Genomic DNA, 142467 nt, shown 5'->3' with positions numbered 1-142467 from the left:
CCAGGTAACACCATCCCTAATGTGAAACATGGTGGTGGCAGCATCATGCTATGGGGATGCTTTTCATCGGCAGGGACTGGGAAGCTTGTCAGGGTAGAGGGCAAAATGGATGGAGCTAAATACAGTCAAATCCTTGAGGAAAACCTGCTTCAGTCTGCAAAACACCTAAGACTGGGATGGAGATTCACCTTTCAGCAGGACAATGACCCCAAGCACACAGCCAAAGCGACACTGGAGTGAATTAAAAACAAGAAAGTGAATGTCCTAGAGTGGCCCTGTCAAAGCCTGGACGTGAATCTGACTGAGAATATGTGGCAAGACTTGAAGGTTTCTGTCCACCAACAATCCCCATCAAACTAGACAGAGCTTGAACAATTTTGCCAAGAAGAATGGGTGAATATTGCACAATCGAGATGTGCAAACCTGGTAGACTCACAGCTGTAATTGCTGCCAAAGGTGGTTCTACCAAGTATTGACTAAGGGGAGGTGAATACTTACCTAACCAAGACATTTCAGGTTTTTTTTTTTTTTCATTAACTGTTGTTTCACAATAAAAATGATCTTGCCTCTTCAAAAAAATCGCATTTAAATGCACCAAGATTTCAGGTTGTAACACAACAAACTATGAATACTTACTATAGGCACTGTATCTATATACACACTGACAGTCCACTTTATTTGGACCTGTGCCTTGTCAGGTTGGGTTCACCATTTCCTTTCATCAGATGATCAATTGGATTGAGATGCAAGGATTGAGGTGGCCACGGAAGATGCTAGAAGTCTCGGCCACGCTCTCAAACCATTTGCGAACAGTTCCTGTACAGTGGATGAGTACATTATTGTCTTGAAAGCAGCCATCGGCATTAGAGTACAAGTACAGTACTGTTGGGTTGACCCGGGCTAACCCAACTCCTTTGGGTTAGCATTGAACCCAGCCTTTCGCAAGGATTGCAGTACTGTCGCTACTTTACACAGATGACTAGCCCAATTCTCACTGTTGATAACCACGTCAACAATGTAAGTAGTGGCATATTGTTGATGGGGCCACAAAACGCGATCCATCATCCGCTGGAAAGTGGCTGGCGCTCCATGCAACCCAAAGGGCATGGTATTAAACTGGTATAGCCTGAAAGGAATCAAAAGCGCAGTTCTCTCTTTAGATTCTGGGGTTAGAGGTATCTGCCAGTAGCACTTTGTTAAATCCAGTGTCGTCATAAAATGAGCTGTGTCTAGACACTCCAGCAGCTCATCTACCCGGGGCATGGGATAAGCATCAAACTTAGATTTTTCATTTACTCACCTGAAGTCAATGCAAAACCGAGTCGATCCGTCTGGCTTATCCACCAAAACAATTGGACTATTCCAGTTACTTTGGGACTCCTCTATTTTACCCCCAGCCTGAGCATTTAGCAACATATGTAGTACTGTACATTGTTAATAGTGACTTGAGCCTTATGCAAAAAGTAATACAATAGAGGCGAGTAACTACTGTCCAGAACAGAGCCAAAAAACAGAAATGAACTTTTCAAAAAATCTTACTGTAGCTGCCTATAAAAGCAAGTTTATTGTTCATGTGCCAGTACTGAATAACTTAATTAATTACGATTTTTAAAGTATGCTTTGATCTAGGTTATTAAGTGGCATTGACTGAAGCAATTATTCTTTCACTCTGCGCGAATGTGAATTTTATCAAACAACGCTGAAATGACAAAAAGTGTTTTTCTATTGATTTATCATTATTAGATTTTTTTTTTTTTTTTTTAATTCAGTGGGGAAAAAAAAAGTTACTGAAATATGTAACTATGCGTCTTTCAGGGACCCACTGTTAGTTGTTGAAAATCCAGCTTCAGATCTGTGTGCCTCAGTCAGCAACATCAAGTACAATTAGATTTCAACACAAATAAGATCTTGCTTTTGTGTAATGCTGTAAGAAATGGTTTAAAATGTAAAAGCACAGTACTGATTACAGTAATACCAGATCCAAGTATGTTTGTTCAACAGGCTGACTCAGAATGAGATTAAGTAAAATGATTACAAATAAATAAATCATCTCTGTTCACAATATTATAATACATAAATCTCCCCAGATGCTACCATTTGTGATATCCTGTTTTTTGGGGGGTTTACTGAAGATAAGCCACGAGAGAAATGTGGATTCAGTATATTCATTAGAATGTACTTCGACCACATGTAGCCACAGCTGTGGTTGTGTGGTTAGTGATTTTTTGGGGGAGAATGGAAGTCAAAATAACAGCGTCACATACAACAGATATCACATCAACCAGATATTTTGAAAGACATTGCACTGATGGCACTGGAGTTGTAGGTTTACACTGCCTAACCAACCTCAACCCTACTCGCCATGGTTTCCAAAAGACAGGTTGCAAAGTTACCCTCTAATCTTAGTTTTACATGTTGCTTTTTCTCTATAAAAAAATGAACTGGTCTGATAAGACACTTATTGGAGAGGGTTGGGCAGATGAAATGACTTTGTCAACAGTCATCATGGAGATAGTAGGTTTAAGCTAGCCTTCTAAGAGCATAAAATTAGTTTCTTACAAAGCTGCCTGGCCATCAGATGTGCTTTAGCAGCTAGGTGAGGAATCCATCTCTCTCAGTGCAGACCTGGATTTCTTCCAGGTTTTTATCCCATTTGACTGCTGAAAACAAAACTTCTGTTCAAAATCCTAGGAAGTAAGATTATTTAGACTGAAAAGAAGATCTGAAAGGTTTCTGTTTTATTGTGGTTTTCCTTATTCCAAGGAATTACATATATGAAAAGAATGTTTCCAAATCCTTTTCCTCAGTTCTCAGGAAATACCTGCCTTGGGAGGGTTTCTTGGCTAAAGTTGTCCACTTACTATACATAGCTACCTACTAACCCAGTTCAAAGAAAGTTTTATTAAGTTCTCCAGCTCATTAACTGAAATAATTGAAAAGAAAATAAGACAATCAGATCAAATATATCAGTCAGATATATTGTAGCGGGCATGGCCGAACTGACTCGCCATTGACGGATTGAGTGCCGTGCTCTCCTGGAAAGAGGCTGGCATACAAATGAGGAACAGAGGACACTGGGATTGGGAACTGTTTTTGGGAAAATGTTTGTTGCTGTTGTTATTTTATTGTTTTGATTATCGTTCATAATTGCAGAGTTGTCTCTGCTGAGGCAAAGAGATAGACCTGGGCTTCCCCGAAGCGATTCCAAATGCACTGCACCACCTGAGGGTGGAGTCTGTGCCCAGATCAGCAGCCAAAATGCTATGCGATGTAACCCCGGGGACCGAAGCCCACTCTGGTGGTTAATGTATGCCATGAATACATGTCTCTTCTGGAGCACAGGAAGGAAATGCTGGAGAGCAAGGAGCACTTCTCGGCGCTCCAGTATATTTCTGTGCAGGGATGTCCAGCAGCCTGTCCAGGACCCGCTGACTCCTCAGCCTGCCCAGACCGCACCCCAACCCAGGTTGGATGCGTCTGTCGTCACCACTTGATGGCTGTGTATCACTCCCATCATTACACCTTCACACAGGTGGGAGATTTGTCTCCACCAACATAGGGCTTCCCAACATGAGGAAGACACCATCAGCCAATGGTGACTGTCTCGCTTGGGGTGTAGCTGAAAGGCATTGAGCCACACTTGAATGGGGCACATATGCAGTAACCCCATTTGGATAGCTGATAAGGCTGCAGCCATCAGACCCAATAATTTTTAGCGCAACAGCAGTTACACTGTGGATCTCTGTTGAAACAAGGCCAGACAGTTTTGAATAGCCTCTACTCTGTCATCCGACAGATAGGCTCGCATGGTGAGGCAATCCAACTGGATACCCAAGACCCATACTCTGCACCGGTATTAATTGACTCTTGGCCTCGTTGAGAGTGAGAACCAGTCTCGCTAGATGGTTTGTCACTGTCGCCATGTGGGCCACTGCTCCTTCCTGTGACTGGGAACAGATCAACCAGTCATCCAGGTAGTTCAGCAGCCTGATCCCTTGCAGACGCAAGGGAGCTAGGATTGCATCCACACACTTCAAAAAGGTGCGGGGGGCTAAGGAGAGGCCGAATGGAAGCATGGAAAACTCAAATATGCTCCTTTGAAAGGTGAAGCGGAGATATTTTATGTGCTCAGGAAGTCCACTGTTATAAACCAATTGCCCGGCCAGACATATTGGAGGATGTGGCGGTGTGTGATCATCTGGAACCTCCTCTCCCTCAAGAACCCATTCAGGTGTCTCAGGTCTAGGATGGGGTGAAGGCCGCCATCCTTTTTTGGCACCAGAAAGTATCTCGAGTAGAATCCCTCTTCTTGAGCAGTGCGTTCTACGAGACGGGTGGCTTGTTTGAAAAGTAGTTTCTCTACTTCTTGCCTGAGGGCCAGAACCTGGAGAGGGTTGTTACAGATGAACTGTGATCCCTCAAAAAGGAGGAGGTCCTGCGTGGAACTGCAGTGAGTAACCAGTGTGTACAGTGGCGAGAAGCCAAAAGTCTGAGGTACAATTGCACCAGTATTGCAGCTGATGTTGTGTGAATGTGTAGGCCTGAGACAGCAAGCCTTCAGGGCCCCTGCTGGGGCTGCTGAGGTTGGGACAGAACACTCTGAGGCGGCTGCCTAGGGCGATGGCCCTGGAACTGCCTTCTGGAGCGCTGTTGTGTGGGTGTACCAAGCCCTGTGTTCCCTCTTCCTGGCAGAAAGGTCCAGTTGACTGCTGCCATGGTGGCCTGCAGACGGTGACTCAGGTCACCCAGGGGAGCTGTGGGAAACGGGATTGTCCATGTTATCATGCATGCCTGTGGAGACAGCAACTCAACCTTAGTTTAGAAGCAGATTGAAAGCAGGTTGACGGCTGCAGAAGAAGCTAAACTTTAAAAAAAAAAACTCAACATGGTCTTCAAGCCAGTAATCTGTGACACCTGCTTGATGTGGGAAATCCGAGAAAACCCAACGGAGCTAAACCAAGTGTGCGTAAAGTGCCGCGCAATCCAGGATTTGCATAAACTAGTAAGTATGCTAGAAATGGAGCTGGAAGAAGTGAGACAGCAACAGGATCTTGAGGAACTGGCACACCCACAATTCATGGAAGACTGCATCACCCCTAACAGACTGAAAGCCACCAGGGAGATAGAAGGTCCGAACAGCTGGGTTCAGGTTGGCAGAAGCAGGGAAAAAAAGAAACTTCGTCAAACACAACCACCAGAAATCAAAACAACCAACAGATTTGAGTCACTTCAGAATTTTGATGAGCAGAACCAACAACAAGAGAATGAAAGGAACAACATCCAAGACCCTATTGACGGTGGTGACCAGACAGCAAAAAGAAGGGAGGTCATGATTGTTGGGGACTCCATATTGAGAAACACAGCAAGTTCAAGTCACAGTTTGGACCCCTTTACTACAACAGTGTGCTGCCTTCCGGGAGCCTCGGTCAAGCACATCACTGAGAACGTGGACAGGCTCCTAGAACGAACAGGAGACGACCCGGTAGTAGTCGTCCACATCGGTATAAACAACCTTGGAAGAGACAGACCAAAATCCCTGCAAAACAAATTCAGAGAGCTAGGAAGGAAATTAAAAGAGAAAACCAAAGCTGTGGTATTTTCTGGTATACTACCGGCACCTTGCAAAGAACCATATGGACAGCTGGAAATAATTAATCAAAACGCATGGCTGAAGACGTGGTGCACGCGGGAAGGCTTCACCTATTTTGATCATTGGACCACATTCTACAACGAGGACTATCTGTATAGACGGGATGGACTGCATTTAAATAACAAGGGAACCAGTCTACTCAGAGAAAAGATCCTCAACAACTCACGTAAGACAACCATTAAATGTATTTATCTAAATGCTAGAAATATCAGAAACAAAATTCTAGAACTTGAAGCTACTGCACTAACAGGTAACTATGATGTGATAGGTGTTACATTAACTTGGTTGTCTGAGAGTGATGGGGACGAATATAATATTTGTGGGTATACACTGTATAGGAAAGACAGGCAGGACAGAAGAGGAGGAGGGGTAGCGCTATACATAAGAAACAGTCTTGAAGCCCAGGTGTTAAACCTGGACAAAGAAAATAAAACCGAATCAATAGGGGTCAGAATAACGGACAAAAATTCAAAGGGCATAATAATAGGAGCATGCTATAGACCGCCAGATTCAGACGGTGAGCAAAATAATCTGTTATACAATGACATTAGAAATGCATGTAGCAAAGGAGAAACCATACTAATGGGGGATTTCAACTTTCCCCATATAAAATGGGAAAACGCGGTGGGTAGCATGAAGGATGAAATTGAAATGGTGGAAATGACAAATGACCACTTCCTAACACAATTTGTTAAGGCACCGACTAGAGGGGAGGCGTGCCTTGATTTAGTCTTTTCAAATAACGAAGACAGAATAACTAAATCAGAGGTCAGAGAACCACTGGCAAACTCAGAACACAACATGGTCTCATTTGAAGTGTTTTTTAAAACCCCAAAAGTAATGACTAAAGCTAAGGTTTACAATTTTAGAAAAGCAAACTATGAAGGTATGAAACAGAAACTAACAGAAGTAGATTGGAGTAAAATAGAGAAAACACCCACAGAAGAAGGATGGTTATTCTTCAAAAATGTAGTACTAAGGCGCAAAACAATTACATTCCTAAAGTAGACCAATCTAAATGTAAAACTAAATTGCCAAAATGGTTTAATAGATCAATTAAAAAAAATATTCAGCGAAAAAAGGCACTTTACAGAGCATTAAAAAAGGACCAAAAAGAAAGTACGCAGAAAGAGTACATGGAACTGCAAACGCAAGTCAAAAAGGAATTTAGAAAGGCCAAGAGAGAAATAGAAATGAGCATTGCTAAGGGAGCTAAAACCAATTCCAAAATGTTTTTCCAATATTACAACAGCAAGAGAACATTCAAAGAGGAGGTTAAATGTCTAAGAGATACAAATGGCAAAATCGTAGATGAAGAAAAAAAAAATAGCAAATATATTAAATGATTACTTTTCACAAGTTTTTACAAAGGAAGATACTGACAACATGCCCCACATGTCATCCAGTTCCTATCCAGTTTTAAATAACTTTAGCATAACAAATCCCCTGGGTCGGATGAGATCCTCCCAGTAGTACTCAAAGAAATGAAAGAAGTAATTTACAAACCGCTAACCAAGATCATGCAGCAGTCTCTTGACACAGGGGTGGTACCGACAGACTGGAAAATTGCAAACGTAATACCGATCCACAAAAAGGGAAACAAAACTGAACCAGGTAACTACAGACCAGTAAGCCTGACTTCTATTATATGCAAACTTATGGAAACTATAATAAGATCCAAAATGGAAAATTACCTATATGGTAACAGGGTCCTGGGAGACAGTCAACATGGTTTTAGAAAAGGGAGATCGTGTCTAACTAACTTGCTTGATTTTTTTGAGGATGCAACATCGATAATGGATAATTGCAAAGCATATGACATGGTTTATTTAGATTTCCAGAAAGCTTTTGACAAAGTCCCGCACAAAAGATTAATTCTCAAACTGAACGCAGTTGGGATTCAAGGAAACGCATGTACATGGATTAGGGAGTGGTTAACATGTAGAAAACAGAAAGTACTGATTAGAGGAAAAACCTCAGAATGGAGTGTGGTAACCAGCGGTGTACCACAGGGATTAGTATTAGGTCCTCTGCTATTCCTAATCTACATTAATGATTTAGATTCTGGTATAGTAAGCAAACTTGTTAAATTTGCAGACGACACAAAAGTAGGAGGAGTGGCAAACACTGTTGCAGCAGCAAGGTCATTCAAAATGATCTAGACAAGATTCAGAACTGGGCAGACACATGGCAAATGACATTTAATAGAGAAAAGTGTAAGGTACTGCACGCAGGAAATAAAAATGTACATTATAAATATCATATGGGAGATACTGAAATTGGAGAAGGAATCTATGAAAAAGACCTAGGAGTTTTTGTTGACTCAGAAATGTCTTCATCTAGACAATGTGGGGAAGCTATAAAAAAGGCTAACAAGATGCTCGGATACATTGTGAAAAGTGTTGAATTTAAATCAAGGGAAGTAATGTTAAAACTGTACAATGCACTAGTAAGACCTCATCTTGAATATTGTGTGCAGTTCTGGTCACCTCGCTATAAAAAAGATATTGCTGCTCTAGAAAGAGTGCAAAGAAGAGCGACCAGAATTATTCCGGGCTTAAAAGGCATGTCATATGCAGACAGGCTAAAAGAATTGAATCTGTTCAGTCTTGAACAAAGACGACTACGTGGCGACCTAATTCAAGCATTCAAAATTCTAAAAGGTATTGACAGTGTCGACCCAAGGGACTTTTTCAGTCTGAAAAAACAAACAAGGACCAGGGGTCACAAATGGAGTTTAGAAAAAGGGGCATTCAGAACAGAAAATAGGAGACACTTTTTTACACAGAGAATTGTGAGGGTCTGGAATCAACTCCCCAGTAATGTTGTTGAAGCTGACACCCTGGGATCCTTCAAGAAGTTGCTTGATGAGATTTTGGGATCAATAAGCTACTAACAACCAAATGAGCAAGATGGGCCGAATGGCCTCCTCTCGTTTGTAAACTTTCTTAACCTGCCCACTTGCTTCAGCACACTGGGCGCTGAGGCCAGACGATCCCAGGAGGAGCGTACCTCCTTCATGAAATCCAGGAACACTGGGAAGGGCTGAGGGCAGGGTTGAGGGCAGCTCAGCTGCTGTCGCCCAAGGGACCTGCAAAAAGTCTGTCAGTCAGTACCCACAGGAGACTGAGGGAAGCCTGGTTGTTAATAAACTAACAGCACTTGTAATGGTGATGCAAAAGCTGTCACCACAATGACATCAGGATGCTGTGGGAGGGATTCTGTGCAGCGCTGTTATAGCCCATCAGCTTCTCTCACCACACATGTGCAGCAGCACGTAATGCAGATAAGCCTTCACGTAGTCTTTGTGAAAACAGAAAAATTGAAAAAAAAAAAATTCTCGCATGCAATAATACAGCAATATAATTACTTAAATTATACCAACCGTGTCGTAATGTTGGCAGGCGCTTTGATGAAACGACTGTGTTCTTCAAGAAAGGCACAAGTTCATTGCTGTCTGGCATTATGAAGTATTCTTTACTCTGTCTGACCTTGCGAAAGTATTTTGTATAAATACATTCATGTACTAGTTTTCAGAGAAAATAACCTTCCAGGTTCTAAATATAAACTTCATATTTCCCCATGATTTTTTACCAGGGACGGCACGGTGTGCTGCCACCCTCTCCAAGTCTGCTCTGCTTAAGTCCACTGTCTGGCTTGGACAGCCATTTTGGGAGAGGTAAAACTGCATGTGTTTAAAATACTGTGGCGGCGGCGTGTTGCGGATTCCAGTGGGAAGAAATGAAACACTTCTAAAGATTCTCTTGGTGCTGGAAAGGCTGTTTATTTTGGAATGAAATGGCGCTTATAAGTGCCTTTGTTTCAGAGAAATGGATTGGCGCTTATGAGTGCCATTGCATTAGCTCGAAAAATGGTCTTTAGCTCTTGCTGCAGTCCTCTCTCTACACCCTCCCCTGTCAGCGCACAGGTTGTGGCTTTATATAGGGTCCGCAGTTCGGCAAAGAGCGGACCTGATTGGAACCAGGCTGCAACAACAACAAGTTCTCTTCAGCGGGTCATTGAGACCCGACGCTACAATACCAAGCTGATGAATCATTGTCTTATTAGCTGCATCTGTTCCCTAAGGTGAATGTGTGATTGAGGTGTTGATCGTGCTGAGGTTAGGATAGAGAAGAGGAGCGTGGAGCCTGTACAAATTGTATTATATATTGTGAAACACTAACCTGTTTGATTGAATGACAGTGCCTGACTGATAATGGTGGAAACGGGAGCTATTTCTGGACTGTTCCGGAACCTGCCAGGTGAACTCGGGGAAATTGCGGATACGAGGTTACCTGCACCTGGTTTCCTTCGCAAGTACAGGATGGCTCACAATGATAATAGGACATTGAAAGAGGCGGTATAGAAGGTAAAGAAACAAGTGAACTTTTTGTTGTTTATATTTTTGATAGGCCCTTCCCTGTAAAGACCTCTTGCTTAAACTGTCACAGACAGAGAATAAAGAAAATCTGCTTAAAACCACTTCTTTTTGTTTGGACTTCCAGTTTATGTACGTTGTCTCCATCATCCACAGACGCTAACTCCCACAAATGTATCACCACATTTTTCAATGTGTGTTTTGATCTTATCTTATAATCCTGTTTATAATGGGTAGTATACAACTTATCTTATTGGTTTAGCTTCATAATTGTTGTTTGTTGTTGTGTTTTTTGTTTTTTGTTTTTTTAAATAGGCATGGTAGATGAAAAAAAGCACAGTTGATAAATAAAAATTGAATAAACAAAGTAATTATATTCTAAAGCAAAAGCATGCCTATTTGAGTGAGGGATAAGCTGAGCAGTGATGCATGATGTTTTTTTCAGAGTCCTTAAACCTGCCTGTGACTCCCACTGGCAGTTTCCTGTTAAGCGAATCCTACAGCTACTAGAGGCCCTGATGAGATAAACATTTGCCTCTGACACAAGTACTCTAGCACCGAAGCTTTTCAGACCAGAACATCCCCTTTTGCTGCTAATGTTGCCTCACATCTGTTCCATGTAGCAGAAAGCAGAAATCACCACTGGTACACATCACTATGTGAAACATACAGTAGCATGATTTAATATTATTTAAAGTGGTGGTTGCTATGAAAACTGTTACCTTTCTTCTTAAGTTAAGCACACAACAATTCATTGGTAAATCAGTGGCTGATACTTGTTGTATTGTTTTTGGTATAATTACATGGCCCCTTAGCTTTTTGTCCTGTTTATAATTTACTAAGTTTTATATTGTGCCTTAGATACAGAATAAATTAAAGTGGAGTTGAAAGATGGTATACCCTCACCTTCCTATTCAGAAAGTAAGGATTTAAATGTGCAAGTAAAGGAACAGGATCATTCCATGCCAAGTGGGGAAAAATCAAGAGAAAAAAATGTGGGAAACTGCAACAGTATTTTGGAGATGATGGACAAGCCTGATAATTTCAACAGATGCTAATTTGTCATTAAATGAGAAAAATATGGAAAATGCATGTTAGATAAACTGGACAAAAACCCACCAGAACAAATGTGAAAAGTTGTGGTGTGTGTCCACTCCCCATAGTTTCATCAAATGTTCCCCTGCGGTTTTTAAGAATATGATGTCATGGTATAACTGAATTTGTTATGGAATGTCTTTCAACATCCTAACATCATAAAACAGGATCAGTTGAAATGTACGGAGCATTAGGGGGGCTTAGAAAAAGGAAACATTGAATAGTTTACCACTGGGGCAGGTGTTTAAAAGGGCCATTCACTTTCACCAAGTCTATTCTATGCTGACAAGTATCGTTCCAATGGATCTGACTGTTCACTGTTGAAGTCAGAGCAACTTTATGATTAATGCCCATTAAAGATGATAAGGTGACTATTTTTATTTACAACTCTATGGCTCTGCAGTAACTAAAACAAAGATTGGAAAATGTACAAGAAGAGTCTAATTGATAACTTATTGTCATTAACAAGTGTTACTCTAAAAGTCTGAAACCACACTACCTAAGCAACTGGTCTAAGTCTCTATACTTGGAAGCCCTGTACTGTAAGTTTCCCCTCTGGGCCAATGCTACAGTAAACCAATACCCCTTTTTCCTGTTCTTCAGATAAGCTGTTAAATCTAGTTGCTGTTTGTGTACATGCTGTATATGATTTGGCACTATTTTAAAGAAGAGTTAGATGTCAATCATGATGTCCTAGCCAAATCATTGGCCCCACATTTTGCTGTTTATTTAAATTGTATCTTTATAGTCTAATAATATATTAGAATTATGGATTGTGTGCAATGCAAAAACCTAATCCAAAATGAAACACAAAAAAAAAAAAACCTCTGATAATACTTTCCTTAATCAAAGAGAGGATTTCAACAAGTCTGAGGTTTAACGTTTTTGTATTTATTACCTCATTGGCTCTAGCTGACACAAAACAAGCATGCATTTTTCCTTACGACCAGTCAAAACAGCTTTTATTTTGGAAGGTATAAGTCTATAAACATTCATTTAAAAAGTCTGTCATATCCGGCACAGCAATTTGTCTTTGTAACTGAAGGCTTAAGAAAGGCTTTCTTTAAACCACATCCCATTTTCTGTAAATGAGTCAGTATCAGCTCTAATGGTTTGGCATGAAATCACTTGGTACAAAATGCTTTTAGTGAGCTTGCAGATGATGCCGGTCTGGGTGTGTCTTGAACGGGGTTTTTTTTGTTGTTGTTATCCAGATGGAAAACTAAATCTAAATCTACTGCCTGATCTGGCTTGTTTATATGGTATTACATTAGGTTTAATTTTGCAATATTTTTTTTTAGTATAGTGAGCCTCATAGGAATCGTGAGTCACTATCAGCCCAGACTGGCTTGTAGCCTTGTTCGCAAACAAATCATTTGGTGAAAAATATTTATCTTTAAAAATATTGACAAACAGGAAAACCACAGGTAACATTTCTAGCCTACCCTCCCATCATTTGTTGATCTTTTTCAGACGGATGAACATCACACTGATCTTGCGTATGGAGAAAACTGTGACTAGGCACCGGATGTTATTCTTTAACTCACTGCCTACAGATTGTTAAAATAACCTATTTGAATTGTAGGTCTGAAAGACGTTGTCTGATATCCCACAGGAAAAATGCACAAATAATAAAAAAATATAACATTTTTTTAAAAAATTAAAAATTATTTAAATGTATCTTTTTTGTTAGATAATTATATTTGCATGCCTTTTTCAATTTGTCTGTCGCTATCTTATTTTCTTTTTGAATTGGAATTGGAATACTGTTTGAATGTACCTGAAGTTTATAGATAAGCTTCAAGTTCAAGTTTGTGGACGTTGTTTTTTTCACTTTCCTAGAAACTGTGATCTGGACTATAGAGCCGGTGCAGTGTTAGAAAGTGGTACATCATCAGAATGTGGTATGCATACCAAAACTTGACCTGTGTAATGTCAAAAGGTGGTATGCTGTCAGATTTTCGTACAGATGTAATTAATTGTGATCTGATGGGTGTTTTCCTATTGTCAAAAAGAGGTACATTTACCATTAATTAAACATTATTTTTTTGCAAACTTAAACTGGAAAAAGAAAAAAACAATTCAGTCCACCGCAAAGTTGCGCAGTAAAAAGGACAAGACCCAATGTATTGTATATGACAAATATTTGCATACTATTTTCATAATCAGTGAAAAACATGATAAATTGCATTAAAACAATGTAAAAGACTGGAAAATATGATAAATTAAATTTTAAAAGATGTAAAACACAAAAACAGCATAATATATTTGAGTGGGAGCTTCCGTGCTTTCTTAGTTGAAGTTGTTTAGGCATGTGTGTGCAAACACAATCCGCTGAATACCACTTCTTAATGAGTATCTGAAAATAACACTACACCGGGAAGAAATTAAAGACTTTCACTTCTGATTATAGTATTTACTTTGACTTCAATTCGGGTAAAATCTGGCAATCTAATTTAAACATTACCGGAACTGTGTGTGTGTGTCATATATATATATATATATATATATATATATATATATATATATATATATATATATATATATATATATATATATAATTTTCCAAAGGATAAGCATCTGTGCACTCCAGTGTTTAACCGGTGTGATGTGCCGACCATAAGGCTATATATATATATATATAGTGCTGTGAAAGTATTTGGCCCTTTTCTGAAAATCTGTCTGATTTTCTGCATTTTTGCTGCCACTGTACCCTACTGGGTTCTGTCTGTTTCATGGGAATAAAAACCAATACAAGTTGTAGACTTTTGCAATGTGCTAGCAAGGCAGATTGATAAAACAACTATCCATCAAAAGCACTGACAAATACTGCATCAATGGTAGAAACCACAGTGCCCTCGTCATGACCCTGCTGATTCTTGAGATCTGAGCCTTTAGCTCATCAAGTATGTTGGCAGCTGTGTTTTTCCAAAGCAGAAAATACATCATATAGAGTTTCCCTGTGCACTTGCAGCTTTCAAATACCAGAGGTGGTAGTGGTGGATGGATCACATGACAATAATCCATGTTATTACGGCGATATACAGTATATGATTTTTTCAAATGTTGATGACGTAGACGACACCCATCCGGTAGGCTAAAAAAAAATTATTTTTTTAATATGATATATATATATATATATATATATATGATAGAGAGATCAAGGAGAGAGAGAGAGAGAGAGAGAGAGAGAGAGAGAGAGAGTTTGGTTCCAAACTGTGATAAATGGCAATTCCCGTTGTTAGGTAGCTAATTAACATAATCAGTTCAGCTTTGCTGCAAAACGCAACATTCACTATTCTTGTGGAAGGGATAAAACATGCTTATTTCCAAAACTCGACATGCACCATTCACACTTTTTATCAGACCACGATATATCTGCTTAGCCAATTACAATCACAAACAAGTCCAATATGACATGAGTTTCACAGCGAGTAAAATGGAAGATGTTTACGGTTTATAGGAGCCAGTTCTTGTATCTCCTATGGGAAAGAAATGGAAGGCATCCAAAGACAATCATGAATGCAAAAAGATGAAAAAATGCTATTCTGGGAATGGAAAGGTGCCGCTAATAGGGTGTAATCAGACCGCCCACAGCTCTGTCAGGCGAATAAATTTACGGCGAACTGGTCTTGAACCATGAAAAATTCTATGAGAAACCTGAAAAATGTTACACATGCCCACATGTTGCTTCAACTGTTTAAATAACATAACTATTTTTTTATTATTTTCATTGTTAGTATCCTGACAAATTTTTAGACTTAGAACTTTAAAGTCTGTTTCAAAGTTATTTTCAAAATGTCCTCTCTAGTACACTTAAAGTGTAAGATTACTGTCCACATTGTCAAAAAGGTAACACAGCAATAACAGTAACGCAACAATAATGATCAATGATGTGGTACGGAACAGAAAATAATTAACAGCGCCACGGAAGGATGCTGTGGATGAACTTGCTGCTGAAGCTGAACAGCGAGGATGGAGAGTCCGGGTTTAACCAGTGGAGATGGGTTGTCGAGGATTTGTAGCACACTCTACAACCCGGTTTCTCGGAGATGTCGGATTCAGTTAGGAAAGACAGGGAACTCCAGGTTTGTGTTTGCGCCTGGAGCAAGGCGACAATTGTAAGGGGTTTAAAGATTCATCAAGGGAGAATGAAATGCTTGAGCAAGAAGAGATAAGGGCCTTGCACTGATCAGTACTTCTTACGAAGTTAGTCAAGTCAGTCGAATGAAATCCAGAGACAGGAAGCAAACCACGGTTCGCAGGATATCAGTACCCCTGTCATAGATGTGAGGAGGACTTACATGGATACAAATAGTCATGAACCTAATGATCCTTGCGAACCCGGTCAGACGAACCAGCGTAAGAGAGAAAAGAACCTCAACGGGCACAAGCCTGGAGTTAAATGGCCAAGAGCTTGTGAGAAAACTACATGAGACACAGTAAACACTGATCTCTGTTTTGTGTTGGAAAGGTTAAGTAGAACAGTTGAAAAGAAGCATGAGATTTGGAGTTGAAAAAAAGAAGGAAAAAGTACAAACTATTCCTGAAAAGTCTAGGGGGCAGCAGGAGATTGAATGCTTAGTCAGAGAAAGGAGTCAGCTGAGGAAGCAATGGAGAAGAGCAGAACAAAGGCAGAAGGAGAGACTCAAACTGTTACAAAGGGTCATAAAAGATAAGCTTGCAACATTTTGCAGAGCTGGGCATCCACGGAAATGTCATAAAAAGGAACATGCGAGAACTAACTTTTATAGAGACCCATTCAAATTTGTAAATAAGTTATTCCCCAGTGTGAAAAATGGCACACTAAAAGCATCTAAGTTTGAGCTGGAGAGATATTTGTACTTTACACAGGAATTAATTGGTTTTTGGCATTCTTGAGGGTGAGACCCAGCCTCGACAGATGCTCTGCCATGATTGGTGTGTGGGCCACTGTTCCTTCCCGCGACTGGGAACAGATCAACCAATCGTCCAGGTAGTTCAGCACTCTGATTCCCTTGCAGCCACAAGAGGGCCAAGATGGCATCCATGCAGTTTGAGAACGGCCTCTGGCGACAGCTACGGAAGTGTTTAGCCATCTACTAAATAACAATCAACAGTTAGCGACAAGACAAAATAAACAAAACACTCAGGTAAGACAAAATTCAGGTCCTTTCGGTTATTTCCTTAACCATTAATGAAGGAACCGATTACATCGCTTCATCCCCTTCTTGTGCCGGCACACATGACCCCTTGGTAAATGATTGCAGTCGCTCCTCCAATCCACGGCTGCCACATCATTTCCCTTCCAGGTCGATGAGTTACTGCACTGAAGCTCCATCCCCCTTCAAGATGACTGACTTCCTTTTAACCCTGGGAATGAATTGTCAGGCCAAACAGTCCAGCGTACTCTGTTCCTGTTACTTAGTGCCCTCACAAGTCGGGAGGGAGATATACCACTAATGTATACAATCAATTTAGGCTTCAATGGTAAAAAGAGACTGGAGGCTTAACACCAGACCAGCAAACACTCAGAACCTTAGACCTCTCATGTTACAATTTTTTAATGCAGGTTTATGTGGGCAACTGGTAGGCACTGAGATCCTCTATTTTTAGTACCTCTTTTTAGTATGGAGAATGATCTGTTACAATTTTACACACTGGTACTTTAAAACCACTGAACTAATGCATAACAGTCCTAGGGTTTCGTTTGATTGATACACAAGTATTTATTATTTTTTGTTCTGGGCAGACAAATACAGTCGCAGACAAAATTATTGGCATCCTACACTTAATATAAGGTCATTCAAGAAAACATGTTAAATACAAGCATTTAGTGAACATTAGCCACTAATTAACATGACAATTAATATGACAAACCATCTTTACATAAAATTTTAAAAAAGCATTTAAACAATTTCAAATATTTGTTCATGACAATGTATTGGCATTCTAAGTCTGTAAAAATGTAATAGAACCACTAATTAAAGTGTAAGTAGCAGGGTTCAGAAAAATATAGCGTTACACATCCCCATGTGTGGCTACAACTGTTTATATAATGTATACTTTAATGTCTGTTTCAAAGCACTTTTCAAAATGGCCACTCTAGTGCACTGATAGTGTAAGGATTATTGCCCACATTGTCAAACAGGTAACACAGAAATAACGATCCATGATGTGGTGCAGAACAGAAAAGCATTTTTTTTTTCTTTTTTTAATCGCTCTTCCTGCAGTGATTTAGAGGACAGATCTCAGTATGTTTTGAGGGAAAAAAAGGGAACGCCTTCAATGAAGAAATCTTGTACCTAGTTAAACATGGAGGTGGTTTGATCATGATATGGGGTTTTATTAGCAGTTAAAGGACTGGAGACATTAATGTGACTGAAGACTGAATGAATTTAGCCATGTATCAAAACATTCTACAAAGTACAATGATCCCATCTGCTTGTAGGCTAATTGGCAGACAGTTTATCACAACAAAGACCCAAAGCATGCAGCTAAGTCAACTCTGGACAGAAGTTCTGGAATGAACATTATAAAAGCAAAAGTAAGACTGTGACGCTTGAATGATGTTTGGTGTTAGATCTCCCTCCAGACCTGTGAGGGCACTAGGTAAAGGGAACACAGTACCCTGAACAAAAAGGCATGACACTTTATTTACGTGGGTAGGTGGAAGTCGAACGGCTAGAAAAGGGACGGAGCTAAGGTACCCAAATGGGAAACGGTGTAGCATCCACGGATTGAAGAAGTGGATACGCTCGTTAACCAAGGGGTCATGGGGGAGGGTATAAAATAGGGGCGTAGCAAAGTAATCTGTTCCTTTGTGAATGGTTAGATTTTACCTTGAAGGAGTAAAATGTATTGTACTGTTGTTTGTCTCAATATACTACCAGTAACACGATCCGTAGCTGTAGCGCAAGCCAGCATCAACCCGGACATCACTTTCACCCCTGCATTTCATGGAGAACTGTAATTACACCAATAGCACCTAATTTCACTCAATGTCTTGTGTTTGTGTTTTCTGTTTAGTGTGGGTGTGTAAAACTTGGACTTTTGGTTGTGGGTCAAACCCGGGGATTACAATTACAAGTGATCCACGCAGCTGTATAACTCCAGCATTTATTATTTACAGGTGTTTGCATTAAGGCTCTGGACATTGTAATTATTTCAATAAATTCCCTTGCACCTGAAAGTAATTGTTTCTGTAATTTATTTCTGCTCTGCACTGCACTCACTTGTACCCACTCATCACTTTGCCACAAGGACACATGAAATACTAAAGCAGGGGTGCCAATACTTTTGTCATGAACGAATACTTAAAATTAAACCAGTTCATTTTTTTTTTTTTTTGCAAGATTAGTTGTTAAATCACTAGAAATTAATTGTTTTGCTTTTTGTTTTATTAAAAAGTGGTTCATGTTTACTTCATGCTATTCCTTAACCCATTACGTTGAATTATGGTATAAGAAGCCCAGGGTGCCAACACTTTTGTCTGTGACTATGTAATAACTGGTGGAGGCTAAGGTGTTAACAATAAAGTTTAATATTTTGGCCCAGTTTTGTTTAACTTTATATGTGATTATTTGTTGCATATCCTGAGAACAGTAATTGTTTATGCCTTTGTTATTTTGATTTGCATACAAACGGATAGATTAATAATTTATTTATTTTTTTGTCACTGGTTAAATACATTTGTGACTCACTGTTGTTTTTAGCTTCCACTGTAGCGAAAGCTCTTTGTTTGCACATTTAAAAAAAGCAAACATGTTTTGAACTAAAATGAGCATGATGAATAAGTGATTTATTTTTGCTGTTGAGGCACCATGTCAGATGTTTTGATTTGACCGCATTGGATCCTTTGTGGTTTAGCAGTTTTGTTCAGTTCAAACAATAACATCTGAAACGACAATCTGGTCTGTGTTTGTTTTTGTAAATAAATAGCCATGAATCCATTTTCACAGTTTAATGACAATGAGTGTGATTTGAAAAGGCAACATAGTGTAAGAATCTTAAAAGAGTACTTTATGGCACTCAGCAATGAATACACATGTAATTACAGAGTAAACCTAACACAGCAAACTAGTGATTACAAAGTGATTCGAATACATCTATTGTTTATGAATAAGTGTAAACTGAAATCATCCAGAAGCATGCTCAGAGCAAGCAATTCAGGGTTTTCATGTGACATCACCACAGCCCTGCGAGGCCATAGTGGTGGACTAAACAACCATGTATTTTTATAACAAACTATTCAAAATGTATATTTTACTAATTGGTAACATGTAAGTATGTTTTCTTAACAGGAAACAAGAAACTAGAATGGTGTTTACACAGCAAATCACATCAAAGTGTGCTCACTCATTGGGAGTGCACAGTAGAGGTCACAAATTCCAAGTATCTGGCATTGTGTCTTGTGACTGGAGGTAAGAAGTGTGCTCTGTGATTGCAAATACATTTTGGTGTGGAAGATACCTTTTTTTGCATTTGCCGCCATGGTTGTTTTGTTCGCCAGTATGGTGGCATAGCCTGCTGGGGACATGTGACTGCAAACCCTCAACTGGAATCTATGGAGCCTAGTCACAAAGCTGTGGGTACTAAATCCTTTTGGTCTGCTTTAGATGGTCTAGAAATGTATTCTAACTTTTCAAAGCACCGTTTAGCCTAATGTTTACAAACACTCAAAAAACAGTGCGTAAAGTTTTATGAATAGGGTCCTATATGAGATATTTTAGATGAAACATTAATACTGTAGAAATGATTAGCTGTACATGTCTGAAGCTGAAGGTAATGTGCACCGCATGATTAATTGCATCTGAGAAAGACAACCTCTGAATGTATCTATTTTCATATACGTTAGAAAAATATATCATATTATTTCAATATGTTTTATATACACAGAATTTCCAAAATGCCTGGTAGTTGGGTGTTGCATAATCATTAAAGCAGTTTAGTCTTCTTTCTCAGTTTTTTCCATCATAAACCTGTGAAAGGAGTCTTTTAAAATAGTTTACACAGAAAACAGCGAAGACATTTTAATTAACATGTCACTCCAAATAAACAAAATCAGAAAAAGAAAACATAAGGAAATGATAAAGAGTGCAAAAGAGCTCATCATCTATCTATCAAGTGCTCTCAGGAATACATATTCATGAATGCAGAACATAGCTAGTTTTTGTCTGTATTGTAATTTATCCTGTATAGAAACATCTGTGCATTCCACAGAAACTTGGATGTGTTATAAAAAAAAAAAATTAAAAGTAGTCAATTGACCTTTTTCTTATCTGACAGTCAAATAAATGCTTAATTGTTAAGAAGTAATGGGCAAGGAATGGCATTTGGTATTTTGAATGAATATCAGCTCAATTGGAAATGTTGTACTGCAGGATACAATCTCAAAGTGTGGAATCAGCATTCCACTAATCCAAGATACAATATACAAAAACTTACATTGTACAAAATAACTTATGTTTAATATTGTCTGCAGGTATTCCTTTACGATGTAATGAAAATAGATACCTACATTTATAAGTTGTTCTACATTAATATGCTATAATTTGTGTGACACCCTTCAATCTGGCTTTGCACAGTTTGGGAGTAACTTTCTTTAAAAAATATATATAATGAGATCATGGGGAAATAAAAAAATTAAAACAATGAAAAAAAAAACAGTGAATTATTTTTATATAAGTAAATTACTGCGATGGACTGGCGTCCCATCCAGGGTGTAGTCCTGCCTTGCGCCTTGTGTCTGCTGGGTTAGGCTCCGGCTCACAGCGACCCTCTATAGGATTAAGCGGTTACAGATAATGGATGGATGGATAAGTAAATTAAAGCGAAGTGATATACACCCAAACTATAATAGAGGGAATATTCTGTTATTACAGGAAACAGAAAAGCAATTGGATGTAAATTTTCACTTTGAATGAACCACCAGCTTATTATATTAAGAAAAGCCAAAAAATTATTTGAAACCAACTGTAAATGTGATGTGTGACTTAAACTGTGGCATATCACACTAATATATTGTGATTCATACAATGGTTAAATCCTGAATCGCACACTTCAATTACCAATTTAATGAAATTCATTTATATATATATATATATATATATATATATATATATATATATACACACACACATATATATATATATATTATTATATTATATATACACACAACATACAATACATATATATATATATATATATATATATATATATATATATATATATATATATACACACAACATTGTAATTCTATACACATGATATTGTAGGAAACATTGTAACATTGTCTGTACTTTTGACTTTGAGTATAACATTGTACTTTGTGTTTTCTGATTCCATTTCTTTGTAATAAAAGATATGTTGAGAAATGAGTTTTAATTATCTGGATGTTCGAGTATATGATTATATACTGACAATAAAATTAGCCTGACAGCAATTACATGAAATAACAATGTAATGTGTACATTTATGATATACTCTTATTGAAACATTTCCTTATCAATTTCGGTAAGTGATCAGGCCACATGATTATCTAATTGGCCGATTGTTTTATCTGTATAAATTCCTTGTGTAAAATCAATGAGACCTGACAAAGACATGTTGTCGAAACGCGTTGTTTCCTGCTGCATTTTAGTTTTTAATTAAATAAACTTAAGAATCTTTTTTAAATATAAAATCACAGTGGTCTTGTCCGAATTTTTGAGAGTGTGACCTGTCTTGGTGGAAGCAGCAATTGTGAGTTCACATAGGCTTTTTTCTTTTCTATATACCATAGCCTTATGGTCGGCACATCTCACCGGTTAAACACTGGAGTGCACAGATGCTTATCCTTTGGAAAATTATATATTAATTATATATATATATATATATATATATATATATATATATATATATATATATATATATATATATATATATATATATATACAGTACCAGTCAAAAGTCAAACCAGATTTTTCATGATTATCTATGCTTTTAACTGTATAAAATTGTCTATAAACACTTAAGATTTCATTATATGATACGTGTACTTATATAAGCTGATAATCATAAGTGAATTGCATTCAAAAATTTTATTGTTAAATGAAAATGTAAATCTTGTTAATTTCAATGAAATGGTCACCCAAAGCAAGGGGATTTCAGTCTGAAACCCAAGTCAGTTAAAAGTCTGAAATGTGTATAACACAGTGTTAGAACACTGGCCTAAGTATAAAAGTGTCTTTGTTAGATGTTCTCTGAGTTAACTAGCATGTTACCTAATCAACCTTTTGTCACCAATTATTGTTAACAGGTGAGGGTCCATGACTACTATAAATATAGGTAGCACAGGCACAAGTTTGTCATTCCTGAATGTAAGGGAGCAGAAAATGGCAAAATGCACTCAGTTAAGCAAAGAAAAGCCTGTCTGTAATTACTTTAAGAAATGAAGGTCAATCTTTAGACAAATTGCAAGAACTTTGCAAGTGTCTGTAACTGCTGTGGCCAAGACCATCAAATGATTTGAAGAAATTGGCACTCATGAGGACCGAACAAGGTCAGGCAGGCCAAGGGTGACCCCAGATTCAGAGAACAAGTTCTTTTAAGTCACAAGTCTTCGAAACTGGTGGTTAACTGCCCCTGAAATACAAGCTCAGCTAAATGCTACTAGAAGTACAAATGTTTCAACATCAACTGTTCAGAGGAGATTGCGTGAAGCTGGCCTAACAAGAAGAATTTCTGCAAAGAAATCATTATTAAGAGCGCAGAATAAGAGGAATAGACTTGCCTGGGCCAAAAACACAGAAACTGGACACTTGAGGAGTGGAAGTTGGTCTTATGGACCGATGAGTCAAAATTTGAAATATTTGAGTCCAACCGCTGAGTATTTGTAAGACGCAGAGAGGGAGAGCGCATGAGTTCTGCATGTGTGGTTCCCACTGTCAAGCATGGAGGAGGCAGCGTCATGGTCTGGGGTTGCATTGCTGGTGACAGAGTTGGTAATCTTTACCATTTCCATGGCAAGCTCAATCAGCATGGCTATCATAACATACTTCAGAGGTATGCCATTCCATCAGGATTACGGCTAGTTGGGCAGTCCTTCATTCTTCAGCAAGACAATGACCCGAAACGCACCTCAAAGTTGTGAAAGAACTATCTGGCAAAGAAGGAAAGTGAAGGACAACTCAATCTAATGACCTGGCTCAGTCTCCAGACCTCAACCCTATAGAACTTGTATGGGACGAACTGGACAGAATAGTCAAAGCAAAGCTACCCTACATCTCTGGGAATTGCTACAGAAGAGCTGGGAAGACATGCCGGGTGATTTCCTGCATGCCTTGTGTTTGTGAGGCTGTTATTAAGGCAAAGGGTGGCTATTTTGAGGAATCCATGATTTAGAGACAATTTTCAATTTTCTTGAACCTTATGTTTTGTTTTGTATATTGTAACTCAAACTTTTGACTGGTACTGTAAATATGTGTATGTGTGCATCTAAAATATATTTCAATATATACAATGATATATTTTTACCATGTATTTCAATATATTTTTGCGGCCATTTTTTATATTTCAATATATGTTTTAGAATATACTTATTGTATGTTTTTTTTTTTTTTTTTTTGTATAGGCACATATTAGCTATTAGTGATCTTGATGCAATGGATATTCACCTGAAAACATAGATCTTTTATTGGCATCCCACACTCCACTTTGGCTACCTGTGAGAAAAAACAAAACATTGTTTTTCTTTAGTCAAGAAAACAGGAAAAAATGCTTAGCAAATGTGCATACAATTATGATTACTCAATATGCTATTTTATAAAAAAGGTATTAGGCACAATTCTCAAACGAAGCAGCTGTTTATAAAGCTAAATGTGAAACCTGACAGGTAGCTTTTGTATAAGAGCCAAAACAAACTTGAACTGAAGTTTTTAAAAAAACAAACAAACAAAAAACAGAAACCGGTTTCCCTGCAACATGAGACTTCAGCCTTCGAATGCTCCAAAAACAGAACCACTTCACACAATCTATTATCGTTTTGATATAATTACCTGGCGAGTCCCTTGATTGTATTGATTGAATGTCCTTTTTATATGGAGGAATAGTTTTAAATAACCTTACATACTGTAGCTAAGGCACTTAGTGGACTTTAAACAGTGTAACCATAAGCACAACTAGGTATATTGACAATTATTCATTTAACTATAACTATTCTTTATTCCCTCCCTTTAGTCCATCTTAACATTGAGGGGTTGACCTTAACACAAAGTTACATTTTTGTGGGGAAAACTAATAACACAATCTCTTTTTGATTTTTACAAAACTTCAACTGTAATCTCAAAAGTAATAAATCAACAGTATTTGTAGTTTCTGCTAAAATTAACTGATATTTCAATTCAGTTTAAACAGCATGTATTTCAGTATCATATATAATAACTATATAATAGGGATACTTGGTTTGGTTACAACAAGGAAAAATCATAAATAAAAATACAGCCTCACAACACACTTTGTACACTTTACATTGAAGTATGTTGCCTTACTTTTCTTTATTTATAAAATGTTATTTCTATTTAAATTTCTTTCTTCCATTTTCTTCAGTTGGAATAACGTACCAGTTTGTTAAAAAAAAAATAAAAATGTGGTGTATCTTTTTTTTTTTTTTTAACCAGAATTCCTATCACAGCATGCAAACAACTGGCTTCTGACTTGTTTTAACTCAATTTTTTTGTTTTGTTTAGTTTTTTGCAGCATAGAATTATTTATCAAAATGTCTTGCAATAACTTTGATAGAACCAAGGTTCTGCAAGATATTTTAATCACTTCCTAGAAAAATGCAATATATTAGCATACATTGGGTATGTTTACAAAACACAAAGGACCATATTCATAGAGTGTGTCAATTTTAGCTGTGCTTAAAAATTGGTTATTTTTATTTCCTTATTCATAAAGCATGTTTATCTCTACACATACTTAAGTCTGTTCCAAATCTTATAGGCAGCTAAATAAAATACAACAGCACTTGTTAAACAAGGGTATAGGGCTTGTATGTCTTGTTTCAAGTTCTTTCAGTCAAATATTTGGTCATTCTTTTTTTTTTTTTTTACTTTCCTTTATTACTGATTTAAATAATCACTTCAAATGTACTTACTGTTATAAAAAAAAAAAAAAAAAAATATATATTTTTTTTTTTTATAGGGGGGGGGGGGGGGGGGGGCATTTAACAATATGAACACTTCATCAGCGTCGCAATGAAGTGCCAAACACACCCATCTCAAAAACCTTTAAAGACCATGGGAATCACGCACTGTATTTGATAAATACGTTCTTTACAGTATCCTGCTTATTACCTGCTACAATACAGTATTCAAAAATATGATTTTATTATATTTATCTGTCTTTCATGAGTTGATTTGCAGAACCGACAGCTGTGAGGGAATTTGGAGTAAATGTGCCCCCATCTACCAGACTTTGATAATGCTAGCTGCATTACGGCACTCTTTTTTTTGTTTGTTATGTATGCTTTATTGAGTATGTTATTTATCAGCTTTTGTAAAAGTTGAGTTTCCATAGTACAATATTAAGCCCAGTTGCTTAATCACAGCAGGACAATGAATTAGAATAAATAGCATTCATGGCGTTGTAACTTATTAATCAAGTTCCCACCTCTACTTGAGAGACCAATCTTCTCTATACCATAGAATTTCAAGGAAGATGCCGTGCCATGATTGGCTGTAATATAATGTCAGGCTATAGTATAATCCATATTTCTATTACGTAGAGCTGCTTTATGCTCGGCTATTCATACTTTAAGGGATCTTTTCATTTGGCCTATATATACAAGACCACACAGGCATTTAAGCATACAAACAATATATGTCGTATTGCAGTTGATAAAACCTCTTATTTTATATTTAGTACCCGTGTGGGGATGGTAAAAGGCTTTTGTATCCATCCATTGTATTGGCGCAATGTGTACGACCTTCTGGTTTACAGGAAAGAGGTTCTCGTGTACCAACAGCATAAGCACCATGCGTATAAACACATGTCTCCCTTTAACCTTGTGTAAAAAAAATCTGCAAGGCCAGGTAAGCTGCCTGAAACATCTAAAACATTGTTGTGGAGACCCTTCCATGGGGGTTTCCACACACCTTGCACAACCCGGCGATTCCACACAGCGCCCCAGCCCAGGTTGGATGCGTCCGTGGTGACAACATCGCTTCTAGTGACGCTGCCCAGTTCTACGCCTAGGCATAGATGGGCCAGCTGTTTCCACCAAGAGAGGCTCAGCACGGGCTGGAAGACCCTGAGGTTGAACCAGGCCTACAGAGGGTGCATGTGCAGGAGACCCAATGGAAGGGTTTGGGAAGCTAGTGCCTTCAGACCCAAAAGTTTCTGGAATGTTACTACTGTGAGCGCTTTTGAGTTGAAAGGGCTCTAAACATGTGGCTATTCTCTACACTGCCATCCGACAGAGTGGCCAGCATGCACCTGGAGTCCAAGCACACTCCAAGATAAGCTGTCTGAGAAGGTGTGAGTTGACTCTTCACTTGATTCACTGCAAGGCCCAACCATTGAAGGTGGTCAGTGACAAGTTCCGTATGGGCATTTGCTAGTGCTGGAGACTCATAGTCATCATCTTGAACTGCCTTCATGTCAGGTACAGGTTGACCTGTCTGTGGTGAAGTATTGGTCTGAGGCCACCGTTCCGCTTTGGCACTAGGAAGTACCTGGAGTAGAACCCTTCCTCCATCTTGAGGAGGTCTATCATGCTACTTGCCCGTTTTTGCAGCAGAGATGCCACCTTCTGAGACACCATAGCGGTGTGACTACAACCGAAAGGGAGGGGGACTATGCTTGAATTGTGGTGAATAGCCAGTCTGAACCCAGATGGGAAAAGGGGCCCTGGGCCAGTGGCAGCAATCTCCTTGGGCTGCTGTTTTGCCTGTGCCTTGTGTCTTTGTGCAGAGCGGCAGAATCTATTATGGCCTCTGGGGCAAGCAGCCATAGGCTGGTCCCGAAAGGAAGCAGGTAAACCAGCTCCTTAGTGCAGTGGTTCCCAACCAATGGTGTGCTGTGAGAACTGTCCAAGTGTGTCGTGAAATTTTGAGCAAAGGTAATAAAAATCAATGTAAAACAAACATATTGTTTCATCTTAAACAATATTCAATCCAACCAAAATTACAACTCATAAAACTCGTGAAAATGAATCATCAAATATTTTAAAAGCGAGGTATCGGTCTTTCAATTCTAAAACGTGAACATTCTAAATGCAGGTGGCCAAAGGGTGAAATTGAGATGATGTGATAGTTTTTACTAGTCACCATAGAAACCAAGCAACGGCGTATGCATGCTTTTTTTGTTTACAGTAAAACAAGACAAAACAAGCTAGCAGACGCAGCGAAATTGATCGGCTCCACATTTGTTTGCCAGATCTATTTTATATCCCCTGATCTAAGAAGAAATGGATAAGTTTGTTGTCAAAAGAGGTGATTCCTCCGCTTATTCAATTGTTGATGAAACATCTGAACCCCCCCCCCCAAAAAAAACAAACAAGAACTGTTCAGAGACAGTATAAAGAGAGCTATCTGGCCTTTGGATTTTCATGGACAGGAGATGCCGCTAGCCCCTTACCTCAATGTCTCATCTGCAGAGAGAAGTTGGCAAATGCTGCGATGGTACCAAGTAAGTTAAAACACCATTTGCAGACAAAAGATCAATCTCTTGTGAACAAAGATATTCAGTACTTCAAGAGCTGTAAAGAACAAAACATGAAGCAGACCCAACGTCTGATTGAGTGTGTGCGGGTATCGGATAACGCTCAAGAGGCTAGTTACCTGGTGGCTGAGCTTGTAGCAAAATCAAAGAAGCCCCACACCATTGCTAAAACCTTAATCATATAAAAAAAAAATCATAGGAATGATGTTAGGAGCTGATGCTGTAAAAGATAATACAGTTCAACGACGAATTGACGACATGTCAGCTGATATTGAGGAAGTGCTGCAAGAGAAGTTAGCGACTAGAGGGAAGTTTGCAGATTGAGTCAACCGTATAAGCAGACACTGCCAGTTGCTGGCCAACGTTCGGTATGTTGATGGGGACTCCATTCAGGAGAATTTTTTATTTTGTAAGGAGCTACCGAGTCATGCGACTGGTGAGGAAATATTTCGGGTAACAGACACTTACTTTAAGGAAAACAAACTTACCTGGGCCATGTGTTGTAGCATTTGCACTGATGGAGCAGCTGCCACCAGAGTTTGCTGCAGTATTAGAGCAAACCGTGAAAATCGTGAATGACATAAAATCATGGCCATTGAAATAATGTTTGTTCACTATTTGTGTGCAGAGATGGGGACCGAGCATTAAAGTTACACACCGAGGTGCGATGGTTATCGAGGGGGAAGGTTCTCTCTCGTGTTCATGAGCTCCAGAGAGAACTGACAGAGTTTTCAACAATGCATTAACTGCGTTATAAAGAGTTACTATCTGATAATTACTGGTGAGCTAAGCGTGCATTTCTCGCAGACATTCTCAGCCATCTGAATGAGCTGAATACTAAAATGCAGGGGAAGAACGAGACAATCCTGACCATCACAGATAAACTTCAAGGTTTCAGGTCAAAGAGTTACTATCTGATAATTACTGGTAAGCTAAGCTTGCATATATTGCAGACATTTTTAGCCATCTGAATGAGCTGAATACTAAAATGCAGGGGAAGAATGAGACGATCCTGACCATCACAGATAAACTTCAAGGTTTGGCAAGAGACAGTGGCAGGGGGTTCACTTGAGATGCTTCCACTAGCATTGTCAGCTGCAGACGCAGCTGTCAAGGTGCACAGCCTCATATTCAAACGTCTCAAAACTCTGCAAGAGAAGTTTGAATGTTACTTCCCCTCCGCACATGTGGAAGACTATGACTGGATACGTGATCCATTTAGTTCACTTTCTTCCGATTCATCACAAAAGCTGACGTTAAAAGAAAACGAGGAACAGGCAGAGCTACGGATGGATCGCACAATGAAGCTGAAGTTTGGAGAGGTGTTTTTGGATGTGTTTTGGCTGACTGTGGTACATGAACATCCGACGATCTCTGACCATGCTATTGTTGTAGTCTTGCCGTTTCTGACAACATACCTCTGCTAGCTAGCATTTTCAACACTGGCATACGTAACAAACACCAGGAGGGAGCGCTTGTCAGTGGAGCAAGATTTGCGGGTGGCCCTCTCATCAATTCCTACCCAGATCAAAAGGCTCTGCGCACACCGGCAGGCCCAGGTTTCACTCTAACCCGGTAAGTTGCTATTTACTCTACTTTACTTTTTGCTCTGATCCATTAAATTTCAATTATTTATCCGGTTCAATTATTTCATACAAATTATACTTTTATAAATACGTTACAATGGATTTGAAACATTAATGCATTTGATCCTTGATAAGCTTGTTGTATGCACTATGTTGCAAACCTCTCTAGTAAGACCGTAACCATAGTAAATGTGATGTTTATGAGCTGAAAAAAGTCGGTGTGCCGTGGAATTGTTTGTCTCATTGAAGTGTGCCATGTTACTGAAAAGGTTGGGAACCACTGCCTTAGTGGATTCTTGCATACGGTGAGCACACTGCAGCATCTCATCTGCTGTGGTACCAAACAAATGCCATGAAGTGACCGGGACATCCAACATTGGTGCTTTATCCATGTCCATGAATCATGGGAAAAGTCCAAACTGCCTGCGGGCCGCTACCAGAGCAGCCAGGTTTCTGCCTACAGCCTGCCTGAGTTTGGACACACAGAGCAGGTTTTTGTTCACCAGGCACAGCACATCCAGTTATTGTGGCAAGGGCCTGTGGTTCGTAGAGAGGGACCGAAGCAAATGCGACTGCGACTACCAGGATGCTGTTATAATCCATGCAATGAAAATGAAAAACTCAAAACTGGATAGGACATAAGACAACTTTATTGCAAACATCTGGATTTTCTTGGCACTTATTATCAATACTCAAATATTAAATGCTGACGTTTTCAATTTTTTATGCTTTTATTGTCTTGTTAAACTCGAAGCTTTACCAGCAAATTTAAGAAGATAACTTTTTTTTTTTTTTTTTTAAGGAGAGTTTAATAACAATGGGGGAGTGCTACCTTCTATTAAACCGTTGACTGTGTTGAGGTGTCAAGAAGGTAGTGAGTCCTACCCATATCCAAATACGATTAAATACAAACTGAGAATGCATTAATTCTCCAGTTCTTAAATGGAAACAGCAAGGGGTAATTTTTGCCTGTGATAGGGTTAGCGGTTACCCCACTGTGGAAGAACGAGGAATAACAGGAAATGACTGCGGATCCTTTACTCTTACAGAGCAGTTGGCTGCTGATCAGATGTAAACACTGGCACGCAACAATGTAGAGAAAGGCAGTACCAACATCAGCTTTTCACCTTCCAGAAGGAGTCACTGTGGAGTTATGAACAAAAGATTCATTTTTTCTACTCATTATTCAGGTACTGTACCATTTCAGTGTTCAGGTTTGGGTCTCATAAAGGCTGATACAGACCTGATCCAGCTGCATTTGGGTTCAATCTTTGGTTTAAAACGGAAAACATTCAATCCAAAAATACCCCTGAACAAGAAAGGGTCCAGTGTTATTTTAATTGTATTTTGTTTGAATGAAAACTTGCATCTAACTACTATTGAATCACAAGTCCAAGAATATATTCTCTGTAGGTATCTATACTTACAAGTTCATCTGTACTTTATTTTATTTTTAAAAAGGCTTTGTCCTTGTTGATGTTACTGTAGTAAAACAGGATTTAAAAATTTAAAAAAAAAAAACTGTTGCCAGCATAGCGGTGCCAGAAATTCCTTTTCTACAGTTTTATGCCAAGATGTAGACCAGGCATTCTCTACTCAAGACTTTAACACCAGAACCACTGTGGCAGTCATTTTGAAGTTTGAGGTTTTCAAAATTTAAGTAGATATGCAAGAGAAAACATATGTTGTTTAATTGCTCATTTAAATATGGCATTTCGGCTGTGCTGATCTTTCATATGATGTGCTTGAATACAACTTGTGAGTTCCTCTTGAATTTTAATATTGATGTTGTTTAAAATATAACTGTCATAATGACGCCGGCAGTGGTTTTAGGGACGAGTGTAACCGTGGCAGTTCTACTGTTAAAGGGAGTGCTGAAGGGAGATGATGGATCTAGTGAAGATCGGACAGACTTACTGGCAGTAAACAAAAGTGATTATAAGACAACCTTTAAACAGCCCACAATGTTTTAGAGTAGTCCTGAAAAAATCTTGAAAATACAGCCTTTGTTATTATTATTTGTTTTAATTATTATTGTAACCGGACCTTTTCTAGTACTGCTCCAAAGTAGAAAACAGATTTAATACTGACACTTTTAACCACTGTGCTAAACATAACACATAGTGCTCCATGAGAACATTTTAAAAGTTGGGAACTACTGTTGTAATGTATCAAGTATTTATTTACTGTGTTTATTTTCCATTTGTTTACAGACCAATAATGTCACCGTGAAGGCAAAATGAAACTGAGGAAAAGGAATCGAAGGTTGATATTTTGCTTAAAGGCAAAATAAAGATAATACCACTGTTATTAGTGTTTTTATTGTTTCTTTTTTTTTTTAGTTTAGCATTAATACCAGAACACTGTGACTACTGGAGCAGACATCTTGCAATGCATTCTTTATTTGAATTAATATGATTAAACTGTCTCGATCTTTCAGATTTACTACATCTAGCTAACAGGCTTTTAATTACTTTTAGAAATACCTGCTGAAGTTTAATTGCTCTCCCTTTTATTTATATTTGCACTTGCATAACTCTAAGACTAAAGTTAACATCAGATAACTAAAGTTCTTTCTTTACCAACCAGTTATCTTAAATGAAAATCATCTATCTTAAACTGTGTATGATTGATTTGACACCAGTCTAAAATGTCTAAATTACATCATACATTTACATTTGCCAAGGAGTCTGAAATTTCAGATTTTCGAGGTGACAGCAGAATAATAAAATGCAAAGATGTTTGGCCAATATCTTGCCTCTGGGGTCTCTGATAAAACAAACGTTTCCCAAGGCATTAATTATCAAAATATGTTGAACATCACTTTGAAACATTAACAAAAATGTCATGTTCGTGTAGACCAGCAGACACAGTGTAAATCATTCAGTCGATAATTGCAACAGTGCACTGAAATGTAATTAAAACAACACATTTAAAACATTTCTAATTTCCTGGGACTAATCTGGAATGTAATTTTGCTGGAGGAAATTGTCAGTATGTTTACAAACACAAAATATTGTATGAGTATTGCAAATTGGTATTCTGAATAATAATTTAATATTCTGACTTTTATTCCATGTTTACATGCATACATACATATCCAGAATACTACACACTTTGGGCATGTGTTACAGTGCCTTGCAAAAGTATTCAGACCCCTGACCAATTCTCTCATATTACCGAATTACAAATGGTACATTGAAATTTCGTTCTGTTTGATATTTTATTTTTAAACACTAAAACTCAGAATCAATTATGGTAAGGTGACATTGGTTTTATGTTGGGAAATATTTTTAAGAAGAGTACAGTGCTGCAGATCGGAGCCTCTCACGGCACCACTTCTAAAATACCTTAAATCACGTAATAAAATACTGCAGCAATTGTAAATCATAGTGTTATTAATCAAGGCCGCCCTCGTATAATCACAGCCCTCGTTTAAGGGCTGCAGTCAGTAAGGGCTGCAGTCATATCTATATATATATATATATATATATATATATATAATACAACACACACACACACACACACACACACACACACACACACACACACACACACACACACACACAGTCAGACAAGTAGTATTGTGTTTCAAAAAACAGTCAAAAAGAAAGTGATTTCTATGATTTCTATAATTTATAATTGTTCTATTGAAAATATAAATTAAAAATAGATTCAGTTTTATAATAAAACAACAAATTATTACATAACATGCATGCAACGAAAAATAACATGCACAAACTAATATCATACTTTGACAAAAGTATTTGGGCAATCAACATATTTCATATGAAACCCATTCATTGCTAATTATTGACAATTATCATGATTGAAAACCAACACCTGATGATAATTATAGAATAAATAAATACATACTCATCAAGTGCTGAAAAATACATTGCAAATTTGTGATTCAAAAAAGCAACAAAAATTGTTAAAACAAAAGAGTGCAGCAACGATAATACATGAGTGGGTATCTGTGCCAGGGTAATTGAGATTCAGCCCATTTTAATTAGATATGCTGGACACTGGGTGTGAACAAAGACAAAAGTATTTTGCAAGGCAGCTATAGTCAAAATGCCTATGTCCTACACTGCAGTTGTTGTCACTATAATTACAGGTTTCATATTCAGAAGAAAACTGCAAGGTGATGAACTGCCAAAATAAGTCACAATTCCTCAATGATAATCACGGAATGGCCTGCCACCTGAATGCCAACTATCAGCCTTCTATCAGATCTGCTGTTGTGACTGAAACTAACAACAGGGAGAGAAAGGTACTGTATTTACAACCTGGCTGGGTATGACATCACTTTAAAGTGTGCAATTATGTAAGATTACCACTCCCTTACTAGACCACCAGGATAGTCTTATCAGGCTTTAAAAACACAACAAAATATCAAGCTAAATTTATAAGGGGCCATTTACCTTGAAAAAACATTACAACCTATAAATTGAAATGTGCACTATGTATACATTTTATGTGAATGATGTATAGCCTGTTGCATCATTGCCCATTGCAGCTGATTTATGGCAGACACCTTCACAGATAAGCTTTTAATAGATTCCCTTTAAACTCTCTACCCCAACCACTTTTGTAGTCTAAACTCACATTTGTCTTGATCAGCCTGATCCACACAATCACTGTTTGTGTCACTGGGGATTAGCCACGGCTGACGGGCAACCTGCAACTGCTGATAAGACTCATCCTACCAACAGAGAAAAGAAGAGAAAAGTGCCGACAAGTTACAGGTAAGATCAGTTGAGATACATTTTAAAAAGAAACAAGTGAAAATGACTTCATTTGATAAGAAAAAAATAAATAAATAAGCTTGTACTTAAAGTCAGCACCTGATAAAGATTCACTGAACAAGGTAGTTTCAAACATTTACCTCTACCAGTAATTTTATCTTTTACAAGCCTTCAGCAATTACACATTATGATTTATCAGTGGAAGCTTGTTATCGCTACCTGTACACACACCAATTATAGTTTATTACTGTAAATTCTTGAAATAACGGTGATATGAGATTTCAAATTAAGAAAAAAAAAAAAGAATCCTGCAGGGCTCATCATGCTTTCATTTTATATCAGAAGCGTACAGGGAGGGCCAGTGTAGTCCAGATATTTGTTCCAACCACACCATAAATTACTTATTTGACAATGAAACCTCTGTCCAGCCTAAAGTGGTTAATTATTTAATGATGATTAAAAAAAAAAAAAAAAAAACTGGAGTGGAATGGCCCTCAAGGCTGGGAGTTGTGCCCTCTGATCTATAGTGTATGATACACTTTATTTCATTTTCTTTTCTCGCTGATATTTGTGAACTTTCATAAATTAGTGGCTGCACCAATGCGTAGTATTTACTACCATTTGCTACAGTATGTCTATTCAAAATGTCTTAAGGTTTGCTGACCAGTGTTAAAAGTTATCTTAAAAGATAGGTGTTACTGCACCATTTATAAATGGAACATAGAAAATAATGAGGATATGTCAGTAGCTAGAGTTTGGGATCCTGTGGCAGATCTTGTGTTAAATTTAAACACATGACAAAGCAACTTTATAGTCATACTCAAAGAATGTTTTCATTAAAAAAAACACATAGCCAAAAACCACATAGTACTTTAATAAAAATCACTCTATGATATACAGTAAGCCTGTCAGAGCATGAACTGTATAACAGTAACAAACCACAGTAAGCTTTTGAGACTTACAGGTCCATAACATTTGCAAAGATGCACTGTAGTCACATTACTTCTACAGCTGTTTTTATTTTCCCTTAAATTAACTACACCTTGGTGTATAAAGCTCTGAGCCAAGCTATAATAAATAAATTACCCCCACGTTGCGTGCTAAGGACTTTTATGTGCTCTTATTTTACAGAAATGAAAGGTGATGGAAGACTTTTTGACATCCCGGGTGAAGGAAGTTGCTACGCTTCCTGTAAAAGTTTCCATGAACATGTTGACCAAATAAGATGATTGATCGACTCATCTTAAATCTCCATTAGAAAAAAAAAAAACAGATCTAAAAAATATTTCCTTCATTTCCACATGCCTTTTTTGGATTACTGATTCTGTTGAATATATTAATACAATAGTCAACGCAGGTGGCTTTAATAAAATGTGATTTGCGGGGTACACGTTTTTCATAAACTCTGATGTAGGCAGCCAAACTGACAAAAAATACTGAAATTCCTGTAAGAAATTAAGAGAGTTCACAAAGAACGGATTTCAGAGTAACAGTGCTTCTCAGCAGTGGGCTGTGAACAGGAGTTAAGAAAATAACACCTTATGTACATTTAACGATGTTTTCTACCAGATCAACCCTTGTTTTTTAAAGCACACAAATGAATGTTCCAATAGCTGTGACTATACAAAGAGCACAATGTATAGCATTTGTACGTATAGATATGTTAGGAGATCACATGGAAAGGGCTGCTTGTGCTAATACAAGGTAAGGAAATACATTTTAGAAACTGTTGTTAATAGTTGTAAAGGATGTTTGCAGCACAAATGGCCACATACTATAACACATGAGTATGAATACCTTCTCTTTGATCCAGTGTTTTAGCTTGATGTGTCAATATAATCTTGACACTATACATTAAATAATACAGTGTCTCATTAGGATTTACAAAAACATTTAAAATCAACTCCCTGCTCAGCCTCAGCATAAATATCTCTTACCTCTGACAGATTGTTTCTTTGAGTAGCAGCATGTCCCACACTTTCTCCAGCTATTTGCCCAATAGTCAGTCCTGTTGGTGAAAGCAGAGGCCCAACCTGACTTGTAGGTGTTACTGGCCTGTTCCTTTGGCTTCCAATGTTTCCCTCCTTGTTACCTTGTTTGCTAGGAGTGAGGGGTCGTGACAGTAAACTGTTAGGGGTCATGGGTCTACTACCTTGAGCAGAAGGTGTCCTGGGCCTGTTGGCAAGTGTGTTCGGAGTTTGGGGCCTACTGTTTTGGTTGCTTGGTGTCTGTGATCTACAGTTTGCTAAGGAGACTGGTTTGTTTCCTTGGAGTTGTAGCTGGCTGCTTTTACCAGCAAGGCTTCCTGGTGTTGGAGGACTGGAATTCTGACCAGGCAACGCCTGCTGGTTGCCTTGACGAGTTGATGTCAGAAGTAGACTGTTATGTGGACTGTTTGGGCTCCGAAGTAGAGTGGCTTCAGCAATCTTGGCCAGGTCTTTTTCAACTTCTGCAACAAGAAAATACTTATAATTGTAGATAAGAGATGATGAAAAAACTTAGAATCTAAAATCTAAAAATATTCAGATTCGGGCTGCAAACTTTTAAACTGTCTGTATGTGCTCTTATGTTTACATATGCTTATTCAATTTTAATGAAACATGGCCAGTCTTTAGCTATTTATCGTATCACAATATATGGAGGATATATGGAGGATATATGGGTATATGGAGGAATCTGTCCACCTGTACGTATGTCATTCCTGCACAGGGAAAGTAGGTCAATGTCAACTACTTTTTCATGTTATCAATAACATACATTTTGTATTTACATTAATTGGAAATATATGGTGAATACTAAGACAAGCCAAAGAAGACTCCATTGGAATAAACTATATAAATTAAACTATATAAGAGGTTTACATTAAAAAAAACAAAAAATAAAAAGATAAACATTACAGTAGCATATTTATTAATATCACTCATAGTTAAATTAACTTGAATACACTACCAATAATGTGTTTAGAGGTGATTCTCAGGTATCTGCTACATCAAATCATGATCTGTATTTTAAATGTACTTTTTGTAATTTTTTTTTTTTTTTTTTTGTTTGTTTGTTATCACCTGAGGAAGCACAGAGGGGAGAAAACAGATAATTGATTAATTGAGATTTCAGTGCTAATTGAGATTTCAGCTTCTCTGGTTGTAGAGATTTTTGAAGAATTCTTCAAAGATTAGAATCCCTTTACCCATTCTGGATTACTATGAACTAGACAAGTAAGTAAATACTTCTCTGACATAATCTGATTACCAGGGAACCTTCAGTGACTAGGAACATATTACCATGTGAGGTGAAACAGACTAGTGGAAAATTGATAAGCAGCACTTCTCTGCCTCTAAATACCAAGTTAATATTACTCAAATTACTGTAGGTCTGGATTAGAAATCAAACAGGAACTACGCTAGACCAGGATTGAAGACAGGGTTTTTTTTTTTATTATTATTTGTTATGGATTGTCTTTTTAAATGAGAGACAGTGATGTATGTGTCTCCAATATAACTTTAAACAGACTTACCAATCTCTAATTAAAAATCTTGACTCAAAACATTATTTCATACAAAAACAAAAGGAGGAAATATAAAACAACCAGCATAGTAAGACTGTAGTTATCAGAGTACTACATGTACGACAACTGTTGTCATTACACATCAGCAGCCCACAGTGACTTCTACAGAAAGCAACACCAAACAGCTGGTATTTTTGCTGGGGTGACACATATTGTTACATCAGCTTTTAAGATGGAAAAGGGTACAGACAAAAAGGATAAAAATGCAATTGAGTTGCACATGAACCTGATGGCATTGTGCCTAATAGAAGGTATTAAGTGAAGACTGCCCGGTAACGTCTTAAATTGGCAAGTCTAACCCCTTTCTGTTTTTACAGCTATTTAACCCCTGCAAATGAAAGCTTGTGTGAATAATTTCATTAAACTAGTCAAGCGATGAAGCTAACCACCAAATCAAAATAATCACCAGATACAACGTCTAAGACCTTACTTTCTGAATGGAAAACATCAGCAACTTACCAAAGTTCCAAATGGGGGAAATTAGGTTGCTCGATGGATTAGTTCACAGCCTTCTGGGAAACTACTTTTGATTCTAGCTTGGTACAAAGTTACCCAAAATCAATACCATCTGATGTCTTTAAACAGTCATGGACTCCCGTTGAAGTGAGTTTAGATGCAGTATGCCAGCCTACTATTACAAAAGACACAATATCTTCATTATTGTAGGCTAGTTTGTGATATGCTTAGCTTTTCCAGTTTGTAATCAATAGTAAACCAGCATCTTCATTGTACCGTACTATGGAGACATCTAAGAAACCTACGGCTTAACACTAGATTTACAACTAAGAATGATGAGTCATAATACATTTTAACAGTGGGAAACAATATGCTTTGCATGGCTGGGTATTTTTAAAATGTGTGGTTTGCAACAGTGATCCAGAATAAAAGGCAAGACATTGGTAAACAAAGAACTGCCAGGCACATGTCTTAAATTGTCTGCCTTATGGTACTGTTGCCTTTGGTCTAACAAGCTGCTTTCATGTTGCTAATAAATTATTTTTGAATGCTGCATATACGTGCTGCTCATTAGAACTATGTTTGCTGAATTGCCTGAACTCTGTATCCTTAAAAGGAAATACATAAAATAATGAAACAAAGAGCATACCATATTTATTTGTTTTTTATTGCTATTTAATAAGAATCTGAACGCTCCCGCAGTGCTAGTCACAAGTTTTGGCAACTCTGTTATTCTTACTTTCATAATACATTAATAAAAATGTACTGGATGATTGCTTTCCTAAACACTTTAATTGGTAGATCGGCCTTTAGTTACTCAATCATGCTTTTGGTTCCAATATATTTTTGGAATTGAAATGGGTATTATAAACCCTCTTCTGATGTGTCAGTATTGATAAAATAACAAATGGATAAAAAAAAGGCTCAACTATTTATCACTTAGTAAGAATATTTGTCACTGCATACCAGTGAGATGCTTCTCCATACAGTGCAGTTCCTTTGTGGAGAAGGACTCCTTCAATTGTTTCTGCCTTAGGGAGCTCCCGCTTCTGGCATACATGGCATCTGAGTCCCAGACTGGTTGACGCTATTTGAGATTAAAAAAAAAAAAAAAAAAAAAAGTCATTTTAGAAAGATACTTTAAAATCACTTTTATATGCACAGCCATAATGCTTTCAAATAATGTCCTTTGCAACAATTACAGTTGTAATTATTATTTACATGAGAATGCATAAACAGTTTCAAACAATTTAGAAAGTTATAACGTAACCCTTGTCAGTATGGGTAACAGAAACAGCGTTTTGGAAAACTGCCCTATTCAAACAAAGCTTTGACTGTATGATGAATTTAAAAAAAAAGATATGAAACTTGGCTTCTTTAACAACATTTTTACACATGTACAAATGCATATTTAATTAATCAAAATGTTTTAAATAAATAAATACCACATTAAAATGTCATAAAATTCCATAAAATAACAATTATCGTGATGACTTTCTATACCGGCTATTTAAATAATTAGCACAAAAAGTGTGAAAAAAAGAACTGCTTCATTTACCAGATTTAACCTTAAAAGGGACATATTATACAATAAGAATTAGTCAATAAAGCCAGTTAAAGAGAGACATCTTTGAAAAATGTACAAACTGCATTTTTTTAGCAAGAATGTAGTTAAAGGTGAAAGAATACAAAATAAGCCTCACACTAAAAAAAATACTGCTAATTTATTAAGCGTGAAAGAAAACCTTAAAACAACAGCAACAATAAAAACACACCACTTTTTAAATTAATACCCAATATGAACTGAAGATTCTTTTGAAAAATTTAAGAAAAAAACAACACATTTCATGATCTTCCTGTTTAGCATAATAACTTAAAAAAAGGAATGACTTCTGTGACTGTGTGTGTGTGTGTGTATCTAAATCTATATCTATATCTATATCTATATCTATATCTATATATATATATATACACACACACATACAGTGGCTTGCAAAGGTATTCAGACCCCTGACCAATTCTCTCATATTACAGAATTACAATGTTGGGAAATATTTTTAAGAAAAATAAAAAACTGAAATATCTGCTTGCATAAGTATTCAACCCCTGTGCTGTGGAAGCTCCTAGTTTGCACCGATGAAAGAAATTGCCCTAACGAGGACACAATTACTTTACCATTGGCCTCCACCTGTGAACCATTAACGTTGCTGTCACATTTTCTGGATAAAAACCCCACTGTTGAAGGATCATTGGTAAAGCTGTGAATCTGAAGAAAAATGAAGACCAAAGAGCATTCTACAAAAGTCACAGATAAAGTAATACAAATGCATAGATTAGGGAAAGGGTACAAAATAATATCCAAGTGTTTGGCTATCCCAGTGAGCACAGTTGGATCAATAATCAGGAAGTGGAAGCTGCATCACACCACCCAGGCACTGCCAAGAAAAGGCAGTTCCTCAAAACTCAGCGCTCAGACAAGAAGGAGACTTGTGAGAGAAGCCACAGAGAGGCCAACAATCACTTTGAAGGAGCTACAGAGTTCAGTGGCTGGGAGTGGAGTAATGGTGCACCAGTCAACCATATCAAGAGCTCTGCATAACACTGGCCTGTATGGGAGGGTGGCAAGAAAGAAGCCGTTACTCAAAAAGTACCATCTGAAAGCATGTCTGGAGTTTGCCAGAAAGCATGAGAGTGACCCAGCTGCGATGTGGGAAAAAGTTTTGTGGTCAGATGAGACCAAGATAGAGCTTTTTGGCCAAAACTCAAAGAGCTATGTGTGGTACAAACCTAACACTGCCCATGCCTCAAGACACACCATCCCTACAGTGAAGTATGGTGGTGGCAGCATCATGCTGTGGGGATGCTTCTCATCAGCAGGGATTGGGCATCTTGTTACAATTGAAGGAAGAATGGATGGAGCAAAATACAGGAAAATACTGCAAGAGAATCTGCTTCAGTCCGCTAAAAAACTGAAGCTTGGGAGGAAATTCACTTTGCAGCAGGACAATGAGACCAAGCACAAGACAAAAGCAACATTGGAGTTGCTCAAGAACAAAAAAGTGAATGTCCTACAGTGGCCCAGTCAAAGTCCTGATCTCAATCCCATTGAGAATCTGTGGACTATTTGAAAATTGCGGTCCACAAGCGTCGTCCAACCAACCTGAACAACCTGGAGCAAATCTGCCAAGAAGAATGGGCCACAATCACTCCGACACTGTGTGCAAAGCTGGTACATACTTACCCCAAAAGACTTAAAGCTGTTATTGCAGCGAAAGATGGCTCTACCAAATATTAATGTGTGGGGGTTAAATACTTATGCAAGCAAGATATTTCAGTTTTTTATTTTTCTTAAAAATATTTCCCAATATAAAACCAATGCCACCTTACAATAATTGATTTTGAGTTGAAGTGTTTTAAAATAAAATATCAAACAGAATGAAATTTCAATGTACCATTTGTAATTCAGTAATATGAGAGAATTGGTCAGGGGACTGAAAAAGGCACTATCCTAAAGGCCCTGAATAAGATATATAAGGAGGCTGTGTGATCTGTTGGTTAAAGAAAAGGACTTGTAACCAGGAGGTCCCCGGTTCAAATCCCAGCTCACTCATTGTGTGACCCTGAGCAAGTCACTTAACCTCCTTGTGCTCCATCTTTTGGGTGAGACATTGTTGTAAGTGGCTCTGCAGTGGATGCATAATTCACACCCCCTAGTCTCTGTAAGTTGCCTTGGATAAAGGCTTGTGCTAAATAAACAAATAACAATGTAACAAAACTGCTCAGCCAAGCCTGTGACTCAGTGAACTGCAGGTACTTCCTGTGTGCTGGGGATGTGGGAATAAGTGTTTTTCAGGTCCTCTGTAGCCTGGCTATGAGTGTTCAACATCTTGTAGAAAACAAAAAGATGATTTATTACAGTTTCGTGTTAAAGGCTGACAAGTGCACATCTGTTAATTTTTTAATAAATTATTTCCATTACATGAGAGTAGATGTTAAAACTTCATGCTAATTTGAACTCGGCTCTCGCCAAGATAAGCACCAACTAAGATGTAGCTTTACAGTAAACTAATGTGATCCTATCTGCATCTCCATCCATTTGCATTTCTTTCCATCTGATGATGTAGATATCCTTCTGCCTGGTGTTCATGGCTGAAATGTAATACTGCCTCCAGGGATCAGCTTATTTTGTCTCCCCAGTGAATCAGCACACAAGCCTGAATGGATACTAGCTATCCCAAAGTGTTGAAAGACTTACTTACTGTCTGAGAAAACAGTTTGATTTGCTCTTCCATTCATTCATCAACCTATTTAAAAAGTATTTAACATCATAATTTTTAAAGATTTCAACAATTCCTATACATCAGTTAATGTGCATCGTGAAACTCAGTCTTTCTGTCTAAAGGCTGCTAACACCAGGCGCAATGTGACAAGTGAAACTGTAATTGACCAATCAGAGAACAGCTTCAATGCACGTGGTCCAGCAGGGTGAAGCAGTATCCAAAATGACAAAGGAAAAAATAATACTTGCCGTGGAAAAATACATAGAGCTTTGTGACAAAGATCATCGCAATTATAAAGATACAAATTTTAAAGGTAATATAAGGGAGCATTTCAAAGGCACTGGATACACCTGGTGTGAATTATTGTCATATATGTTGAAATACCATTAGAGAAGGCACTCATAATTACTACATCATGTTGACGAATACATACCAGTCTTGATCACAGTTTTGTCAATAGCAATTTTTTATAGTTTTATTGATCTGGCAGTTTTCCAATCTGTCTCATTGCCTCTGTGTCGCTTCTGTTGTGTATAGTCATGTCGCTGCGAAAGAATCTTGTTATCCATTGCAAAATCGTGTCTGTTCTGGTGTGTAGTGGCCTTAAGTTTCCAGTACACATTATGCTTAAACATTAGGTAGCACTAATTACTTGAAGGAAGTGTAACCCATTTCTAACTTTGTCAAATTATTACTAGCATCTAATTGTACATAGTATATATAATTTTTTGTATTAATTTGTGGAAAAGTTAACTGACATTTCCAACAAATTAAGTTAGTCTGATTACTATTATTATAGTCCACAGCTTTCTACTCATAGTTACAGCAATTAAAACACAAAACTGAGAGTAGTGCTGCAGGAAATAAAACCACAATAAAGCCAACCACAAATAGTTTTATAATGCAAAATTATATATTTTGTGTCTGTTAGTAGATATTAAAAGCATAAACATTTTAGGAAAATAATTTCCTTCCAAGTTTAAAAACAAAAATTAAAAATCACTTTTTGATCAGTTTTAGACAACATAAAGTATCTGCATGTGTTCAAGTAGACCACAAGTGATGTGAAGAATGTGAGGTGCTGTTTCAAATGGTTATTTCACAATTTAGTTTTTATTTAAGCAGTAACTTAAGGACTGGTTATGTGTACAAGGAAATACACTGACTCTTGAGTGGATAAATGGTCCCGTCCTTATTGAAGCTGGTTAAACAAGCTAGGGCAGCTGCTTTGCCTTTGGCTTGTCCTTCGGCTTCTGTCTGTGCAGGGTGGCAAAACCTATTAAAGCCTCCTCGGCGAGCAGCCGGGGCCAGTTCTGAGCATCAGCTCTGGCAGCGGGCACAACCGGCTGTACTGCTGGTATCCATAATGGAGGTGGTCGTTTGGGAAGCAGACGAACCAGCTCCTCAGTGGATTCCCAACCACAGTGAGAGCGCTGCATCATCTAGTCCACCGTGGGACCAAACGTATGCCCTGGAGTGATCAGGGCGCCCAACAGCGGTGCTTTGTCCCTGTCATGCACGCAAGTCTGGGAAAGCCCAAGCTGCCTACGCGCAGCTACCAGTGCAGCCAGGTTTCTACCTATAGCCCGTCCGTTAAGCTTGGACACACGGAGCAGTCAACCAGGCACAGCTCATCCAACTGTTGTGGTGATGGCCTGTGGTTTTCAAAAAGAAGATCCGGGTGAACTGGTGGGGATATGGGAGAGGCAGTAGGCTCGTCGTCGAAAATTGACTAAATTGCTTACCCTGCTGTAGGCCAGGGCACTTGCAAGATTGCAGTGGCCCTCTTGATTAGCGGTATAAGCTCTGCCGACAGGGAGAGCTTAACCGCAGGGGACATGCTGTCGGACTCCACATTCTCATTTGGGAACGTTCCTGAAGTAATTCAGTGAGAACAGTTCCTTGGTGGGAAACAGCTGCCCAAAGCTTTTCCATATGCTCCGAGTCTGCTGATCGACCTGGAACGGCGACTCTTCTTCCTCTTCCTTGGGGGAGGGGAAGGAAAGGCAGAGCTTGAGGAGGACGAGGAAGACCGTGAGGATGGTTTCCTGCCTAGGCTACTTTCCCGGGTGTGTCGACCACTCTCCCAGCCGTGGAGTGAGGACACAACCACCTCTATAAGAGTAGTTGATTGAGAAGAGTGGAGCAGGAGTAAAGGACGCAGAACATTTCTTAGAACTGCAGGATAGGGGGCTCCAGAATGGCGCATCCAGTAAAGGAGCTCCACGTGGATGTGCCCTATAGCCTGGAGGTCACAAGTTTAAATCCAGGTTATGTCTCTGCCGACCGTGACCAGGAGTTCCTAGGGGGTGGCGCATAATCCGAGCGCCGCGCAGGAGAAGGGAGGGCTAGGTTAAATAATTGTACACGACTAAATTGGGGAGAAAATAATAAAAATAATAATAATTGGCGACAACTAAAAAAAACAAAAGAACTGCAGGATAGCCGTTTCTCAAGCATGCACTTGGAAAAAGGGGCACAAAACTCACAGAAGCTGAGATTAGCCAGTGCCTCCTTGGCATGCCCTGGCCCCAGGCAGTAAGAGCACCTGCTGTGCTTGTCCTTAATAGGCAGACTGCCCTGGCATGTCTCACAGGGATAGAATTCGGGTATGATGAAAGGAGCAAGCAATGCAGTGTACAGATACAGTTGTACAGGTGCTGCCTCAATCTGCTTATAGATATGGACCAGGCGGGTCAAGACCTGAGTGGAACTGGTTTGGTACCGGACCATTGACTTGAGCACCGGTTGGTAGCAGGCTGGAACTGGGTCCATTAGGTACCGGTTTGAGGTATTTAACACTGGGTCGATATAGGTACGCAACTGGGTTGGTCAGTTCAGTGACTTTAGCACCGGGTCAATACGGGTATGGTCTGGGATGGCGCCGGAACTGATGCAGTGACCTCAGTACCGGATCGGTACGGGTCGGCCATTTCGCAGTCACCATGGTTGGCAACGTACAGGGATGCCCACCTGTAAAAGCCACTGGCAAAACTTGAAAGGGGACAAAACTACTAAAGCACAGCTGAAACTATGTCACCCCGAAATTACTATTTTGTGTTTACTGATTGCCATTACATTTTGAGACGGTGAGCATGGAGTTATCTGCTGATTTGGATAGGAATTACCCTCAGTGTTTGCCACCCATGTGATATAAGTTACAGAAACATACCAAAAGAAAACAAAAAAATACTTCGAAAACAGTGTAGGAGGTTAGTTATTGTCATGTGTTATAGTCTACATGTGTACTTTTCACTGGAATACATCCGCCCCACCACCAAGAATGTGAGATTTTGGGACCAGATTTGTTATTAAGATTACCTCATCATTCGTGAATAGCCTATGGTTTTTAAACCAGAATTATACTACACCCACCTCTCCTTAACCCCCCCATGAAGACAGTGACTAAGAGTAGAATTACTGCCATGCTCCAGCTTAGCTAATAAAATAAAATAATAAAATATACATTACAAAAATAGGAAAATGATTGAGCCACTTAATGTGTTGCCTTTGGACTCAAGGCATTCACAGAGTTTCAATACAAATCCTTAAATTACTTGTTACACTAATTACTCATTAGCAGGTGTAATTATAATGAGTTATTAAACAGAAAGCCACAATATTAAGCTATGTGTGCTGAAGAATCTGGAAAGGTACAGTGCTCTGACAGGCTCATACTTGTAGTCTTGTGTGGAAAATATTAGAACCTAGTCTTAACTTGTCTGGCAATGGATATCTGAAGACAAAATACACTTAACTAAAAACGAAAAAAAAAATATCTGTGTATATATGCATATATACACAGTTGGACACAAATGCAGAGATGAACATACTACAAGAAAATGTGTCTTGATTCAAAGTAAGGCCTGTGAATATTTAATATGCATTGAGGTTGTGCTTCACTGTAGAGGATCTGACATTTTGGTGTAGCCAATAAACAATTTCAGTGCAGATGAAGGGGGGAAGTGGATACACTCCCATTACCATCTGTATCACATGTGTGCTTTTGATTGCGCATTACCATTTCTGTAAAAAGGTCAAAAACAGTTTTATTTGTATCACCCTAGGCTAGTGTCATTCAAAATCCATTGAGGGTATACAGTAGGGCTCGGTGACTTTGAACCTTTCAATAAATTGACTGGGAAAGTGGGTACAAACACTTTTCTTCATGTAGAGAATACTGTTTTTTGATGTTTTAATCAAGTCTACGTGGGATATCAAAACCTGTTTTAATGTAGAAAACGTACATGTTTTTAGTGGTAGATGGTGTTTTAAGTAAAATTAAAAGATGCAATGCTTGTTTTTTGCGACAGTCAGTGTTTTCTTCCAAAGTAGCAGATGGGTTCTTGCATTTTAGATCATTGAGCATTTAACTCGTTTTTCTTTTTTTTTTTTTTTACAAGACAAAAAACTTGTGCTGCAGACATACATTGGTCTCATTTAACATTTTTCAAAATACTGTAATTCCACATGTTTATTTGTTTTTTTTTAAGGTACCATTTTCATTGCTCATGTACTCCCTTAGCCAACAGAAGAGATAAGTAATGAAGGACGCCCGCCTCCCTGTCAGTTATCAGTGAGGTGACAATTCTAGTGGCTGATCACTTTTGACTTCCTCTTCTCAAAAATACTGTGGCAAGTTTGCACATTTTTCCATTTGTTTAGAAATGAACGAGTATTGGAAACTTGATAAAAATGTTCGAGTAGTAATTTTATTTAGAATACTCGATTACTGAAATATACTGCCTTCACCCCTATGATACAGTACTTTCAAGAGACACACCACATAACAAAAACAAACCCTGCACAGTTAAAAAAAAAAAGAAAAAAAAGAAAGAAAAAATCTTCTAAAAATTCTTCAGATATAAGTAATCTAATAATACATGTTTGATTTTTTTATTGTCAAAATGGGGTATGCAGCTTTCAATATTTAACCTTGATTAACTCAGCCAAGCAAGTGTCGGCTCCATGAAAACGTATGTCACACCATTTGGAACTATAAGAGTACACATTTCCATCAAAGACAAATCTATTAGTTAATTTGTAAGGAAAATAAGTCAATAAGACAAAACATTTAGGCTATGACTATATATACAGCCTTGATCATAACAAGGAACTAGCCGAAAGATTTGCCTATTTAACTTAGTTTCTTATGAGTATGATGAAGTGTTTTTGAAGTTATGAATAATTACGGTGGTTTGGATTAAAGAGTAAATAGAAGGTTTCTGAAAAATACAGCGTTACACGTCCACACGTGTTGCTACAACTGTAACGTAACAGTAATGTTTCTTTTCATTGTTAACAACCTGAAAACTTTTTTACACTTAAAACTTTAAAGACTGTTCAAAGCTCTTTTCAAAATGGCCGCTCTAGTGCAATGGTAGTGTAAGGATTATTGGCCACATTGTCAAACAGGTAACACAGCAATAACGATCCATGATGTGGTGCGGAACAGAAAAGCCAGAGCACTTGTTATGTTTTTATTTTTTTTATTTTTATTTTTATTTGTTTTGTGCAGTGATTTAAAGGACAGATCTAAAAACCCAGTGCACTAGAGTGGTAATTTTGAGAGAGCTTTGAAACAGACTTTAAAGTTGTAAGGGTAAAACGTTGTCAGGGTGTTAACAATGAATAGAAAAATTACAGATATGTTATTTAAACAGTTGTAGCAACACAAGGGGATGTGCAATGCTATATTTTTCTTAACCTTGCTATTTGCTCTTTAAGCAATCTTTTCTGCCAGCTGTTTCAGTAATGCTAATGTAAGTGGCATTTAATATATTTCCTTGTTTGCAAAGTTCAAGCAACAAAATCAAAACAGTCTTTACTTAAGTAACCTGGGAAACACTATTTATAAATGTCACCTACTGCTGATGCTTAAAGAAATGCCAGAAAATGTTGCCTGAAAGTATTCTCGTGTTACATCGCCTTCCAAGCTATAAAAAATGGATAATGAGAGTTGCATGTCTTCAGAGTTAAACAAAACTGGCAGATCTGAAAGAGACAAACCGAAAGGTTTGTCTATTTTATTTAGAGGTTGATCTGATTATCACTCACTGGATTAAGCCAATGATGGATTTTATTGGTGCATTTTACAGCACAGGGGATTCCCCCTGGATTGCACCAACTACACATTTTTAGATCTGATCCCCCAATTACCATGGATTGGTGGTTGATTCAGACCAGTGGGACTAAACTTCTCAAATAAAAACTAGCTGTACTTTATCAACCCCTTACTAGTTTAGTAATTCAGTGAATATATGAGACAGACACTGTCAATTCAGGATTTTACTAAGAGACATTTTTTAGTCTGTTTTACTTGCACAAACATATTAATGAGTTCAGACATTGGCCAGCAAGGTTCTTTTGTCCACCTGATCTCATGATCTATTCTAAACTTACAGGGCAAGTCCTCCAAGATGTAGACACAGCTCAAAGCCATGTACCTATTGAAACTGGCATATACACTATAAGGTTGAGGTACCAAATTATGGGCAAAAGATTATAGAATGACCACCACGCTCCATAAAAAGGTCATCAATCTGTAATAGGGAGTGGTTCTATTGTTGAGGTTATACTAAAAACATGGAGTTTGCTGAATTTCTACAGGAACACAAAATACCTTTTGACAGAATTGTTTTATGTTTGTTGGGCCTGTTCTAATACTTGACTATACAGTATCCCTAGTACAGAAGAATAGATGAATGGGATAATTATAGCTCATATTAAACTGTATGTCAAATTTATGTCATTAAATTACATTTCATTTTTGTTTATTTCTAGTTTTGTATCTGCAGTGTTTTGTGTTCTTTGTGGATAAATAAGAGGACAGTCTAATAAATCCAATTTATCACCTTTTATTTCTGCATGTAATACCATGAGAATGTCTATTTAAAACCAGTTTACCAAGTACAAGTCTGCCATTGGTTAAAAACAGTAAAACATATATGCAATTTTCATTTTCATTTCATACTACTGCACTCACTCAGTAGATATTATAGAACAAACAGCATATTTAATTAATCATGCAATATGATAAGATGTTTGTTAGTAATTTAAACCTACTTACAGGCCCAGTCACTTGAGAAGCACTCTCAAATTCTTCCTCATTCTCTAACAGAGGTTCAACCCCAGGTAACGAACCTGCTCCAAAACAAAAGAGAAACATTGACATCATCCTTCAGGAATAAAATGTCTTAAACTTAACAATTAAATGTCGGTTCACACACAGATAAGAAAGTGAGAAACAGTTTTCAGTTACCCATACAGCTGTATGCAAAAGTTTGGGCACCCTTGGAAAAAATTTATGTTACAATGAATCTTTCAGTGAACAGAAGTTGACCTGACCTCTACATGGTACAAAGTTAAACATGACACCTTTCTGCAAAATGTAATACAGGATTACTATTTATTTGCATTTATTACAGATTCAAAATAATAAACAAATGTGAACATGGTACGTGCAAAAGTTTGGGCACCCTTTTAGACCATTCTTAATTACTTCTTAAAAAGATGACTACTAAGGCCCAGAAAGGTTGGTTCACTCATTAGGGCTTCAATTAGTCAGATGAAGTCAATTCCAGTGTTGAACTATTACTCTGCAGTAACTTCATACCTTCTAATTTGTCAGACTGTGATGGTTGTTCTGCCTGTTTTCAACAACCATGGGCTCCTCTAAGCAGATGTCTGAGGACTTGGAAATTAAGATAATTAACTTTGACAAAACAGGAGAAGGCTATAAAAAAACTCTCTCTCAACACTTCCAGCTAGCAATTTCAAGTGTCAGCAACATTGTCAAGAAATGGAAGTTAAATGGAACAGTTAAAGTCAAGGCAAGATCTGGAAGACCAAGAAAAATATCACATAGACTTGCCCGAAAACTAGTCAGATCTGCACAACAGAAACCACAGGTCACTGCAAAGGACCTTCAGAACAGTTTAGCTGACACTGGAGTAGTTGTTCACAGGTCCACAGTACAGCGTACCTTACACAACAAGGATCTGCATGGGAGTGTTGTCAGAAGGGAACCTTTTCTATGACCTCATCACAAACGTCAGCGTCTAAAGTATGCAAAAGAAAACCTTGACAAGCCTGAAGCTTTTTGGAACAATGTGCTTTGGACTGATGAAATGAAAATTGAACTGTTTGGCCACAACCAAAGAAGGTACATTTGGAGAAAAAAGGGTGAAGCATTTCAAGAAAAGAACATCTTGCCAACTGTTAAGCACAGGGGTGCCTTGGGGTTGTGTGGCAGCCAGTGGAACTGGAAATATTATGCGGGTGGAAGGAAGAATGGATTCAACTAAATATCAACAAATCCTAAAAGCTAATGCCCTAAAGTCAGTGAGGACACTGAAGCTGAAAAGAGGTTGGATATTTCAGCAAGACAATGGTCCAAAACATACCTCAAAATCAACCATGAAATATTTACAAGAAAGAAGGAGAAAGGTTTTTGAATGGCCGTCACAGTCCCCAGACTTGAATATTATTGAAAATCTGTGGGGAGATCTCAAACATGCAGTGCATGCAAGGAGACCTAAGAATCCTTCTGAGCTGGAAGAGTTCTGCAAGGAAGAGTGGGAAAAAATTCCAAAGGCAAGAACAGAAAGACTCTTAGTTGCCTACAGGAAACTTTTGGAAGCAAGTACTAAGTGACTTTTGCCACCCGCCATGTTCACTTTTGTTTATTATTTTGAATCTGTAATAAATGCAAATAAATAGTACTCCTGTATTAAAATTTGCAGAAAGGTGTCATGTTTAACTTTGTACCAAAGGTCAACAACTGTATATATATATATTTTCCAGCCAGCCTTGTATTGCAGGGGCCTTGATGATCCTAGAGTACATTTTTCATCTTGTTGATCTTGCTGTGAGCAGTGCTGAAATAAAGCCTTCGTTTCCCTAATGAAGTATTTTGTTAGACACTACAATCAGACCACTACTAGTCTTGCACATGCTTAAATCATGCAAAAAAGTGCCAGAATGCACCATTTTTTATCACTTTTTTTCAAAATTCAAAGGTTGATTGGTCAGACCATGAAATGTTTTGCTGACCCCTGTGACAAAAGACCATGTCCCACACTCTTCCCCCCTCACCGCAATGCTTCTCTATGACATTGGTGTCCCCTACTACCTTGTAAGTTCCACATACTTCAAAACTAATTGAAAACCCTGTAATCAAGTGACCCAACTAGCTTCCCACTTTATGCCTATCGACAGGGCTTTATTTATTAATAACATAATATCTGCCTATACTGTGATCACGCTCTTGAGAGTGGAGCACAAATTGCATCTCTTTTAATCTTTATTTGATTGGTTCCTTTCCAATTGGTTTTAACTCAACTAAAAGGGACAGGAAGCCTGTGCTTCTTGCTCATTGAATAGGTTCCATGTTGCAGGTCATTAGTAACAGTACTACTTACATGCTATCTCTGGTACAGCTTGTTCTCTGGAGTACAATGGCTCATCATCTCTTGCTTCTACCAGACTATCACCTTGAAGCCTTAATGTACCAGGAAAAAAAAACAGACGTGTTAAAAAACAAAAACAAAACAAACATGAACTTTTAATGTACCCATTCGTGAACAGTTGTGATTTGTATTACCATGAATTACTACTGTACTAGTAAGAGTGTGGGGGGGGGGGGGGGGGGGGGGGCTTGTTTTGTCAAAGCATGTCAGCAGAAACCTAGTTCATATTAACAAACACAACAAACTTCTTTTGAGATTTCAAATGTATATCTTCATCCAGACTTCATTCAGTCTTCAAACACTAATCCAAGCTAAAACTACTGTAATTTAATGACCATAACACATTTCAAATTATAACAGATACCGATTTACTAATGTTGGGGACATTCCTGCAAGTGTTATATGTGTGCAGGGTACTCAGCATTTCATATAGTATACAATGTGGGAGGAGTTGACGGGGTAATATTCTGTACACAAAGTTCACATTATACAAGTAATGTAACCCAAGGCTTCTCAGTCATGCACATTATATTCTTAAATTGTGCCTAAATAGCTGAGTAATTCATTAGCGCATTGACATTATTCTTTTCTACCATGATCATTGGAAATTGTGAACTTTTCATGGACACTGACAATACTGCTGCTACTAAAATATCACTTTTTTGTTTAGTTAAGAAGATAACAGTCGCATTATTCCCTTTCTAATGGGAGTTCCAGAATATCCTCTTAAATATGTACAATTCAAACCTAAACATGTTGTCCTAATCTACATTAGAACATAAGAAATTTTACTAATGAGAGCACGTCATTCAGGCCATCAGTTTCCCGAACATCGTCTAGTCAGTCTTAAAGAATCCTAATGACAATATCCTGAGCTCTGTGTGTATTTCACATTATTGTTTTCTATGAGGCCCTAGTGCAGATGAGAAGACTTTGGATGGTAGAGCTATCACTTCCATGCAAAATAAAAACCCACTGCATAAATGACACTTTTTTCTTGGATATTTTTGTGTGGGATCATATCTGGGATATGTTTAATAATGGATGTCGTGGTTGGCAGAATATCCCTTGTAAAATTATCAGCATCAGTCCATATTCACTGAACATAGGGAACATGCAAACCACAGAAAAACTTGCTACAGCTGAAGAGCAGCTCTGAGTTCAACACTTTCAGAAAATGAATTGCTTCCTACTTGTACCGGGGGCTGAGAATACCGCACAAGGAGTTACAAATTAGTATCCACTTAACCACTTCAGGATATTTCATACACAAGCACTACCATTCTTCCAAGCTCACCCATACTCAGTCAGGTCAAACATTGAGTTCTTATCTATAACACCTGTTTTTTTTATGTTGTCAATACTTGTTAATACTGCTGTAATCCATATTGAATGTTATTTAAGAAAGCTTCCACGTGCCTTTTATATTATGTTATCTCCCAAAAATTAAACCATTATACAAGTAAAATTAGGAAGTGTTCTCTTCCATCATATTATTCAAGATAAAAGAACATTTGGTTTTTCAGAAATACTCTGCATGAGCCAATATTGTTTTCAGTAACAGAAAGGGACACACTGAAGTTAAAATGAGTGTGGATTGTTTTATATTCTGTATCTGGGTTTTGCTTAAACCCACAAGGAATTTAACACAAACCACTTTAGTACTTGTGTGGCAAAGTTTTAGTGCTTTGGTCTGATTTCAATATGGTACCAACTCATGGCCAACACAGATATATGAAGAGAAACAACACAAAGCTCAATAAGCCCTCTCTGATAAAAGACTTACACTGAACCACAAATATCACCTTCAGACTTTGTCTAGAGTAATGCCTTGTTTCCAACTGCCACTGGCAAATAAATTTGAAATCGATCTTGTTCGGTTCCATCAGCAGCAGAGAAATATCAATACGATATGAACTTAGACTTTGACAGCATGAGTATTATCTGATGTGAAGAATGCTTTTAGGAAAATATTGGATTTATAAATGCGAGTTATATAAAACATGATCCACAGAGGTAATATCTGATCTAAACTTTAAACTAAAATGGGTGTTGTTTTACTGATTTACAGCTAATTGCATCTAGTAGTAAATGCACAAAGAAAACAAAAAAAAAAACATAATTACTTTCTCAGCCTAAATTACCAAGCTCTGACAACTGTATTGCAATTAAAGTCTTTGTTTTGTTGTAGAAGCCACTGAGTTAGAATCTCTGAAAACACTAAAACTTTGACCACCTTCCCAGTTAACAGAAACAGCAAAGAACTGCTTTTATAGAACGGCTACTGAAAATGAACTTCCTGATGAAATAAAACACATTCCCTGTCATATCATTTGAAAAACATCATGCTTGTAAGTATTACAGAAAAAGAACCAACACAAGTAGAGATCGGGATTATCAGGTTATGGCATCAGGATCAGTAGTGCATGAGCTTTAGAACAGAGAATATTGCCCCTGCAGGGTTAAACAGGAAATATTTGGGAAAAAAGCAAGTGAAAATCCTAAAAATAATCAGTGTTTGTGTGGGTGTCGAAAGGAAACTATGGGCAATAATGGAATGCTTTTCAGCACCTAGACGCTATACAGAGATAAGACAATAACTTGATTAGAAAAAGGAAAATAAACTTCTGCTTAGTGTATCGTATGCAATAGTGCTTTTATGGTGTAACAATATATATGCTGTTGTCACCTCTGTAAACTTACTAGTAGATTGACAACACTTGGTGCTTATTAAAATTGAATTTAATTAAAACCAAAAAATTCCACATATGATCTGTAAAAGGGAAAACCTATAATGTGTTGTTCTTTCCAGCTAAAATGTTAGTTGAATGGGGCATTTCTTTTATTTATAACCATAATAGTAATAACCACTTTCCATCAGCAAGTAAATCTTAAAATTGTAAGTTAAGCGGTCATTTTTTCAAAATAAATATGTTGTGGATCAGAAGCTAAACTTGATCATACACTATTTTTTTCTAACCATTAGGCACTGCTATACTATTAGGACTATTTAGGTATTTTCTTTATTCGGGGAAGTGATGGTTAAAGTAGATTTTACCTGGCACACCTTGAGCAGATGTTGAGTGTGACTTTGGCTTGGGGTTCAGGACAGTAAGAACTGCGACCCTGGCTAAACTTGTTACCAGGTGATGCCAAGCTGGTTACTCCCTCCATTCGTAAATCATCAAGGTCCTCTGTAAGCCAAGCCAATGGAAAAAAATATCACATACATGCAAAGATATATATATGTGTGTGTGTGTGTGTGTGTGTGTGTGTGTGTTATAATTTCTTCCATGCTGCAATACAGATATAAAATCATAATCTAAAGCACAAATAAATACAATATGGTGCTGCAGCTAAACACTTATACCTGTTGGATACCTGAAACCGCTGGGAATTAAATATTAACATATGTAGGCTAATATGTGATTACAGTAAATCTATAGGATCTAAGACACACACATATAAACTAAGACTAAGCATGAATTCATGGTCAAGGCAGGGTGCAATTGAAACACTGTGACCACAGAGGCAGAACATTGCACAGCAAATAGAGCTGCAACTCCTGGATGACTGCACACCAAGATCCTGAAGGCGATTTTTTTTCCTCCTGAGACGATAACTGGACTGCAGTGGGGATGACTGGGAAAGAACAATGAGACCCCATCTATTCAGTGACAGTTGCAGGGAAGAAACCTCTGACATACAGCTTTGAAGCAAGACGGATAAGGAACCACCAGGGGTGTCAAACAAGGTTTTTAATAAATTTATTTGCCAAGAGGGGTTCATCAGATGTGTCCTTAACTTAAAGGTAGAAACCTGTAAGGAAGTCTGGAGCTGAGTTAAATGATGAGGCACATTTATAGTCCCAGCTTTTAAATATTTAAATTGACTGACAAACACTCACATCCATTAAAATGACAACATAATGAGCACTATTCATTTTAAAACACATGCCCCAAGCCAATATTATCAGCCCAGTTCCTTCCTGGGAAGAGTCTGATCTGATTATGAGGTAATGTTTATATTGGCTCTGACTCTTTCCTAAGTAAATACCAAATTAAAAAACAGACAATCCTGGTCCCAGATGATCCTACATCAGCAAGTAACTAACTTTGTTACCTTATGCAAGTCAGTTGACCACCATGGGCCTCAGCCCCACCCCGCTGTCATCTCACTGAAGCAGCAGAAACCCTAATTGAAATAAGATGTTACATCCCGCTATCCGTTTGGCCAAACATTAAATACTGCGCTTATGTTTTAGTAAAGTGAAAAAAAAAAACACGGTTTGTAACAAATGTTCATGTAAAGTTTGCTCAAGCTTGGGAAACAAGTTCTGAAGAGAAATCTTCTTTAAATTGATCAGAGACAGAACTCATGCAAAAGTAGTGGGACCTAGATATGTTACCCTCAAGAACTTAACCCAAGGAATGTCTATATCAAGTTTTAAGCTAACTGGATAGTAGATCCTCAAATAAAGGTACAATAGAAATGTAAATGTACTATATGTATGTGAAGATTTTGATTGAAGATTTGTTGACTCAGAAATGTCTTCATCTAGACAATGTGGGGAAGCTATAAAAAAGGCTAACAAGATGCTCGGATACATTGTGAAAAGTGTTGAATTTAAATCAAGGGAAGTAATGTTAAAACTGTACAATGCACTAGTAAGACCTCATCTTGAATATTGTGTTCAGTTCTGGTCACCTTGCTATAAAAAAGATATTGCTGCTCTAGAAAGAGTGCAAAGAAGAGCGACCAGAATTATTCCAGGCTTAAAAGGCATGTCATATGCAGACAGGCTAAAAGAATTGAATCTGTTCAGTCTTGAACAAAGAAGACTACGTGGCGACCTAATTCAAGCATTCAAAATTCTAAAAGGTATTGACAGTGTCGACCCAAGGGACTTTTTCAGCCTGAAAAAAGAAACAAGGACCAGGGGTCACAAATGGAGTTTAGAAAAAGGGGCATTCAGAACAGAAAATAGGAGACACTTTTTTACACAGAGAATTGTGAGGGTCTGGAATCAACTCCCCAGTAATGTTGTTGAAGCTGACACCCTGGGATCCTTCAAGAAGCTGCTTGATGAGATTTTGGGATCAATAAGCTACTAACAACCAAACGAGCAAGATGGGTCGAATGGCCTCCTCTCGTTTGTAAACTTTCTTATGTTCTTATGTTCTTAAGATTTTAAGAAATAAAGGGAAAGGTATTGCTTCCTGAGTCATAAGGCATTGCTGAGGGTAGCCAGAGCAAGCGACACATTCATGTACGTCAGACACAGATACATACCTAATTAGAATTAAACTATTAGGAACGCCTAGAGCTAAACATTGATTATGTAGTAGTCTTAAACCAAGGCAATGTTTTGGGACAGGACATGTATTTTGCATGTTAGTTCGTTTTTTTTTTATTTATCCTTTAAACATGCTTAATTAATCTTAGAATTTAGTAAGAAACTGGTGCTGAAACTCACTTTTGCTTTTGGTAGCCATGGACCATCAGCAAGACTGGTCTTTAAATGGCCCGTGGCCTACATTTTGCTCTTTAATACAGCTGTACCTTCTTTCCCAGATTTCCCACACGCGATTATTTGCTTGATTGGTTTTGGGCTGTCATCCAGGTTTAAAAGGGATTATAGTTATTAGGTGTCCTCAAATAAAATGTTCACTTTGCTTGTAAAGGGCACATACTTCACAGAAACAAAACTTTACGTCGCCTCAATGAAATCATAATGCTTTTTACCAGCTTGCCTTGTCCCATACCCTACTGTAATGTGTAGTTTTGTTAAGGGAAAAAGGTGAAATATTGATGTTATTATAGAATCATTAACATACCACGTTTGAACTTTTTAAGACATTTTCCTATTTTTTATAACCATGTTAAAACATGAACCAACAAAGCAACAGAAATTTTAAAAAAAGAAATAATTCAGCTTCACAGTTCACTGAATATTTTAAACAAACAGAATATCTCAAGGGAATTCTATGAACATCTTGTCACCTCATGTGAAGCCTGAAAGCTTACAGTATGTTCCACTTATAAAAGTTGATTCTTATTTTGAAAGTAACTGAAGAAAATTGAAGAAATGTGCATTTAAAGCAAACTTTCACTGTTAACTGGAAAGACAACCCCACCCCCCACGTGCAAAGGTATGTTTCATGCTTATTTATTTAATACTCAGATTGACATGTGCCACCCTATTGGATAATAGTGTCACATGACAAAAAAACCTGTTTGGGCTACTATGAACTATTGCCACTCAGCAGCCAAACACTATTGCCCTCTGACATCCCATGTTTAATAAAACATATGCATAAGGGCTTCTGTTTTTCAATTTTCATTAATTGCATTTTTCTGAGCAAGTTTTACATAAATCGTTTTTTTTTTTTTTTCGGGGCTTTTGTTTTTGATATACTGTATGAAAGTAGTGTTTTCAGTTACTTTTCAAAATAATAGATACAAGTCTAGAAGGCGGTACATTGCTCAGCAGCACTGGGAAATGTATTTATTATTATTTTTGTTGTAGGTTTTACTTTTTAATTAAAAAAGGGTAAAGTCAATTTGAATTGATTATCCATTTCCACAGTTTTTTCAGCATTTTCCGGTCTCTATTGGCTATCCACCAATGTCTATTTTTTGTATCGGGGGTGTTTTATCAGGTTTTATTGGTTAAAACTGAAAATCAGAAGCCCTACATATACAGTATTGGCTGCAGTTTTGACCTTCCAGTGGAAATCGTCTCCTCTTGGGTTGAAAACAGTGACTTACAGTGAACAATAAATATCGCCCACTTTCTTCTTTTTTTTTAACCCTCAAGGCAATAGTTTTGCACTACAAGACTCAACTCCAGTCAACATTTGTGTATCTCACATACAGCTGACATTGTGTGCATGCCCTGCCTTTTGGTTTTAGGGGGTAGTGCTTTGGACTCTCGAAATGAAACACCAGAATTATAGTTTGTGTTTTAATCTCTCTATTAATCAATTGCTCATTAAATACCAGTAAGTGTGTAATATTAAATCCAAATGAATGCAAAGCCTGCTAGAGGCCACCTCAGCAGCAGATAGTCAACTATTCGTGGGAAAGTCGCAGATTTATGCCTCTGCCGAATCATCTGGGGCCCAGCTGTGCTATTAGTGTGTTAAGCTGCTCCAGGGCTAATTCTGCTGTTAATGGATGAGAAAGTTTAATGTACAATGCAAACACAGCCGGGTATAACCCTATGTTGTTTTTCTTTGAAAGAGCATAAATGGTATTACTGCAGAGTTCGACTACATAGCCTTTTTCTTTTTGTTTGTCATGAGATTTAACTTTCAAGTTGCACATGTACAGCTGAAATCTCTAATAGAGAATAACACATAGTCAATAAAAAGTACAACTTCAATTTTAAACTCTATACTTGCCAACTGAACTAGGAATTATTTTCTTTTCTGAGAAGGTGAAGTTCAGTGAACAGTAGGGAGACAGGGGAATTTGAAATAAGAGATTATGTTTATGAAAATGTGAGAGCTTTGTGCAGAATTCACTATTAATATTAAGGGCCCAAATTGCAATGGTTACACTGTATAATGTTAAGAGGAAATACATGGACCTTAAGTTATTAAATGTTAAATTAGTTGTTGATCTAAACCTCTCAAACATGTAAAGGTGTTTGATTAAAAAAAAAGGTGACACTACTGATACTAACTGGAATATACTGTATAGGCTATAGGAAATCAAAATTCCTTATTGTATAATTATTTCTCTACAGAAGCAAGCCTGCTGCAGAATGAAAGATTAGTGAACCATGAGGGCATGGCGTGCTAGAGTTGTGTTTTCTTCTTGAAACATTATCAGTGTTCTACACTGCTGTTCCTTGCATTTCAGAATTCATCTGGCAAAACATTGGCTGATGTTATCAGATCTGTGCTTCCAGGCATTCCTTTATCTTCAACAGTGAAGCAACTGAATGAACCTATAAAATGTTCTTGATTAAATTGTCATCAATTAAATAATTTTTTAATGTTTTCTTTCCCACAGAGTTTTACTTTTTTTTGTTGTTTTTTTTTTCATTATCTCTTATGTGGATTGAAATCTGCTTGTTTCACAATTGTACCAGCTAAATTATTCTTTACACATTACACTTCTCAAACATCTTCCACCATAAAAAAAGCTCTCAAATATTTCTCAAAAGTATAGTACTTTTTGTTAATCATTTAAAATAACGTTATGCATGTAGTAATATCAAATAAAAGGAGCATATACTAGCGTATATCAGATCTAAAAATATTCCATCAACATGCAGAAAAAAAGCATTTTAAACAATAATTACTGTAAGATTTTGTATATAAGTGGAATCATACATATAGCTTTTAATAAAAAAAATAATTAAATTGTTGTACATATTCACCACAGATCATTTTGTGATGGTTGGTAATATTATTTATTTAAATTGGTATTACTCTGAAATTTCAAGTAAAAAAAATTCCCCCACCTGGGAAAAAAAACAAATCTGCAGATCTATATATATAATATATATATATATATATATATATATATATATATATATATAATATATATATATAAAAATTTTAAGTGGAACTTGAAGTTCTACAATGTTATTGGTCTTAACCATTGAAATAAATAACATTATGTAAGTCTTGTTTACCCCCCCCACCCCCCATTTGCTATTTTTAAAAATTTTCATTATAAAACACGTTTATTTGAGAAATAAACTGGCTTAATAATGCTTTCAAATATTACGACTATATATATATATATATATATAGTATATATATATTATATATATATATATCATATTATATATATATACACACACACACACACACACACACACACACACACACAGTATATTTTATGCTAATTTCAAACAATAAAATGTCTAATTGGAATATATCAGGACATACCTGATTGCATCATTAACAAGCTTTAAACATCAGTGCATTTAAGCCGCTTATTCTTTACATTTAACAATACTGGCTTTTGCATCTACTGTACTGTGATTCAGTACAAAATGAGTATAGGGCAAGGTGTCAGGTGCTGGTAATAGTCTGTACTGGGAAAGGTGGTCCCAATGCCTAGCCTTTATATCTGCTCACTTCCCCGCCCTCTATACTACATGTCAATATGACATTTTCTTTGCATTTGACAAGTGGATGGCTTCCTACAATACATTAAAGTTTATGTTTTAGATTATCCTGGGAAGTTCATATTTTTACATGGTAGACTGTTATCCATGAAGGCTGAAAGAAGGTCTACACTATCAAAATTGTTTACATTACAGTGAAGTACTGCACACTTTGATATGTAAACAATACAAATTGCCACCTATGTTGGTCCTCATTCTGCCATTGCCAAGCAAGCATACAATATCCCTACAGTCTCACTTGATTAAAAATGGTCTGTTATCGCTAGCATAGTGATATGTACTGCTTTGTGGGATAATATTCCACACAGCTAATGCTGGTTTGTCAAGCATTCTTCATTCACATCATGCAGCATGGGAGGGCAGTCTGAATATTTGTCAGCATTGAAATAAGATGTTGAAAAGTTCCAGGATCAACAACTAACCTGATATTTTATACAGCAAAAAACAGCTGCAAACCAGAATTAGTATGTATGTTTGCTATAGGTGTTCTATAAAACTATTGTTCTGTTGTTTCTGCCATGCTTACAGACTAGGCCAACAATAAATAAATAAATAAATAAATAAATAAATAAACCTTCTGAAAGGACTCCTTGAAGCTAGTTAGATGGGTAAGCATATTACCACTGTACTGCACAATGCCCACATAACAGGATATTAAACAGCTAAGAAATGTAATATTAAGAAACAAATGCCAGTAGGAGAGAAGGGTGCGGGTTCCTGACAGTCATGACTAATGCATTGTTCAATCTCAACTACCAGTGGCTCTAAAAGCTGTCTCTGTCTCCTGACAAAGAGGTGTTGAGAATGAACCACAAGAGCTGGTAAAAAAAGGGTGACTCAATGCTTTTCTGAGTTATAGAAGCGTGGACATCAATAGGAATCTGAAAGCTGTATCAGCAGAGAAGGCTCACTCTATCCATTGGGCGGCAGGACCAGCTTCAAACATTAATGCTTGTGCTTGGTACATGTTTTCTCAAAGGCTGGGAGATCGTAGATGTGACAGCATGTTCTAGCACACACCAGTGCCACTCAGCTCATCATGTAGATCTATAGAGATTAGGTTCAAACAGTCAAGGCCAAAATGGTAAATAAGAGGTTCCTGATATTATACATACATATATATATATATATATATATATATATATATATATATATATATATATATATATATATATATATATATGTGTGTGTGTGTGTGTGTGTGTGTCACAACAGTCTGGGACTGACAATCTGCTGGTTTAGGACAGAATAACAAACATTCATTTTTAAAGCTTTTAATTACAAGTCTTTGGATGCAGAGCATCAAAAGACAGTGGGTATCTCTTCAGAAACACACGTATTCTCTTCAGCAAAGTTACCACTCTGCACTGTAAATGTTTATCACATTACTATTTACTTCCCATTTCAGCAAAACTGTGTGCCGTTTAAAATTTTCACATCAAAAACATTTACCTGAAGATAAAACTGTAATAACTAACAATGATAAACTTTTTTTATTAAAGCCAGCATAAAATGATCCAAATTGACTGTATAATTTTCAGCGGCTTTGCACTTTGCAAGACTATTTTGTGTTTTCTTCCTTTGTTGTTCTTTTGTAAAAAAGAAATCTATTAATATTTGACGCAAAGCGATGCTCTGCTTAATCTGGATGTACAGTATTCTGGCAAACACCGAAAACAAATTCAACCAGCCGTTACTGCTCTTACTAAAATGCAGCCGCGCTTGAAAAAACTAAACTAAAATGTATATATCCTTTTTAATCATTTTGTTCTTATTTTATTTTATTTTTTGAATTGGCAAGTACTTTTGATAGGAATAAAACAGTCTTGTGGGACAGACCCTCTAAAACACACAAGAGGCGGTTATGAGTCGCTAGTCTGTCAATCACGTCATACTATTCACTGGAATATCCCAATGCAACAATTCCGCTTTCAGCAACCGTATTGCGAAGGTAGGTCTTTAATTGCCTGAGGAAAAATGTCTTTCAGCAGACGCTGTTGAAACTGTTAGGGTAAACAAGATTTGCCGAAGCTTGTGCACGTTTGGATACAGTAATCACCCTGGGCAAGTACCAATACCGCACACTTATCTTTAATTGTGTATATATTAAATAAATTGCAATAAAAAACAATACAAGCTAAAGCTACCCTGAGACCTCCTTCCCATAATTCCCCAATACAGCAATGATTTACATACAAACCCACGATCCCCACACACTCTCATTATTATTTAAATGTTTTTAAATGCAGTTTAAATAGCCAATTAAAAACAACTCTTATTTTTTTAGAATGTTCAACATTATTTTTAGACAAGTTTCAATCTAATTATGTATAGGGCAACATGCCTTGCCTCACAACATTGTAGTGTCAGCCAGAGCCGTAACTAGTGAGGGGCGAGCGGGGCAGCCTCCCGGGCGCAAAGCCATGAGGGGCGGAAAAAATGATTGAAATGTATTGACTCTCGAGTAATAATTTTGTTTTGTGGTTCTCAATGTTTCCACTTGTCAGCTGTCAGTGCCCACCCCACCCCCCCAGCAGCACAGTCTGAAGATTGCATGCTCCTCTGCACTAGAAAAGGAAATGCGTCACTTCCTTAGCAACGGTCTTAATGACCACAAACCTGGTTCTACACAAACAACAACATGGTGTCGCCAGTTTATAGGATTGTTTATTTATTCATTCACACCTGCAGCCTCCAGGAGCAGCACTACTATAAATGCATGTAAGACATTAATTAATAAGAAAATGCAAATAGATTAACAGCCCTTAAAATTCACCATCCTGAACTGCAAGATGTTAAATGTGGTATTGGTCTTTATTTATTGTAATACAATTCAGAACAAATACCGATTATTTTCAATCCATTTTTGTTTTACAGTACCAATCAATGAATCATACAGTAGTTTTTCTTGTTTACAGCGATACTGCTAAAATTCCATAAATACATGCAGTGACTGATCGTTTTAATTTGATCAGACAATGTAATCTTCCTTATTATAAGCACATTGATCTCTGCCTTAGCTTTTACTGTGGAGTCAAAAACTAAAAAGCCCTGAGTAACAAAAAATTGCCATACATAAAATAAACTCATTATCATTGATTGGTACTTAAAATGTGAGGATTGAATATAATCGTAAAGGCAGAAAATCTAACCTTGCATTAACACATTTTAACAAGTTCTTTTCCATTTTAAGTAATATCTTGTTCACTTCAAACATGTTAAAGGAGATATTCAGAAATAACAATATGTTGATCAAAACTACGAAGCAAATATACCATCCTAACTCCTAACACGACTCTGCTGCCAGCTGATAAAGTAAAATAGTTTTTTAAATTTGTCGATCAGGTTAATTTTTTCCTGCTCCCTCTATACTGAAATATGCACTTTTGCCGTGTGTGCAGTCCCAAGTCAACATTTGTGTCGTGTTCAGTGTGAACACAAAAAATACGCTTGCTGCCCTGCACCGTCTGCAAAGCACCGTCTCACGCCGCCCTGCCCACGCCTCCTCCATTGCGAATGAGCCTTCCTAGATCTTCGTTCTTCTGTGAACTCACTCTCAATAGCCTACCTGGCCTATGACAATCTTAACTAGGTTTTCATTGACCAAACCACATTTTAATCAGGGTTGTTTTGCTTTGTTTTTAAATGACAGCCAAGCCAGTTATGTGATATAAAACAAGATTATGGCTGGTGAAAAAAAAAAAAATAGCTAATTACACAATCACAGGGGGGTGAGAAACAATAAGCATGCAAAGCTTTAGTGACATCCTCAGCATATCTTGTCAGCCTACAGTCAAACTGTAGATATCGAGAGGAACATGACAAGAGAAAGAAAATTGACTAGAAAAGATAACTAGATGAAGGGCAGTTTCCAGGGCAGAGCCACAACAGACCTTGCATTCTCATGAGAGGATACGCCACAGTATCAATTAAAGTGAAGGAACAAGCTTCAAGATCATAATCTAAGATCAAATAGTTTGTAAACATGAAGTAAAATTGAAAATAGTTCCATTTTGTCATGAAAGGGTTAACTTTTCTTGTACGACACCAATGACTGAACTTGACCAAGGGAAACTCAGAATACATATGTGTTCCAAGTATGAAGCCAATATCTCAAACCAAAAAGTCACCATAAAGACCCCACTATGATGATCCTCTTATGTTGCAGGTCAAGGTACAAGTTGCCGTTAGATTTTGTCCACTGGAATACTGGAGATTTGTAGTTGCCAGCTTAAATGAAGATACTAAGATATTAGCAGTGTAGCTGCAGCGGCCATGAGTTCTCATGCAAGTGTCCCTTAGGAGAAAGCTTAAATAAGTGGTTGATGAAATGCAGAGTAATCCCCAGTGCTGCAAAATGATCCCATAAAATCCAGCTGTGGCTTAACCCAGAAATATATATATGCTATTTTATTTTTCACACTTCAAAAAGGAGGGGGCTGACAACCATGTTTATTTAACCCACAGCCCAGGTGAAAAAGTACTACAATAATTACCATGGTATACTATAATAAACTGTACTAAACAATGGTAAACTCTGGTATATTACAGTAAATACCATGGTATTATTGTACATTTTTCACTACCTCAAGTTACCGTGGTATTTTAGCATGATTTTACCAAGATACCATGGTATTTTACCATGATAGGTATTTTATTTTAGTTTTGACAGAATACTGGGTCATTTTCATTAAGAAAAAAACACAAGATATATGTCTTTTGTGAAAGGAAAGTGGAAAAAAAGATTTAACGATTTATGTCTAATGAGGAGAATGATCCTTCACTCAACCAGGTATGTTCATTGATAGATATTTTTTTTCTCTGTTTGATATTTGTAAATTATGTATTTATGCAGGTATGGCAAGTTGCATATCAATTGAAAATGCCCCCCGAAACCAAAAATAAAACTCAAAAGTTATATCCCGCGCAATGTTAGATTGGCGTCCGGCAGTCAAGCACTACAGAGCACCGTTTTAATACAGTAATGATGTTTAGTAAATGTAGTAACTTATGTCAAACATACTTGAAATAGCATGATCATAATAAATGCTGGATCTCATATATTGTTGCTTGTGTTTAGGTTCTACCTTAGTATTAATCCATAAAAATACTTTTGTCTCTTAAATCTAATTCTTTTGTATTCCTTTGTTCATCAGCGAGGGACTTGTCAGTCGATGCTCCAAACTGAATCATACCAAGTTTGTATATGACACATATACTGTACGTGGAGGAGGCACATCTGGCAAGAGTCCAGTCCCAACAAAGGAGCTTTATGATATCATAGGAAAACTTTCTTATTAGATGACTTTTGCTAAATGATTTTATGGTTAATATTAAATTTGTATTTTACGTAAAGCACATTTTTGTCCTAGTCTTGCCTTACAGAATGCAATCATTTGTATTTATTTAATATGTGATGCTGTTCTAATGTTTCCGTACGGCAGCAGCTGTGAAGGGGGAATTCCCTGGAACACATGACACCGCTATCAAGCTAGCCATTAGGAAGAAGTTTGGCAATGAAATGAAGCAGCTACGGAGAAATAAAAATAGTGTAATTATTCCTCAATATAAAAATAGCTGATAGTTTTCTACTTTTAACTTGTACTTGTTGATTTTGTGTATCACATTTCAATATATTTTAGTTCATTTTTACATTTTAGTTTAATAGAGGTAATTACAATAGTTTTCAATGTAAATGGTTTCCTATTTGTATTCATTAGTTCTTGTAACTAGGAACATATTCCTTTAATACTTCATACATTGACACTTACTTTATGCTATGTGGTCCAGTTATGGTCTTCATAAAATATTACATTAGTGTAGGACAATTTAGCTTTAGGGCTAATTTATAGTTAAAATGCCTCAATTTCAGTGTAAATGTTTTACTACATCATTGAGTGTATTTAGTAGGATGATGTGTTATCCTAGGTGCTTGTAATGTGAATGCCTTCTAATCACATTTTCTGTGACTGAATCAATATGTTTACACAGACTGTGCTGCCATTACATATAATAAACTGTGCTAAATTGAAAGATCAAACTATTGTATTTTTTTTTTTTTTTTTTTTTTTTCAGTATTATGGTGCTACAGATTGTACTGTTTGGTTAATACAATGGTAAATACCATATTAATGCATTCCCATGTAGAACTATACCACGGAACTTGGTAAACTACAGTATATTGTAGTGATTACCATGTTAAATTATGGTAATTACCATTGTATACTATGATAATACCATGGTTTACTCTGCAACAATCCCGTAATACTCACTACAACACTACCATGATTTTAACACAGCAATTGCCACAGTACTTTTTCACCGGGGAGTCCAGAAACATAATATTCTTGAACATCAAAAAGGGGCTTCATCACCTCCCCAAATTTGCTCTGGAAAATGCTGTTTTGCTTCATGTCGTGTGATGTGTTTGACTAGACTTAGACCTTTTTTTTTGCTTCAAGCTTTTTAATAATTCTGAGTCCAGGAGGCTGTGGGAAGCAATCTGCGCAAATAAGATGACTGTTTTCTCGTTGTGGGTTTTTTGCGTGTGTTGAAGTAATATTTGAAGGTAAAAAATGGAGTGGAATTAGGAGCATGTGTTCTTAATTAGTTCCCATTTAAAAGAATATGAGAATACAGTATGTAATTAAATGCATTACCACATCTTTTTTTTTTTTCGAACTGTATTTTTGTGCGCTGCATTACTTTATTTGGAAATCTGGAAAGTGTCTTTCCCGTTGTTTGTTTTTTCAGCAACTGAGGTAATTAATATTTACACTGTAGTGGATCATAAGTTTACCAAATTTCAGCAGCAATTTATATTGCAGCTTAAAACTAGTGCAATGTAAAGGCATGCATCACTGGTTAGCTAATACACTTTAAAGCAGTTAAAACAGAAGCTGCTATGGTTAGCTACCTAGAAACACAACAAATACCCTTATTGTGTAGTGCCAGAAGTATTTCAGGTTACTGACTAATTAAATGCTGCTATCTTTGTAACTTTACACTAAGGAACTATCTAAATTACTACAGTAACAAACATATTTATGTTTAAAATAGTTATGATGGGCCTTACACTTAAGAAATGATCTACTAGGTGCCCTTTATTTACACAGTTACCATGGAAACCAGTGAGCATTTGGATCTTTTAATGAATATGTGGCGGCATCTGGAACCAAAAACATAATTCATACCAACTTTGGTGTTACCTATAGAAAACAGCTTTTTTATGGATGCTAGGTCTTTGCAGTCATAATGTATCTTTAGCCAGAACCCCACATGATTCAAAGATATATGACAAGCCTGATACTCACAACTTAAAACCAACAGTGACTGTTAAAAAATGTACGTTATATTAAAACAATTTGAGCAGGTGACATGCTGTAGCTCTCGTTTCTTTTAATTTGATTTCAAGAGTAAGTGATTAATTTAAAGTAACACTACTTGCAGCCTGGCAGACAAACTGCAGTGCCAAAGAAATACCACACAGCTGTCTCACTGGCGTCGCTTTTGACAATGTAGTAAATAAATTAGGCAACATTTTGTTTCAATTTCAATTTTCATGCAATGTGCAGATGACATGCAATGTGCAGATGGCATGCAATGTGCAGATGACATGCAATGTGCAGATGGCATGCAATTTATTTATTTTTTTTACTGTTAAGTAAATCAGTTACCTGGAGGCCAGTTTTCACACATCTCCATCTGTCTCACATTGCATATGTTAGTTGCTTCCAGTGTATGCAGTTTTAGTAAATGTAAGTGAATTGGTGTGATCTGAGTTCATATCAGGGAGAGCATGTCATGTGAACCTCCAGGAGCAGGTTGTATTATTTCCTGTTGATGAAAGCAATAGTATTCTGAATACGGCCACAGATGTGGTTTGAATTGGGTTGTTGAGCTTATCTAAATTGTTGTGACTAATAGCTTACCTAATAGAGCTTCAAGCATGTAATATTTTTTTTTTCTGTTTAATCACAAACTTGTCACTATTTGCTATTTTCCTGGAGGAAAAAAGGCCTTATTCATAATAAGCTTTGAAAGCACAACCAGCAGCAGGACAAAGATGTACGAGCCATTTAAGGTTATTATACAGTATTGACAAATGGTTTAATAAAAACTGTTCAAATTACTACCACTAGTTATGTATAATGAGAAGAAATCTGATCCATGGCTGTTAATAGAAAACTTGTACTGTACACTTTAATGTATACTGTAATGTATAGTGCTTAAAGTAATTGTAGGTAACAATATAGTTCCATAACATTTCTCAGCCATGCATAGCTATAAATGTGCAGTTTTGAAAGAAACACTTGCAGGAAACTTTTACCAGAAAGAACAACTCTGAATGCAAGTAGGTCATGACGGGTCAAGCAACAGACATACTTTAGATCAATAATAAGTTCAACTCTGGACATGACACACCTGTCTCAAACAAAGAACCAGAAGCCACGTGGTCCTACCCAACATTAAGCTTCTTTTCAAATGATTTGGCCTGTTCAGTCCTGATCAGATTGGTCATAAATATAAGTGCACAGTTCATGCAATGTACACATTATGTAAACTCATCATACATATACATTCATATTTTTCTTTTTTGTATGGGATACTTTTGAGATCTATTAAACTCCACACACACAAACTCACTTACTGTAAATAAATAGGAATGACTCCATTTTGTTCATTTTACAAACTGTAACAGCATTTAAAAAGGAGACATGACTCAGGGAGTCTGCAGTTTTATAAACTACAATGCATAATACAGAGATGCCAATTGTATTTGAATTTGGCTTGCTGTTTTAGTACATGCTAATGTTTCCTCATGCTGTTCTAGGGCAGATGTGTGAAGGCTCTTAAATGGCATCTTAACATGTTTTTTTTGTTGTTGTTTTTATTTTTTAAAGACTGCACCATTACAAGCCCTTTTATCATTAGTAGTAGCAGCAGAACATCAGGGGGGAGGGAGAGTGAACGCAGTCTCCCACTACCACAAATTATCCAGTCGAGATTCCCGCATTTGGGGAATTCGCAGGGGTCAGCACAGCCGGAGTGCAATGGCCGAGCCTCGCCCTGGGTGAACCATCTTCCTGATCATGGTATCTCCTCTGCCAAGCAGTTGTAGTAATAGTTAAATGAAATGTTATGGAATCTTCAGTTGAATGGCAAAATCTGCCATTTAGATTGCAAAAGAATCTGTGTTAGGTTATGAGTAAAAAAAAAAAAAGTAAAACCATTCAATTTACAGTGCGTTTAAAAAAAAGTAGTAAATTAATCTCATGAACAACCCATGAAAGCCGATCGGTGAAAACACACTTCTCTGTCATTGCCCTCTAGTGGACATAAAACACAACTTCAATTAACCTCTCAGCTGTGGAAAACAGTGCATTGGGAAGTTTAAAAAGTCATACAAGATCATTATGTGTTTGAATTGAAAGTGATGGTCTCGAGGAGTCAAATGGGTCAAAGTTCAAGTATATTTTCCTCTAGAGAGGAAAATATTTTTTTTTCGAATGGCTCGGGATGTAAATATAGCCTTCATCCATGTATTATATATAGGCTTTACAATGTTTACCTGAGCTTAACCATGTTTTCACTATGCTTTATTACACTTTGCTATGTTTTAATACGGACAACTTTTATAATATATAATCCTGTAGTAATCAATTGCTTATTATGAGCATGTAACATCAGGTCATCAGGATGGTGTATTCAAAAATAATTAGTCATTTCAATCCTGAAAAGTTAACCATATTGAGTGTCCCTATCTTAATGTGAACGTTCCTTTGAACGCTTACAGTAGTGTATGCTTGCATAATACCTCCACTCCATGTAGCCCTATACTCTTATCTCAGTACATCTGTCATAAAATTATTATTATTATTATTATTATTATTATTATTATTATTATTATTATTATTATTATTATTATTATTATTATTGCTTAAAATGTATGCTGTCATTTTGAAGATTCATTTAAATGAGAATTAAACATGGCTGTGCCAAATGTACTGGCAAACTGTTTGATTAAGGAACACAATTATATGACATATTAGTCTCCTTAATGCCCTGTCAATGAAGTGGTAATTATTTCAACTCTGCTACATGCATCCCTTTTGTTTTGTCAGTAACACTTTTATGGATGTCTTAATTTTAAAGCTTATAGTGCTTAATCGCTCTGGTAGTTCAAAGTGACTGGAGTGGTCTAAGACATATTAGAGATAATGTAGTTTTGATTCATGGTTCATTTGCAGTACTTATTGATTAATGAACTAGCTGGCTGTATTTGTAACTGTAATTTAATAATGTTTTATTAAGTATAAAAATGGTGTGTTTGTACACAGCTATGGCCAAAAGTTTTGCATCGCCTTGAATTTTAGGATTGAGACATTTAAAAAAAAAAAAAAAAGAACATAAATTTAATCAAATGGTTTAATCATATCATATAATCAAAGAAACTGCAAAATGATATTGCAAAAGTCTACCAGAAGCCATAATAGTAGTACATACAGTATTGTATGTTAGATTTTGAAATGTCACATTTTTCAATTTGTGCCAGTTTTTCATTAAGTATATGGAAAACTACCGATTCGATATGCTAACGTAACATTATTCAGCAGGTGTTGAATTTTTGGCCACAGCTGCACATGTATTACCATTTATGATTTAATGAGATAGGGCAGAATGATAACTGAATTTGAGGTTACTGTACATATATAAACCAAGTATATAAACAAACAAATCAAATACTATTTTCCAGACAGCTGTATTGCAAGGGTATATTGCATGACATAAAACAATCCTTTACTTTGAAGTGAAGGCATGAAGATGCAATAAAAAGTGTAAAAGTATTGCTTCAGTAAAAGACAGCATAAGACTATGTGACTAAGACACTTACGATGAGGTAATAATGATACACTCCCGAAAGATCCCATTAAACCTGTCAACAACGCTGCCAATATCAACTGTGACATGTCCAAGGACGTGATGGGAAGTAGCAGAAACAGGGTTACATGCAGCTGCCTCATTAACAGAATTACATTGTTCTATTCAAGGTGACATTCTCATTGTCACTCATGACAATTACACTTTTATTCACAGTCGTCATTATAAAAGGTAAACTTGTAAGACAGCCGTGCAATAACAGCATAACAATGATATGTATGTATTTGTGTTAACACATCAGAATAATGACTGACAAGGCAGAGTTAGAACACCTTCGACTTGTGGACTGGCAATAACGTGGTATTTTAAATTATTTTATCTACAGGTTAATGGTTTGACTTCAGCACATGTTCATTTCAAAATCATTGCTGTTGGGGGTCACTATCAATATCAATAATTACAACATTAAATAAAGGTAGCATGCTATAATACTAGCACTATTTCTTGTAAATGAACCCACCTGTCCTTTTTTAAGCGCCATGCCAGTTTTTCTCATTTATTGGCTTTTTTTTTTTTTTTTTTTTTTAATGTAGTCTGTTTTATGGTTACTCTTCCTTACTCCACAATACAACCATCAGAATAGATTTACTGTAATATGAAATTCAAAGTAAAACAAAGTGTTTGGTAAAATAAGTAAGATTCTTGCAACTCTTAAATTATTATAAGATAACTACTTCTGTGTTAAAATACTTTCTAACAGCAGGATGTGATGCTCTAGTCTTAAGGACCGCAAGCAAACCCTATATTGAGCCACACAGAGAGCATGGCTTACTGTTCATGTTTTAGGGGTTTTATCAGCCACTGATGCTCAACTTTACATTGTTTTTATTATTTATATTTAAACAGATTAATTAGTTTTGATATTACTCAAAGAAATCTGTGTGAAAATATATAGGCACTGTGGAACCTGATGGGTGGTCACAATGTTGCCTCACTGCCATTTTACCCTTTACCACAAGAGGGTGCTATCAACATTCCTTGAAAGTCAAGTTTGCTCAAGCAACTGCTGGCTCACTGCAGTTCTACCCTGTCAGCTTCACCAAGCTTAAAAAATTGTTTAATAGGTTTTCTTGTTTGGACGGATGCTTGTTTATATGATTGCTTGTGAACGCCTTGTTGGAATGACCTGACAATTTGAATATGGCTTTGTGGCAGGGCAGGAGCCCTGCACATGAAGAGTTTTTTTTGGTTTGTTTGTTTTTTTCTTTTTTGTGTAAATGTATATTGTACATAGTGTAATCGTTGTAATTACTTAATGAAATACCTGACGCTCCTGGGAGAGCCTGCCTGCTGTGTGTTATTGTCAGCTGTGGATAATCAGCAGGTAGGTGTGTTCCAGCGGGGCGTCAGGTATAAAAAGGGCCAGTTTATTCACCTTAGGGCTTCCTTTAAGGAAAGACTACTTGCACTTGTGTGGAACTGCAGAAGACCAGGAAGAGAGAGAGACTGTGTGAGGGCTGTGGAACCTGAAAGCATATTGCATATAAACATCCCAGTTATTCCTGAAAGATACTGACAGCTGACCAAGTGTATGAGAACAAGAGAGCCCAGAAACTCCCTCAGGGTCCTATTAACAAAGCTTCTGCTCAGCCATTAAGAGTAACATTTCTTTTATGATCATGAAACTTTTAGATTATGCTCATTAAGACTCTTTGATTCTAGCCTAATTAATTGGATTATTAAACATGCCGCAGACTACAAAAAAACATGGATTCATTAAAAAACAGAATATTAACTAAAGTTTTTCATCCAGATCTCTCATATTCTGTTCTAAATGCAGTTATTACCTGTACTTACTAAATTACTATAGAGACATGCATAACTGAACCCCAGGGGTGCTTAATCATCTTACAGTCCCCCAGTACATGGCAAAGTAAAGCCTGCAGAGCCACAAACACCACCAGGTTGGTTTGATATTTCAGAGTTTTGATTGGTTAACCCTAACCCTAACCTCTTGTGATTTACAGTATGCTGAAATGTTTGGACTTTCCAAAAGTAACACTGTTGAAAACCTCCCCTTGGAATACAACACCCATCATTCATACTGAGTGTCCATTATCTCCAATCTACAATATTTATTTTACCACTGCTTGTTTGTTCACAAAGATGCTTAATCCTGAGTTATACCTGAATGCCATTTAACATGTAGTGTCCCAAAATAGGATGCCAGTTTAGTACAAATCAGACAGTTCAAATGCTTTGTATAGCATGGAAAGAAAATGCAAGAGAAGCATCTTCTACCGCATCATCATATACAGTATACTACTATTAAAAAAAAATGTAATTGACTGATCAACTGTTCCTTGTGTTGATGTATGAGTAGCGCAGAAGTGTTGTTTTACTGTCAATGAAGTACATTTTTAAATTATATTGCATCTTAGTGTACTTTGTTTGCATACAAAATATAACAAGCACTGATATAGTTCTAGGGATAAATTCAACTGTATGTTTGTAATGACTAAATACAGGATAAACACCTTGCCTCCCACCTAGCTCCCTTATGACAAGATGAAGACCTGGCGCATGATTTCTCTGTCAATAGTGTGTATATTGGTTTGGTGTTTTGTATTGCATTGAGTTTGTATATAATTCAATATTTTGTGTCCCTAACTATCTGGGGTTGATTGATCCCCTTCTTATTAGGCTCACCGGTCCTGATTAGACCAATTGCCAATCAATTCGTTAAAGCTGATTCCCATGCAAGCAGGTAGATATAAAAGACTGCCACCAGCCTTCATGCTCAGTCTTGTGGAGGATAGAAGTTAGTAAAGAGCACCAGTGGGTTTTGTCAAAAAGCAGCCAAATGGTAATCGTTACTGTTTATTTCTTAAAAACCATTTGTTTTGTTTCTTTGATCTTGTACATCTTCTAGAATACCTTGTAGAAAGCAGCAGAATATGTTCTTTAAAATTATGTCAGAAACAGTAACAAAATGGTGTTAGACTACTCCCACCAATGTGTCTATTGTTTGGTAAGCATGTGATTGCAAAACATTTTATATTTGCCTTCAGCTACATAAATCTTATAAAGATGCTTAAAAAAGAAAAAAAGTCCTGGACACTGAATAATTGATGCAAGTGGGCTTGGTACCACTGACACATGTTGTAAAGACTATTTGGCAATAAATCAACTGCCAGACATAGAATATGTTTCTTTAAATGTCTTCATCCATCAAATGCTATCATTTCAAGATGGATCTTGATGATACACATGTTTAAATGTGCACCTTATCAGTTTAATATATTCCAACTTTGCCAGATACTGTGTTTTTTAAATTGATATATAGTAATTTTGTGTTCGGATGTTATTTGTACCACAGAAATTGGAATGTCTGCAGGGATTTTTAAAGTAAATTTAAAAGTCAAAATACTTTTTTTTTTTTTTTCCTGAAGGTATGACACATAGTGTACATACACAGAAGAATTCTGGAATCCCTCAGGATGTGTGCTACCCTCAGGGGAGTTAGTCAAAATTCTGACACATTAAGAGACATTTGGAATAGCAGGATATTCTTCACAATGTGTATAAACATGATTTAAAGCTGCAGCCTTCCATTTTTCATATGATAAATCTCCAGTCTCAGTATGTAACATAACAGACTGAGTGATTCATTCACTTCCAAACAATCAGTAAGATAAATGTAGAGCATCTTGATGGAGCTTTATTACTGTTTACTGCATTGAACTCTCCACTGGACTGAAAAGTTCTAGAACCAATTTCTCTATCCTTCTTATTTTTTTCCTAAATGAAAAAAAAAATGAATAGAGTTAAGCTGGCTTTGGAGTATTAGATCAGACGCTTTCTTGAGAGGGAACTCCATCCATCTTTCAAGATATTGCACATAAAGGTAACTAACAACCGTTTAACAGTCTGTCAAGACGGTTGTTAAATTGATCCATAACTGCCTCATTTACACAACAAAATTAAAAATTATGCTTAACCGTTTCCCCCATTCCAAGTTTTCATGTGAACCTTAATTGTAAGTGTCAGTGCGAAATAAATCTAAGAATATTGCTTCTAATGAATCTCACCCTTGAAACTGGAACAGCTCATAATGCTTTCCAATGAGAGTCTTTAACTATGCCCTGTTATCTGCATGTGGGATACTCTCTACTGCCTTAGCCAATGGAGCTGACCATTTTGTTTTAGCAACAAATTCACTACATTTATATGGCATTTATACTGTCAGTTTCACACGATAACATTCTTTGAAAAACTGCCATGTGTAACCAGCAGTGTTCCTGATTTGTCAAGCCTTATATATCTGCTCAATTTCCGTAATATACTGTAGTGTATGCTTGCTGCATATCGGAGTTGGGAACAATAAAAAGTGCTATGAATATGAAATGAAGTCATAAAGTTATACAAAGGAATGATACCAAAGAGAATTTCTTTCATTTAATTTTTAAATGACATAATCCTTAGGGATGGGCACTGCTGCTAGAGTTTACTTTAAAACCAGTGGCTCCTAAATCAAAATGCACTGTGGGAAGCACTGCTTCTAAATACAGATTGGGTTATCAGGAATTAAATATTAGCAGACTGTTTGCAGTTAGAATTACACTAAATGTGTACAGAGTGGACATACATATATAAACAAAGAAAGGAAGAGTGGGGGAAAGCCTCTGGGCCCATATGCATCATATTGTTGTTCTTCATATCTAGGTATTTTTATTTCATTTTCAGCTTTCCATGATCTATTACAGTATATGTTGTTTTTATTTTCTTTGCTTCTTTCATTTGGTTCCTGAAGTTAGTATTTTTCCGATTCATCCATAATTTACATGTGAAGTTTCGTTAACCTTATTTGTGTATGAATTTTCCTTACCTATGATTTATGTTTTTCTTTGTAAATCTAGTTTCATTTTGGCAAAAAAAAAAAAAAAATGACTGCACTATGTTGCTGGCGTAACTGCTCACATTTCTCGTTAAGTCCAATTTGTTTTGTTTTTTCTTTTCTAACATTTACATAATACAAATTTCTTATATATAGCTATGTAGACTTATTTCCATTAAAACAGAAAAAACAGAAACACTGAATTCAATAAAAATCAGATGACTTGAGTACCATAGTGGAAATTGTGCTTTATGTGTTGAAATTAAGATGTTATCCTCTTTAACATTTCTTGCCACTGGTTCATTTCATCCCACTGCCCCTCTTGCAAAAAAACATTACATATATTTCCCTTTCATTAAGTAACTATCATCTATAAAAGTTAACAGAATCTATCCATGAGAAACGAGATGCAAACCCTGCGATTCAATCAACCCAAATTAGTGACTTATATAACTAAGATCTCATGTTCATAATGAGGAACACTTGAATTGATTTCCTTGCAGGTCTTCTGTGGTTTTGACTGTATTGTTCTCAATGATTCTCAAGCAAAAAAACAAACACAAATGTTCAGCTTCAAATCTGAGATCTCTAAAAGATGATACATTTTGACAATGATTTGTGGATTGTTTGTAGAGTACCAACAGGCTTGTAGGCTTCTATACAAGGTTCTCAGCAGTATGAAATGATAAGCTAATGTGAAGACCAGAAGAAGGTTTCCAGACAGAACCTTCCATTTCAGATACAAAGCAAAATGCAAGGAAAGGGAAACATTCAAAAGGTAACAATTTAAAATGTACCAGTTTCTAATTGCAATAAAACCGTGATTATCTGGGCATTACATTAGTAATTGACATTGTCTCTTACTTTCCTAACGTGGTCTGCTACCAGATGATAATCCCCTCTAAATCAGGGTTCTATTGCCTAAATAAACGTTACCATGTACACTTTCAAAATGTAATTTGAATTTCCTATGGTCATTCATTCTGAAAAAAAGCCTGAATATCACGAACAGAAATTATGCATTAAATATGATCCTCTTTATTTATTTATTTTTTTTACATTACACACCATGCCATCTGGTGGCCAAATGTTATTATTTCAGTTTGCATTAATCTCACATAGAGACAAAACTCAGGACACTTTAAAAGATCTTAGGGACAAAATACCCAGCAACTCTCTGAAAATATACTTGACATGTGTTTGTTACCCAGTAGTTCCATGGCGTCATCCTCGTCATCAATCTCCTCCTCAGGCACGGAGGATGCAAAGCTGTGGAGCGAGTCGAAGGAGTCCTGGGACAGCATTGCTGCCAGCAGCTTCTTGTGGTGCTGCTGCTGCTGCTTTAGACCTTTGCTCTTTGGCTCCATCTTCAAGCTGCAAATTGATTTAGAGAGGTGTTAGCCACAGCACAGTCAAAGCAGCTCCTGACACTACACGGCGCAGTACAGATTCTGCACATCAAGCTTCCAAGATAAACACTTTGTAATAAGTGGTAAACGCATACTGTGTAGAGCACAGAATAAACAGGTGAAACCTCCCTTATACAAGTTTACCCTGGTAAATTATCTAGGTTTTACAATGCTTATCTTGCTGTATTATACTGTTCTATGCTTTTACTATGGTAAACCAATAATGCAATAATAGCATCTTGGTTTTTGGGGTATTGTGGTTTATGCTTCCTCAGAAAATAAGAATTACAATGCCCTCAAACAGTATATTATAAATAAAGGTCTGATTTCTATTAGAGGAGTGGGGTGCACTAAACTATGCAAGACTATACCCTTTTAGTATACCAACACACAACATGGTTGTGGGGCACTGACGCTTTAAAATAACTGATGAGAACAATTTTCTGAGATAAGAGTTTAGAAAATATGTGTAGTTCTAAATAGCATTTACCAGCTGATGACACTGCACTGTGGAAGAATCAGCAGCAGTTCATTTGCACAAACATTCCAATTCCCAGCATCCTCTAGATAATTTTCTGTAGCATATTTTTACCCATTTGGCAACTTGTAAAATGTATCATGTTATGTTTGCTTTTTCTGAATGGCAACTTATCTACCAGAATAATGTAATGCTAAATAGCAAATATACGACTTTAACATTTTAAGCTGTAAAAAAATAACCTTTTTTGATACAGAGAATGCATACATATGCAGGGGCTGGACAACACAATTAGAAGCATCTGTCATAACACTGCACAGATAGAATAACATACAGATACAGCGCGACTGTCTTGAGACCCACAATGACACAAATATATTTTCCTTTTTTTTTTTTTTTTTTGCAATGTGATGTTGTGTATCTCTGCTGTATGTCAAAATAGAGTGCTAGAATTAATATGGCAGAGAACAGAACATCTGGCAAGGAGGATAACAAATTTAAGTCTCAATTTTTCTTATTATTATTACTTTCATATATCATTTGTATCCAAAGTGTTTGTACAGAACCTCAAACACATTCACATAAAAATTTTGACATTACATACTGTTAAGGCTTATGATCATTATGATCTCTAAACACATATAGTCTTCTGTAAAGTGAGTCCAATTTAAATGGAGATATTTAAAAATAATAATAACAATAAAATATTGCTCTTGAAAATTTCAAAATGGATAAATTGCAGGTTTTTAGACAGTTTTTTTTTTTCTTCCTGCAGACATCTGAGTATTGAAACTGACTGCTGTGCTCCTGGCTACAATATATGCCAGTCTACAAAGCACTGTGTTTTCAATACATATTTGGAATTCTTTATACTCAATTAAGCATCATTGAGGTCAGCAGAGAAGGAAGGTGGGGCACAGAAACATAGAAATACTTTAAATGTGTAGCACACACTTCAAATTAAATATCCTTCACATGACTGACTTGATTTGTTCTGTAACAAATACAGTACAATCTACATCTCCACCAATCTGCATGGTCACAGAGAATAGATAGGGAAGTCTACATGGAATGTCAAGCATGTTATTTCTTTAACAGTGCAAATATATTATCTGCTGGTTTACATTTGGATTTCATTCTCACATATTATGGATCTATTCTACACATCACCTGAATGAAACAACAAGAGTGTATTTCAAATCCTTTTACTTGCAGAAATGAGTGTTAAAGAGAAAAAAATAGACTGTATTTTGTACTTTGGGGTTAAGTGTTAAAAAAAAAAAAAAAAAAAAAAAACGAGTTGGAATGAGACTGGAAAGGAGGTAAAGAAAATAGCTTTACTCTCTGTAACTCTGTTACTCTGTAACTGCCTGTCCTTAACAATACACAGAACATTAAGTGGGAAAGCTCATGGTCCTAAGTTCACAGTCAGTCTCTGTGGACCAGAACACCTAACACGACATTAACTGGTTTTGTTGACTCATACATAACGAGTCTAACGGACTCAGGTAAATGCTATTTTCTAAGCAAGACGCAAATGTGCTGGTAGTGACTTGTGCCCATTAAGGACATAATGTGAGGAAAAAATATAAATAAACAACGACTTTGTGTCAATAGAGTACACAAGAGTGTAGTCGTGACCAGGAACCCAAAAGCTTTGCATCACTGCAGAGGAGACTCTAGCAATATGTTTATTACATACCTATATCAGTATGGAAAGCAGAGACAAACGATTAATTAGATACTTTGCATAGCTGTCAGACGACTGCCTCAATGAATTAGTTCATCTTTTTCTTTAATTTGCATTGGCAGATATGTTGATCCCGTCCAAAACCCCTTAAATACACAGACTAAAAATATGTGCAGAACAAAATATTTTATGGATGCAATTATTTTACTTTGCCTTGCAGCCTGCAAGCTGCAGCTGCAGTGCTAAAATACATTTAGGAGGCATTGGGGATCTTAATGGAACATGCTGCCCCAGTGAGATTTTAAGTCTGATTATGAAGCTTGATTGTCATAAAAGTAGGTTCTATCTTCGTTGCACTGGAGAGTTAAACCCAGGATCGTTACTTTACAGTGAGTAACAAGCAGAAGCAGCTGGGTACGATAATGCTAATTTATGTAGCTGGAGATGACTTCCATTAATGAGGGATTAGATGTGTTGATGCTCACTTTCCCTTTTTAGGTATAAATCAGATGCCTTTTTAATTTTTTAAAATGTCAGCATAATGGCTCATTTAGCATTTCAAGCATTGCCAGCTTTATTATTTTCTGTATTATTAACAATTCCCCACATTTGTTAAATAAAGACTATCCAATTACCATTATAAAAAAGAATGATCAAAATATATACCTGCCTTAGTCCTCTACTCAAATGAGGGCTGAAGAAAAAAAGCAGCCCAATTAACCAAAAGCAACTATTATTGCCCACAATACGTAGGGTAATACAGGCAGTGTGTGCTTTTTCATCACGTATTTTCTAATGTATATGAACATTACTGTGTCAGGGCGGCCAAGTGGTAATGTCCCCAGACCATGACACTGATACTCACACAAGTAAATAAACAAAAACACTTTTACAAAGACACTGCTCACAGAGTAAAATAAAAGTTTAAACAAAAACAAATCACAAGCACAAAATCCCTTCACCAAAACAAGTACCGCGCTGGTCCTTCCAGCATGAGTAGCAATTGTTTTCTTTTAATTTCTTTCTCCTTCGCTCTATCTCTCACAGTCCTCCTCACTGAACGCCCACCCTGCTATGAATGGCTGCTGTTCTTTTACACATGTGGCCACCTCCAAATTAGTAATCACTCAATCCAGAGATGGCCACATTCTTAACATATGTGGTTGACAGCCAATTTGTAGTATATCATTAGCTGCCGACCGCGCATTCTCACAGGATATAGTCTGGCAGATACGAGATGCAAACATCGCCCCTGTAAACCACAATAAAGCATTATTTTTCAAATCATAAATACATTGCCACCAGGGCTCTGCCCTGCCACCTATTTACGTATAGGACTCTGCCCTGACACATGTCCCTACGCAGATCTCTTCTTATAAACAAAAACCAAGAGAATCAATGATTTCATTATCCAAAATCATATGTAATGAAACACAAAATGTTTAATTATCAAATCAGTCAATCAGTTTGAACCAGGTATATAACATGGGAAGAACAGCATTTTGGCCAGTTATGAAATATAAGATTCGAGCTTCCATTTCCTGAATTTCATGATATTTCTTGGGAAAATAAATTAAAAAACAGTTATTTTACCAGTGTACCAAATCTGATGAAAAATATCAAACTCGTAAATGAGTTTTATGCTCAGAGGTGCTTGCCCAGGACAGTATGAATCCCGTAAAGCTGAGGCAGCATCTACACACCAAAAAAGCAGAATATATTCAGTAAAAAATGCAGGAACAGAAAGGTCAGCAGAGTGTAATGGAAAAGCAAAAATCTTTTACGACAAAAGCGCTAACTGCTTTATGTGAAGTGTTCTATTTGATTGCAAAATGGAAAAGGCCCATACAGTGGGGGAAATCATTCATTCTTCCTACAGCCGTAGCAATGTGTATGGCGAAAAATTAACACCACTTAAGGCTATTCCATTATCAAATTATGCCGCTTCAAGGCGCACTGATGACGTTGCCAGGGACATAAAGATGCAGATGATCACCTTGATTAAATTAAGCCCAAAATATACATTGCAACTCAATGAATCTACCGATATATCAAATTCGGTTCAGCTAGTACAAGTTTACGTGAGATACTGCTACGAACAAAATCTGCATGAAGACATATTATTTTGCCATCCTCTTGAAGGAAAAGAAGCTGGTCAAGAAATATTTAGCAAGCTGAACAACCCTATGGAAGAAGACGAGCTGCAGTGGTCAAACTGTGTGCATGTATGTATGTACCAATGGAGCTAGTGCTGTGATGAGAAAACTGAAAGTTCAAAATTCAGGACGCTGCACCAGATGTTCTTTTCACTGCAGCCATAAAAATAGTAAACTCAATAAAGACCCATCCCTTGAATTTGCGATTGTTGTCAGCGTTTGTTATGCAGAGAAGTGGGTCCAATGGCTCTCGAGGTGAGGTTCTACAGCGTTTGTTTGAGTTGAAGAAAGAACTGCACACCTTTCTTCTTGATGCTGGCTCTTGGAGAACACGGCTTTCAAACCTGGTATATTTGGCAGAATGCATCGAATACTTCGCTTCAGGGTCACATCACCAACATTCCTCAGTTGCTGGTTGATGGTTTCATGAAGAAACTCGACCTCTGGAAGAAATGATTGGAAAGGGGAAGCATGAAAATGTTCCCTGTATTGATAGAGTTTTTGGAGCATGACAAACTTAATATAGTCTCGAAACAGTGAAACCTGTACTTGCTCGCCAGCTCACAAGCCTCGAGACACTTTGGAAAATACTTTGAGGACTTGTCTCTTAGCAGATTTGACTAGATAAGGCAACCGTTTACCGAAGGGGGAAAGACCGTTCTTCTGCAAGAAAAACATAACATAAAAATTTATTTAAAGGTAATTGTTCATTATGTAAAGTTTTTGGGAGCATGACAAATTGTGTATTTTGGTCTTTGTCACAATTAATACCGATTACAAGATAATGTTCATTATAATATATTATACTAGTCTGAATCATAAAAAAAAAAATATATATATATATATATATATATATATATATATATATATATATATATATATATATATATATATATACTGGTGATTTTTTTCCAATTGATATTTGCTGTATTACACAGCCATGTGATATGGGAAACACGCACAAATTAATATCAGCAACATAACGCAACTCCAACGCGAGCTGTCAAACTGTCAAACAGCAACAAATCTCCACAATTCTCCAGCTTATAAAGAAAACCCTCTAGTGAAAATCAGGTAAACACAAGAGAAACATCTATAAATTTACCACCTGAAAAATGTTTACTATTTTAACTAAAATTCTTTATGCAGTTCACTCTCTATCTAATAACTCACTGACATAAACTACATTTATTTAGATTGCATCAGGGATGAAGAAAAATTTGCTCTAATCAACATTTGGGCCGATTGTTAAATCCAGAGAAGTTTGGATGGAAGTGTCAGTAACAAGCTGCTTCCGGGGCATTAACAAGCGTATTGTGTACTTGCATCTGTCACCTGGGTCAACACTGCTTTACACATTCACTTGTCACATCGCGTCTGGTTTGTAGAGGCCTTAAGGCAGAAGAGAGCAAAGTAAAACGCTAAAATGTCTAGATTTATTAAAGAATGAAAAAAAAAGCAAACAAAACACATTTTCAGTTTTTTGTTTTTTTTTATTTATTTATAATGTAGTGGTACACAATAACAATTAATTATTTTTTTAAGTACAGTGAACTCTTAGGCAAACATTCCTAGTTCTAAAATAAACAAAACATTCTGGATGTTAATCTCAAAAAAGAAAATCATTGCTTAAATATACCCAAGACCAGGATCGATTAACTAGCTTGCTGTGTTTAGTGGAGTTATTTGTCCTAGGCCTCTTTGTACATCTTCAGCAAGACATTGTTAAAAATAGACCTGTTTTTATAGGGATTCCATTTCTGCAACAGTTATAGTATGGTAGTGGGTTACAACATTACAAGTACAAATGTAATCTGTTTTATTTCCCTGTCATCAAAATGCTTGCTCACCCGTCCACCATTATAATACTACATACTGTGTAGGGCAAGTTCCATACACATTTTATATAGTATACACTTCTCAATTTTTGGTTGTGATCAATATTTTCAACAAAAAGGCTTTATTGAATGGCTAATAGGTCAATATACAGTTTAACCTTTGGAAAAGGTTGAATATCTAAAATAAGGTTAATAAATTAATTAATTAGACAATAGAAAGTGGCACATCCTCCAAAAAAAACTTTTCTAAAAATTCAATATCGTGAACGCATTTTTTTAAAGGGCCTCTTCCTGTATGTTTGCACATGAACAGTACAGTATGTCTGCCACGAAACACAATGGCATTTTGACAAGGCCTGTTCATCCCACTAATCAGAGGCCGGACACGTTGCTATAGAAGCTGGGGCCATTCTTGGATAAGGGGGTCCTGGAGCTCCTGCAGAGTCCTGGGTTGCACTGAATGGGCTGCCAGCCCTCTTTAGCCTGGTCCAGGCATACTTAGTAAGGTTCAGGTCAGGAGATCTTGCTGGCCAATCCATCCTCTCAATTGCTTACTGTGCAAGATAAGCAGTGATGATCCTTGTTCAAGTTTGGCCAGACTGCTTCTGCACAAGGTCTCACTGTCAGATGGTGGATCTCATTTCAGTACCTGACAGAAGTGGAGGTGCCACTCTGGGTGATGTGAAGATGTGTTCTTTTGTGTATGCTGACCAGCCCACATTATGACAGATTCTACTCAGTGTAATAATACAACCAGCCATTCAATAAGTTGTTTAAATCTTGATCCCTAGCACAAGAGCATTGAACGACATATATAATTAAAGGGTAAAACTTTTTTTAAAACAAAGGATGCCAGTAAATAAAATCTATTATTAGTTCTGCTGCAGAACTAATTTGCTCTTGATTTCCGAATTTAAAATGTTCCATTTAATAACTGACTCCACTGAGCGTAGTATCAAATGAGGAGTCCAATACCATTGATTGCTTCCTGTAATACTTGACTTGCTAGGCTCTAGGCTGTGTAATTTAAGTGTAATTTAATAACAGAATAACTTAATGTAATTTAGCTACTACTGTCAGCAGAGCACTGTGTATGATTAATTACTTCATATCTGATACACTCTAATGAGCTACCTCCATAATCCCCAGTACACACACATATGTAATTACTGACGTGTAATATTACCCTTTTCAGATATAAAAAGGTTGTGCTTAAAGTGCAGATAATGTAAAAAAAAAATATATATATATCAATTTTATCTGGAGAACCCAGCATTTATTTACCAGCAGGTACAGGAACCTGGACATATTACTAGAGTTGTTTTACTCAAGTGCGCCATAAGCAGCACTTGCATTCTGATTTAAGACATTGTGGGCCTAAATTACCAGAATTACCGTGTGGCAGGGGTAAGCCACACCGCATGCAAAAATGAACCAGCGGTAGCTCTATTCACTAAGCTAATTATATCCAGAAATAGCTTGCTAAATTATTAATTTGCAAGTTGTCACAACGCGCAGAATTATATACATACACTGGCGCTGGAAAGAAAAGGTAAGTACGGATCTGAGTCTGTCACAATGACAGCGACCAAGGAGCACAGTGTGAAGAATCTAAAGTTTACAGACCAGGAGCTAAATGTATCAGCAGAAGTAGTGGTGGGGAATTACGAAAGGCTTTTTGGTGCTGAATCAGCAAGAAAACTAACGTCAATGAAACATTAAGGACAAAAATGAATTTCCATAGGAGGAGGGCAGGGTTCCTGTCCCAAATCAGCATCCCGCGACACAGTCAAAGCAGAGAGAGTAATTGTTAATGGAATATTTGTTTAACTCTTCATATCAAATAAATATTTGTTTTTTCAACTTAATCTCCCTCTGATTCATTTTGTAATATTAATCAAAAGACAGCAAAGCACTCGCTCAGTCAATTAAAAGTTCACTGTTTACATTTCAAAAGGTGTTTGGTGAAAGATCACTTTAACATTAGATGCCGTTTGATTGCTTGTATATATGACTGCACCTCAACTCGCACTCTGTGTACATTCATTTATTGGACATTTACAGTTTATTTTGCATATTCTAAAGCCATTTTAAGTATAGCTACTTAAATATCACAAGTACATGGTGACTATATAAATATATTAACACAGCCAAAAGTGTTGCATATACACGTGCCTCCAAATCTTTATATATCCCAGACTGTCTGAGGATGACCAAGTATATTGTAACATTGTAACTCAAGTCACTATTGAAAAATATGAAATCTTTGAAAATGAAACAAACTTGCTGGAAACAAGTCTTTCAAAATGGTCTGTGTTGGTTGCAAAAAAAAGTAACAAGCAGACAAAACAGATTTTTTTTCAAAAACAACCTTTGAATGACATATTCAACAACTTTGATTACAATGACCGTGTAATTACCATAGCCTATTTTGCTGCCTTTAATCCCAAAATATTAAACACAGGAAAAATGTTAACTGCAAACCTGAAATGACAAAACCAAAGCTTTTGGGTTTTTCATTATAAAAACAGAAATTATTTTTTTAGGAAGTTTTAAAACCACAGATACCGTCAAAATGTAAGCACTGTAAATGATATAACATCATATATGCCACAGGAGCCTATCAAGCTAAAAAATAAATAAATAAATAAATTGTATATGACTAAGCATAGACGTAAACAGCTAGTGTTTCTCCCTCTGCTACATTGTCTATTACAAAGGCAGACTGAAAATCAATGCCACTCTTCACAAGCATCTTAATAATGCAGTGTATCTGCTAAGTAAGCAGTAAGCTCCTCAGAATTAGCAGTTATAAAGCTCTGTGGGATGAAAATAATGTATAAAACACAATTGCCTTGATCATCAGTGGCCTCATTGCATACAACGCAAATAGACTCAATCATTCATTTTGCCATTTACATATTCTTCATGTCCTGCGCACACTTTAGGGAGATGCTCCTGTCTGTGTCACTGTTAGGCACGGCTCCACTTTTGGGGATTGTTTTCATTTTAAAAAATTGTAATATTTTATTGGCCAGCCTTTGTACCTGTATGTTTGCTGCACTAAGGCTTCCACGAATTCAAACGTGTTGACATTATGTGCTTCTACTTTCTCCGCTCTTTTTAAACAATCCTGTGATTGTGACCTGCTTGTTCGGTAATTGTTTAGCCTGAACTTCAAGTTTCATTTTCTTTTTTTTTTGTGCACTGCTCTGTCAAGAAGCTTGTCAATAGTACCTTTTCTTAGATGATCCAAAGACACATTACAAGTTGAGCAAAACAAAATCCCACCATCTGCATGCAAAGTCCCCTTTTCGTAGGTCTGAATACAATCTTTTGCTGAAATGAATTGAGCTTTTTTTGTTTTGTCAGCTGTCTGCATTTTTTTATGCTACTCATGCACTGCTAGCTAATAAATCAACACCAGCTAAACAACCAGTTTAAACGAGCCGCCTCTGAATCGCATGTTACGTCATTGTACAGTATGAGGAATTCACCAATCACGAAGCCGGTGTACCATAGTAACCAAATGCACAGCATTGATGCCGGACCATGTACACTTACTGTAGCACTGCTTCCTCTTGATGAAAATATGAAATGAACAGGGGAGGTCAAGAGTAGTGTAAAAGGAGCCTGCTTTTAGTGATGAGTCACTTTTATCACCTTAAGGGTTTAAATAGTTTCTAAATGCTAATAATATTTTCAAGGGTACACTGTTGCATAACATCTTCCAAGGATTTCATTATTTTGTAACCTCAATATCTCCACTCTTTCTTAGAAAAATCAAGTCTTCGCTTTACTCAATTAGTTATTCAGGTCAGTTGCATTGTGTCCTATAGAGCTGCTCAAAAGAAATACATTCGGTGCCACCTAATCGTGATACTGATAATAGGGATTTCTGCTTAAATGGGACAGTACTACCCAATGCTATTTTTGTGGTTTAATTGGGATGTCACTTCATTTAATTGGGATACAATATTTTCAGATGATGAACGGAGATCAGTTTGCATAGCACAGTGATTCTGTGATTATGCTGTGACTTGTGTAAATTGTGTAAACCACATTGAACTCTTGAAGGAGTTGGAGTCTCCTGCAGTATCTCAGGCTACTGTTGCAAAGAAAGTTGGTGCGTCAAAATCACAGATGTCTTGCCTTGTGATAAGATGTGATTTCATTCATATTAATTTCATTTAGAAATAAAAAAAAAAACAGCGATTCATTTTGTATAGAAATTAAAAAAAAAGACTTGTATTTTAAAAAACGTTTCTAACATTTAATCATAATGTGATGTGATTTCATTCTTTCTTTTCATTTAGAAATAAAAAAAAAAACAGTAAAAATACTTTTGTCTTGTGCATGTTGTAAATTATGAATATAAGATTGACTACGGTCCTCTCAAATACCTCTCATTTAATTGGGACAGCTGCTTATTCTGGATATTTTTACATCTCCTGAGGCTTCCTGATAAAGCGGTGCCGACTGTATATATATTTCTCAGGTGGTATCGAAGAGCTCTGCATACTGTACACCCTGATAAAGTTAACTCCTGCAGGAGTAGTGATCAGATGATGTAATAGCTAAGCTTCATCTATTTAGCATACCCTTACCTAACTTTTGAGAAAACAAATTAGAGAACAATGTTTTAGTAAACCTAGACAAGTGTGTTTGCCTGGATTCACTTCCCTGCTTCAGCCTTGGTCCATTAACTTCTCTCTACTCGTGCCAATATTACCCACGTACACAGACGTTCACCATCCTATGAACTTCTATCGCCTCACACATAGAAGTCAATTAATATGAAATGTACTGTAGCCCTCGGTCATCTCTCCACCAAAGTAAAAACTCACCTCCCTGCAGGACTGCCACTGCTGTCTTCGCCTTCCCGCTGCTCATTCTTATTTTTAGGCACAGGAGGCTGTAACATCTCAGCTGCCAACGGATCAGCATCATTCTCCTCACGACCAACCCACTCTCCTATTACTCGGGGTCTCAGCAGAGATGAGTTATAGGCTCTTGGGTCCTAAGCAAAGTATGATAACATAGCTTTAGTATTATACATTATTGATACCATTCAAGAGAGAGTTGGGGAATGAGACTTGATTCCTTTCATTGTACATCTTGATGTTTAGCAGGCATTCCTAAAAGCAGTGTAACAGGTAGTGTAACAGGTAAAAACTACACCTAGTCATTGGTACAGTAGGAGAAACAGGAAAATGACGAGACCTTACGTCAAAGACGTTGAAAAGGATAAATAAAGCTTTGTGTATGGCCCAATGTCTTTCAGAATCACTTTTAAAGTGGCAAATTTGGAAGCTGGATTAGATTCCTGATTTTAAACATAAGGACAAAATAAGCTTTGTTCCTTTACTTACCCTTACCATCTCCATTTCTTAAACATATTTGATAAAAACTACTTGTCAATAATGAGCAACATTTTACCCTAAAGAACAAGTTAACATGCACATAAAGCACTGTGAACATCAGTCATGAATAACAATGACATGTTTTATAACAGTACTGCATGTAACAGAGTTACTGTAAAAACTGAGTAAGCCAATACAACACAGTCCACAGCAACAGATTATATTTTCTTTATTATCTTTATCCCTCAATTTTTATTAAGAATCTTAACATGTAGAAGTTATTTGCAAGTTTATAGACACTGGGTAATGCACAGGTTTATACAGTCACTACACCAACTCTTTCAGTCTTTTCAAGTTCCAGGAAAATTGCCTTGGCTTGTATTTGATTTAGGTTAACCTAATTTTAATTTTAAATCACTCACACGCATTATGAAATACGGCACACATCCCTGTCTACTGGCAATCAGCAGTAGAAGTTTGTGGATGTAATATTAAGGGAATATATGAAATAACATGCACAAAAAAACCCCAAAAAACGGATATAGCAAAATACAGAAAATGTTGCTTAGCCAGCCATTGCTGTGGAGTTTCATTGGCACGTGAAGCCTCACGCCTTCCATCAATGCAATCTATTAAACCTGGATTTCAAGACTTACAACTTACAAACAAATCAAATTAAAGATAAATACCTTATCTATTTTAGTTTCTAGACATTTAACCCTTTCTAATTGCTGTTTAAATGATCGATTTAAGCACTCAGATTAAATACGAGTCAGGCTCCCCCATCAATGTACATACAAGGCAGACAGTATGTAGTTTGAATTTTGTAATTATGCTCACTTAGGCTGCCACTGCTTGACAAGTCTTCATGGAAATTTAAAGAACTGAAGGTGGCTTTGCAGTAAATAAACATATAAACATATTTTATGGCAATGATACATGTTTACACTTATTGCACATTTACAATTCCTCATTGAACTCCACTTTAAACATCCGTGTTATTTCCAATAAACTTATCAGTGAATTCCAGGGAACCCAGTCATTAAGTAATAGTTACTGTACATACAAAAATACATCATATTTTAGCCAGTGAATGATACAAAAATGCATTTATTAAAATGGGACGCACAAAATGTTGATGCACTATAGTAAAGCCATAAAATTTTTTGAAGTGGACAAATTATACTGTTGAAGCACTATTTTTATTTTTGTTAAGGATCCTACAGCACTTCAGAGCAGATACTGAAGAACGTCACATACAGCTAAACTGTATGCTGTGTGGTATTTTTTTCTAGGTAAAACGTAAAATGCTAGTGTCACATAATATATGGAAGTTCATGCTAGATGGACAAACAGATGCCTCCATATTATCCCAGTCACTGAGGGATAGGCATTCCCAGCAGGGCATAATAGTCATCCTTTAGAAGTCATTGGTGATGTTGCATGTATGCATGAGAAGAAAGTCTCTTTTGGCATTGCAGTACACAATGATGATGATGACGAGAGAACCAATATACAAATTAAATCAAGCGATCCCAATAATAGAATTCTTCCAGGAAATGTTTACTCTCCTGTGGTTCAGTGACACGTGTAATTATCACCAACACATTGAATACATGTTACCTTACCTGATCACTTTCATCAGAGACAGCAATGCCTGCAAAACAAGAGAGATTTATGGGAAGCTGGTTTTAAAAACAGCTTGTAAAATACCCCCCACCTCCATACACAAGCTGCCAATAAAGAGGAATAAATAAATACGTGCTTTGAAGTGACAGGTTTTTTAACCACTTTAAGGCCGTTACACAACAGGCACAATGAGACATGTGAAAATGGGCAGCAATGCGACAAAATGGATAGAACCTATACTTTTGATAAGAATCTTTCACACCACAGACAACACGACATGCGATGGAGGTGGCGTCACTAGGGCGACGTGAAATGAAACAGATTAAATTCTATTTTTTGTGATTTCTTCATGCGAAAATTAGAGGATTGTCCAATCAGAGAACAGCTTCAATGTATGGCATCCACCAGGGTGAAGCCATATCCAAAATGACGGAGGAAAAAAACACCTGCCATTGAAAAATAAAGAGCTTTATGACAAAGACTGTCCCAATTATAAAGATACTGAGATGAAAGATAATACATTGGAGTTCATTTCAAAGGAACTGGATATGCCTGGTATGTATGATTTATTGCCATATACAGTCAACTCTCAATTATCTGGGATAATGGGGGAGGGGCTGGTTGCACGGATAATGCAAATCATAATAAAACTCATTCAAAGTTTGTATTTACTTTATAGTTTTTTAAAGTAGTCAGTCATGCTTGTTTGTCTCTTCGACTGGCTTTCTTTTTTTCTAATATTTGTCAGTAGCAACTCTCAGAAATAGTTTGTCATTCAAGGAATAGTTTGTCATCCTGTTGCTCAACATAATCAAGCAGAGTTTCAACACACGTGAGGGCTGTACTGTGAGAAACGCGATGCTGCGGAATCATGTTACCCCCCTCCTGCCCTTCACTTTCACTGGACTCGGTGGTCTGTCCTTCACAATGTCTTCATCAGTAAGCAACTCATATCCCGCTTCCTCACGACCGCCATTCAACCACTACTCAATATTTTTCAGCATCAACATTTTCACCTCCTATTTTCTGCACAATTTCTGCAAGGCTTTCTACTGAGATTTCTTCCTCTGCGATCTCTGTCTCATCGCTTTCCTCTGGCAATAATTTTCTCCATGAAATGATCATCGTAACTGGTTTCCATACTCTAGCCATTTCATAAATTGCATCCAGAACTGTTGGCTTTTTCCAAAAGTTTTTTTAACAATTTCCTTCATTAACATGCTTTTCTAACAGTCCAACTCGATAATTCCTCTTGACGCATGCAATCACTCCCTGGTCCATAGGCTGTATCACAGAAGTCACATTTGGTGGAAAATACTTTACAATGTTGCCTTCTTCGGATTTGGGAAAACCTTTGTGAGGATGAGAAGGGGCATTATCCAGCAGCAGGACAGCCTTTTCAGCACGGAGAATCCATTTAAATGAATGGCATACGATGTAAATTTACAGTATAATCGTAAATCTCTTTTGTAGACAATTTTGTATTACTTTAGTATAAATACATGTTAATTTGGATTCATATGTTGTTTTTTTCTGACTTTATGTGAACGAAAAGACACAAAAGCTCCCGTTTTCTCATTGGAAATTGTGATATTTCAAAATATCACTGTCCTGGTCACAAAAGCAAAGTTTGTGGGGAATAATAGCCATTTTCTATACTTTTGAGGCATAAGCAATTAGGAAATAACACTTACTACCCAGGAACAAAAATTGTGTTACATAGTGATTGGTTTAATTAACATTCAAGTGAGACTGAAGATAAACTTGGGAGATGATGTTGCAGAACTGTTTGTTATGAGTTCTCTGCATGTTTGCTACTTTCTTATTGCAAAACATCTGACACAAATCAATACTACAGACACCACATTCACTGCAGATTCAGTGATCAAGGAGCTTCACACTGCATGACTGACATATAATTTCATTCACTTCAATTGACTAATTGAATGTATCTCTATAACCTCAGTCAACGTGCAACATGATGCATTACAGAGATATATATATATATATATATATATATTATATATATATATATAGAATAGAGATAGATAGGATCTTTTATGCTCCTCTCCTCATGTCTCTGAGGAGAGAGAGAGAGAGAGAGAGAGAGAGTACACCTGCTTCAAACCAGATTTTTTATGATTATCTATGCTTTTAACTGTATAAACTTGTCTATAAACACTTAACATTTCATTATATGATACATGTACTTATATAAGCTAATAATCATAAGTGAATTGCATTCAAAAATTTAATTTTTAAATGAAAATGTAAATCTTGTCAATTTCAATGAAATGGTCACCCAAAGCAAGGGGATTTCAGTCTGAAGCCCAAGTCACTTAAAAGTCTGAAATGTGTATAACATGGTGTTAGAACACTGGCCTAAGTATAAAAGTGTCTTTGTTAGATGTTCTCTGAGTTAACTAGCATGTTAGCTAATGAACCTTTTGTCACCAATTATTGTTAACAGGTGAGGGTCCATGATTACTATAAATATAAGTAGCATAGGCATAAGTAAGGGAGCAGTAAATGGCAAAATACGCTCAGTTAAGCAAAGAAATAAGACAGTCTGTAATTACTTTAAGAAATGAAGGTCAATATTTAAGACAAATCGCAAGAACTTTACTGTGGCCAACACCATCAAATGATTTGAAGAAACTAGCACTCATGAGGACCGAACAAGGTCAGGTAGGCCAAGGGTGGCCTCAGAATCAGAGAACAAGTTCAATCGAGTCACAAGTCTACGAAACCGGCAATTAACTGCCCCTGAAATACAAGCTCAGCTAAATGCTACTAGAAGTACAGATGTTTCAACATCAATTGTTCAGAGGAGATTGCGTGAAGTTGGCCTATCTGGAAGAATTGCTACAAAGAAACCATTGTTAAGAGGAAGAATAGAGAATAAGAGGAAGAGACTTGCCTGGGCCAAAAAACACAGAAACTGGACGTTTGAGGAGTTGAAGTCGGTCTTATGGACCGATGAGTCAAAATTTGAAATATTTGGGTCCAACCGCCAAGTATTTGTAAGACACAGAGAGGGTGAGCGCATGAGTCAAGCATGAAGGAAACAGTGTCATGGTCTGGGGTTGCTCTGCTGGTGACAGAGTTGGTGATCTTTACCAAGTCCATGGCAAGCTCAACCAGCATGGCTATTATAGCATACTTCAGAGGCATGTCATTCCATCAGGATTACTGCTAGTTGGGCAGTCCTTCATTCTTCAGAAAGATAATGACCTGAAACACACCTCAAAGTTGAGCAAGAACTATCTGGCGAAGAAGAAAAGTGAAGGACAACTCAATCTAATGACCTGGCTCAGTCTCCAGACCTCATTCCCACAGAACTTGTATGGGACGAACTGGACAGAAGAGTCAAAGCAAAGCTCCCCACAAGTGCTCTACATCTCTGGGAATTGCTGCAGAAGAGCTGGGAAGACATGTCAGGTGATTTCCTGCTGAAACTTGTTAACCGAATGCCTCGTGTTTGTGAGGCTGTTATTAAGGCAAAGGGTGGCTATTTTGAGGAATCCAAGATATCCAAAATCAATTTTCTTGAACATTGCTTTGATACTCCTTATGTTTTGTTTTGTATATTGTAATGTGTTTTCATTTTCAACTATTTACAGAAATGTATACGACGTAAAACATTGTTAATTATGAAAAAATCTAGTTTCCAGCAAGTGTAATCAAACTTTTGACTGGTGCTACATATATATATATATATATATATATATATATATATATATGGCATGTGCTTTTTATAGAAGAGGATTTTAAAAGAGTGGAGCTGTTTAAATGGCTGACTGCTTGAACAATGCATCCAATATGAACTATAAAGGATGTAAAAGCTGCAAAGCAATAGAAACAAAAGATGTGTATGCAAATAGATGCACAGCAATAAACACTATATAATGCATATTCATTTATTTTTGTAGGCTGCCATACACTAAAATTATTTGATAACATGTGTTTCTGATTTTTGCACCAGTGTTTGTGATTACAGTCACAGATACTTTACAAGGCCTCATTGTTTCTTTGGTTACAATTAGATACAATAAGAATCCACTACACATACATTCATTATGAGAACTATATAGGTCTCAAATGCTTTTTTTTTTTGTAGAAGCAAACACATTCCTTTCATTTAAACCATTGTATCATGTACTGCACCAAGTTAAAGCAATCACTGTTTGCAGTTCTTGCTTCACACAATCTTGCACTTCCATGGCCATTTCACCTGGAAATTCAAATTATTGCACCTCCCCTGGGCCTTCTTTCCTGTCAGTAACCAACCAGTTACCTCCTTTAATGACTGGCATGATGTGCAGGTTGTAAGATATCTGATTCTAAACATACTGCTCGAGTAGAATGACCTAGGTAAATACAAGTGTAACAGATTTCTTGGAGGACAAGGATAGCACCGATAACTTTTTTTTTAGCAAACAGAACTTTATTGTTTTCTTTTTTTTACCTAGTATAGTAAGTCTTAATACGTTTGTGACATCATGTCATTTTTCCCCAAACTACATATTTGAGATGTATATAGTAAATGAAAGTACACGACATTAATGATTTGTGAAAGTGCATAGCTCCATTAACTAATTCGCTTGAAACCTCTTCTCCGATAACATATTTTATTGAGCACAACACGCACTAACACGTGACAGACACATTTTGTAATTAGTATTTCTATTAAACAAAATTGTTGTACAAATGGTACTTTTGTGTAAAGATGGTCCCATGTAACATGGGTGAATAATGAAAGTCTTAATCATTGTGTTAATTTGGGACCTCTTAATTACCATTTTATATTGGCTTTGTATAGATACTACAGTAGAACAGTAACTTTGTATATTCTGCAGGATATCAGCTTTTGAGACATTGCATACTTTGCACCCTTTATAGTATATCCTAAAAAAAGGAAACACCTGGTGGACACATTTTTTAATTACGAGAAGTATATAATTTGTCTGCCAACCCTAAATGCAGACTGAGCCTTACAAGTTCTTAATATGTATTTTAATCAGTCAGTTATTATCCTTTACATCCTCACATTGTGTCGTTTTATCACATTTTAAAAGGTGTTGATTTTTAAGGAAGTTTGTGGTTTCACAAGTGTTGCCATCTTGTAGTTATGTGAGATTTCATTTAGTTTTTTAACATTTAACGGAGGGACTAAATGCAGGTTTCTGGCTGATAAACAAAAAAACACACATGTTAATATTCCTGTACTTTCCTTTAAAATGCAAATCTCCTTGTAGACTGTCTTAGCCTCAGGTATTGAATACCATATTGATCTCCGCAAGGTAAAAGAAATGTCAAAAATCTTTCTAAAAAGAAAACTTTTTGAAAGACCTTTCAAAATGCACATATTCACAGAACAACCTTTAAGGGAATTTGATAATTATGAAAAAATATGTTGATTTATCATCCAACTTTAATTAAAATGAAACCTGAAAAGGGTTACACATCTATGAATCTAATTATGGATGTAGGCACTATGAAGACTATGCACAGTATGGCAGTAAGCTGTACAGTAATGGCCAAAATGTAGTGCAAGATGGGACTGCATCAGACAAAAAGGGGTTTAGATTTAATCACAATTTTAACCTCTCTATTGGAGGTAAATAAATAAAAAAAAGCCTGACCACACACATACATATATAGTTTTTACTAACTGTCCTGCTTTACGAGAAGCGCGTAGTATAGCACACTTACAGCGCGACAGATTCTCCAGCGCCTTTCCAAGCTTTCTGCTTTCCTGAAGGATGAGGTTCAGTTCATCAAAGTCACAGCTCTCTGGTTTAGTACTCCAGTCCCACTCAGGATGCTCTGTTGACCTTGGTACTTAAAAAAAAAAAAAGCCGGATACAAGAAACATAGCCCTCATCATTAAACTGATTACTTCCTCACTGATCAAAAAGTTCTGGTAACACAATATTGGCACATTTATTTAGCCAAACACACTGTCCTCTATTAATGTGCTCAGCACAGCTTAGCTGACATTTCCTTCACTCCCATTACCATTACCTGAGTAACTCCTGCACTGAGATTATTAAATGTCATCCATATTCATCAGGATTTAATGCACAATACTAGTTTTGGCTGTCACGTCTAGGTACACGGTGGAGCCTGCTAGTATTGTTGATGTTTTAAATATCTAATCTCTGAAAGATTGATTCAACAATACATAACATGCAAAAACATCCTTAAGGGTAAAATATCTGTGAACTTTTAAAGTTACTACTGTCATGGGAAATTGGCAGACCATGAAATAAGTAGATATTAGATATTAAGACATTAGTTATTTTTCAAATACAAAAACAAAGGTTTTTGGGTCTTTTTGTTTTCAAATGTGACATTGACATCTTATCTAACTAGGTGTAAAGTAAACTCATGTTTAATTGTTATTTTTTGGTGGTCGATTGCATCATTCCAAAATGTTTGTTTTTTTATTATTATTATTATTATTATTATTATTATTATATATTATTATTATTATTATTATTATTATTATTATTATTATTATTATTATATAACAAATGTCTCAATTTTATTTGAATATTTAATTAAATGTGTTTTTAGCAAAAACTAAATATGTCTAATTTAAAACAACATGTTTTGCTATTTATATTTGTGTGTTGTTGAAATCACTCTTTGACAGATGCTTTTTATAAAAAAGAATGTTGTTGTTCTCATACTGTAACTGTAAGCAAGTACTTAAGTGTTTATGTAAGAATATAACAACAAGTTTACAGATGAGAGGAGGCCATTTGGTCCATTTTGCTCATTTGGTTGTTAAGAACATAAGAACATAAGAACATAAGAAAGTTTACAAACGAGAGGAGGCCATTCGGCCCATCTTGCTCATTTGGTTGTTAGTAGCTTGTTGATCCCAGAATCTCATCAAGCAGCTTCTTGAAGGATCCCAGGGTGTCAGCTTCAACAACATTACTGGGGAGTTGATTCCAGACCCTCACAATTCTCTATGTAAAAAAGTGCCTCCTATTTTCTGTTCTGAATGCCCCTTTGTCTAATCTCCATTTGTGACCCCTGGTCCTTGTTTCTTTTTTCAGGCTGAAAAAGTCCCTTGGGTCGACACTGTCAATACCTTTTAGAATTTTGAATGCTTGAATTAGGTCGCCACGTAGTCTTCTTTGTTCAAGACTGAACAGATTCAATTCTTTTAGCCTGTCTGCATATGACATGCCTTTTAAGCCCGGAATAATTCTGGAAGCTCTTCTTTGCACTCTTTTTAGAGTAGCAATATCTTTTTTATAGCGAGGTGACCAGAACTGCACACAATATTCAAGATGAGGTCTTACTAGTGGATTGTACAGTTTTAACATTACTTCCCTTGATTTAAATTCAACACTTTTCACAATGTATCCGAGCATCTTGTTAGCCTTTTTTATAGCTTTCCCACATTGTCTAGATGAAGACATTTCTGAGTCATTATAAACTCCTAGGTCTTTTTCATAGATTCCTTCTTCAACTTCAGTATCTCCCATATAATATTTATTTTTATTGCCTGCGTGCAGTAGCTCACACTTTTCTCTATTAAATGTCATTTGCCACGTGTCTACAGAGTTCGGAATCTTGTCTATATCATTTTGAATGACCTTTGCTGCTGCAAGTGTTTGCCACCATTTTGAGATTTCTCCTCTAATCAGTACTTTCTGTTATCTACATGTTAATCACTCCCTAATCAATGTACATGCATTTCCTTGAATAACAGAAGTCAGGCTTATTGGTCTGTAGTTAACTGGTTCGGTTTTCTTTCCCTTTTTGTAGGTTCCCTTAAACTTTGTTAGCATGGTAAATTCGATGTTTTCTAATTTACCATGTTTTTAATATTCTCTACCACACCTCATTAATGCTATTACTTTTTTACTATTTCTGCTTGAATTACACACAAAAATTATAATGTCTTCACAACCTATTATACAGGAATATTACAAATATAAAATTTGCTACCAAAATGTGTTAACTTTACATGTAGAATCTACACAAACTACCCCACATTGATAAAGTAAAAAATGCATATAGAATATAAATGAGTAAGATTTACAGAGAAAAACAGATGAATTTCAGTTGCATGAGTATTCAACCCCTTTGCTACTGCAGCCCTAAATCAGCTCAGGTGCAAATTATTTGTTTGAAAGGTCACAAAATTAGTGAAATGGTTTCAGCCCGTGTGCACTCAAAGTGGTTTAACATGTAGATAATTTCCCTCAGGTATATAAAGACTTTCAAGCTGCAACTCGCATAGTGATCCAACAAAGCAACCATGAAGTGGTAGAGAGGCAGAGAGCAGGAGAAGGGTACAAGAAAATTTCAAAGGTGCTGATTATCCCTCTCAGCACAGTGAAGTCCATCATTAAGAAGTGGAAGATGCATCATATCACTCAGACACTACCCAGATCAGGTCGTCCTCCCAAACAAAGTAGCCGGGCAAGCAGGAAACTGGTTTGGGATGTCACTCTGAAGCCAACAATGACCTTGAGAGATCTGCAAAGTTCTGTGTCTGAGATGGGAGTCAGTGTTCACACATCAACAATAAGCCGGTCCCTACACAAAGCTGGCCTGTATGGAAGGGTGCAAAGAAAGAAGCCATTACTCAAAAAGCCTCGTCTTAAAGCACTTATGGAGTTTGCAAAAAAAAGCATGTAGATGATACTGCAGACATGTGGAAAAAGGTTTTGTGGTCAGACGGACAAAAATTGAACTTTTCGGTCTAAATTCCAAACGTTATGTCTAGCACAAACCCAACACTGCACATCAACCAGTCAACATCATTCCAACTGTCAAGCATGGTGGTGGCAGCATCATGTTATGGGGATGCTTCTCTTTAGCAGGGACTGAGAAGCTTGTCAAGATAGAAAGGAGAATGGATGCTGCGAAGTACAGGCAAATCCTTGAGGAAAACATGTTTGAATCAGCCAAGACTCTGAAACTGGGGAAGAAATTCACATTTCAGCAGGACAATGACCCGAAGCACAAACCCATATCCACACTGGAGTGGTTGAACAAGAAGATTTTTAATATACTTGAGTGGCCCAGTCAAAGTCCTGACTTGAATCCAGTCAAAAAATTGATTGCGAGACTTGAAGATTGCAGTCCATCGACGACCCCCAACAAACTTATGCAACCAATAAATTTAATTTTGTACATTTTCTTTGCAAGTTTTGCTGACATTTAACCTACTCTTCATATAACAGTGTTCAGTTTAACCACTACAGCTTTGAATAAAAAAACGTTTGTTTGAAAAACTGAGCACAGATTATTTGTAATTCAACAAAATGTGACATTATTGGTAGGGGGTGAATACTTCTGCAAACCACTGTGTGTCTCTCTCTCTCTCTCTCTCTCTCTCTCTCTCTCTCTCTCTCTCTCTCTCCTCTCTCTCTCTCTCTCTCTCTCTCTCTCTCTCTCTCTCTCTCTCTCTCTATCTTATATATATATATATATATATATATATATATATATATATATATATATATATATATATATATATATATATTAGTGGGGCTGCTTAGAGTGTGTTAAGACACACACAATACATGTATCACCAAATGGTTTGTCTAATTTAATTGTTAAGTTTCTTTAATATTGAAAACTGAAGTTGATAGCAAACAGAATTCAGAACAGCTGATCATTATCCACAACAGAGCCCAAATGTTCAGTGTCTGGTTGGCCAAGGATCATAATTACAAAACATTTATTAAAATCCTATTTAGAGCTTGCTTACATGACTTTGATTCCGGTGAAGGTGGAGATATGTTTGATACAGCAAGGTCACTCTTTGACTTTTTGGGCTTTTTGGGATTTATCTGCCATGGCTTATCATAGTTTCTGAAATCCCTCCTTGTCCCTTTGTTCTCTGAAATGGAAATGTGGCTATGACAGTCATTGATTTACAAAGGTACATACAGTTTCAACTTACAAAAGTAAAGTATTAATATCCAAAATATGTAACTGACGATATATAATATATATATATATATATATATATATATATATATATATATATATATATATATATGCAGATTTAGTTTTTTTGTCCATATCTCTACCTTTATGTAAAAAAGAACAACAGGACATCATTCTCAATGGGCTTCTATTACTGTTACAAAACAAGTGTTAAACATGTTCAGTTAAACGTGTGTAAAAACTATTTGTTTCTAAGTTTATAACATAGACAATTTCATTTAAAAACAGTAGTGAAAATGGTTCTTTGGCATGAAGATATTAACGTGCTTCACGTGTCAAAGGGTAAATTAAAAAATATATGAATTCTGTCCCGAAGTCATTTAGCTCGGAAACGGGACTTAATCTTTAAATTTAGGGTCTGTCCCATTCAATTAGGGACGGGGTGGTCACCCTAAAACAAACCCACTTTCAATTCAGGTCAGCACGCCTAAACAGACCAGAAAACCAGAAGGAATTCTGTCCTAAGGAAGAGCTTTTTATTTGGATACAATACTAGGAAGTGATTTTTCCTTGTTTACTCAGAGCTCCTGTGAATTGTGAACACTACTTCATTTACTTATCTTATTTGTGTGAGAATGTGAATAAAAAAACATCAAAACAAATGATTAAATATTGAAAAAGAATATGTACGTCGTAGGAAAAAAACATGGTCAAACTTTTTCTTGTATGCTTTTACACTACTGCAAATAGGAACCGAGTCTATGAGCTACAATATTACATAAAACACAAAAGTCTAGTAAATTCTTGCAGCGAAAGTGTCAAGTAGTGCAGTTAATAATGTGAAAGATGAAAGCAGAACAACACACCTGCTGTCCCGCTCTCTGCCCACAAAGCCGCAGATCCTGAGAGAGTTCTTTGGAGCTTGCTCGGACTGCCTTGTTTAGTCTGCAGGTGATTGATTAGAAAGGGAATAGGATGATCTGGGGTCTCACTTATCAGTTTGGTCATCATTTCCTACCAGAGCAAAATGAACAACACTCAGAATGACATGGACCCTTTTGGGATGTTAAACACAGTGGGAAAATAAAATAATACGTCATGGTTACAGTGAGCATACATGCTCGTCAGAGGTCTGCTAAAAAAAAAGGCATTAGTATTTTAATTACAGGTAAATTATATGTCATTGCAGACCAAGAGAAATTTACACACATGACTTCCACAGGTCTGGCACCATAGGAAAGCGGTGTAGCAGAAGTTCTTAAATTCTAACATAGAGAGGGAACATTCTTCCAGCTCAGCATATATGTATACAAATTAGATCAGTGTAGCAGTTTAGTGTACTTAAATGTAATTTAATAAATGCTTATATCTTTTTCTGTCATAAAATGAAAAATGTAACTCAATTTCTGTTCTATTTTGTTGATAAAGTTAAAAAATGTCAAGTAATCAAAAGTACCCATTTGAATCAAAAGTACCCCATAGCACAATATCCTTTCCTTTATTTTTTATTTTATATTTTTTTTGCCCAATACAAATACAGTACTTTCATTATAAAGGCTATGTTAATTTTCTGGTGCCACTTCATAACTTGTTTCTCTTGTTTTGTAAAAATCTATTCACTGGTTTACTGATGACATCCACGGGATACAAAATGGTTGCTTATCATGCTCCAGAAATCCCCTGTGTCCAAGGTATGACCCACTGGATCTATGCAAGATGGTTGATTGTGGATATTTCTGAGTCAATAATCTTATTTTGTATGAGATATCAGCATTCATGTAACATAATAAAGCCCCCTACGGAGCTGGCTTCTGTGAAATGATGTAAGTGTTATTGCCAGCAGCTAGCTGGCATTTCTAATGATGAGTAAAACGTTCAACATTAGCCAACACTCAATAAAACCATGCACAGTGAGAAATGCATGAGTGTGTAACACTTGTATAGAGTGTTAACAACATGATTCAAGAAGAGAACGATAACATCTGCTTTATAGGGGTTAATAATGATACTGGTATCCTGAAGATGAACATGGATAGTGAAATACTGATACATTAATAACAAGCAGAAATGTAAGTAAATACAGTTTCAAATATTCAGGTTCAATGCACCAAAAATAAAGGTCAAAGAGTGTCATCATCATATACATATTTGTCTCATGAATACAATGGGCTTCAGAGAGCACTGTGAGACAGCCAGAAGGATCAATGTTGCAAGTATGTCCATTAATAACAAACTTGTAGAGGAGGCTGTAATTAAGAAAATATTCCCCTTTCAGTTCTTGTGTATATACCTAAGGCACCTAATGAGAGTTCATGGAGTAACCTGTATAAGAGGAGAATTCTGACACAGGGAAAAAACTATTACAATTACAATTCCACATTAGAGCAACATAACTCAGAACCACAGAATGCAAACAGCAAACAAAAAGGTAAAGGGAAAAAAGTACATTTGAAGCAACTTTCCCTTTAAAATATGTTTATATTTTTAAATATAAATGATTTCCATTACATGAGAGTAGATGTTGAACTTCATGCTGATTTGAACTCGGCTCTCGCCAAGATAAGCACCAACTAATTGAGCTAAGTAGGGTAGGGATAAGCACCAACAACCGTCTGGATTGAGCTATGTAGGGTACATCTCTGTGGTCTTCAAGTGGGCACCTTCCATACTTGGTGTTTCACTGACTAGCCCACGACACCTCAAGTGGGCTCAACAGTGATTCTGGCATCCCAGCATCACCCCCCTCCATCCCCCACTCAGCGCAGCCCAGCTTACTTACCTGTACTGCATTGCTTTCTTTCTATTGTGCTTGAGATCCCCATCCAGAATCTTTCCGTCTCAACCACAGCCAGTTGCTGCTCCTTTCTGCTGCTTCAAATAAGATCTTCACTGTGCGACGCAACTCTTGGTCACTGAGCCCGACGTCTCTGAGAAATCGGGTTGTAGAGTGTGCCACAAATCCTCAACAACCCACCTCCACTGGGTAAACTCGGACTCTCCATTCTCGCTGCTCTGCTTCAGCAGCTAGTTGAGCATACCAAAGTTTCTTCCTCTCATTCGCCTCATCCACAGCATCTTCCCATGGCACTGTTAACTCTACCAGATGAACAAGGCGTGCTGATACAGACCACAGGACAATGTCTGGTCGAAGGTTAGTGGTGACAATCTCAGGTGGAAAAATAAGCCGTTGACCAACATCTGCCAGCATCTTCTAGTCTCTAGCAGCTTCCAGTTGTCCTGAGCGAGGCTTGATTTTAACACCTTTTCTTGGTGGTTGCTCTCCTGGATGGAGGAATATTGTCTTTTGTGTGTAATGCTTTGATGGAACTGGTGGCAACTTATTGGTCAGGTTACGCTTGTCTTCCAATGCTAAGGCCAAACATCGCAGCACCTGGCCATGGCGCCAAGTAAACCGTTCTTGGCTAAGACCCACCTTACATCCTGTCAAAATGTGCCTTAATGTTGCAGGTAAAAGGTCAGCATTTGATTACTTTCGCTGGTAAACGGCTACAATCAAATAAAAACAAACTAGAAAAACGTAGATAACTTTGAATGATAGTATGTAGGTTAGCCTGTTAAATCTGCCCTGCAGTGATGCTAAATTGAGTTAAAATAGAGAATCAGTCAGTGCTAATATAGCTGTCCTTGCAAAAGTTGCATAATCAAATAATATTTAATTTCACTGTACAGTAATTGGAAGTTTAGATGATGATAGCTGTGTCGAACTGGGAAGGTTATCCTTGGAAATAGCATACTGTGTATTTAGCATTCAAAGTATAATACAACCTAATTCAATTAAAATCCACTCAATTGGAATGCAGCACGATATATGAAGATTGTTTAGGTTCATTAGAAAGTCTTTACACAGATACTAAGACATCCAAGGACCATCATGTTGAGTGCAGTTTACGCAATAAATGTGTAATTTTGGGTCACAACCTCAACTTTTTAACAATATGACAATAATGTCAATATGGATTTCTCAGACAGCACTGGGAAGGCAATCGTCATATTTCAGTAGTATATGATTGGAACCACCTACGTGAATCTAAAATTACAATGGTGCAGTATGAAACTATTTTTAAAAGACAAGCAAAGCTATGAAATTACACAGTTGAACTTATATAAGAAAACCTATTTTTTATTTGTTTATAAATTGCTTTGCTAAAACTAATTAATTTATTTCTGTTATATTTTTTCGCATGAAACATCTTAAGCCTGACAATTGCAGAATGACCACAAAAATAAAATAAATAGATACAAAATGTACCTTTGAAATTCCACTCTTTATTACTTGCATTTTATATAGGCACACTTTGTCAGTTTTCTAGGTCTTTCCTTAACTAGAAAGCTACAGTAGGTATCTTGTGTATCACACAGTAGTGGTTGCATTTTAGTGCTAAATACAGCAGTAAGCATCCTGAAGCTACACTTGGTGATGAAAAATCTTTGGAAAATCTTTGATCCCATGAGTCCTCTAAGCAAGGAGACAGCCACACAAAACAGCACAATGCTGTTACATTGTGTCCTTTTTAGTTCCAACACATTTTACTTTGACCAAATGTTTCTGAATCTTCGATGACCACATTACAAAGAGATACAGTACAAAAAAAAACTATCCTAGCAGCTACACTGTAGTACCTTTCTGCATAGTCAAATCTGTTTTGTTTTTTTAATATATAGTTTGGTGGTATAACAATCCTGCCCTGAGATCTCAGTGATGTGAGTGTTACAAATTACCTAGTTGCCCTTGAGAAGATGAAACAATGATGCCTTTTTTGTTCGCATACACCTAAAGGGTACTTACTGACATCTTGTGTCTGCTTGAAAACGTGTTTTGAATAGCCATTGTTAAACTGTTTCTGAACGACTCAATGCAACCGTATACTATACGGTATATTCTCAAGCCTAAACATTAACGTAACTCTCGATTCCCAGACCATGATTAGCACTTGAGCAAGCACACAAACTATAGGTTATTTTACGTAGTTATGTTACAATGGGAATGTAAAAACACTTCCATGGAACTACACTTGAACATCACTGAAGAGGGTTCACCCTACAGTAATTACTAAAAAAACAAATAGTGACATTGGCAGTAATGTTTTTTATATTTATTTAAATGCTTCACTGCAGCAGGATTCAGCCTAAAGTAATCAAATAAAACATACATGCACTGTTTTGAATGCCCAGCAGGGGGGGCTATGAAATCCTCAAAAGGTTTATTCAATTGAGGTACATTTAAATGTCTGTGTAAGGACAAAATAAGTACTTTAGGCTAAATGATAGTCAAATCTCAAATAATCCAAAATGAATAAGCAGAATGATGCTTCATAAATACACAGTAACTGCTAGGCAAGTGCATTGCATTGCATTTCAATAAATTGGTCTGCATTGTGTATTACCAAAACCGAGTGAACACAGATTATGTACAGAGTGGTTTGTTCAATTCTCTAGGCAAAATGCATTTGTGTTGCAGAGCACTAGATTAGTTTTTATGGTAATGGATGTGATGCCCTGGACATCCTTGTAAAGAGGACGATACATCCCCTGGGGGCTCAATATTAACATTTGCATTCATTTCAGTATTGTAAAGTTCAGACGTAAAAACAAATATACCTCCTATACCTCCACTATAGTGTCTGCCTTGTGCACCAGTATTGTTTGGATGGATGATTGGTGGAGTTTCCCCTGATCGTCACATATATTTGAAATAATTGAATATAATGTTATGTTTTATGGTTTCCAAATGTTTTTTTTTTTTTTTTTTTTTTTTTTTTTTTTTTTTAGATGTGTCCTGACAGAACACCACTTATTTTTATGTTTTTTTGGGGGTTTTTTTTAACCACCGACTTCAAATGGTTTCTTTCATCTACACCCAACTGCTCATGGTACCTTTAGCTGTTCAGCGGTTCAGGAACGTTAGTGCAGCATTCCATGTTGTTCTCAGCGCTGCCAAAGCAGAGGCTCAATTGGGGTGTTGAACTGTGCTTTGAACAGTGCATGCTTCTCAGTGCCCGGGTTGCTTAGCGGATGGGAAATCTGCCATCTTTTTCAAGAATACAGCAAGGATGGTTGGTCGGAGAATAAAAGAGACTTAATTCCCTGTGTGAAATATTTTGTGACAATAAAATACTGCAGACATTACATACAACCAAATTAAAGTGACAGAGCCTTCAGCTGACCAGCCACATAATACAATTATTATGATCTGCTGACACTGCAGAATCAGATATTAAACTGTTCTCTGCTATCTGTCAGCTCAGTTTGCTCATAATTTACAAGCGGCCGAAAAAAAAACTAGATACACTCCTAAAAGCCCAACGTGTTGTGCTAAATAATTGCCTTATTGTAACGGGTCCAAGTGAGTTATGCATGCTTTGAAGACAGCAGACAACTGCTGCACACACAGCAATTCTGGAGAATAGAACAATAATGCAGCAGTTAAAATTCAGACATTGATTAATCAGGAATAAGTCGCACACATATTTGTTTGCATTTTAAACCCCTCACATCTCAAATTGGCTACACTGCACATTCTTCTTGAAGCTATTTCAAATTACTTCAAAAAGATTAAAATAAGTGTTTTATATTTTCTTTTTATATTTTCAAAACTGCCCAGGTATGTTTTAATTTGTGTTTTGCTTTTCATCAAGAACAAAGCTTTATTTACTAATTTCAAACATAATCTTATGAAAATGTTTATTTCAAGGGGAACATTTGATGCAGCGCAAGGCATATAGCATATAAATAAAATAAAAAAAATATGATCCTTCTTAATTTTTATTTGCAAATACTATTAGGCAAAGTAGTTCTGAGCAGGTAAAGAAGTCTATCTTTGGTAAGATATTCTGTAATATTGTTTTTAGCTCTGAAGTATGCAACACAGCAGAGTAGGATATTTATTTATTTTTTTATTTGTTCTGCATACTGTTGGTGTACACAAACACAATTATTTTCACTGTTTGGCAACGTTTTAAGCCGAATCGACAGTTGACCTACTTAATTTATATTAAAATGCCCACATAGTCCATTCATTCTTCACCAAACCTTATACACTCAAAACCTCCCAATGAAGTTTCACATTGCATTTGACTATAACGTTTCACGTACTCTGTGCTTATTACAGGATTATGAAGACCCTCTGTAAGTACGTGCACTGTTTTGTTTTTAATTAAAGTCACTGATCCCGTGTGTCTGCCAGTAAGTCAGTGCCTTCGTGTTGGAAAGCATCCAGATATTGAATATGCAAGGCATGAAGGGCACACAGAACTAGAAGAGATTCTGAGATGACGAATGGGGAAATGTATAAGGAAGATACATTCCTGAAAAACGATAGATTAAAAATAGACAGTCTCTCGTGATTCATTCCGTCAGTGGTTTAGTTTCTGTCCAAAGTAATCATGTGACTGCATTTAACACACATGGTCTTATCTCACAGTCTATTAATCACAGAGCCAATTACAATAAATCTCCAATCAGCTATGCCAAGAAGCAACTGGCACGTTATTAAGCTAACTAATGACCACTCCTATGTGGTTCTTCAATAAAGCCACAGACAATGTATTTACTACTGGGGCAAAATGAATACCACCAGGACAAACCTGCTGTGCTGTGTGACCACCCAAATGCAAGACAGGGGATGATAAATTGGGCCTCTGTTGAAAACAAGGTACAGTATTGAATAACGTGCTAAAATTTAATTTCTACATTTGTAACTACAACAACACTTTATCAGAAAGTGACTATTCTCTGAAAAGAGAAAAACTATTTCTGAATAGCCATCATGGGTAACACTTTGTGTACTTTTCTAGACGATGCAGTTAAATTGATGCCTTTCCTATGTCGCAAGCCACTAGTCACTTCAAACCATATATACATAGGCCTATCAGTACCGATCTGTAATTTGGACTTTTGGCGTTTCCCAGTTGCAGTTTCAGATCTCGGAACTTATGCTCTGACTTGTGAAGTTGTGTACCTAATCAAGTCTTTTTATGATAACAACTCTAACCTTATGCACTTCATATTTCCTTTTATAAATATTTATTAGAATACAGCTATGGCCAAAAGTTTTGCATTACAGAATTAACTAATTTTGCTTCATAATGTGGAATGAAACCTGGCAATAATGTTACATTAAAGGGTACATAAGGACCCATATGTTGCTGCAACTGTTTACGTAAGATGTGTGTGTTGTTTTAATTTTTTTTTTTTTTTTTTACATTTTTACCACTTTTTTAAACTTGTAAATTGCATTGCAAGGTTGTGTCCACATTGGATCAGTTTAGACGTCTGCTTGGAAAACTAATTGCACCGAGTCCATCTAAAGTAGTGGTCTCGGTCCATTTGGCAGTCGAACAGAGTTTGATTTGCTTGCTAAACCTTAATGTGAACAACTGCTGTCCTTTTGCACCATACTGTCCATTGACTCCAATCCCATTTTGTAGGATTTTTGTTTTTCAAATTAAAAAAAAAAATGTACTGGATTTGGACATTTCTTGGGATCAGAATAGCCCATGATCAGCGTGTTTGTCTTCGCCACTCCCGACTCAGCGCAGGGGTGGTAGAAGTGGGTTGAGCCTAAAAATAATTGAATATGCCAAATTGGGAGAAAATAATAAAATTGCCAATTACTAAAAAATAAAAAATAGTCGTGTGACGGCTGGAGTGGGGGACGTCAGACCAGAAATAAGAACCAGGAAATAAACGACAGAGAGGTGGAGTTTGGTGGAGCTGAGCGAATGGTCTCGCTCAGCATTTAATAGTGCACAGACAGACAGAAAATAAAAGGTTGCAAGACAAACAAAACACAGGACATGGCACTGGTAGCCAAAACAAAGAGATGAAACAAAATGGACTATACAGACAAAACATGGTGAGCTTCTATTTGAACTATTACTATTATTATTATTACAATTACCTCCGTCTCCAATCCCGTTCTCCACTCAATGAACACAGACAGACAGAAAAAAAAGGTTGTAAGACAAACAAAAACACAGGACACGGCACTGGTAGCCAAAATAAACAGACAAACAAAACGGACTAACACTAAACAAACACTGTGAGCTTCTATTTTACTTTACATTATTATTTGTATTATTACTGTTTTTATTACCTCCGTCTCCAATCCCATTCTACCACTCACCGAACACACAACCCCGAGTGAGTGAAAACTTGCTGCTTTTATGCAGCTGTACGGAGACTTGATTGCTAATCAATCAATCAGCTGGAGTCAAGGTACAACTTTTTATTAATTTTTCTTAACTTTTTATTAATAAAGTACAATTCCCTGTGCTCACATATTATTATTTTTTACTTGCACGTGAAGTGCTGTGCAATCCTCGTGCCTAAATACAAATATGCATTTTAAACACTCAATTATATCCCGTATACCAATGACTATACACCAACATTAACACACAACACAAAATACACACAGGCGCGAGGCACTTTGCCACTTATACCTCCACTTGTGCAAAGCACACATGGCCTCAATGGCCACCTCACCCCTTAAAATCCCAAAAGTCTCGCTCAAAGTCCTGGGCCAAGAACAGGGACTTTAAGGGGTTGATAGGTGGCAATGTTGCCAGTAGCCAGACTGCTACTGGCCATGCTGTCAGCAGACGTGCTGACCGTGGGGCGAATCTATCCTCCCGCTGTATCACTGGCAGTGGAAATGCTGCCAATGGTGTGGCTGTCAGCAGAAGTGCTGACAACTCCCAGACTGACTCCTTCAGCCAGAGCAAGTCCAGCAGTGGAAAAGCTGCTGGGGTTGGTGGTCTCCAGACCTTCCCCAAGATCTCCAGTAGCGAAACTGCTGCGGGGGAAGGTGGTCTCCTGACCTCTCCCCCCTTTATAGCTGGCAGCTCCCTCTGGGGGGACTCCAGCCCCCAGAACTCCTGCAGCGAAATTGCTCCTGGCCCCCCCCCCCCCCCCCTTTTTCATAGCTTACAGCTCCCTCTGGTGGGGCTCCGGCCACACTGACCCCTGCGGCCAATCAGAGCTGACTGTAACCCCTGGCGAAGCAGTTCCAGCAACCCCAGGCAATGTGGAGCTGCTGACAACCCCAGACGATGCGGAGCAACAGGCAACCCCAGGCGATGCAGCGCAACAGGCAACCCCAGGCGATGCAGCGCAATAGGCAACCCCAGGCGATGCGGAGCAGCAGGCAACCCCAGGCGATGCGGAGCAGCAGGCAACCCCAGGCGATGCGGAGCGGCAGGCAACTCGAGGCGATGCGGAGCGGCAGGCAACTCGAGGCGATGCGGAGCGGCACGCAACCCCAGACGAAGCCAGGCAGGCATCCTTGGGCGAAGCCAGGCAGGCACCCATGGGCGAAGCGAGACAGGCATCCTTGGGTGAAGCGAGGCAGGGAGTCAGTTCAAGCTGGGGTGCGGGTGTTGGCCCTCTTCTCGGCCACTGCGGCCGGGCAGTTCTTCCCTGTGCTTCCCTCAGCAGCCTATGCACAGGCTGCTGAGAACTGCCAGCATCTAGTCCTGGTCCTTCTGGTGAAGGGAGAGGCAGCTCCTGGGACATTGGGTGGTGTTGCTGTTCCCAAGTTTCCCAACGCTCCCCATCTCTGGACCACAGCAGGTTGATCACCTTTGGGAGGTCTCTTTCCAGGCCACAGTCAGGGTCCGTCAGCCAGTCCCAGATCTCCTTCGATGGTGGCCCTTGAGCAAGCAGGGCTTCTCCCACCGACACTGGAGACAGAACCAGCAGGCACTCCCCCTTTGCGGGCTTTGGACTCTCAGCCTCCTTCCACGCAGGCTGTGGAGGTGAAACCAGCAGGCATTGTTCCTCTGCTGGTGGAGACTTGGGCTGTGGACGCTCTGCCTTCCTCTTCTGGGGCTGTGGACGCACCGACTCCCCCTTTGTGGGCTGTAGATGCCTGTGTTCCCCCTTTCTGGGTGCTGGATACTCAGGCTCCTCCCACTCAGGCGTAGGATGTTCGGGCTCCTCCCCCTCAGGCATAGGGTAACTGGGATCCTCATCCTCTGGCTCCTGTTCTGGGCAGTTCTCGTCCCTACCCATAAGCAATGCACATATTGCACCACCACGAATGGTCTCGCTCAGCATTTAATAGTGCACAGACAGACAGAAAATAAAAGGTTGCAAGACAAACAAAACATAGGACACGGCACTGGTAGCCAAAAACTAAGAGATGAAACAAAACGGACTATGCAGACAAAACATGGTGAGCTTGTATTTGAACTATTATTATTATTATTTTACAATTACCTCTGTCTCCAATCCCATTCTCCACTCACCGAACACACAACCCAGAGTGAGTGAAAACATGCTGCTTTTATGCAGCTGTACTGAGACTCAATTGCTAATCAATCATTCAATTGGAGTCGCGGTACAACTGCACATGAATTAATAAAGTGCAATTCCCCGTGCTCACATATTATTACTTTTTACTTGCACTTACATTAACACACAACATACAACACAAAATACACACAGGGGCGGGCACTGCCACAAGTCCATGATGAGTTTTAGTCTACACTATTAGATGGTTAATGTATTCTGTTAAAATATGCTCTGAGTTGAGTCTCATATTTATTTTTGAACATTTCTTGCTAATGTCTTAACTCTATTTCTCAGCCTGTGATTATTCTGTCAATCAGTATCAGACTAAATTATGTGAATTTGTCTAATGCATCACACGTTATTATTTTTTAATCAATTCAGGAACCATGGTGACACAGATTGAAGTATAATTCTTTTACACCTTGAAATTAATTTTTTTTTTTTCAAAAGCTAAAAGATAAAAGGCCCAGAGTTCTGTGAAAGGTAAATTAATTGTCAGTCTACTGTAAAGTCTGTTTAGCACTCAGACATGCAATATTATCAGGCAGAAACCGAAGCTTGTCAGAATCTACCCCCGAGCAATAAGTAGTCGGAAAACATACATAAACAGTACCACAAACATTATCAAACTGTTAAGAAACACAATTTAAAAATGCTGATAATGAAAAAAAAACAAATTGGAATAGGAACAAAACAACAAAAATCACACAATTACAAGATCAAGGCCCCTAGACAGACTTCAGGAAGACAGGATTTTTATTCACAGAATATTGATTTCCAAGGACAAGTACCTTTTGAAACTTGCTAGTCCTGAGGTGAGGTGCCTAATTTGGAATCAACAACAAGAGTTGAGGACCCTAAAACTAGGCTTAAACTTTATTTTGCTGAAAAATAAACACCGTCATAAATTTAGATTTACATTTTTTTTTTTTTTTTTTTTTAAACAAAGCACCTTCATAAACGCTCAAACAGATCGATCAATCACCCGTTTGCACCTCGTTACTGAGCGACTAACTGTACTGTGTGCTGAGAAACTGACACTGACAGCACCGGACGGGATGACAGGAAAATTCTCTCAGCTGTGTCACCTTGCCGACCATGAATTTCCACCTGAAATTGACACCGATCTCACAAATAAAATGTTTATTTTATTGCACATTACATGTGTTGCTATTTACAAAAATGCCGGCTGGCTACGTATTACTATCTACAATTAATGTACTCACGTACACATGCGGTTTCCATTAAAGTCCGAATTTAAAGACAGTACGTTTCATTGTAGCCCTCGGGATGAAATTGTTAGCTAGGTGGCTACTTTTTTTTTTTTTTTTTTTTTACTTAGCACTGGAGGGAAAAAACGCTTCAGCAAGTACAGTATAATCTGCCAGAACTGATGAACGATGTATCTAGTAGGTTTAGATACTAATGAGAGCATTATAAATACAAAAGAAAAAAGAAGGAAACACATCTTTTCAAGAAAGCTAGGAGATTTTGTATAAAATGATTTTATATTTTTAAATGTTGCAATAACAATTCTGCTTGTGAAGCATACCCACAATATAATTTGACAGAACAGGTGATTTATTTGCACTGTGAGGGATCTAATTTTTTCCCTTTGGTGCTTGAGCTTCGTAGCACGGAATCACCGCCTGAAACCTATCAGTGAAGCCTGGTTTTCAAACAAACTGATTAATCGCTCACCAATTACTGGTATAAGAAAAGTGTTTTAAAAAGTAATTTCAGCTTCCAATCACTTAAAATATGCTAAGCATTATTTGTGAATACTTATTCACCACTGCTACACCCCGTTAGAAAATGTACTTCCCTGCATTTTTATAATACAAGACTAAACGTATATGTGTACATTTGTTTTAAGTACTCGCCGAGATGACTACTGAGACACAGACATCAACTAGTCCTCATCAGAACCCTGTGTAATTGCGTGGTGTTTCAGTCAGTCGCAGGACCATTATAGGTTATAAGAATGTGGTTTATATGGAAAAGCTGCCACTAGAAATGTTAATATTGTAGCACTGGGAAATGTATTTATTATTATTTTTGTAGTAGGTTTTTTAATGGGAAAAGAGTAAAGTCAAAGCGAATTGATTAACCATTTTCAGTGTTTCCCTATGTTTATTGGCAATCCATCAATTCATTTTCATTTTTTTTTTTTTTTTTTTTTTGTATGGGGGGTGTTTTATCAGGTTTTATCAGTTAAAACTAAGAAGCACTAATTACATAGTTGTATAGAATAAAACCCCTACGTCTGTCCAGACAATTTTTTTTCTTTCATTAAGGATTTTAACAAGACAGTGTCCAATCTCTCTTTCGCTTACGTTAGGAACCTGTCAGGTTTCATCTATTTGGTTGTTGCACATATACCAACTCAGCAAAAGTCTGTGGAGCAAGGAGAAAAGACTGCACTTCATATGAATGAAGAAATGACTTTAAAACCGTTCTGTGGAAGCATCAACACTTCATTGCTTAAAAGTGTTTTTCTGTGTCATGGCTTGACTGAATTTTGAGGCACTCAAAACTATTGGAATTTAAATAAATAAAAGAAAATCTCTAAAGCGACGAGTAAGAACTGCATGAATTTAAATAGGAGATAAGTGGTTGAGACTTTAGAAAGAGGACAGAGAGCCGCCATCAGAGAGGCGACACTGAACCAATAGGCCTCCAAACCTGAGAAGCAATGGATACTCCCCTGAAGGGAAAATTAAATTGAAATAGGAAATAAGTACTTGTGTCTTTATAAAGTGGACAGGTTTTCCTCTTGGCTCATGGATAGCCACCTCACAGATGTGAGACCAACCAAATTGGCCTCCAAGGCTGGGAAGGAATCGTTACTTCCCCCAAGGGGAGATGAAGAGTTGGATGGCGGATGAATCAAAGAGAAGTCTAGAAGTTGGGAAGCAAGCTTCACTTGCCCGCAGAGGGAGACCTTTGCAGAGGTGACACAGCAAGACAGAGAATATGGTGTAACCCAGGTTTTAAATATGGAGATAACAGGGGAGGGGCCCAAGCTCCAGCTGCCTGACCTACACCCAAAGGTTACAAAAAAATCTCACTCTGCTTCAGATTCAAGTTAACTTCTGAAGCATACAGTATAAGCTGTTAATAAATACTTAATCCTGTTTTAGTTTATTTAAAATTGGAGATGGGCACAATAAAACAGATGATCCAAGTCAATGGTGACCTTTGTTGCCTAGGGCATGAGCCAATTGAGAAATATCCTATTTTCTTGCAGAATACTAACATGCTGAACGTAATGCAAATTTGAACTATGTGGTCCGCAAAGTTTAACTTGTCAGAAGTAATCTTCTGCTTTTGCGAATAAGAATACAGTGTTTATTATGTTTATTCATCACCGCTTCAGAAGGTCATTAAACTGAATACATTACTTGATATTGTTTGGGTTCTGGCAGTTGATCACAATCCTGAGACACTGTGTTCTTAAACAGTATATTTGTAAAGGGTTCCCAGAAGATTTATAAAATGCAAAATTCTGTCAAATTATTATAGGTATATAGGGCCCTATTTAGCAAATCTGAGCGCAACTGCTTCCACTCGGGCAGAAATGACACCATTAGCAAACCGCCACGATAGTGTGCGAAAATGTGACTTAGAAGTCAGGTCTCATCCATGGGCTAACACACATCAAATAGAGAATCATGCACCCAGTCAATCAAAGTCCAGTGGGGGGAGTAAGGTTACAAACAATAAGGATTCAACGTTCCCTTTAAGAGCACCTGTGCCTCTGCAATAGCAAATGGAGGGTATTTTGAAACCAAAAAAAAAAATAGGAAGGTGACAAAAGCACAAAGAAATTAGAAAATCTCAAGCAGCCCAGTGAGGAGGATGGCCAAGCTCCTCAAGCAAGGCTACGAAATAAAAAAATAAAAATAAAGTTATGTATAAGGCTTTATCTGACCTGCCTGGTACTTGCAGCATCTGAAACCTACACCACTGGGGTTTCAAGTTCAACAAGTTCTGCTTCCCTCAAACCCTGTAATCTTTCATCTAAGTTCAACATCACATCCATTACGTATAGTTATGCTGTGCAAAACACAACCAGCCAGGATGATATTGCTAACCTTCTGAGGAGTGTACTGCAGTGTTCCCCCAGAGACATTCAAACATCAGAATCGCATTTTGAGGATTCCAAATGTTTTCTCTATTACAGTACGAGCACATTTAAAGGTACAGTTAAACCTCTGTTTGGCAGGGGTTGTGGGGTTGAACAGCAGTGTCAGCAATCACCGCTTCAGTAGGTAACCAGCCTCTCAGACTGTCATCCCGCTGAAATGCAGCTGCCACTTGTGAGTTAGCAAGGATAAACGAGTCATGAGCGGAGCCAGGATGGTTTGCATACACATTTGTGATGTAGTTGTTGGCATCACACACTCCCTGCATGTTGGCAGAATAGGTCACCTTACAATTTATGTAGAGGTGCCTATTCTGTGTTGGTGCACGTAGCTGCACATATGTGCAATTGATGGCTCCCAGGACACCAGGAAACCAAAACCTCCCAAGAAAAACCTGCTTTGTATTTTGTTGCAACTCGGGAGAGACAGGGATATGATGAATTCTCAGACTGCGCATGATGCAGCCGGCTGACTCATGTCTGCAGTATACTGTAAAGCCATAAATATTTGCAAGCCTTTTACTATGCGTTTTTCGCATATGAAAAAAAAATGCAAAAATACAAAAGAACAAGTACTAAACATAAGCACAATTAAGCCAGAACCAGTTTACTTTCTGCAATAGCAACCGTTTGATCACGTTAGCACACGACATGTCACTTTAACTGCACATGGGAACCTCTGCAGCTATAGCCCACAGAGTGTTATCCAGTGCTGATTGGACCTACAAAGGAACAGGGGAGGGGGAAAAACCTGAGTGCAAATGAATATTAAAGAGCTTGTTTCTGTATGAATCTTTGAATCTGCTTGCTCTGTAATGGAAAAATGATTCCCTGCATATATTGAATATATACTACTCACTACTTCGAGATCTTCATAGCTTCTTCCTCAGCAACACATGCAGAATGTGGCCCTTCCTCACCCACTACTCCACACAGCTCCAAGTTCAGGCCCTGGTACTGCTTGCCTTGTCTTTTCCCTTCCTCGTTTCTCCCATGCTACACTGCTGCTCTGGTCTCTGCACTGGCTCCCCATCACTGCTCGCATCCAGTTCAAAACTCTTGTACTTGCCTATCGCTGTCTCGACCTTTCTGCTCCCTCCTATCTCCATTTCTCCCTACACCCCCTCTCGTCCCCTCAGCTCCTCCACCACCAGCAAATTAGCCATAACCCCCTCCGCTCCCCCACTTCCACAGCCCGCTTCTTCTCTACCCTTGCCCCTCAGTGGTGTAACATCCTACCCACGGATATCAGGACTGCTCAGTCCCCAACCACTTTTCAGCGCCTTCTCATGACACACCTCTTAAGAAACCTGTAAACCTCAACTCTCAACTATAGTGGACTATATGGCACCCAATTGTACCAGTACTTGCATCAGATTGTACATACCTTGCCGTATTCTACTACTGTACTTAATTATAACTACTTCCTGTATCTTGTATTTGATTTTACTCTTATAGGTATCAGTATTCATGTTTTTTGCAATTGCTCTTATTTCAAATCATTCTCACCCATTTATCGTACTGACTACGTGGTTTTACTGGACTTTACTCATAAGCAAATATTTTTACTATAAGTTAACTGCTCTTAGTCAAGCTCTCTCTCAAATTGAATTATTTACTGTATTCTTTAGTTTGCTCTTATTTGATCTTATTTGCTACTGATTGTATTGTACTTTAAACCTGCTCTTATCTGTAATATGATACACTGTAAAGTGATATTTTATACTGTGATATTTTGTAACAAATTGTAAGTCGCCCTGGATAAGGGCGTCTGTTAAGAAATAATAATAATAACAATAAATAATAATAATAATAATAATAATAATAATAATAATAATAATAATAATAATAATAATATTTTGTGTGCTATTACGCATGTCTTTTTAATTCCCAATTTATTTTTCTTGACAGCTTATATGCTCAAACAGCAGGTCCCTTAGTGATAACATTTTCCCAAGCAGACCATAAAATAAAAGGCCATTAGTAATTAGTCTCCATGACTTACTGGTAAGTTGATACTGATTTCATCATATTTTTCCACAGGGTTCCTTTTAAATTACAAGCCTTTCTGTACTATCTTGCAGTTAATGGTGTGCAGATTTGACAAGCAGTCAGGCAAAAGATCACCATGCTGGAGTATTTCTAAAACAACATAATAATAACACTACCAGGGCTGCAAACTTCTTGGTAACATCTGGAATTACAGTGCCTGCTTTTTTGGCTGAAGAGAGATCAGAATCATCTAACTAGGGAAGCTGCTGTGCAAGTAAATCATTGTCGAACTTGTGATGGTAAACAATAACCGGATCTATTATATCTAGAATAGATGTGACTGCTAAAGAATATACAACAGACAGGGGAAAAAAGCTGTTCGTGTTGACTTAAAATTTTATTTTGGCACCCTACAATTTAACTGACGAAAGCCAACAATTGGTTTATTGGAGGTCATAAAGAATTACATTTTTTTTCAGCTTGGTAAGATAACTTTTTTTGTTTATTCCTTACCTTTTTTGCTGCATTTCAGCTCTTCATTTTAATTATTTTCTTTATTTAACATTTTTGAAGAATTTTGTTAAATGGCACGTGTGCAATACACCATCCTTAGTGCATTTTTATTTTTGTTTTGTTTGTCATTGTTCTTGTTCTAAATGTCTTCAAAGCAGCTGTTCATTTGAATTAAATCTCTAGTATATACGTGTTTGGTATATACCATATTTCATTTTCTGCTGGTGTTAATACAACATCTCTGGTATTTCAGATGTTTAATTTCAATCAAATTGTTAACGTCCATCTCACACTTCAGTTTGAAATATGTGATATGCCAGCTTTTTTATTATTGTTTACAGACCAATGTCATAGCACTCTACATATTGACACATGCTTTTTTTTTGTTAGTTTTTATTTTTATTTAGTAGTCCCCAATTATTTTTATTGTTTTCTCCCTAATTTAGTGATGTCTAATAATTTTTAGGCTCAGCTCACCACTACCACCTTTGCGCTGACTCTGGAGGTACGAAGACGAGCACACACTGTCCTCCAAAGCATGTGCCGTCAGCCGCCCGCTTCTTTACACACTGCAGACTCACCATGCAGCCACCCAGAGCTATAGTGTCAGAGGACAACGCAGCCCTGGGCAGCTTACAAGCAAGCCTGCAGGTGCCCAGCTAGACCACAGGGTCAGTGGTGTGCGGTGAGCCAAGTACATCCTGGCCAACCTAGCCTTCCATCCCCCTGGGCGACGCTCAGCCAATTGAGTGCCACCCCCTGCGAGCTCCCGTCCTCGGTCGGCAAAGGAATAGCCTGGACTCCAACTGGCGACGTCCAGACTATAGGACGCATCCTGCACTCCACACGGAGCGCTTCACTGGATGCTCCACTCGGGAGCCCCTGACACATGTTTTTAAAGGGAGAAGCAGAATGCTGGGGGTTACAGATGCCAGTGGCACCTAAAATTAAAAAGACAGTTGCCAAAAAAAAACAAAACGAAATGTAGTCACAAATCACAGGGTTCGCTGTACAGGAGAAATCTGCTGGTTTTACCTCCCTAACCCACGGCACGCTCCCTTCAGCGTCCCCTACTTAGAAGCGACCAGCCTACTTCTCACAGCCAGAATGCGAACGTTTGCTGTATAACTCACCCTGCGAACCACGCAGTTGTGCTTCTACAAGGTGAGCCACTCGCGGACCACTTCTTAGCTCTTTTTTAAAGAAATATTGTTTAAGACATGTTATAAGCTGCTCCACAATGTACAGCCAGTCCCTAACATTCCTCAGACACACTCAGAGTAGCTAAGTTACTTACAATAATATGCATTATTAACTGTCAGCTGGTTGGAGTGCACAGTAGAGCAAAATACTATATTTATTTTATAGCACTTTCATAAATTAGATTGTTGTTCTATTTTTTGTGTCGTGTGATGCTGCTAGATATGCACAGTTTGTGAATCTAAATTGATATTTTTTTTTTCTTTCATATTTTTTTATTCTACAAATACTTTTGACGCTAGCAAAACCATCACAACAAAGTGTTTAGTGGTACATACTGCAGCTTAAGCGTGTTCCACAAATTGCCAGTTACCTTGTAAAACTGAACAGAATGTAAGCCTACCATAATGAACACTGCAGGGACAGCTCCTAGTTAAGCAATACTACAAGCTTAAGCATTTTCACACAAAAGACTGTATAAAACTGTATAGAACTTTTTTGACAATTCTTTGTAGCCACACTGTGAGCCAATCAAGCTGTGGTTCATAAAGATATACAGAGGTAAAATAGTGATGTTAAGTGGTGACTTGCATTAGTGATTAATGGGGCAGTTGCTGTCACCTTTATAGCTGTTAGTTCAAAATAAGACTGCAAGGTTTACAGGGTGCTTAAAAACAATGAGGCTGGATTGATACCCCTTGCGTTTTCTGAAGATTAAAAAAGACAGACAGAGAATCAAATAGATATATCACCTGGATGAACAGGTTAAATGGTTCAGTTTTCAAGGAATGGAAAACACTCAGCCCCAGCTTCAAGATGACAAAGGACTTAACATATTAGAACGCCAAACGGTTTAAGCAAGTCTTGACTATAAAAACAGTAAATACCACTGGAGGCACTGCTAAGTTGTATTCTAATGTTATTGGTTCCACCAGAGCGAGGTCAATGGAAATCCGAGAACAATTCAGAATTAAATCTGTTGGGCGAAGCAAATCGTTTTCCTTTACAAATCAAGAGTGTCCTTGAGCAATCTTTGTTTCAATCAAGTACAAAGCATGTGACAAATGGAAATCTGTTTCATGTTCTTTTAGAATATTATAATATTATTTGTGTACTGAGATACTTCTAGACCTTTTGTAACATGTAAGGGGGTAAGTCTGCTGAATAAGAGAGTAATTCAATATAGGATTATAGGACGGCGAATGCCTGTGTATGTGGTTAAACGCTATAAATCAATGATATGCTGTCTTATTAATATACAAGTTAAAAATCAGCTATATTTGTATTTTAATCATTGCCAACCTATATTTCATCCATTGTCAATTTCATTGAAAAGAGGGAAGAGGTTGCTGAAGAGAATACCGTTAAGTAAGCAATAAGGCACGACTAGATTATGTGTTGTACTCTAATATCACCATGACCCAGGTGCGTTGTAAGTCACGAGGCAACATGCACAGCCAATTGTGATGTCACCATTTGGAATGGAGTTTGCAGTTGAACAGAATTGAGAGGTGCCTCAGGTGTTATTTTGTAAAGCAGATAACGTTTTGATATGGAGAATACAGAATGCTAAAAACTGAAAGTGGCACAGTTGATGTGATGAATAGATTTCTCTGTGATGAAAGTTCATGTGAACAAAATCTGTTCAAATTCAGCAAGTGAAGGGAATAATCCTAAACTGTTTCATAATAGTTAAATAAGAACAATTAAAGGGTTAATAAGCCAATGCCTTGAAGTGTTTGATCTTTAAATTGTACACAAAAGTTACCTGACCAGAATAGGCAACTATATAAGATTGCAGGTCAAACCTACCACTACATTTTGTAAGAAGGAGATTTCATTGAAGTCTGTGCCTCATTTGGTTTATAGATATATAAGAAGTGACAGCTCTGATGTAAACTGTATTGTACCCAAAGCAGAAGAGTAGGATTGGTGCCATTGACGATGGATCACTGTCTAAAATAATAAAATGAAAGCATAATGCAAAAAAATGTAAGACCTTCCTAATTCTTAAAAAAAAAAAAAAATGCCTTGCAATTTCAAAATGAGTTACATCATGTCGAGTGTTTAAGTGTGGATTGAACGATGCTGCTTTGGAAAACGAACACTTTGATAAATGTTAAGCTCAAGTGATTGGTAGCAAACTGAGCACAGAAACAAAAACCCTGTATCCCTGTCACTGTCCAAGGTACTGAAGTTATCAGCTGTACTTACTCCTTCACTTCCTCACTGTTTACCATTCATCTTTTCATAAATAGCCGATATCATACATCTTGCCTATAATTACAGTGAGAACTGATGGGTGGGTCACCTCAGTTCAACACATATAAAAGTGACATAACAGGATTGCTTACAGCCTTCTTTCCCATGATAGTATTGCCAATGAGTCTGCTCCAAGCTTTATTGAGCATTGTCACCAAACACTGTTTATTACCTGCCTGCTACCAGCAGTTTATTTTGGTCATCAACAAATGGATTCTTTCAACTTTAATTTTTTATATATATATATATATATATATATATATATATATATATATATTTTTTTTTTTTTTTTTTTTTTTTTTTTTTTTTTTTTTAGAGTTCTATTCTGTCACCAGTTTTTTCAGTACCGTCGATGGCAGCTAAATAATATTAGGATTAACAGAGTCTCATCAAATCTCAAGAGTATTTCCATAAATTATCTGTAATGAAAAGTTATTTGTGACGTTATTTATAAAATTTTAACCGAAATGAAACAACTAAATGGTGCAATGCTAATTCCAATACTCTTTCAAATTTCTGTTAACTGTGTGATGGACAAAATAATACATAAACCAAATATAATGCAAATGTTAATTAGACTTAAAATAAAGAGCTTTGCATATGTTTTACTCTAGTCTAAGACTACAGAAAGTCTGTAATTCAGCTTTACTGTAAAAATACTTTTGAGATGAGAAATAAATCAGACTGCAATATCTTCTCAAAGAGCTGTTGGTTTCAACAAGGGATGTTGATTGCTTTATTTCTTTTTCAATATTTAATTACAACACCTAAGCACGTAGTTTTCTCACAGGGGTGTTTTAATATGAATGTCTTGAAAATTCACATTCAACTAAAAACACTGCAGATATTTATGCACCAGACGAGACTACTTGCTAAAATCAAAGCAATGTACCCCATAAATGGAAGTCATTATTTTAATGTCAAAACATAACCATAGTGTAATACAAAAACATTACATATCAATTTATTAAATATCATCATTCAGTCTATTGAGAAAAAAAAAAATCTGTAGGATAGCAAATCTGAAAATAGGCAATAACGTGAATTTAACATTTTAAAGAAAATCCTAAAACAAGGATTATTCGAGAACTAAGCTGCGTGCATATAGGCACACGGCAAAGCAGTGTCTTGCAACCACCTAGTTGTGCAGTGTTTTAACAGCAACGCATAACTTGAAGTGTCTTATTGATGATAAAATGTCCCATTCCTAAAGAAAATCAGTGTGCTGTTGTCTATTCTGTAAGTTACCATTCCTGCCCAGGATATTTTAGTAGTATTAATAGTAGTAGTGGATTTAGGAGTACTTCGGTAACAAAACTGCTGAAATACAAACAGAAATTAAGTTTTGGCGCAGGATTGCACATTTTTGGGGTAGACCCAAGTAAACAGATGATTAAAAAAAAAAAAACCTAACAAACAAAAGTAGATACAGGCTTTTTAGCAAAACAAACACTCTTTTTATCAGTACATCATAAGGACACAGGCATCTGTCTCCCACCACAAGTTCTGCCCTGAACTACAGTACCTTGCTTTTATACAGATGGCCAATTAACCAGTGTAACCTGACCAAATTCTGTACCTAGATTTCAAAAACCTCATCTCTTCCAAACTTAATAGTGACTCTGCAGTCTTTATGTAAAAAGAAGTAGAGGGCAAGTTCCATTTTAACAGTGGGAGGGGGAGGGGGACAATGAACATTGAACTGCAATTTAAAACTAATCTATAATTTGTGACCCTATATTATGGCATTTAAACAACACTGAAAACCTTTGTAGGCCATGGTTTCCAGATATATTGATAAGATTATTTGCATACAGTATACTATATAAATGGTATGTTTTGTTTACCTGTTTTAATTTGAAGTAGGTGCACTATGGATTTATGACTACATTTCAATATTTGTTCATATTTCAAGCATACTGTTACAGAAGAAACAAGGGGTTATGTAGTTATGCATATATTAAAAAAAAAAGAAGTTCTAACAATAAAAATAACACACACACACAGGTTAGCCAGGGGTGCACACATCCGGTTCCTTGAGATCCGGAATCCAGGTTTTATAGGTATCATGAAATAATTCACTGATTTAAGGGGATTAAATTAGTTTATAAGCAATTTAAGGTACAGGTGGAACAAAAACTAAATATGTACAGTAGCTCTGCATTTTTACAATACTGTGAGTTACCAAGCATCTTTTAAAGCTGTGCTGTCCCACATCTTGTCAAAACATTTGCATGCAAGATACCGTTTTTTTGTTTACACTACATTCGCTTGTAGTTATTTTGTTTGCTTCATCAGAAACAAGACCTTGTTAGTTTGCCAGTTTCTTTTACAAATCCTAACTATATTTTACACAGCATAAAGAATAATTGACAACGTAAAGCAAATTTCACCATAGCATGTGATACAATTTCTCTTCCTTAAGTTACTGAAAATTGAAAACATGGGCAGAAATAATGATAGAAATACAACAATTTTTTTGTTTTTTTGGTTGGGGGGGGGGGGGGGGGGACATAATAACGAAACAATAGCATCTGACACCTTAATGGTTTACTGTACAGGTTCTTACATTTATGATCAACTGAAGAGTTACACACTTAGGCTAATCAAGTACAATGTCCAGCCTGGAGAAATGGAAACAGACATGTACTGGATAGACACATTGTATAATTCTAGGCAGGCTGTGGGAAGCATCTAATAACCATTTATTGTTACGGCTGTATATACTATACAGTATTTACAAATTGGATGGAAAAAGGGGTTGTTGCTACTTGAGTTTTAAACTGAAATACTGGGAAAATGTTTTAAATTATTGTGTACATGTAATTTGTTTTTAAATAAAACATTGTATACCCTGTTTCTATTTAATACTAATACAACAATTACTAATAGTATACCAGTAAATCCAAGCTCAAGCATCCAATTCAAATAAATCCACATAAATTACACTGGCATTTCATTTCATCGACATTGCATACTGTGTGTTGCACCTAGACGCTCCACGTCATATTGGGTTACAAAGATATTGAAGAAAATGTAATTACAATAACGAAACTTGCGTTACTTTGTGGCTCTCGTATCACGTTACAGAAGCTGTGCTTCGATCCTTTGAAGGGATTTATGTAAAGTGTATTTACATCTTGTATCTGGAATGGTATTTTATAACTGTCTTTATACCGTTTAAAAAAAACGGAGGAAGCATTTGAATTACGCTGTTAAAAATATTAACTATCTGTATTGATTGGTATTGTTCATACTTTCCTGTGTTCAACAGAACACCTTTAAAAAGTATACTGACCAACACTTGTGTAAACAGTAGCAAACGTCAAACAAATTCACCCAAAAGCATAAACCTGTATATAGAGAGATTTGTATTTTGTTTCACATCTGACTTTTTCCCTTGCAGTAATAATTTGAATACACACATACTTCAACAACCAACGTGTGGGTATGTCATGACGTGATGTACCGTAGATCCTGTCAATAAGCAAATGCGGCATTAACGTTTAGCATGAACACAGCAAGTTTCTTTAAAACTCTTACCTCAAACAAAGGGCCAATTTTGTTCTTTTCCAGGTATGACTGAATTCTTGACTGCTGGTGCGACGCCATAAAGAAACAGTATGGTTTCTTGAAAGCACTTCACAAAAATTTGGAGCAGATTGCAAGCAAGGAAATAAATAAGATTTAAAATAGAAAAGAAAAAGAATAGAACAATGTTGAAAGAAAAAGGCAGTAAACCAGAGAATCTCTTTAAACGGCAAAATGTGTGTTTAATATCTGTCAGGAACTGCAAGTTTGGTTCACAGAGGAAGGCATTGTTTAAACTGTACACAGCGCGCTGCTCTTGGTTACTGTGGCACCGATTTTTCCATTTGCTGTTGTGGAGCTGCTCCCTAGCGACGGCGTCGCGTCTGAAGCCAATAGTGCTGATGTTTATTTAATACAGAGCTCCAACCTCTTGCTTGTTGGGTGTTCCTGGTCTACTCGCATTGGAGAACGAGCTCCTCCCCTTTTCTCTTCCTCCTGAAATAATCTTGTCTACGGGACATGTTTATTTTTACATTTCTACTGCATTTTAGGTTTTCAATGGTGGATATTTTTTTAAGTAACCTTCTAGCTCATTTTTAAAATTGTATTTGGCTCTTAACACATCAGACCTGATTACAGGTCTTGAAAAGAAATTTCCTCTCAAAACAGAAGACATTAAAATTTTGAAGTATACTAATAGTTATACATAATGCCATTTTAATTATTGTTCAATATAAAAATACTTAAAGTATTTTATTACTTATCCCTGGGTAGTCTTTCTGTAAATCCACTTAGTGCCGGAAGAATTATTAGTCTTGTAACCCAATACTGGTAAAATGTTTACAGATAAATCGTACTGTAGTTCAGTATTTTCTGTTATTGAACCAATTTTATATTGATGCAGGCAAGTGAGCTGGATTGGACATTTTTAAACAATGCCGTGCTTGTGGAGTAATTAAGCATCGCTATGAGGACGCTTGTATGAATTACCAAATCAGCCGCCATCCTACGACTGCAAATAAAAACAGTTCAGCTAGCAACTGCATTCCGATATTTTCTGGGATTCTCTAGGTCAAGGTCAATTGTGGGTATCACACATGCAAAATGAACTGCTTCCTGCCAGTGCCAAAGTCTTACATCTCAGCAACCATCTGAGGTAGTGAATTGATAATTGCAGGGTTTTATAAAACTTGCATGCTAACTGTTTTGATGAACATGACCTCTCACCTAATATAGCAACCACAACTATTCTTTGATTTTCTATGGGACAGACCACACCTTTGATATACAGTATTTTCTTTATATGCTAGTTGACACATTGATCGAGGGTCCTATTTTCCACTGTGCAGTAATGATAATGAAGACTTTTTTTAATAAGCGTAAGCAAAAAAAAAGCCCTACTTAAAGCTGCTATGCTTACAATCAAGGTGTGATGTTTACTGGATTGAACAATAGTCTAACGATCTCAGTTCCCGCAGGCAAGGGATTCCCACAGGCAGAGGTGGGACGTAAGAAATGTTCGCCTGTGAGAAACCTCTGCTTGCGGGAACCGAGATTGTGACAATTGTTTTCCTTTCCGTAATCTCGACTTCATCAAAAAGAAAGTAGGCCCTGTCAATGGATTAGGCAGTTTGCATGCACAAAATGGAGTCTAAGCTCCATTACGATGCAAAACAGAAATTAAAATTGGCTGTAAATGTTTTGAACCTTTTAAACATATCATACCAATGTTACATAAGGGTCACATTTAAGCAGTATTATCCTGAGGAACCACCTCCACAAGCTGTAAAGATGATCTGTAGTGATCCATCTCATAACTTTCTAGCTGCCACCCACTCCATGGTAGGGAGCTAATTTATACCCAGTTATTAGAATTCAGCTTTCCATGGCGGAACTGCTTCGATAGGTATAACTGCCATAGAGGGAAGTAGGTTGTTACGGATAGATTTTCGGCAAGCACCTGACCTACAGATGAATTTTGTCTGCAAACTTTACCAAAATCACTGATCTCATTTGTTGGTGCTTTTTTAAAATTGCAGCTCAGCCTCGGAGATGAACTCCAAATTGGCAGTTTCTGGCGTCTAGGAGTAGGTCTGTGTCATGAAAATGTGATATCAGGCAGTCTGTAATGAGCCTATAAAAAAAAAAAAAAGACTACATGTTATTTAACATCCCTGATAAAAAAAAAAAAGTCATTATTGAAAAAACAAAATGCAAGTTCAGTTTTATACTAATGGTCCCTTGTTGACTGCTTGCTATTTGTAATTTCGTCCATAATTAACATTCTGTTCAACTTGTCAAAACTCTGTTGACTGGCCAGTTTGTGTACATATAACTGTGGCTTGGGCTGTAGGCACCAAAAAATGGTTTGTCACTGCTATATCAATGAGTAAGACAGACAGACACAGCTATGCCACTACTTCCAGCAGCAGTCAAATTCAAACCCAATTATGACTCAGGAAAACATGTACCGTTATATAGATGTGTATAAAAATAAGTCATGTCTTCATACCTCCAGTGTCTGTAGGGAGCCTCACACATGCCATTATTAATCTTCAGACTTCAGCCTCCTAAATATGTCTCTCGATAAAACCCCCAGTTAATTACCAACTTCTAGGAGGATTACAATTTAAAGCAGCACAGGCTGCAAGGTTGACAGGGGCACCCATGACTCAGTGTTCAGAACTCTGGAGAATAAGGAACGGGGTCGGTGGCAGTGAATAAGGCAGGCAGGTATAGGCAATGTAAATATCGCCCTGTTCTCATTTCCAGATTGCTTGTTTCTCAAGCAACTCCTGCATTCATTAACATGCAGGTTGGACCTCATAAGCAAGAAGACTATTTATTTTTCTATCACCTACTGTCAAGGTAAAGGAGGCAGCAGAAAACATGTAGAAGCTCAGAATACAAAGTAAGAAACAAAATGAAAAGACATTTAAAATAGCTGTGGGGGAATTAAAGTACAAAAGCAGAAGTTAAAATACAGTACAGTATGTTACATCTGACATCTGAGATTGATATGTTTCACCACCATTAACTCCCTTATGTTTTGCATCCCCTAGAATTTTAGGATTGAGACAACAACAAAAAAAAATTAAAAAAACGATATGAACTTAATTTTGATCTTTTATTTAGCATCATGTAAACAAAGAAACTACACAATTCTATAGCAAAAGTCTACTGGAAGTCATACTAGTAGTACAGTATTTCATGTTAGATTTCTAAATTAAAAAATTTTGAAATTTTTGTCAGTTTTTCGTTAAGTATACGTAAAACTGCAAAGCGGTGTATAATTCAATATGTTAACGTATTATTATTCAGCTGGTTTTGTTCAACTTTATGAAGTAAAATTAGTTAATTCTATAGGACTTTGGCCATAGCTGTACATAGCAAAAGTACTGTACTAAGAGCAAAGCTTTAACTACTTGCTATGTCCATTTTTTATAAGGGAATGTGTATCTGTTTCTTATGGTGTAAGACTGTCTTGATTACCACCCAGACACCAACATGGATTAGATTCAAACACAGGCTCCCTTGAGAAAGATATGTACAACATATCGAAACGTTGGCCAGCTGGCTCTTTGAGCTAATTTATATATATATATATAAAGGGCAATTGTTTGTCTTTTCGTTCACATAAAGTCAGAAAAAACAACATATGAATCCAAATTAACATGTATTTATACTAAAGTAATAAAAAAATGACTAGAAAAGATTTAGAAGTGAGTAGTTTTTCGAGATTTACGATTATACTGTAAATAAATACATGTTAATTTGGATTCATTTGTTGTTTTTTTCTGACTTTATGTGAACGAAAAGACACACATTTGCCCGTTTTCCCATTGGAAATAGTGATATTTTTAAATATCACTGTCCTGGTCACAATAGCAAAGTTTGTGGGGAATAATAGTCATTTTCTATACTTTTGAGGCATAAGCAATTAGGAAATAACACTTACTACCCAGGAACAAAAATTGTGTTACATAGTATAATTTACAACAATTTCTGTGAACCTTCCTAGCAATCTACACCACTGCTCTCTTATCTTTCTGATGCAATTGGTGATTTTATACCTGATTGCCAAAGCACAGTACAGTAATAAACTATTTTAATTATTTTCGACTATATTTTTGTGGTAGAATGTACAATTTGTTACATACAGGTGCAGGTGAATTTTCTGGTATGATTGCTCTAAATCAAATTTTTGGTACGTTTTAATAATAAAGTAGCACTACACTGATCTACAAACACATAATGTACTCATATCCAAGGCCACTGTTTTTACTTTTATCTGTATGGTCAAGGTAATGGAAACTGTAAATTAAATGTAAGATTTTTCTTTTTCATAGGCAACAGTTCCACTTCGAGAAATGCCATACATTATGGTGCATCCTAGGAGTGGAATATTAAACAGGCACCTGTATAGCAGTCCTTCCGAGGGCTGGTGAAGCTATAACAGTTATTCCAAGTCGTTCTGACTTGTTATGTCGCTGTCTTGCTGAGTTGTGACTGTGTTTCATTGAGTCACCTCTCAGTGTTGCATGCTGATTGATTCTTGACAGGAATCTTAATGGCAGAGTTGTTGACACATTTTGAAAGGTTGGCTGCCAGTAAGAATGCATTGCTCCTTGATGTTAGTTACCTGAAGGAGTGCTCCTACAGTGGTTAAGGAATGCCTAGATTGATTAGGACCCTGAAGTTCCTTCATACACTAATGGTTAAACACAACTGTACAATACTTTCTTCTACACCACAAACAGCCTACGCCTGGTTAGTGTATAAGTGGGAATTAAATGTTATAAAAATAGGAAACATTATTACGTCTTCAAGTAAAAGAGAGTACAGACTGTCTGTCTTTTCACTTTTGTCATGTAATATGTCTTTTGGAGCACTACACATCTATTGAGGTGTTAGCCTCTAGAGAAAGGCCAGATAAGGACATATGCAATTGATTATCAATATTACAGATATTGGTACCACAAACAAGAAGTGACACAGTGCTGCACTCACTCACTCACACACACACACACACACACACACACACACACACACATACTCTGCAAGGGCAGAGATCTGTTTCACTTGCTGCAACTACAAAGAATTAATGATTGACAGGAAAACAGTAACATGCTCAATATGGATGGGATGCAAATCATTGTACTGTAGTTACTACTGAATTACATAATTTCGTGATGCATTTCACTTGTAGCTACTGTAGATGAACACTGCAGTATCACTATAGATCACAGTACAGCTTTTAGCTTTTATTGTTACAGCTGCGGTCAAAAATTCCACAAGTAAATAAAAGACTGTGTATACCATATTTATTTGGCAAGTGAAATCAATTCAAATTTCAGTTTATATATAAGCGTAGCCTCCAGTAGCAGCTTAATATAGGTAGAGTATATATAGGTATACCCCATTCAGTATACCATTCAGCAGAGTTGTGTATAATTAAGGGTTTAATGAGACACTGAAGTACTGTAACAATTCAGGTAATGTGCTATAACCTTGTTATCAGGCTGCATATAATTAATTCATGAATGAACCTATTTTCAGCAATAAATTAGGGGCGTGTAGGAGCGTCAGCTCATTGAATTCCACATCATTGCTATTTCAGGACAACTCTCAACATTTAAGTCTCCAGATTCACTGTCATCCGGCAGTGGAAGAAGGATGATGCTCCCATGGTTCTAAACTGGTGCAAGTGACCTGTGGTAAGCTTCCTGCTGACAGGAGATAGAGTGCTTCATTGCATGGTTTTGAGTTGTCTTCGAGAAGCCATTACGCTGAGAGCTACCTTATAACACTCCTCCCCCCCCCCCCCCCCCCCCCCCCCCCCCCAAGTTTCTAAATGTAGCACAAATGTTTGTACTTTATTTTAACAGATAGGCATGTCTCATGCATATTTGTATTTGATACTGCATAAACATCTTACGCATGTACTGATAATTGCATTGAATTATTTTAGAAAATCAATTATTCGTTGATCATGAATAATTTGTTATAAAATACCCACTGATTAATAAGTTTCAATTGTGACCTGTCAGAGAGACAGCTGTACTAGCTGATGCAAATTAACTAGAAAATGCGGTCAAAAATGTACAAAATTGTGAGTTTATCAAAAGCACATAAAAAAAATCTAAAATATAGATAGAAAAATAAAAGGTAATTTGTAAGAAGTACATTTCTTCAGAGAAATAACATTGCTTTTTGCTTAACTGCAGTAATGGAATTGAAGTGGGAAATTTCAGCTTGTGTAGCGTGCACAGGGGAAGGCAGCAGCAGGGCTGGTAGGTGATGTAATCACATACAAAGACATAAGCCTGATATACACTCCTTGCAAAGGAGCCGGCTCTTTTGTGCAGCGGTATCGGAGCTACCTTAATGCGAGAGGTCAGAGGTTCGTGCCCACCCTCCGCCTGTGTGTGGATTTCCTCGCCCTGTGTGATGCTCCTGCCTGCAGGAACTAAGATTGCTACACTTGGTAGCAATGACATTACAAGATGAAGAAGCATGATAGCTAAAAGCTTTGCTCCCTCACTTGACTTTGGGTGCAGCATCTTTTTAAAACTGAGAACTGAGACCAGTGCTCCAGATAGGTTTTAGGTCATACTCTCCAATTTAGACACTGAGTAAAATGTATTTTGGGTGAGTAAATTGCAACTTTACCTGAGTTCTTTCAATGAATACTGTACATACTTTAATGCTAACTTACAGGCCCCCGTTGGCCCCCTGCAAGCCAGTAGGAAGTTTGAAAAATAGACACGTGCACAAAAATAAAATGCTGGGTACAGATCACAGTGGTCGACGAATTGTTTTGAAACAAATAAAAATAAAATAAAATCTGCAAACTAATTCCTAGAATACATCAGCATGCCCATACCAAGTTTATTCACAAGTTTAAGAGCTAAAAATGGAAGTGTTCAGCTACACAGCTAACACACCTCTTAAAGTTTTGTTTTGTTTTGTTTTTATATATCTTGGATGCTCTTTTTGAACATAATATGTTTAAAAAAAAATCAAGAAAAAGACTGAACTCAACTTCTAGTTTCAATAATCCATCACGTTTTTTGTTTTGTTTTGTTTTTAAAGACAGAGGTGGTGTGGATTAAATACAAACACAAAGTAAATTCCTCATTTACTTGATTCAAAATGACTACATTATATATCCAGTTAAACTTTCTTCTTTCAGTTATCTTGACCCCAGTACTTCTATTTTCTTTCAAACACTTTTTGCCTCTCCTTGTGTGTATTCCATAAAAACCCTATGCTCTATCCTCCTCGCACATCATATCCTTGGTGTGCTTTGTGAATTAGCATTGTTACTCATTCATAGCCACCTGTCTTCCTTCTACTTGGTAGAACAATCAGGACTGTCATTTAATTTAGACTTTGGTAACTGATCAAGTGAAACATATTGTGTGTTGATTAAATCATTACTTTGTTCAGCAACAGAATGGTAGACATATATGTCCAGTCATACAAATCTGAGACGTTTGCTTTGTTTAAGTACATAAACGTCAATATAGTACACATCACAAACTACAGTAATTGCATTGTCACATGCTGTATGATTTTCTAGTATTTTATATTTTCCACAGAGTGACTTGTCCTCACAACACCATGTTATAAAGGCTATAAAGGTTCCTGGATAGACTGTGGTTTTATGGCAGTTGTTGATCATGTTGTAAATTGAATAGATATTGCTCTACCAGAGCTGCTCTGCACATATAGATATCTAATACATGTGTCTCTCTAGAGTATGCGATATAAAGGGTAGTGTAATACTCCCTGGAATTATTACACTGTTTCAGAGGTTTCAACTTGCTAATTTGATTGTACAGTAGCAGATATTGATCTTCTAAAAGCAGACACCTCCGTGCAAAATCGTTTGAAAATCAATGCAATTTTGCTTTGCTGCTTACATTTGTATTTCATTGATGGTTTCTAGTGTCAGTACTTTAGCACATATTTAACCAGCGGTGCTTTTGTAACGTTAGGTTATTACCATAACCTTGGTTCCCTGAAAGAGAATGACAACCATTACCGAATGGGAAGGAGCCCTCTCTGACCGTTGATCACTGAGCATATATAAAAAAGCTGCCCTATCAGGGCCCTGCTGTGAGCGGGAAGTCCCTCCCACCTCCTGCTGAAGAGGGACGTCCTCACAGTAACATATCTCCATTTTCTTTCAAAATCAGAGGTCAGCTGGGGACATGACCTCGAAGGGTAATGGTTGTCATTCTCTGTCAGGGAAGCAGGGTTATGGTAATAACCTAACATTCCCTTTCAATGGAATGACAACCATTACCGAATTGGAAGCTGTAGCCCGAACTGGGCAGAGTGTGTGCTGTCTACGGTCCTCCTCTGATTCGTGTGGGGGAGGTCTGAAAGTTTCCAAAACCACTGGTTGATTAATATGGACTGAAGATACCACCTTTGGCAAAAAGGCTGGATTTATTCTTAATGTTACCCGCGAGTCATTTCTAGTGAAAGCCATACATGTGTCATCGATGGACAGCACATGAAACTCACTTACTCGTCTGGCAGATGTAATGGCTATTAAAAACGTCACCTTCAAGGAAACAGGGCACAGTTCTGCTGACACCATGAGGTTGAATGGGGGACCCATAAGGACCTGCAGTACCAGTTCTAGATCCCACTTAGGGACCATGCTTTTCATGGGAGGACAAAGCCTCCGAGCCCCTTTAAGAAATTGCACTGCTTGGAAATGTGCCCCAGGGGACACAGAGTCAATTTTGTCATGGCACACTGATATTGCTGCCAGGTATACCTTCAAAGTGGTCACTGATTTTCCTGTGTCAAACAGATGTTGTAAGAAGGTTAATATTGTCTCAATAGGGCAGGTCAAAGGATCATGACCTTCAGCAAAGGACAAGCCTTGGAAAACTTTCCATTTGTATGAGCGCTCAAGGCTCACATCAATGGTGGCCCCAAATGTCTTCCCCAGTGTAATGGGAGCATATAGTAACACCACCCTCTCAGACTCCACGACCTTGGATTGCATCAGCCACAAATGCCGACGAGCGTCCACCATCACCGCCAGCGACCTCCCTGATTCCTGGCCTAACTCCCCCTTTAGGTCAGTCATCACCCTTGCTACCGCCTGGAACGCCCCTATGTCTGCCTCCGTGGATCTTTCCTGCAGCCTCACTGCTAACTGTGTTTGGTAGAGCGCCAGTATAGCCATGGTGTTCACTGCTCTGACTGACAGCTCTGCCAACTCATACACCTTTTTTAGCATAGCATCCGTTGTCCTGCAAGGCTTAGACAGGCAGGTTGGGCCCTTATCCCCCTTTGTGAAGGTGGAACCTTGCACCAATACCGTGACCGTGTCCCAGATAGAGGGGAATGTGCCTAGCCCTGCTTCTTGGGCTCCTGCAGTGTGTAGTAGAGACTCTGCTGCTATGGAGGCTGAGGGTGCAGACTCTGGGTGGCTCCAGGAGGAGCGCACCAATTCCAGGAAGTCCTGGGACAAAGGGAGGGCTTGCTGCGGGTGCCCTTTTTGTTGAAGGATGCAGTTACCCTGTCCCTTCTGTTCTGCTGGCCATGAAATGTCCGTGGCTGCAGCTGCATGCTGCATTAGTGCCCGGAACTCTTCCCTTTGTGACACATGTGGCAGGGGTGGTAAGGAGCCCCCCACTGTGGCCTGACCGATGGAAGTGGTTGGGTCCGAGACATCTGACCTTGACGCCGTGAAGGACAGCTCGCCTGGGCTAGGAGGTCTAGGTGCTGGGGATAGGGAACAAGACTGTGGAAATTAGACCTGCCCAGTGGTAGGGGGCAGTCTGCCCTGCGACTTAAGTAGGGTCTCCAGCACAGTTTGCTGAGCCCTCACAGTCTCCGACAACTCCTGGAAGCGCTGCTCAGCCGAGCTTGCACGCTTTCGAGGCGATTGTGACGGTGATCGTCTGTGCCTGCACGGGAAAGGATAGCTGTACCTGCGTGCTGACCGCCTGCCCCCTAGTGAATGCCCCCTCGAGCGCTAACCATCTCGCCTCCCCTGAGAGGTGCCTGCACCTCTGTACCGGTGGTGGAGAAGGGGAGGTTGACACAGGTGTGAGGGAGAGCTCATTGGTCATTGTAGTGGGGGGCGTCCCAGAGGACCTCTGCAGAGGACCTTGGACCACTGATCTCATTCTCCCATGACTCGGGGAGAGAGACTCGGCTGGGGATAGGGCTGCTCTCCTGTGTTTAGTTCTTTTCGAGAACTTCCTGTACGGAGAGCAGTCCAACTCACCCGCCAGTGCTTTGGCCACATGGTCTGGCCCTAAGCATCTGACGCAGGACAGGTGCTCATCCTATCTGGGCAGCTTCACCACACACTGTTTCGCACTGGTGGAAACCAGCGGAGGACCCAGTTGACCGCACTGACATGGCTTTGTAGGCAGGGCTGCTGCACTAGGTGCTGAGATCGAGTGGTCGGTGCCAAGTCAATCGGCGCAGAGGTCGGTGCCGATGGGTAGTGCGGCTGGTGCCGAGCTGTAGACAGCTCAGAAGGTGTTCACCAGTGCCGAATCAGTTGGTGCCGGGACCAGCATCGAGGAGAGCGCTGTCGGTGCCAACTTAATCTGTGCTGAGGTCAGTGCCGATGGTGGGCTGTTCAAAAGACTGAGGTCGGCGGGAGAACCGTGGTCGATGCCGGGCTATGCAGCCGATTCAGTGGGCGTGGTCAAAATGCTGAACACATTTTTCATCACCTTTATGAATGCCACCAACTAACAAGTTTTGAGGCATTATCAGTTTGATAAGCAAACCATTTATGATCTTTGTGAATTACTTACGACGGATTTGAAAGCTTCCACCAACAGAACACACCCAATTCCAGTTTTGACTAAAGTCTCTTTGTAAATTAGAACATTTTGACTGCACCTTCATCAGCGCTCTTTGTGCGCTGGCCTAAGATGCTGACATTTGGCCCGTTATATTGATTGGCCCTTTTATATTTGGAGCACGCTGCAACAGTTTTAATGAAAAGTAAATGCCATTATTTAAATGTGTCCTTTTGTATTTTGGGGACGATGTCACATTTTCATTTTTTACTTATTTGAATTAAAAAAAATGTAATTTAAAAAATGACTTTCTTAAATGGTATCTTTTGTTTTCAACTATGCATTTGTGTGTGTGTGTGTATTTTAAGATGTTCTTCATAGAATGAATGACTTTTTCTTTTCCTTCACCAAATAATACACACTGGTATTTCATAATGTTATCTAAAAGCATTTGGACTTATGAAGTCAGTTTTCACTCAGGTTTTTCCTCTTTTTTTCTGTATTTTCCTGCTTCGTCATGACAATTTCAGTGAGCTTGGGGAAGTTGTCTTCAACCTCTATACACGTCTGCACTTCCTGGGAATTTGTTTTAATTTTACGTTCATGTACACCAATCCCATAATTCATAGTGTCTACTTAATATAGATTTTACATAGATCTTACTTTAAATTAGAAGATACTTAATCAAGATTAAAGTGCCACTACTATCAATGAAAAATTATAACAAAGAACATAAAGAGCTTTCAACCTAGGTTATTAACCTTTACTCTGAGTAATTTACCAACCTTGGAAAATCAAGCCATATATTTTGTTTTGTTCTGTATTGTATCAAGGTGCCATTTACAGTAAACCCTCTTCACCTACAAATATCAGGTACAGTAGGTATAAAAAAATACAAATCATGCATGTTTTGTTCATATTGTTCACTTATTCCATAAGTATGTGCATACTGCCAAAGGTTATTATTTCTCCTTGGGTATTGCAGGGATTTTTGCACACTATGGTGTTGGCTTGAAATAGTTTATATATTTTTTCTTCAAAGATTTATCTTTTAAAATTGAATTCCAACCATCCAATTTGGAAAAAAAAAAAATCAAAATGCATTTTGTATTTGCCCAACAGATGTTCTGAAAGAAGTGCAATATCGGCTATAATTAGCCCATATTCATTCAAAGATGATGTGGGCAAATGCCAGAAAGAGCAGCTATTTCATATAAATGGCACGGTAAAAAAAAAAAGAAAATCTGCTGATGATATCTACCACCCCCCCCCGAGTTTCTAAGCACAGACCACCCTGCAACCCCTGCATGCACACACCACCATGCAACCCCTGCATATATCACCCACCATGCAACCCATGAATTTGTAGCAATTCTTTGCAAAAAATATTTTCAGGGTGTTCAGCCTCATTCATTTCTATGGCAGGGTTGAGAAACACATTTTCATCTCTTGAACCCAAGCATGTAGAACCACAATTGAAAGTGATATAGGCTCAGGAGCACCCCAAACCACCTCCTAAAACGACACAGTAGTTGAACCCAAAAACTCGAGTAGTGACAAAAAAAAAAATAGCTGAGCCATCCTGGCACCTAGAACCGTGAAAACGGTGACTCCTTGAGCGGGGGCCCCGCCGCAAAAAAATCAAGTTCCTATCCTCCACAGAACCCAAGATATGCCCTGTCAAAAATGGGGTCATATCTCAATGACCCTGGGGCCTAGAATCTGGTTGAACTTCCTAGGGTCATGTCTGGGGCCCCTTTTTCACAGTGAGCCACCCGTTTTCAAATGCTACATTTTAAACAAATGTTCACATTTTCAGCATGATGGTATGTCAAGGTTGGATTTCGAATAGCTTTTGAGTTCCAGGTTGGCAAAAAAAGTTTAAATTGGGGTACTTTCCATCTGGGGACACGTCGCTTGTAGGGATCGACAGGAGCCCCAAGGTGGACCCCCGTACCGATTTTCAAGTAGCGGGGTGTCGTACAAACCCGTGGCCGGTGATTTTATTTAGTTGAGAGTCATGTGCACACGAAGAGAATGCTCCCTAGTTCCTTGCCCCATGGGCTGTGGGGATATGAGGTACAATGAGACCACCCCCTCTCTATTGCAAATCCCATTAGAAAAAAAAATCTTTCAAAATTGTTCAAGTTGTGTCAAGTTAGATGGGGAAAGGTGATGGACAGCAATTTTGAGGTCTTGCCACAGATTTTCGATGAGATTAAGGTCAGGACTGGGCCACTCAAAGACATCTATTTTCTTAATTTTAAGCCACTCCAGTGTTGCTCTGGCAGGCTGCTTTGGATCATTGTCCTTTTGAAAGAAACATCTTCTGCAGTTTGAGTTTTTGGCAGAGGGGCGCATATTTTTATCCAGGATTTCTCTATATTGTGCACTTTTCATCCTTCCATCAATACTGACAATATTGCCAGTCCCTGCTGCTTAAAAGCATCCCATAACATGATGCTATCACTGCCATACTTTACGGTGGGGATGGTGTTACCTGGCTGGTGTGCAGTGTTTGATGTGCGCCACACATACTGCTTCGCGTTCAGGCCAAAAAGTTCCACTTTAGTCTCATCAGACCACAGATGTTCTGCCACTTCTAGGTGACGTTTTGCAAACTCTTTGTGGGCAAGGATATTGGTTTTTTTCAACCAGGGCATCAACCAGGGCATCTTCCTTGCCACTCTCCCATAAAGGCCCTTTTTGTGGAATCCCTTGGAGATTGGTGATACATGAACATCATCATTCATCTCAGCCATTGACTTCTGTAACTCATTCAGAGTCACAGATGGCCTCACTGTATCTTCCCTAAGAAGTGCCCTTCTTGTCCAGCAACTAAGTTTAGAGGGGCGGCCTGATCTAGGCAGTGTGGTGGTAGTTTCGTATTATTCCCACTTCTGTACAATGGACTGCACTGAGCTCCGAGGGATGTTCAATGCCTTTGAAATGGTTTTGTATCCTTCCCCAGATTTGTGTTTCTCTATAATCACATCCCTGACTTGCTTAGAATGCTCTTTTGTCTTCATTTCGGTTCTTCCTTTTGAAAGTCTTTACCATACTGTGGGACCATACAGAGAGAGCGGTATTTATCCTCACAGATTAATTTAAAGCAGGTGATCCACTAATTTCTTACACAGACGGAGTCCATCAACAAATTGTGTGACTTGTTGAGGTAATATATTGCACCTGAGCAAATTTAGGCTTGCAATTACAAATGGTATGAATAGATGTCTGTTCAGGGAGCAGGAGTGAGGGCTCTTCCCCCCCATTCTGTGCTGCCAATAATATCTGCCAGTCTCTCTATTTAAACCCCAAGTCATACACTTGCTCTCTGTCTTGTGTTTTTCATCACCCTACCCTCCTCTTCCACTACGCCTTTCTCCTCCATTATGCCACTCCACCTCTGCAGCGGTCTCTCTCCAACGGTAAGTGAAGCTCACATCCAAACGTTAGAGGCCTATCTATGCTGGTCACTTCCTCCACAAGCCAGAGTACCACCCAGATAAATGTATCCTTTGTCTTCCATTTTCCCTTTCTCACCTCCAGGTTCCCCTTGAGGGAAGTATCAGTTGTTTGCCAACCTTGGAGGCTGACCGATTCGGTCTCACCTCCACGAGGCAGCTCTCCACGAGCCAAGGGGAATCTCTGTACTCATCCCTAAGTCACAAACCACTACTATTCTGTTCTCTGTTTCCATGGTTCATGCATCCTTTGCTCTTGTCATGTGGATAACACCAAGAGTTTCTATATGCCTGTTTCTTCTATAAACTCTGAATGCTGACAGCTTTGTTGAAGCGTAAAAATGCACTTGAATGCCAATTTCTGGAGTCGCCTGCTACAAAGGCAACTCGCTTGGGTGATTAGAGTGCCAGTGACAGATGAGCTTGGGATTGAGCCAGATAATTTGCACTGTCTCACCTGTGGTAGCAGCAAGAGGAATGCACAAGGACAGAAGGTAAATGGGTATGCATTGAATTCTAGGATTAAATAGAAACATTGTGACAATTGGAGACTCCTTGTACATTTTCATTTACATTTTCCCCATTTGAAACAGTTACAGACATTGGCATTTCAGAGTCACCTACACTTTCAGCATTTTCAACATTTTCAGTGGATACAGAAACATCATCATCATCATCATCATAACACACAGTATTTCTTTCATTTGTTTCAATCTCGGATACATCATTCTCTTTCACAGCCCACATTTGATTAAGGTTTCTCTTTACAAGTTTACCTGCTACCAAAACCATATAAGTTACTGGACCTTAATTATCCCATTTTGCCATTTGTTTCCTCCTCCCCTGTTATCTTCTACCAGAGCACGTTCTTCAGGAAGCAGAGACCTGAGTGTAAATCTAGAATTTGCATTCCGCCACTGTATTCATTTTTGTTGTTGAAGCTGCATGTGTTGTGATGTGTCCGGTCTCAGCAATGAGAAACAAGTGTGAATCTGTCTCTTTAAAAACAGCTCTGCTAGAGTTTTCATTGTTGTTGACTGCGGAGTCGATTTTGTTATAATACAGTAAATACAGTATAATCATAAATCTCGAATAACTACTCACTTCTAAATCTTTTGTAGTCATTTTTGTATTACTTTAGTATAAATACATGTTAATTTGGATTCATATGTTGTTTTTTTCTGACTTACTGTCCTGGTCACAAAAGCAAAGTTTGTGTGGAATAATAGCCATTTTCTATACTTTTGAGGCATAAGCAATTAGGAAATAACACTCACTACCCAGGAATAAAAATTGTGTTACATAGTGTTATCAAACAATATTATCAACTTTGTATCGGTTTCCACCGATATAATTGCCGATGTCACTATAACCAGACTACTTATAATTGTATTAAATATTCCCACTTAGAAATAACTGATAAATAACAGTTAATATCTCCCTATAGTATACTGGAGGTCCCTTATATTGCCATAAATAAGTAATAAATACCCCAATAGCACCCACAGAGGCTAATCCAGACATTAAAGCTGCAGTACCCCACAACAATGCTCAGGTTTATCGTAAAATACTGTATGATTTCTGGGTGTCAGTTTGCAAAATTGTTGTTTTCCATAAAGTAAGTTCTACAGCACTTCATTGGAAAACTGAGTGTGTCTGGCTTGGGTTTACATTTACTAGTTAGTTTGAGCTACAGCCACACACAGGCCTTCCACTCTTCTTGAAGCCATCTTGCCACACTGTCAGAACTGTGAACTCAACAGGCTTGCTCCTGCTGTGATCAACAGCAGTACACGTTTATAAGTATGTGACTAAAATAATAATGTAATGTAATGTGCTATCACCCCCACTGGAGTAAAAAGGGAAACGGGATTAGGGACCCGCCTGTTAAAAGGGTGGTTCTGCATAGA

General features: G+C 37.5%; 1 protein-coding gene and 1 non-coding gene across 2 annotated transcripts; both read right to left on the bottom strand.

The window, feature by feature from the left end:
• Nucleotides 1-33354: 33354 nt before the first annotated feature.
• On the bottom strand, nucleotides 33355-126690 carry LOC121313399 (uncharacterized protein C8orf34 homolog). Its single transcript, XM_041245887.1, has 13 exons — nucleotides 126310-126690; nucleotides 102203-102350; nucleotides 101155-101286; nucleotides 97122-97250; nucleotides 91406-91434; nucleotides 89262-89434; nucleotides 78051-78217; nucleotides 54973-55108; nucleotides 51867-51946; nucleotides 49514-49587; nucleotides 39131-39251; nucleotides 36081-36592; nucleotides 33355-34100 (listed from the first exon to the last, which is right to left on the bottom strand). Exons 1-13 carry the CDS (start codon nucleotides 126376-126378, stop codon nucleotides 33972-33974), a joined length of 1899 nt encoding a protein of 632 aa, XP_041101821.1. The 5' UTR covers nucleotides 126379-126690; the 3' UTR covers nucleotides 33355-33971.
• Nucleotides 70021-70184, bottom strand: LOC121313717. Its single transcript, XR_005950027.1, has one exon. It is a non-coding gene; the product is annotated as a U1 spliceosomal RNA (small nuclear RNA).
• Nucleotides 126691-142467: the final 15777 nt, after the last annotated feature.

Source organism: Polyodon spathula, chromosome 3, assembly GCF_017654505.1.
Source record: "Polyodon spathula isolate WHYD16114869_AA chromosome 3, ASM1765450v1, whole genome shotgun sequence".
Classification (NCBI taxonomy): Eukaryota; Metazoa; Chordata; class Actinopteri; order Acipenseriformes; family Polyodontidae; genus Polyodon; species Polyodon spathula.
The sequence above is the reverse complement of the archived record's forward strand: the minus strand, read 5'-3'. Positions and strand labels throughout refer to the sequence as shown.

Excerpts from the sequence above, each read along its gene's own strand:
- LOC121313399 (XM_041245887.1), bottom strand. The coding sequence starts at position 126,378 with ATGGCGTCGCACCAGCAGTCAAGAATTCAGTCATACCTGGAAAAGAAC. Across the intron at positions 102,351-126,309 it reads AAATTGGCCCTTTGTTTGAG|GAAATGATGACCAAACTGAT; the intron begins GTAAGAGTTTTA and ends TTGCTCTGGTAG. Across the intron at positions 97,251-101,154 it reads TTCACCGGAATCAAAGTCAT|TACCAAGGTCAACAGAGCAT; the intron begins GTAAGCAAGCTC and ends TTTTTTTTTAAG.